The sequence below is a fragment of the Ranitomeya variabilis genome, chromosome 4, assembly GCF_051348905.1.
Source record: "Ranitomeya variabilis isolate aRanVar5 chromosome 4, aRanVar5.hap1, whole genome shotgun sequence".
Lineage (NCBI taxonomy): Eukaryota > Metazoa > Chordata > Amphibia > Anura > Dendrobatidae > Ranitomeya > Ranitomeya variabilis.
The window spans coordinates 239,231,450-239,350,113 of NC_135235.1; the positions used below are offsets into that span (position 1 = coordinate 239,231,450).

Genomic DNA, 118,664 nt, shown 5'->3' on the forward strand with positions numbered 1-118,664 from the left:
CCCTGGTGTTTTGATGAAATATTTGAGGAGACAAAATAAATTCTATACAATAACCATCTTTCATGATTTCTAGGACCCAGAGATCCTTTTACTAGGCCCTACCATTGGTGGAAGAAAAGAGACAACATTCCCCATCCAGTGGATCCTTGGTCAGAAATCCAAACTCTTGTTGTAAACGAGGAGAGGCCCCCATATCCCCTCTGCTGCCTACCAGAGAATATTTGCGAAGGTCTCTACCACTGCTTGAGAAACGCCTCTGCTCTGCGTCCTGCTGATGCAGCCCCAAAATGAAGGACCCTATCTTCATCTCACTGGTCTGGTAAGGGTCTTTACTTCCGTGTTAGATAGATTCTCCATTAGCGTGTCCAACTCAGCCCCCAAAAACATCCTAGCTCAATTTCCATGGAGCAGAGGGAGCTCTTGAAAAGGACATCGTCCCCCCCCCATTGGCTTACAGCCAATAAAAACCCGAAAGTCATTAGCTCAGTAAATTAGAATACTTTATAACCAGCTTGAAAAAATGATTGTAAAATCCGAAATGTTGGCCTACTGAAATGTATGTTCAGTAAATGCACTCAATACTTGGTCGGGGCTCCTTTGGCATCAACTACTGCATCAATGCAGCGTGGCATGGAGGCGATCAGCCTGTGGTGCTGCTGAGGGGTTATGGAAACCCAGGTTGCTTTGATAGCAGTCTTCAGCTCGTCTGCATTGTTGGGTGTGGTGTCTCATCTTCCTCTTGACAATACCCCATAGATTCTCTATGGGGTTAAGGTCAGGCGAGTTTTCTGGCCAATCAAGCCCAGTGATACTGTTGTTTGTAAACCAGGTATTGGTAGTTTTGTCAGTGTGGACAGGGGCCAAGTCCTGCTGGAGAATGACATTTCCATCTCCAAAAAGCTTGTCTTTAGAGAGCATGAAGTGCTCTAAAATGTCCTGGTAGATGGCTGTGCTGACTTTGGTCTTGATAAAACACAGTGGAACTACACCAGCAGATGACATGGCTCCCCAAACCATCACGGATTGTGGAAACTTAGAATCATAGAATGTAATAGTTGGAAGGAACCTACTGGGTCTTCTGGTCCAACCCGCTGCTCAAAGCAGGATTCACTAAATCATCTGTGGTGAAATATGTGTACTGTATATATATATATCTATATGTGTGTAGTGGCATATGTCTAGGGTTATGTGTGTGCCTAGTGATAATGTAACATCTGTCCTGAAGGCAAGTCGCACCTAGGTGTTAACAGGTACTTCCTTGGGATTAGTAGACATTGCGTCCCCATATCTCACCAGGAGGTCTAGCTAGAGCCAAGAAGAAAAGTAACATTTGGCACCTCTTAGGTCTTGGAGGGGAGATGCTAAATGCGGCCTGTGGTGATCTATTCCTGAGAACCTTTTCACAAGTGTCTCAAAAGAGAAAATAATATATTCATTAGTAGAGCGGCCGTGGCCAATCAAACAGCCCGCAATTATGATATTAACCTGAGGGGCCGGTCTAGAAACCTGACCTCAGACCAAAGTTATAAATTTAGGCTGCAGACAGAGAATTGTGTTCACATGTGAGGGCAGCCTGAGAAGCGGATGTGTTCCACCAAATCCATTCACCCCCCCTCAGGGAGCAGAATGCAAACTACTACTGATTTCTGTAAGTTTCTCCTGTTTATTTTGATACTGTTTTGCATAAGTTCTATGTCTTTTTATTATCATGTTTTTATACCTTTTTCTTATTATTTAACAAGTTGAACCTTGAATGTTCTAAAAGAATCCATAGCCCAAGGTGTGTGAGCCTTATGAGTGATAGACATATTTTTATTAGTAATATTATTATTTCTGGGACTCATCGCCCGTGTGTTCGATGAGTGGTGGCAGCGTGCATGAGCGGGTGTGTGGCCTGGGTCGGTGTGTGATTTATGATCCGATTACAGCATAGGACAGAGGTTGAATGCTGGTCTGAGAGAGGGGAGATAGATTAACCCTTGCAGACACAACCCCAAGTCACGTGTGAGAGCAGGCACGTGGCGAATAAGTGACACCACGGAGTAGGGATCTGTGACAATTGGTGGCAAGCGGTGGGATAGAATTATTTCTATTAGAGCATTAGTGCATGGTTTAAGCAATTATTCCCTGTACTAAAGAATTGGTATCCTTGCGAGGAGTGCACCAGTTCTTCAAGGTACAACTCAGTGCTTACTTAGACATACTTGCAAACAGTTTCCCCTCCCCGTTTTTCTTTTCTATCTTTTATTTGGCAAAGGCTGTTCATCGATATGGCAGCCCAGTACAGGAAGCAGAGCAAGGAGGCTCTGACCGACCTCTGTGAGCAGAGAGGAATAGAGACAGCCGACAGATCCAAGGAGCTGCTGATACGCGCCTTGGTCGGGCAGGACATAGAGCAAAGTGCTGGAACATCTGGGCAAGGAAAGAGCCCACCTCAGAGAGACCCAGCAATGTCAGCTCTTGCACCAGAGATGCCTGATGGAAGTGTCAGCAATGCCAGTGCTGAGGAGCTTATGGACTGCACTTTGCAAATGGACTTACAACGGCTGGGAACAAGTGATCCCAATCTGCGCATGTAGCTTATCCTACAGCACCGACAGGCTGAGAGAGAGGCTGCAGAACGCCAGGCTGCAGAACGCCGGGACCGGGCTGAGCGAGAGGCTGCAGAACGCCGGGACCGACAGGCTGAGAGAGAGGCTGCGGAACACCGGGAGGACAGAGCGTTCCAGCTTCAGATGGCTCAAATAGAGCGGGGTATCAGTCCTCAGATAACCCCCTCTTAGGACATAAATCCAAGGAGACCACGTCTTGAAAACTTCCCTGTGATAGAGAAGGATACGGACTTAGATACTTTCCTGCGGGGATTTGAAAAAACCTGCAGGCAGTACCATCTACCCTGTGAGCAGTGGGCACAGCATCTAACCCCAGGGGCTGAGAGGCAAAGCTCTGGAAATTTTTGCTGGCCTCCCACCAGAGCTAGATGCGAACTATGAGGCCATAAAAGAGGCCCTGATCAGGAAATACAACCTGACACCAGAAGTGTATCGTAGAAAGTTCCGGAACCTACAACGTGGATCAACGGACAGCTATGCGGATGTTGTGAGAACCTTGAGGACCACGTTCCACCAATGGATTAGGGGACTTTCTGTTAACAGTTTTGAGGACTTAACGGATCTTATGGTAAAGGATCAATTTCTTCACATGTGCCCCACGGATGTACGACAATTTGTGTGTGATAGGGAGCCACAAACTGCGGATCAGGCTGCAAGGATTGTGGACTGCTATGTGGCTAACAGGATGTATGAGGTGCGGAAGCCATCGGGATTCAGCTGGAGGGGAGGTAAGCCAAACGGGGACGACCCTTCTCCCTCTGCCGGCCGATCACCAGTGCTGTCCAAGCCCACCTTCCATGGGGCCCCGGGAAATAGACATTCTCTAGGTGATGCACGCCGGTGCTTCTCCTGCAACAAAGTGGGACATGTTAGCGCTGTCTGCCCTGATAGGGAGAAACCCCCAACTACCACCACAAAGCCATCTGTGTCCCCACCTTCTGTCCTCTTTGTAGGCGGCTCTGATGCGAGGGCTAATGAGAAATGCCAATCTGTCACTGTTGGCAATAAAGTCACCATTGGTCTCAGAGACACTGGGTCAGAGGGGACCCTGGTGCATCCAGCCATGATAACCCCTGCCGATATTATACCAGGAAAGACTATGTCTATAACCGGGATTGGAGGGGTCAGCCCTGCCATGCCCATGGCCCGTGTGTACCTGGACTGGGGAGCAGGGAAAGGACTGAGAGAAGTGGGAGTATCAGAGGCTATTCCCACCAATGTGTTGCTAGGCACGGTCCTGGGGAGGATGGTGTGCCACTATGTTCCTCCCTTGCAAGTAAATGATGCAGAGAAGGGGGAAGAAAGTGACCCACCTGAGATCCCGTGCGAGGAGGGAAAATGTCCCAATGCACAGGACTGTAATTATGTGGCAGCCGTGACCCGGAGTCAGGCTGCGGCTCAGACTCAGGCCCAGAGATTAGAGGATGAGTGTCAGACAGAACTGCCAGGACAGGAGGCCCATACTGTGGTCCCGGAGCCTCCATACATGGCAGACCCACCAAGGTCCCTGATAACAGACACTGAAAACTCAGCTTCAGACCAGCGCCTGGCAGTCACACTAGGCCAGGGCCTGCAGGCCGACCTTCAGAGCTTCCAGGAGGCCCTGTAGACAGGTGTCAGTCTGGAGGAGCTCAGATGTCTTGCAGACCGACCCCCTGCTGCTTCTGACAAAGTGAGAGTATACTGGGACCAGGGCAGACTATATACAGAGACTATCCCAACTGATACTACAGAATCTTGGGACTATGAAAGGCGGCTGATCGTCCCTTATCCATTTAGGGAACAACTATTGAGGATTGCCCATGAAATTCCTTTGGCCGGACACCTTGGAATACAAAAGACTATAGCTCGCCTGACACATAACTTCTATTGGCCCAAGATGGGGACAGATATTGCCAATTACTGCCGATCATGTGTAGTTTGTCAGAGAGTTGGAAAGTCCGGGAATATACAGAAAGCTCCATTGATACCACTGCCTGTGATCGATGAGCCTTTCCAGCGAGTGGCTGTGGATATCATAGGGCCACTTGCAATCCCTAGCAGCTCTGGCAAAAAGTACATCCTCACAGTGGTGGACTATGCTACACGATACCCGGAAGCGGTGGCGCTGTCCTCCATCCGAGCAAAGTGGCGGATGCTTTACTGACTGTTTTCTCGTGTGGGTTTCCCCAGGGAAATGTTGACCGATAAGGGAACCCAGTTCATGTCTGATCTGATGGAAAGCCTCTGTGAGAGGATACAAGTACAGCATTTTGTGGCCAGCACCTATCACCCCCAAACCAAAAGACTCTGCGAGCGTTTTAATGGAACATTAAAGCAAATGCTCAAAATGCTGGTGGAGACTGAAGGGAGAGACTGGGAGCGGTACCTCCCCCATCTGTTGTTTGCCTACAGAGAGGTACCCCAGGCATCTACTGGATTCTCCCCCTTTGAACTGGTTTATGGGAGGAGGGTCAGGGGGCCACTTGATTTGATTAAGGACTGTTGGGAGGACGACCCCAGAACTACTGGAGTCTCAGTGGTCGAATATGTACTGCGGCTCAGAGAGAGAATGCAAAAACTGAGCAACCTGGCCCATGAGAACGTGACCCAGGCCCAAATCAACCAGGTCTGGTATGACCGTAATGCCAGACTGAGGGCCTACGAGGAGGGGCAGAAGGTTTGAGTGTTGGTCCCTATGTTACAGAATAACTTGCAGGCTGCATGGGAGGGACCATACACTGTACATAAACGGCTGAATAATGTTAATTATGTGGTGACACTAGATGAGCATGTAAAGTGTCAGAAAGTGTTTCATGTAAATATGTTGAAGGCACATCATGCCAGGGAGGCCTGTGTCTTACCTTTCTGTAGCCTGCCTGAAGAGGGGGAGGCTGATCTATGACTGGATGTGGGGGCCGGGACTCAGTACATGGAGTCCCTGGAGTCAGCAGAGCTTAACCCTGAGCTATCCCACAGTCAGGAGGTCTGAGTTGATGGGGGTGCGCAGCGAGTTCACCGAAGTCTTCACAGGGGAGCCTGGGAGGACACACTTAGCAGCTCACCATGTGGAAACTGGAACTAATCCCCCAGTACGTCAGTCTGCATACCGTGTGTCAGCAGAGGTGAAGGCACCCATGAGGGAACAGGTAGAGGAGATGCTGAAACTCAAGGTGATACAAAAATCCCAGAGTGCCTGGGCCTCGCCTTTGGTTCTTGTCCCAAAAAAGGACCGTACTACCCGGTTCTGTGTAGACTATAGGAAATGAAATGTACTTTCTCGCCAAGATGGGGCAGAACCAGATACGTGCTCGGGAGCTGACCCGTAAGTCAACCCCATGCACGTTCATAAGTAGGGAGGTGTGGTGAAATATGTGTGTATATATATCTATATGTGTGTATATATATCTATATGTGTGTAGTGGCATATGTCTAGGGTTATATGTGTGCCTAGTGATAATGTAACATCTGTCCTGAAGGCAAGTCGCACCTAGGTGTTAACAGGTACTTCCTTGGGATTAGTAGACATTGCGTCCCCATATCTCACCAGGAGGTCTAGCTAGAGCCAAGAAGAAAAGTAACATTTGGCACCTCTTAGGTCTTGGAGGGGAGATGCTAAATGCGGCCTGAGGTGAACTATTCCTGAGAACCTTTTCACAAGTGTCTCAAAAGAGAAAATAATATATTCATTAGTAGAGCGGCCGTGGCCAATCAAACAGCCCGCAATTATGATATTAACCTGAGGGGCCAGTCTAGAAACCTGACCTCAGACCAAAGTTATAAATTTAGGCTGCAGACAGAGAATTGTGTTCACATGTGAGGGCAGCCTGAGAAGCGGATGTGTTCCACCAAATCCATTCACCCCCCCTCAGGGAACAGAAAGCAAACTACCAGTTAGATGATTTCTGTAAGTTTCTCCTGTTTATTTTGCTACTGTTTTGCATAAGTTGTATGTCTTTTTATTATATTTTTATACCTTTTTCTTATTGTAAGCATTGAACCTTTTGTTATTAAAGTATAAAACTTTAACAAGTTGAACCTTGAATGTTCTAAAAGAATCCATAGCCCAAGGTGTGTGAGCCTTGAGTGATAGACATATTTTTATAAGTAATATTATTTCTGGGACTCATCGCCCGTGTGTTCGATGAGTGGTGGCAACGTGCATGAGCGGGTGTGTGGCCTGGGTCGGTGTGTGATTTATGCTCCCATTACAGCATAGGACAGAGGTTGAATGCTGGACTGAGAGAGGGGAGATAGATTAACCCTTGCAGGCACAACCCCAAGTCACGTGTGAGAGCAGGCACGTGACGAATAAGTGACACCACGGAGTAGGGATCCGTGACAATCTCAGACAGATGTCTGTCCAGCCTGTGTCTGAAAACTTCCATGGAAGGAGAACTCACCACTTCTCGTGGCAGTCTATTCCACTCATTGATCACCCTGTCAAAAAGTTTTTTTTTAATATCTAATCTGTGTCTCCTCCCATTCAGTTTCATCCCATTGCTTTTAGTCTTTTCTTGTGCAAATGAGAATAATGATCCTTCTACAATGTGACAGCCCTTGACATATTTGTAAACAGCTATTAAGTCTCCTCTCAGTCTTCTTTTTTTGCAGCTAAACATTCCCAAATCCTGTAACCGTTCCTCGTAGGACATGGTTTGCAGACCGGTCACCATTCTGGTCCCTCTTCTCTGAACTTGCTCCAGCTTGTTGATGTCTTTTTTAAAATGTGGTGCCCAAAACTGGACACAGTATTCCAGGTGAGGTCTGACCAAAGAGGAGTAGAGGGCAATAATGACTTCACGTGATCTAGACTGTATGCTTCTGTTAATACAGAATCCCAGAATTGCATTTGCCTTTTTTGCTGCTGCATCACACTGTTGACTCATGTTCAGCCTGTGACCTATTAGTATACCCAAGTCTTTTTCACACATGCTGTTGCTTAGCCCTATTCCTCCCATTCTGTATATGCTTTTTTTCATTTTTATTGCCAAGATGTAGTACTTTGCATTTTTCCATGTTAAAAACCATAGTTAGTTGCTGCCCACTGCTCCAGTTTATTTCTTTTTAGAATACTCTCTCTTCTCTAGTATTTGCTATCCCTCCTCGCTTTGTGTTATCAGCAAATTTAATCAGTATACCCTCAATTCCTTCATCTAAATCATTGATACAGATGTTGAACAATACAGGGCCCAGGACAGAACCCTGCAGTACTCCATTTGAGACATTCTTCCAACTGGATGTGCAGCCATTTAAGACCCCTCTTTGGGGTGTGTGTGGTGGCTCTTGAAGCAATGACTCCAGCAGCAGTCCACACCATGTGAATCGCCCCCAAATTTTTGAATGGCCTCTTCTTATCCATCCTTTCAAGGCTGCGGTTGTCCCGGTTGCTTGTGCACCTTTTTCTACCATATTTTTTCCTTCCACTCAGTGGCGTAGGAAGGGGGGTGCGGGGGGGGCGGTCCGCCCCGGGCGGCACAATGCGGGGGGGCGGCACAATGCGGGGGTGAGTCAGTGGCGTATCTAGGGGGGAGCAGCCGGTAGGGGGCGCAGTCGGGCCGCCTAAAGCGGCGGTCCGCAGTGTCTCCCCCGGCGGCTGCATTCTGTCACCCCCCCGCACTGGGAGTCAGCTGTTCTCTGTGCCGACTGTCAAGCTGACAGCCGGCACAGAGAAGCTGCGGCGTGCCGGCTCCCAGTGTTCAATTGTACTCGTATCTGTGATGCGAGTACAATTGAAGCTCTGACTGCCGGGTCAGAGCGACGCCAGCAGCGTGATCAGGTCATGTGATCACGCTGCTGACGTCACTCACCTGCGCGGCAGAGCAGGAGATGCAGAGCGGTGGTAAGTGCTCCAGTGGAGCTGAAGACACCGAAGGTGCAGGGGGGGAATTTACTGTGTGGGGAAGGGGGGCATATATTGTGGGGGGGATTTAATGTGAGGGGATGGGGGGCATATATTGTGGGGGGGATTTACTGTGAGTGGGAATGGGGGCATTTATTGTGGGGGGGATTTAATGTGAGGGGATGGGGGGCATATATTGTGGGGGGGATTTAATGTGAGGGGATGGGGGGCATATATTGTGGGGGGGGATTTACTGTGAGTGGGGATGGGGGGGATATATTGTGGGGGGGATTTAATGTGAGGGGATGGGGGCATATATTGTGGGGGGGATTTAATGTGAGGGGATGGGGGGCATATATTGTGGGGGGGATTTACTGTGAGTGGGGATGGGGGGCATATATTGTGGGGGGGATTTAATGTGCGGGGATGGGGGGGATATATTGTGGGGGGGATTTAATGTGCGGGGATGGGGGGCATATATTGTGGGGGGGATTTACTGTGAGTGGGGATGGGGGCATATATTGTGGGGGGGATTTAATGTGAGTGGGGATGGGGGGCATATATTGTGGGGGGGATTTACTGTGAGTGGGGGGGATTTAATGTGAGTGGGGATAGTGGGATATATTATTGGATTGGGGATATTTAATGTGAGTGGAGATGGGGGATTTAATGTGTGGGGGAGATCTGAGGACACAAAATGAAGAGCAAAGGGGGAGATGGGGGGGCATATATGAGGAAACAGTATGGGGGATGGGTGCAGACAGCTTGGGGTCAAACGGGGGGATGTATGCAGACACAGTATGAGTAGCGATGTGAAAAACGTATGTGGACAGAGTACGGGGAGTGAGGGTGTTGGGATGTGTGCATGCGTAGCATGGGGGACAGTGTAAGGGCACAGCCAGGAGGGGATAGTATACAAAGGAGGGGGAGTGTGATGAGAGAGTACAGTATAAATACTGGGCCCTACAGGGGGGACACAGTGTGAGAGGTCAGTGTGAAGAGGGGTCCGGTATAGAAAGGAGAGGTCAGTGTGAAGAGCAAGTACCATAAGACGGACAGTGTGGGGGTCATATTTTATGCAGACAATATAGTGAGGGGCAATTTTTTATTCAGGAGTATTATAATGACACTTGTATCTTTAAGGGCATCATGTGGAGATTGTCTGCAAAAGAGCGGAGAAGATGGAAGTCTGCAGAGACGGCTGTGGATCAGAAAACTCATCATGGGGTCTGGACAATATGAAGAAATGAAGGAGAACAACTCCAGAGGCGACGTCATCTATAAGGTACCTGGATGTAAATGTTATTTGTGATACTAACTAACTCTCATGTTTTTATTTATGTTAGGAGCATTAAAGGGCATGTCCAGGTTTGTAATGAGTCTGCAGTCATTCTTTGTGACTGCAGACTTCTGACTTCTCACAGTGTGCCCTGCACACTGTCAGGATTCTCTCGTGCTGGCGATTTACATACATGCGGTCACATGCTGACTAGACATGTGTGGCCTCACTCTATGATAATGAACTGAGCGAGGCCAGGCACGTCTAGTCGGAATGTGGTCAGAAGTATACAAATCGCATGCTTGTGCTGACATGACCGTCCACCGGCCAGGGAGAATCCTAAAAGTGTGCAGTGCATTAGTTGTGAGAATTCAGAAGCTGCGATGTCAGGATTCAGCTCTGCAGGTTCCAGTCGTCGACACATGGACACGTCACTCATATGCAATTTTCATACTCGTGGTCCTGTAACAACGAGCTTCTCTTCTGCTTCTCTCAGTTTTTCACTTAACATTGGGAGCTTAAGGGAGAGGAGCTCGTCGGTACATGACTAAGTGTGAAAATCGCATACATTCTGGGGGGGGGGGGGGGGGGGGGGGGGCGCCAAACTCGGGAACAGCCCCGGGCGGCAAAAGCTCTAGCTACGCCCCTGCTTCCACTCAACTTTCCATTAATATACTTGGATACAGCACTGTGTGAACAGTCAGCTTCTTTAGCAATGACCTTTTGTGGCTTCCCCTCCTTCTGGAGTGTGTCAATGATTGCCTTCTGGAGATCTGTCAGGTCAGCAGTCTTCCCCATGATTGTGGAGCTACTGAAACAGACTTAGGAAACCTTTGCAGGTGTTTATTGTTAATTATTCTAATGTACTGAGATAAGGACTTTTGCATTTTCATTGGCTGTAAGCCATAGTCCTCGACATTAACAGAAATAAACTTGTGAAATAGATCACTCTGTGTAATAGATCACAATGGGTAATGACTCCACAATATGAGTTTCACTTTTTGCATTGAAGATCTGAAATAAATTCACTTTTTGATATATTCTAATGTGAGAAACACCTGTATGTGTAGGGCTGAATAAATAAAAAAACAGATCCGTACAAGGAAACACTCCTATACCTTTAATTCAGCTCTAACTATAGCTAGAGCAGTAAATACCTCTACACTTTACGCAGCCTGGCAGCAGTGGTGCTGAGAAATGTTACCCTGCTTTAAAAACTCAGGGATTCAGCATCTGACCCATCTCATAGCAGCAAGGAAGTTACGCCCATCATCTCGGGAAAGTTGCACCTGTCTCATAGCAGCAAACAAGTTACGCCCATCATCTCCTAGCAGCAGGCAAGTTACACCTGTCATCTCCTAGCAGCGGGCAAGTTACACCCGTCTCCTAGCAGCGGGCAAGTTACACCCGTCTCCTAGCAGCGGGCAAGTTACACCCGTCTCCTAGCAGCGGGCAAGTTACACCCGTCTCCTAGCAGCGGGCAAGTTACACCCGTCTCCAAGCAGCGGGCAAGTTCCACCCGTCTCCAAGCAGCGGGCAAGTTACACCCGTCTCCAAGCAGCGGGCAAGTTACACCTGTCATTTACTAGCAGTGAGCAAGTTACACCCATCTCATATCAGCGAGCAAGTTACACGTTATCTCCTAGCAGCGAGCAAGTTACACGTCATCTCCTAGCAGCGAGCAAGTTACACCAGTCTCCTAGCAGCGGGCAAGTTACACCCGTCTCCAAGCAGCGGGCAAGTTACACCTGTCATCTCCTAGCAGTGAGCAAGTTACACCCGTCTCCTAGCAGTGCCTTACATCACAGGGACACAGCAAATAGAAAGATAAACCCATAGAGAGACAGAAGCTGAAGGTAACAGCACTTAATCTCTAGCACACAGATATGGCCAGGAAGGTATAAAGTCCCTGTTCCCTCAAAATATTAACCCTGTGATGGGTCAGCACTGCCCCATTTATATATAAATAAAAGACATTGATCAGCACTACCATCCATATGGAGCCACACAGACAGGAGCAAGCCACAAGATAAATCCCCATTGGTGCGGCTACTGTAGGACGACAAGGAATCCGGCGTTGTAACCTCCATCTTAAAAAGAGCAGAAGTGAGACTACTCGACCTTGATGGGATTGCTGGAAATGGATGAGTGACGCGCCTCGCTTTCTCCAGCAGCCCCATAGACAATGAGCAGGCTTTTCTCCACTCCGTTCACGATGGGGCAATAGAGACTGACTCTAGAGATCACCGGGACCCCCAGCAATGGGAAGTTATCCCCAATCCTATAGACTAAATTGTGGTTTTGGGAATACTCTTCACCATTGTCAGCAGGGTAGGAGGTTACTGCTGCAGGCAGTTGGACCCAGGATGGGATTTTTTTTTTAGCCTTTCCTCAGCTGTAATTTTAGTATTACAGGGGAAGGGGATGCTGTAGATGGTGATCTCCCCCTCGAAGATCCAGTCTTGGTAACTGTCAGGCAGAATATAGTGTGATGTGTGGTGCTTCGTCTATACTACAGCGTTCAGGGATCCTTCCTGCATCAGGGACACAACCGCCGGCTGGGAGCAGAGCACTATTCACACAGCCGGATTCTTCATGTGTCCTGGCTCATCAGATTGAGGTCTCCACTGTAATGTGACGATCTGATTCTGCTACCGCTTTCTGTTAGTCCGGGGGTGGTCTCTTAAGCTGGATCCATAGTTACCCACGCTTTAGGATACACAGAAAAATGCTTCACATTTACCTTTAACAAAGCATCTCCGTGTGAATGAGGTGCAACGACACAGGATTTTCTGTGCATTTAACATGTGATTGACAATGCTTATTCTACTTTGGTACAGGTCTTTAATGGCAGGAAAATGTGCATTTTTTAGATGTTTTTTAGCTATCGATGTAATAATATAATGGGTTAAAAAAAAGATGATATATATCCTTGGTATTGCTGGGTCTGGAAAAGTCCAGCTTATCAAAGACTAAAATTAGTTAACATGGAAGGTAAAAGACGTAGTGCAAGAAATAGAATTTAAAAAATGCCAGAATTGAAGTTTTTCAGATTAAAAAAAAAAAAAAAAGCAACAAAAAGTGATCTAAATGTTACATGTCCCCAATATGGTATCAGCCATCCGCTCCCACCCAATGTCTGAAGCAGCAACTCCATTTTATTTTAACCTTCTCATTTTTTTTTCCCCACCACTATGTAAGTTTAGCTTCACTTTAATCGCCCCGAGCACGAAAATAGTTTCCAGTTATTTACCGCACAAAGAACGCTGTAAAAATAAAAGCCCAAAAAAAGGATAGGACGGCATTGTTTTCACCATCACACTTGCAATCGAACCCCCCCCATTTTTCGGTAAAATATTGTCAAACTTACAAATTGTCTAGCAAAGAAAAACAAAGTCCTCATATGGGCATAGAGAGGGGAATAATACAAGTAAAACACTTGGAAGGAAAGGAGAAAAAAATAAAAGTGCAAAACTGAAAACTATCTGTGGACAGAAAGGGTTGAGGCCACACTCTTCAGCTCAGAACACAGAACCTGGGAAAAAGTCCACACCTGAATGAGGCCGAGGTCCAGGTGAGTCTAATAATGGCGGTATCCGCTGCCGTAGGAGCTCGCGAGGACGGTGGAGAAACATGTGAGTTACAGCACGTGTGTGAACGCAAGCCTCACTCAGACGTCTGCTCTAAATTATTGTGTATGGGGTAGAGACAGGTGTGTGTGTGATCAAGTCACTCATACCATGAACGTTAGGCCCACCATGGAGGTGCTGTCCGTGTGCCATCTTTGTACCGCCCATTTAGAACATCGTAACGGGCAGCAGAAGTTTTGCAAAAATTTTGTTTTTGCATACGAGAGAATCACTGATTTAAAACCTGACAAAGCGAACACGGTGGAAAATAAGATGTCAGAGCGAGGGCTTACAAAGAATAGAAAGTGAATGGCGTCAAACAAATGCGCTACAAGAAGCGCCAATGCAGCACTGCATTCTGGGAGAGCTCACAGCAGACTGCCGCTGTATAACAGGACAATGACAGGAGTGGTGCAGACGCTGAACGTGCCGGCAGCAATCACATGATGAGGCATCACTCTCCCCTCATCTTCTGTGTGTCCGGCCCTTTCACATGCTGCAGAAATCATTCATCATGGGGGCAGACAGACGATTACTGGAAAGCATGTTGGTATTGTCATTCTCTCTCCAGCCTGAAGCAGCTGATAACAAAAAAAAGTAGTCATTGGTTTACCATCTCTCCTCTACCCCGTATGTATGGCCCCCCTGCATACAGCCACCACTCGCCCCGCTATATGGGCCTCTACGCACACAGCTGCCTGCATTTGTTTTTTCACATTAATGTACACTCTGCACCCCATGTTGACTGAAAAAAAAATGTAGAAATTTTTGCAGATTAAAAAAGAAAAACGGAAATATCACATGCTAATAAGTAATCAGACCCTTTGCTCAGACACTCATAGTTAAGTCACATGCTGTCCATTTCCTTGTGATCCTCCTTGAGATGGTTCTACTCCTTCATTGGAGTCCAGTTGTGTGTAATTAAACTGATAGGAGATGATTTGGAAAGGCGCACAACTGTCTATATAAGACTTCACAGTGCATGTCAGACCAAATGAGAATCATGAGGCCAAAGGAACTGGCCAAGGAGCTCAGAGACAGAATTGTGGCAAGGCACAGATCTGGCCAAGGTTACAACAGAATTTCTGCAGTACTCAAGGTTCCCATGAGCACAGTGGCCTCCATAATCCTTAAATGGAAAAAGTTTGGGACCACCAGAAGTCTTCCTAGACCTGGCCATCCAGCCAAACTGAGCAATCGTGGGAGAAGAGCCTCCGTGAGAGAGGTGAAGAAGAACCCCAAGATCACTGTGGCTGAGCTCCAGAGATGCAGTAGGGAGATGGGAGAAAGTTCCACAAAGTCAACTATCACTGCAGCCCTCCACCAGTCAGGGCCTTTATGGCAGAGTGGCCCGACGGAAGCCTCTCCTCAGTGCAAGACATATGAAAGCCGCACAGAGTTTGCTAAAAAAACACATGAAGGACTCCCAGACTAAGAGAAATAAGATTCTCTGGTCTGATGACATGAAGATAGACCTTTGTGGTGATAATTCTAAGCGGTATGTGTGGAGAAAACTAGGCACTGCTTATCACCTGCCCAATGCAATCCCAACAGTGAAGCATGGTGGAGGCAGCATTATGCTTTGGGGGTGTTTTTCAGCTGCAGGGACAGGACGACTGGTTGTCATTGAAGGAAACATGAATGTGGCCAAGTAGAGATATCCTGAATGAAAACCTCTCCCAGAGTGCTCTGGGCCTCAGACTTGGCTGAAGGTTCACCTTCCAACAAGACAATGACCCTAAGCACACAGCTAAAATAACAAAAGAGCGGCTTCAGAACAACTCTGTGACCATTCTTGACCGGCCCAGCCAGAGCCCTGACCTAAACCCAACTGAGCATCTCTGGAGAGACCTGAAAATGGCGTCCACCAAAGTTCACCATCCAACCTGACAGAACTGGAGAGGATCTGCAAGGAAGAATGTCAGAGGATCCCCAAATCCAGGGGTGGAAAACTTGTTGCATCATTCCCAAGAAGACTCTGGCTGTACTAAAGGGTGCTTCTACTCAATACTGAGGAAATGGGCTGAATACTTATGACCATGTGATTTCAGTTTTTCTTTTTTGATAAATCTGCAAAAGTTTCTACATTTTTTTTTTCTTTTTAGTCAAGATGGGGTGCAGAGTGTACATTAATGAGAAAAATTTACTTTTTTGAATTTACCAAATGGCTGCAATGAAACAAGAGTGAAAAATGTAAAGGGGTCTGAATACTTTCCGTACCCACTGTAAGTGTACAATAGAAGCCGTGAGGGGTCTGCAGTGAGATCTGTCTCCTGCACTGTCAGTAAGTGTTCACCATGGACAGACTGACAGCAGTATGAGAGAGGCCTAAAGATAAAGTTACACAGAACATAAACACTTAACAAGCAGCTCTGCGTGATATTTGCTGCATGCCAATGTCCAATATACACACTGTGCATGAAATAAAAGGGGCTGTCCAGGACATATACTAATCTCACCTGTCCATAGGGGTCAGCTCCCTCAGTGGAGTGTCTGAGAGGTCGCTTGAATCCTGCACAACCCCCTTATTCCGAACCAGTGGGAAGCACCCACGTTACTCTGATGGCTGAAAAACTAGAGCTGATTTTTTTTTTCTTTTTTTTTTAATAAAGTTTGTAATCCAATGGACACACGAAAAAAAAAAAAAAACCAGGATGGGAGAGGGAAAAATCCATAAATTAAGAGGTGTCTGGAAAAAAAATGAAAAAATTAAAGGGAAATGTTGGGAGGAGGGAGGTTAAAAAGTCTTTTGTCCAAGTGAATGACGTTTCCTCCCAGACTGCGATGAGCGGAGAAATGTCGTAATGAAAAGCACTTACAAATGAGGGACGATACGTCTGAGTATGAAAATAAGATTCTTTCTGAAAACACATTTTTGGCACAGATTAAAAAAAATGTTATGTCGTGGGTTTTGATTCTCTAAAGTCAGTATTATATATATTTATATATATATAATATATATTATATACTTATATACACACACCATGGAGAGTCCTAGAATATCCGAGGAAAGGAAAATAGATCTCCCTTTTGTACGTTTTCCCCATGTAAACTGTACATCTCAAATGGAAAGGAGCGAGAAGTCCTCCGAGCAGATGAGACCAGAGCAGAAGATGGCGGCAGCGACCGGCTGCCGACGTGCCCACCTCATTATTAGCAGATGTCCTTTGCGCCTTTGCTCGGTCAGGAGTCCAATATTCACAAGTTTCTGCTCATTTGTCCATTGTGTCCAGGCTTCTCAATATCACAGCATGTCGCTCAAAATATGACACACGCAGAAGGGGTAGACGGGCGGGGAATGCTGTACAGAGGTCCATGTCACTAATTTAGTGCAAAGGCAGGTTCAGCTTTTTCTTTTTTTTTCCTTTTTTTTTTCTAAAAAAAATAAAATAAAAATCAAGCACACAAATCACAGCCACCATCTTGTGACACCGTGCTTTCTGGGCGTGGAATCGGTCATCTTCCGTGACGTTGCATCGAGCCACCTGTATGTGTCAGCTTGTCCATAAACATCATGTAAACATCTGGGAAGCAGCATCGCCCGCTCTGTCCAGCGAGCCGCGAGTCCTCCGCAGAAGAGTGGACACGGCACTCAATCAGCGATTTGTTTCTTAACGGTTCGGTGTGCGGTGGCGGCTAGCGGTCTCATGCCGATGCAATGACGATCATTAGATGAGGAGAGATGTTGGAGATGCTGGCTAACAAGTCTGGTGCGAGACGAGACAAGTGACTTTCTGAAAATTCGCAGGGTGGGAAAATCTGCAGGACGTAGGCCGGCTGTAAAAGGAGACAGAAGGGGAGGTGGTGATTGCATGTACACTCGTCACATACACATACACACCATCATACAGGAGACCACTCTACCTGGTTGGACCCTGGGTTGGGCACATTGATGATGCCAGCCGCCTGCTTTGCCTGTAAGTAAGTGATGAATGCAGCTTTCAGCGATTCCGTCTGGTTTACCACATCCTCCTGGTCACGACCACACGGAAGAGCCAGTAACAAGCAGTAGTCGCTCTCCACCTGCGCACACAGAGGAAGAATCAGCATGTACGATCATCTGCACTAGGTGCAACACCAGGTTCTGCTGCCAGGACGAGCAGGAGACCTTGTGCATTGGCAGAGCGCCATCTACTTCCTCGGTCACCAAGTGATTGGGAAGAGATTTTTAGTCTTATGCCGCTTTGCACATCGCAGTTTTGGGTTCATCGTACAGACTGCTAGGCATGGGCCGACCGGGCATCTCCTGACAAGAACTCTGCAGCCACAGGGGATATACGAGGCTGTCACGCTCAGGGCAGGAGTTGTACGGCCGGTCCGTGCATCACAGTCTGAACATGGATGATGAAACGCGGATGAAAGAAACGGACCTTGAGTCTACACAACTCTTTACTTCTTTCAGATTAAATATGGCACTGACCGAGCAGAAAGCACATTAATGGTGACCGGTGATCTGAGCACCAGGCACAGGCCAATCCTTTCTAATGTGACCACTCACCATCATGCGGCGCGCTACCCCTTCCAGCTGAGTGGCCTCGAGTCGCATACGTTGGGCTATCCTCAGTGGGGGTCCTCCCTCCGGGGCCGGGAGAGACCTGTGCGCCAACACATTATTCCCAGACACAAAGTGCAATTGTACCGCTGCTGTGTCATTCTTCAGCGCCAGGAGGCCCTGCCACACGATGGGGTATTTCTGCGGAGAATCAGAGGTAACAGTCAGCAGGAGGGATTACAACCGCCTAATATCACATCAGAGGGGAGTTTGTGCTTTACTTTGTCACATTTGGTTCATAGCTAACATAAAAGATGCTGCAGATTAATGACGTAATAAGGTTGAACACAGAGCAGTCCCCCCAGGGCGTGAATACTTTTGACAAGGACTCACCGTCAGCAGCTGCACCATGTCCACGGATCTTTGTGGAGGTTCTGGTTTGGACAGAGACTGGACTTCGGCCCTTTGGAGGGTGCTGGCTGTGGAGGACATGAAGGCGGCCTGTTTCTGGGACTGGTGGGGGGAGGGCAGCTCTTGTTTCAGAGTGATGGTAACAGGAGAAGGATAGGAGGTCTGTGAGGTGTCCACCACCGCTCTCTGAAGATGCCGCTCCATCTGACCAGAATGCCTGCTGAGCGCCACATGATGAGCCTCGCTGACAGATGGCTGAACTACTTTGGGATCTTGGCCGATTTGTGGCGTCTTGCTTCGTACAGGCGGATTTGTGTGTGAATGTTCGTTGTCAGGACCTCCCTAGAAGAAAAACATGCAAGTGTTAGAGAAGGAAAAGCCAAAAGATAGAGAAAAATTCAAAGAAAAATATCTGTGAGGTCTCCCACATAATCTTGATAATACCTAGAAGAGCAGCATCCTCAAACACTAGTGATGAGTCCTGAGTTCGGTGGTGCCCGAAGTGAGGTCTGTGTGGGTGAATGCTCTGCATCGGGTGTACCAGTCTGCGGCACGAGGACACAGGATTACCTGTGTGCTTCTGCCATTTTTTGTCATTCGCTTATATGCATGTTTCTGGCTGTGCGTAGATTAAGGCTATGTTTCCACGTTCAGGATTCCTTCAGGATTTGCTGTGGATTGGACGCTGCGTACATCAGCAGCGTCCAGATGTTACAGCATACTGGAGAGGATTTTATGAAATCCCGTCTCTACTATGCGTGCACGGCCGCATCCGGCGGCCCTGCGTATCTGGACATGCCGTGCGTCTTTCTAGACCGCAGCATGTCTATTTATCTTGCAGAGACGCTCAGTCTCCACAAGATAAATATCCCGGTCTATTAATACGATGCGGTGATTCCACCTGTGTTCAATGAACACATCCAGAATTACCACGCCTACAACAGGGGGCGGCACTTTGGGGGAGCGGGGTATCCGCTGCATCAAAAGTGCAGCGCTCCTGGACTGTGGAAACATAGGCTTATGCAGACAGCCGTTGTAACTAGTGAAGGCCCCGTGTGTTAACATGTGCGGATAAGAACATACAAAAATGGGTGCACAGCCTACATAACCATTACAGAGTACTGCATTGTGTATCACAGAACATGTGACATAAGGGAGGAAAAAAAAAATACACTAGTGACGTGTACACCTAAAATAAAAACGGCTTTTACTGGTGCACAAGCATAAAAATATATATAAAATATCAATGAAAACCTGAGCGGCACAGTCAGATGCAAACATGGGCCAAGGTGACATACCAGATGGTAGACATAACAGCATAATATGGTAATTAAATTAATGGTACATAGAATTGTTATAAGCCATGCATAAATGTATATAGCAGTCACCATATAATACCCCAATAATCCTAAGGGATAAAGAAATGGTATGGGATATCCCACACCAGTGAGAACAAGGCATACTGGAGATGAGCTACAGAAAGACTGGAATATACTATAAGGTGCAATATGTAAAACCAATGTAATACCGTATTTATTCATGAAACGACCACCACAGTCAAGACATGGAATGCCAGAATGGAGTTGACCCGCACAGGAGATAGATATAAAATAGCCTTTATTACAGTGAGTGGCAAAACAAGGGTTATATGTACATAAAATTTGCAATAAAATATACAATAAAAACAAGTACGCGATTTACTTTCAGGACAATAGAAAAAAATATAAAATAAAAAAAAATATATATATTTTAACAAGAAAATATAATATATGGTGCCCTCCAATCTTGGTTCGTACAGATAGAGACCTACTTAAAAATATAAAATTGTAAATAAACGGTGACCACCTAAAATTTCAACTCAATAAAAACGCATTAAAGTGCATAAGTGAAAAAATGTATGAATACCATATGGTGGTAGTATGTGGGACTCCAAAATATAAAGGCACACCATTCAATGCGTGCAGAACCACTCATGAAAGCAGCATGTAGCTGCAAAGTGAACACACCGAAAAAAAGTGCTGAGTGCAAAGGAATGATTGGGGTATTCTATCTGTAAATTACCTGTGAGGAGGGACGCCAGGTCCTGACACCGCGCACCCCGACGCGCGTTTCGGAAAACACTTCCTGACGAAGGAAAGTGTTTTCCGAAACGCGCGTCGGGGTGCGCGGTGTCAGGACCTGGCGTCCCTCCTCACAGGTAATTTACAGATAGAATACCCCAATCATTCCTTTGCACTCAGCACTTTTTTTCGGTGTGTTCACTTTGCAGCTACATGCTGCTTTCATGAGTGGTTCTGCACGCATTGAATGGTGTGCCTTTATATTTTGGAGTCCCACATACTACCACCATATGGTATTCATACATTTTTTCACTTATGCACTTTAATGCGTTTTTATTGAGTTGAAATTTTAGGTGGTCACCGTTTATTTACAATTTTATATTTTTAAGTAGGTCTCTATCTGTACGAACCAAGATTGGAGGGCACCATATATTATATTTTCTTGTTAAAATATATATATTTTTTTTTATTTTATATTTTTTTCTATTGTCCTGAAAGTAAATCGCGTACTTGTTTTTATTGTATATTTTATTGCAAATTTTATGTACATATAACCCTTGTTTTGCCACTCACTGTAATAAAGGCTATTTTATATCTATCTCCTGTGCGGGTCAACTCCATTCTGGCATTCCATGTCTTGACTGTGGTGGTCGTTTCATACTCGAGTGTTTAGTCACTACTTTTCACAGAGCACCGATACACAATATATATTTTATTGAATTTTAACTTCTATTATTATTGGTTTAATTTTTATTTGGTGCATCTGTGTATTCTAATACGTATTTATTCATGTATAATCCGACCCGAGGATAAGCCGAGGCATCTAACACTGCCACGGAAAACTGGGAAAACGTATTGACTCTAGTATAAGCCAGGTATGCATTGCCCCCTCATCCCCAGCCTTCTCTGCATGGCTCCTCATCACCACCCTTGTCTGCACGGCTCCTCATCCCCACCCTTGTCTGCACGGCTCCTCATCCCCACCCTTGTCTGCACGGCTCCTCATCCCCACCCTTGTCTGCATTGTCCCCTCATCCCCAGCCTTCTCTGCATGGCTCCTGCCCCCATCCTTGTCTGCATGGCTCCTCTTCCCCATCCTTGTCTGCAGGGCTCCTCATCCCCACCCTTGTCTGTATGGCTCCTCCCCCCATCCTTGTCTGCATGGCTCCTCATACCCCATCATTGTATGTATGGCTCCCATGAGAAAAGCAAAAAAAAAAAAATCCTACTTCCCAACCTGCGCGCCCTCGCTGCTCACTTAGGCTACGTTCACATTAGCGTTGTGCGACGCAGCATCGGGCGCCGCTGCGTCGCCGCATGCGTCATGCACCCCTATATTTAACATGGGGACGCATGGACATGCGTTGCATTTGCGTTTTGTGACGCATGCGTCGCTGCGGCGCACGCGTCAGGGCGCACAGGACGCAGCAAGTTGCATTTTTTGTGCGTCCAAAATCAAGCAAAAAAAGGATGCATGCGTCACAAAACGCTGCGTTGTGCATGCGTTCACATTTGCGTTGTGCGTTGCGTCGCCGACGCTGCGGCGCACAACGCAAATGTGAACGTAGCCTAAACTGTGCTGAAAAGCTCGCTTTATACTCAAGTATGTACGGTAAATCTAATATTGTAATAATTAATAGTAATCACAAATAGCGGCAGCCAGATGTATCCAGTTATCCAACAGTAAATAGACACAAGAAAAGACTACAGCAGGTATATAAAGATGCTTGTAAGGTTATTACAGTCACTCCCCTGATGAAGCTGTAACCTACAGCGATACAGGTGTCTGGGCTACATGAGCCATGGGTCATCATGAGCGACATGTTTTCCGCTGCATCGCATACTTTGGGCCCACATGACACCTTATCTCACTCTAGGCATTTTAGCTTAATACAGCTTTGGCTGAGAATAGTCTATGAACGTTTTTTTCATACGTAACTAAAATCACCTTATAGGCATCTTTCTAGGCAGGAATTATGCAGTTATGTCTTCCTTTTGGTAGGTCAACTTGGCCCATGTTTGCATCTGTGTGCGGTTCAGTTGGTTTCATTGATATTTTATACATATTTTTAAGTCTGTACATTAATAAAAGCTTTTTTTATTTTAGATGTATGCATCACTAGAGTATTTCTTTTTTCTCTCCCTCATGTCATAACATGTGCGGATATCCCTATACACGCTCTCACCTGGGATGGGGTCATACTACGTGACTGCAGGCCCATGGCCGAGGCACCAGAGAACGGAGGATGTGGCAGCGGAGCCGCAGGGTGATAGTTCCGGATGTCCGTGTACACCGGGCGATAGTCATGAAATGAGCTCCCGGAGGGATGGATGAGAGGCACACCGTGCGACACTACCACTGGCTGAGATAAGCTCAAGCCGCTCCGCATCATGGCATCGTTGTGCTGGGAATGAGACAGTTTGACATCAGGTTGTTTGGCCAAGTCCTTCACAGGCTGAGGCGTTTTGCTGGCCGGAGGGGTCTTCACTGGACCTTCAGGGGTCCGGGATCGTCTGGACTCTTGATGGTGTTCACCAACAGCAGAGATGTGCATCATCATGCGGACATCGCGAGACAACATCATGTCTTGTGGCACGCTGTACGGATCCAGACGCATCCCTGGGGTGGGCATGCGGTATTCATGCTGCATAACCAGGACCTCAGGCTGGACATGAGCTGAACCTCTGCCAACAGTATGGTGGTAACGTATCTCCTCGTCTGCAGCGTGCTTGGAAGACATTGTGGGGTGGACCACTTCTCGTATAGTTGCTGGCTGTGGCGTGCTAGACCTCTGAGGTCGCACATCCATCTGAGGCTGCATGGCAGCTCTAGGAGAGTGAAGAGCTTCTGGCCGGATGCCATACTGTATGGCCTGCAGTGGTGGGGTATTGATTCTCACATCACCTTGGGATAAGTGCCCCAGAGACACGGGCTGCGTCACGCTGTGTGGTGGCATAATGACGGTCTGTTCTGGGTGCATGCTCGGGATGTATGGAGGAACTGGTATTCCAGGTCCCAGCATACCGGAGGCGTTGTTAGTTAAGGCAGAAGAAGCTGTAACACTGGGGTGACAGGACCTGGCAAATGGAGACGGAGAATGGCCGGCAGAACAAGGTGAATGCGGCTCCTGCTTAATATTTAGGTGTGGTAGGGCCCGGTCTATTGATGTGTTAGATCCAGATGTCACATGATTTGCCTCTGGTGGGATCTTGCTTGGTAGTGAAGAATGGTGGGGGCTCATGTTCGTCGTGTGAAGCACTTTAGACTCCAACACTTCCGACATCTTTTTACCAGAAGGCCCCATCTGACCGGGCAGCATCTGGCTGTGCATCAGGACTGGTGCGGCATTTTGGGTAAGTACTTTCACTGCTCCGGTCTGCGAGGAAGTATTCGGAACACTGATGTGGATCGGTTCTGGTTTCTCCTGCTTTATGCTTGAGATGACTGGTGATGCATTGTACTGGTAGACGGAGGGAGTCGGAGGCGCTTTTGGCAACATCTGCGATGGAGTGAGTGGTTCCTGTTTGATTTGGGACTTTGACACGGACTGCTGGATCTCTATATCCACAGCACTGGCTGGGGGAATCTGGCTGATTTTTGCACTGATTCGCTGGGGCCCCTCAGTTTTCTGGCCAGAGTAGCTCAATAGCATCACTCCCTGTGAGGTGTTCACTCGGAGTCCAGAACTTGGCCCGGCTTCTGTGGGTCGCTCCTCTATCACGGTCACGGTCTGCTTGATAGAGGCCCGTCCATCATTAGCGTTTTGTCTCCCTTTGATCTTCTGAGATGGGATGCACGGTGGAGCGGGCTGATGTTGTGCATGCTTTGGCAGCGTTCTCCTTGTTAAATCATCAGGATCAAAGCTGGGAGGTATCCTACTGATAACAGAGGTGGTCTTATGGGGAACTATTAGCCCCTTATCTTGAAAAGCTGGGGCCTCTGCAGCTGGTTGGACAACAGTGTTGGCTAGAGGAACGGCTGATATTTCTTCGGACACTGGCTTGATTGCTTCCACAGGCGGAGGGGAATGTTCTTCTACATGTGATGCAGGGAGAGGCTCGGAGATGGCGGCTGTAACGATACTGGTGGTGTTGCTGGGAGCGGACACATATTTTGGCTCCATTAGTATCTTCCTTAGGGTGCTGGAGCTTGTATCCACATCAGATGCCTTTGTATCAGGAGGTAACGCAGGAGGAGGAGTAGAGATGGAAGAATTCTCCTCATGCCTAACTATCCAGTCGGATAGGATGGCTGGAGATGAATGTGCCAGAGGGGCAGCAGACACTGGAGCACCAGCTTTCCCAGTGGTGGCGGACAGAACAGTAGTGGGCACGCTGGGTGGGGTAACGGGGGCACTTTCGGTACTGGAGCGTAGTTTGAAGCTGCTCTGACTGACATCATCGATGTAGAGAGTTTGGGGTGAATCGCTCATATTCGTAGTGCCCGATATCTCTTCATCTTTAAATTCCTCATCTCCTTCCTTGGAAACTGTGTCAGAGGAGGAATTCAGGCTTGTGTCCATGGCAGGATTATGAGGGATTGAGGATGCAGACTCTTCTCCTGGTTGTCCCTTTTGACCTTCGTCTGAAGAAACCTTTTCATCTTTTACAGGAGATTTGCTTTGAATATTCTCACGTACAAACACGTTGCTGTCTACGGTGTCACGGCTCTTGCCAGCTTTTCGCCTTCTCTTGCCCTTGTTACGACCCTTTTGTTTCGGAGGAAATTCCCGCAGTGTTTCGGTTTCTTTGGCAGAATTTGAAGACTCTGTGAAAGTAACTTCTGGTTGTTTGTTCTCCATCGATTCTGTTGGCTCAGTTACGTCAGGTGCAGGGGCTGTACTGCCAGAAGTGGGGGGCGCATTGCTCTGTAAGAGGTTCACCGATTGATCGGTCTCAGGCTGCAGGTCATCTGGCTGGGTGGTAGCAGGAGCAGTCGTAGATTCAGGAGGAATCTCAGCTTCCCGTTCTGGAGGGTATGGTGGAGCAGGAGGAAAGCTTTCAGCGTCAGTAGAAATGTCACATATAATGGACCCAATGGCAGCGGCCAATTCGGTTTCATTGGCCTGATGCGCAGGTTTATCCCCCTCTTCTTCTGGGCGAGTCTCTGATACTCCTCCACTTTGGGGGTCTTTATAGGAGGGAATGGCAGAAGTTTCGGTGATCTTCTCAATATTTTCTACTGCTTGCTCCAATTCTATTTGTCGTGCCAGCTGCACGGCTTCAGATGAAATCTTGGATTCTACCACTGTTTCTTTGTCAATAATTTCAGGGAACTCAGATTCTGGTGGATTTGTGAAAGGCGGAGAGGCAATATCTTCTTTCTGTGGACTTTTGACTTTTAAAGGAGAAACAACCGTGGACTCTGTATCGTTGTGAGGCCTCAGAGCGTCCTTCACATCAACCGCATTGAGACGAATTTCTACCTTCTTTAAGTGAGGAATATTTTTGGGATTTTTAGGTCTTCCAACTTTAGGTTTCGAAGCCTTCTCTAGCAAGGATATCTTTTTGTCAGGCAATTCAGTAAATGGTTTCTCGGTTGGACATTTCTCTGGCTCCACATCTTTTGGATCTGGATTATCGCCCCTGGTTTCTTCTTTTTCTAGTCTGGTCTTACCAGCCTCATCCTCCTGCGGTTCTGCTTTTTCATTACCATCTTCATTGGTTTCTGCTGAACTCTCCTGGGCCTGTGCTGCAGAGTCACTTTTACTCTTTTTACCCTGTTGACTGCTGGATAGAGGAGAATGAGAGAGTTTTTGAGATCGTGGAGACCGCCATCCCTCTACCGGTTTGGCATTTTCAGTTGCTTCTTTAATGTCAGGCTCCTCGTTCTCTTGCTTTATTGTCTCTGCTTTGATAGGAGACACATCATCGATGGTTTTCTTGCGAACCTTAGGTGGCCGTCCTCTTCTTGGGGTGGGAGGAGCAGTAGCTGGAGGTTCTGCAGCATCTTTTTCTTGTTTCTTTCTTGTATATCGGGATGTCTCTGTGGACTCTCTGACTGAAGATACTCCGTCATTGTCGCCTGTGGTGGCATAAACAGATCTAACATTTCTTCGTGTTCGGGGAAGAGATGGTTCTGAGACGTCCGGTTCTGGGACGGCACTGGGAGATTTTGCACAACTTCTCGAACCTCTTTCGTGTTCACTTTTCATTTCATGGTGTTTCTGGGGCTCTCCGCGTGGGGATGAGGACCTGTTACGCTTCTCACGGTCAATCCTCACACTTTTTCTAGTGGCCGGTTTATCTGAAGCGGTTGACCTTTTGCCTTTAGGGGCCTTTTTATTTTTTACTGCATTAGGAGCTTCTACTTCCGTGTCATTTTCAGGAATAAGAGGCTCAGCTTCATCTGGGGCAGGCTCCGATTTCTGGCATACGTCTGTTTCAACACTAGTTAATGCAGCAGTCTTTTCTTCAAAGATCTCAACAGATTCTTCTATCTTTTTCTCAGTCTTGGGGGGAGAAACAGTAGGTGAATCATTTTTCAGGTCGGTGACTGGGTCGGAGCTGACCTCAGAGAATGAAGCTCCTGGTGTAGGTGGTTTTGTATCCAAGCAGGAAGGCAGTTCTACGCTCGTCAACTGTTCTGGGACTTGTGGTGCTTGAGGTGTGATCACATCTGGTACCTCAGCTTCTTCAACAACTAGATTAACGTCCACTGGGGATGGTGGGTGGACTGGTGCAAGAACAGGGATGACCACGCTGGGAGGTTTGGCTTCCTCAGCAGCTGGTTCACAAGGTTCAGCTGGTTTCTCCTCCACCATCTCCGGAGGTTGTGGTGGCGTTTTGTCAGCAGTGACCTTTTCTTGGATTGGCATTGTATGCTCTTGTGGTGGAAGTGTTGCTGGTGTTGGCACAACCGACACTGGTGATTTAATCTCTCGTTCTTTGCGTTCTGGAGAAGACTCGGGAGTTTTTGGTCTAATCTCTTTTTCTTCAATTTTTTCTACTTCTTTCGGCTTTTGCTCTTTTTCTTTCTCTTTCTGCTGCATCTTTGTGAGCTCAACAAATCGACTGTGAAACAGGACCACGGGCTCTTGTACAAGATCTGAAGAGTAACTGATCCCGTCAGAAGAAAGCTGTCTGCCATAAGGACGAAACACGCCTACATCCGAATCGTCGTCTTTTCTTTCCAGATGCTGGAGTCTTTTTGAGTCTTGCTCAAATATTGAACTGTGAAGAAAACGAGAGGCAAAGAGTTCTTGCTTTTCCTGCTCTTCCTCCTTGTGGTCCTCCTTCTTGTCATCCGATTTACCATCAGAATCGGTCTTTATTTTCTTTTTCTTCATGTACCACGATGGTATAGGTCTGGGAGCAGAGTCAACTTTCTCCTTACCTTTATTACTGCGAAAATTTGCAAATCTGGAATCCCAGTCTAAAAAAGACCAATTTTCTTCACGAGAAGAGGAGAGAGATTTTGCCCTTTCTAACAAGGCTTTTGTATCCGGGGTGATGGTTTTATCTAAAGCAAAAGAATAAAACTTATTTCTTTCCAATGAACCAGATAAACGTTCTTCCTTGTCTCTTAACTTATCTTCTCCGTCCCGTAATAAAAAAGAAAACCTGGATCCATCCAACAAAGAGGAGACTTTAGGGGAAGCCGGTTTTAGATCACCATCCTCATCAGAGTCTGATGGGACCTCCCCGGGTTCCAGGTCTCGGGGACGCTTTCGAATGGACTCTCTCTTTATAATGTTACTGGGAAAGCTGATGTCCACTCGGTTACTCTCTTGTTTCAGGTGATTATCCCACTTGCTATATTCTTCTTCGGGGCTAGCAATGATTTTGCCCTTGGAAGGATCAGTAATACTTTCCTTCTTGACAGATTCACTAGATAGCAACTTCAAATGTTCATCTTTGTAAGTCACATTGGGAAATGCGTTCTTCTCGTCCACATGGGGAGACTCTTTGAATTCTTTGATAGGTATTAACCTTGGTGAGACAACTGTATAATCATCCTCATTAAATCCGAAAGGTCGCATCCTGGGAGAACAAGCCATTCTCTCAGGCTCATCGCTTATCTGGCGAGAACTTCTATAGTGTCTTTCTGGCTTGGTGATGATCTCATAATCCAGATGATCATTCTTTTTTTTTTTAGTTGGAGGGGAGTCATCAGTGACATCTTGAGGAGGTTTCCCTACCTCATGCACTAGGCTGCGCCTTTCATATTCCTCTGCTTCTTTGTTTGGACTTCTGAACTTTTCGGACTTTAGGATCTCGAGTTCCATCTGCTGCTTTAGTTTGCGGTTTTGCTCCATCTGTTTCCTGTAGCTCTGAGTGTGATCAATGTCAATTGCAAGTTTTTCTTCTGTTTCAGACCTTTCCATGCCTGCCATTTCTCGGGACAGATGGATGTACATTTTTCTGTCATCTTTAGTGGAGTCCTTATCATTATCTTCTGACAATAATGCATGTCTCTGAATGTTTTTCAGGAAGGTCATCTTTTTAGGAACTTGTTCCAGGGAGTCAAATTCTCCTAAATCTCCAGATTCTCCTGAACGAAACTGCAGATCTGTATTAGACCGACCAGGGACCCCAACAGACAACAGATCCTGCCCATCCTTGGGGCTGTGAATGGTGAACAGACGTTCAGATTTGTTTTTTCGACTTTCTCTCTTTAAAAGATCTTTCCTGGAACCTTTCCTTTCAAAATCGACCTCCCGACCTATGGAAAAGTCTCTTGAAGACACAGGCTCGAGTGGTTTCCTTGAGCCTAAGCGACCATCCTCTTCTTCTTGGTTACTCCTTCGAACGTCCAGTTTTTGTCGTTCACATTTTAAATTGGCATCAGCGAAGCGTCGTTTACGGGCCTCTAACTTGTCTAGGTCTGCAGACATGGTCACCTCTGCAGGCTGTTCAGACTTTAAGTGCTTTTTTAGTTTCTGTTTGCCCTCTTTGTCCACGACTTCAATGTGGCTGGAAAGTAACTTCTCTTTTGGCAACTTCGTTCTTGAGGATTCAGCTTTAATTTGCTCAAACTTCGGTGGCTCTAGTCTGATCATCTGAATTTTCTGATCTGATGAAGGGGACTTTATAGTTTCACCATCCAGCTTGTTTTTTGAAGCCTTATCTATTGCAGGAGTATCAAAGACCTTCCCTTCCTTTTCATTCACTCTCGTCAGAACCACACAAGGCATAAGGTCCAGTCGATTTTTCGAGGTGCACTCCTTGTCGTTTTTCTCTTTGGACAGCTGCTTAGTACTCCCTTTTTGTTTCTCTAAGCTGGGCTCTTTTTCATTGTCTTGATCTGTTTCAGAAGACTGGGAACTTGTTGAGTGGTTTTTGGACTTTCGTTTTGACCTCTCGGATTTGTCTTTTTCACCTTTCTCAGTCTTTTCCTTACGCAGTAGTCGTTTCTCTTTATCAGGTCGATCTGAATCAAACGTGCGCTCCTTTTCTAGTTTTTCACTTTTTATATAGCGTTCAGTCCTAGCTTTGTCGACTTTGTCAAACCTTGAAGGCGAGACAGAACTACAACTTCCACTGCGGTCGGATGAGCGGCTGTAAATTCTCCGCTCTGGGTCGCTGGTAATTCTTTCAGACTGTGATGGGGAGGCAGCAGGACTCTGAGGTCTTCTTGAATGGGTTGGACTTTGGCTACGTTCTGTCTGTCTCCGCTCACCATCTCGCTCTCGATCTGTCTCAAAGCGCTCTCGTTCCCGTTCTCTTTCTCGTCTGTAACTGTATTCCCGGATGTCCTGTTCGTACGGATCCCTAAAATCTCTATATTCTCTTGACTCATCGTAGTATCGCTGCTCATAATAATCGCCCTGGTAGGATTCCCAGTCTGGGAAGAATTCTCTGCTCCGTGCAGGGTACTCTCTCCTCGTTTCCTCCTGGTATGTCCCAGTAGTCCGGGCACTATCATAGTAAGTGCGCTCCGTGGTAGTTAATTCATGGAATGATCCCCTTCGGGTATCATCACTCCTGGAAAGAAACAAAGACAGCATGATAGCCCTGAATATCCAACCTGAAAACACTGAACAGACCACATTGCTAAAGTAATCTTACATAAACCATTTAAACCTGATAGTGATTGAGAAATGAGGTCTTTTCAACAAGAAGAGAAAACTCACCTTCTCTCCGATATTATTTCATAGATGTCCCGAATGTCTTGCCCTGAAGACTCCATGGAACCATAAAAAGCCAACTGGCTTTCTTGGTTTGCAAAATCCACCTAAAGAAAAAAAAGAAATCTATCATTAATTTCCCTGCACAGAATAGATCTACTATAGTCTGTTATAGTCTACAGAAATGGCCGCAGTGCCAGATGCATGATTACAGATAGAAGTCTGCAGATTGCATGGCTGCAGGACGCTCAGGCGGCAGTAACATTAGTTCTGCATCATACACAATTATTAGCTCATGTCAGTACTATCACTACTTGTGGGCACTTCATTAGGCAATGAGACATTCTTCAATTACACTTAAAGCTCACGTTACAAATGTTCATAATCAATATAAAGAAAAACTACAGTTGCATGAAAAATACTAATGTTTTCTTTCTGTACTAAGGGAGCTCTACACGGCACCAGTGATGGAAGCAGCTACCATGTCACCATTAGTTCGCCACAAGAAGACATAACAGGAGGAAGGACAGAACTATAGGGAAAGTGGAAATGGGATGGTATAGGCAGGGTTTCCAGACACTGAGAATGTATAACGGCAGTGTGTGTGAGCCTATACATAGTATGGGGACTGCTAGATCAAAAGATCCAGCACATTTCACTGACCAACCACAGAAAGGTAAAGAGAAAAACCATGACACCCAGGACAGAAGTTGGATCATCTTCTCCCCAGCACATGATCAGGGTTACCTTAGTGTAGAGCATTAACTGCTTACCAGTAACAAGAGGTTTAAAGAAATGACAACAAGATGCTCAGAGACACAAGACCGGCGCTCCGCTACTAAATGCTTCACGTCAGCCTAAAGGCTCTGGGAAAGCTGAGCTTATTCAGCAGCTTTCCAGCAATCCCCTGGGTTTAACAATATTAAAACTTTATAGAAAATCCTACTAATTTCAGGATTTAAATTTTGATGCACTTATTAAGGTGGTCTCTGCACACCTTAACGACATTCCCACCAATCTTCCTCCCCTTGGTCTCTTTTACAGCTGCTTGGGCAAATTCAATCTCATTGTAGAGAATCAGGGCCATGCCTTTTAAGCGATCATACACCACCTGTCAGGGAAAAAAAACAAAAACAAGGAAACATAAGAGCCGCGTCCACTGGGGACTTGGTAAAAGATCATCGTTCATCTCGTCTCGTTTCAATGTGGATTCTGATTTAATGGCCATCTCGTATCCCACGCAGTAAAATAGAATCCATTATTGACTTGATGATGAGAGGTCTAAATTTGCTAAAGTTTTGTCTCCGGGTCTAAAGGTTGAGCTGTGGAGCTCTTTAAGATATGCAATGTATTCCATATAAATCCTTAGTGGTTATTGTTACTGGTAAGACAGCTGTGGGCTTGTAGAGAGGAGTGAATGAATATGTGGATGTACAATGTATACTGCACCCTCTCCACAAACTGCTGTCAGGGACAAGCGAAGCTCACACAGTACCGGCAATACAGATGGTGCAGGCTCTGATCCCGGATGTGGACTATTACATGACTATTACAAATACGGTCAGACCAGCGCATTACAGATCACAATTTAGGGTTGTCTTCTGATTAAAAGGAAATGATGTCTGACAATATATGTAATTGTAATTAAAAGGATGAAAGGACAGGAAAGAATATAAGAAGATGCAGGATTAACACGGACATCATCATCGAAAGTGTGTTGTGTAACGTACCTTAAGCACAGGTCCATAGCGGCTAAAATGGCGAGTTAAATACTGCTCTGTGACACTGGAGGACAGGCCATCTATCCACACGCAGTTGGTGGGCATACTTTTCCCAAAGCCGAGCTGTGAATGATAAATATGGCGAAATGTAAGGCTTACGAGGCGTGTACATATCTAAATGGAGGAGTGCTGTCATCACGATGGACCTTTTCTATTCAGGCCTCTTATGCTGCGATTACAGGTTCTTCCATCATTTACTGAACAAGAGGCGCCATACTGACGGGTTCGTACATGGCCCATATTGTCGCACGGCCCAACTACTGGGGCTGGTTTTATTTCTGGGGACCGACGCCAATTCACTCTAAACTGTATACCTTCAACCGGTTGTTTCCCAGGTACTCTCCATCCATCTTCTTAATGGCTTTACAGACGCTTGTGATATCGCAGTACTGCAGGAAGGCATACTGAGGGACACCGTTCACCTTCTTAACGTCGATATCCTGGACAGCAGAGGAGAAGAATACAAGTAAGATCAATAGGGCAGAAGTGGCGTGAAAGCACAACCTGCGATGTGTGCACAAAAGCCAGAGAACTAACACATGGGCACACGTAGGGAACTACACAGGGCTCCCAATACTAATCTGGAACATCAGACGCCCTCATCTACAACAGATCGTAGGATTTCCTGAGATCACACATGTCTTGCACATTACGATGAGAACAAATCAAATAATCACGTGTCAATCGATTATGAGGTAAACCCCTCATCTACAGCGATGACGCTACAAAATATAAGAAAATAAAAGAGTTGTCAGAAGCCGCCGATGAGCACCTACCACAATCTCCCCAAATCTCTGGAACACGTTGTGTAGATCCAGGTGGGTGGTGGTTTTCTCCAAGTTACCGATGAAGAGAGTCCTGGTGGCCTTGGGGTGAAACTCATCTATTCGCTCATCAAGAGGCCGGAACTCATTCTCACTTTCTGTTTCTGGAAGAAACACAGTACAGGCTTGTGATTTCTCTGTCAGTGAACACAGATTATATTTCAAACACAGAGAAAAGCAAATTCGGCACTGCTGCACCACCGTGGTCTCTTGAACAAGTCTACAGAGACCATTCACACACAATACTAACGCCACACACCCCAAGGAACGGGTGCTCAATCCTGTATGAATAGAGTCCAATGGCACAGAAAAACAAAAAGGGAAGGCACTCACCGTTACCAAAAGTGGAAGTCTTTATTTCAAGGATAAAAAAGCCCAGGCTCGGGAGTAATGCAGAGAGTGCGGACAACGGCCGTTTCGTGTTTAGGACCTGCTGAAGCGCGAAACGGCCGTTGTCCGCACTCTCTGCATTACTCCCGAGCCTGTGCTTTTTTTATCCATGAAATAAAGACTTCCGCTTTTGGTAACAGTGAGAGCCTTCCTTTTTTCTTTTACTGTGACAGATTATATTTCCACACAGGTTCGCACCCACGTTCATTCATTCATGGATGATGTGACAACGTACCTGGTCCTACCCATGCGGTTACTTCTATCTGCATGCCAAAGAAGAGTTTGCCTTTTGATGCGTTAAGTGCTTTTTCTTGATCTTCCTGCTGCCTGAAAAAGACCAGACCGTATCGCTCCTCGGATACACCGTGTATCTGCACTGAAGTGACTTTACCGTACTTCTTAAACTCGTGAAAAAGTCCATCTTTAAGGCTTGAATCTAGAGACAAAAGATAAATCTAAATGGATTTTCATAACTTAGGGAAAAGGTCAGTGCTAGGATTCATCCGAGACCTGTGGACATAATGGACTTTCCCACATACTCTACCTGTCGAGCGCACAGGGAGATTCTGAACTTTGATGCCAAAACTCTTGCGAGGTTCATCTTTATCCATAGGTAAGATTGGCTGGGAAGGAGGTGCGGGGACAGCTGCAGACTGCACGGACCTGGCAGGAGACTCATCACTGGAGGTGCTGCTGGAATCACTGCTGTAATAACACAACCTCCGTCAGTGCCACCACCCTCACAGCCGACCATCACATACATACATCTACAGAAGACACCTGAGATGATAAATAGCATCTATCGCCAAAATTAGGGTTAACGACTTGTCATTATTCCGTTACTTTCACAAACTGGTCTGAAGGGTCAGAGTCCGGAGCTGCAGTGAAGGGTCACGGTATGTAGTAGACCTGATCTACCTAAAGAGGGGAGTACGAGGTTGATACCCCAATAGAATATTTGGCAGTACTCATCTTGTTATAAAAATAGTAAGGAGAGCAGCAGTGTAAGTTACTAATAAAAAATAATATATTTAGCGCATGAGACATAGAAAAACAATGAAGAAAATCCAGAGAATATTTAGGACCATTATCTGAGTGTGAGTGCAGCGGCTGTGCTGTCATTTTCAGGAGTTTTTGGAGCAGAAATTGAGCTGAAACACCCAAGTTTCAGGGTTTCTGTTTTTTTTTAAATGAGGATTTGTAGAGTTTCCTCTCAGTTTCAGCTCCAAAAAGTCGTAAAAAACCCCCCTCATTATTTACATGCCCTAAAAGGGACTGATCATTTGATTCATGCTGACTGAATAATGGACAGAAGAATCATAGCTTGTATTTAATTACAAAGTAGAAAAGTTTATTAAATACTATTGGATCACAAAAATCTAGGGAATTTAAAAAAAAAGACAAGTAAAGGACAAGGAAATTGCTAAAAAGAATCGAGTAAAGTGAGAGAGAAATCAGCACGTTTATCTGAGGGATATGGAGTGCGTGTGAAACAAACATTAACGGTCTCTCCCCATGTGTGCGCAGAGAGACCGTCAGCCAGAAGATTGGGGTGGGTAGAAGCCACCGGGACCTACCTCACACTCATCACCTTACCATAGCCACAGTCGGCTTTTTGTAAATTGTGCCTCTCTGAAGGTGTTAATAACGCAGCCACACTGAGATTCATACGGTCTATGGTGTGGGAAGCATGACTCACTTGAAAGGTTCCCTTTAAAAATATGCATATAATTAAAAGTCTTTTTTTTTTTTTTTTTACACTGGGCGATTGCCCGATCGATGGATTCTTATAGCTGTGATTGTCGACGGACTATAACCGTTACAAGGAAATGTGATGCCGAGAGTAACGTCACAGGTTCTGCACGATGTAAATATGAATAAACTAGATGGTGGCCAGATTCTAACGCATCAGGTATTCTAGAATATGTATGTATGTATTACTTCCCTCACAAAAAAGTCCTTAGTAAACAATAATGGCACTTCAAAATACTATATAATCCAAGGCGGACTTAAATCCCATTAGCCGCAAGAACAGAACCACATAATAAAAGGCAAATAAATCTTTATTTAGTAATGAAAATTTAAAAACAACAAGACCGAATTATATAATATGACAGTGTCCTGAAAGAGAATAACCTACCTACTATTCTATAGCAATAATGGCTGCCTTAACCTGCAGTGGAAATATATGTGTACATATTACTGTGGGAAAGCCTAATGCCATAAACCTATATATACACGGCTAGAAATGATATTATCCAATATATGAAAATACGGAGGTGGCAATGATATTCCACAAACACATTATATCCCCATCCATATGATAAATCACCAGCCAAAAGTATGCGGCTATAATACCCCTACTAAATAACAAAGTATGAAACAATCAATATCCACATAAACAGGATAGTGCGGAGGATAAGGTCAGGTCATTTCTCCCTCGTGCGCCCTGACGCGCGTTTCGCCCAAAGCTTCTTCCTGGGGATAATGTCATTTCTAGCCGTGTATATATGGGTATATGGCATTAGGCTTTCCCACATGTACAGATATATTTCCACTGCAGGTTAAGGTAGCCATTATTGGTATAGAATAGTAGGTAGGTTATTCTCTTTCAGGACACTGTCATATTATATCATTCGGTCTTGTTGTTTTTAAATTTTCATTACTGAATAAAGATTTGCCTTTTATTATGTGGTTCTCTTCTTGCGGCTAATGGGATTTAAGTCCACCTTGGATTATAATGTATGTACAGTATGTATATAGCAGCCACATAGTATACAGCACAGGCCATGACATATTCTAGAATACCCGATGAGTTAATACAGGCCACGCAGTATATAACAGTGGCCACGCAGTATATAACATTGCCCATGTAGTATATAGCAGCCACGCAGTATATAACAGCCCACGCAGTATATAACACAGCCCACGCAGTATATAACACAGCCCACGCAGTATATAACACAGCCCACGCAGTATATAACACAGCCCACGCAGTATATAACACAGCCCACGCAGTATATAACAGCCCACGCAGTATATAAAAACAGCCCACGCAGTATATAAAAACAGCCCACGCAGTATATAAAACAGCCCACGCAGTATATAAAACAGCCCACGCAGTATATAAAACAGCCCACATAGTATATAGCAGCCATGTAGTATATAACGCAGCCTACATAGTATATAACACTGGCCACATAGTATATAGCAGCCATGTAGTATATAACGCAGCCCACGTAGTATATAACACTGCCCACGCAGTATATAACACAGCCCACATAGTATATAGCAGCCATGTAGTATATAACACAGCCCACGTAGTATATAGCACAGCCACGTAGTATATAACACTGCCCACGTAGTATATAGCAGCCATGTAGTATATAGCACAGCTACGTAGCATATAACACAGCCCATGTAGTATATAACACTGCCCACGTAGTATTTAGCAGTATGGGCACCATATCCCTGTTAAAAAAAATAATTAAAATAAAAATAGTTATACACTCACCCTCCGCCATCCAGCGAAGCTCTGTCGATGCGTGCGCGGCTGCCGCCAGCTTCCGTTCCCAGGATGCATTGCGAAATTATCCAGATGACGTAGCGGTCTCGCGAAACCGCTAAGTCTTCTGGGTAATCTGGCAATGCATCTCTGGGAACGGAAGCTGGCAGCAGCCGCGCGCGCCTCGGCGGATGACGGAAGGTGAGAATAGCAGGTTTTTTGTTTTTTTTTAATATTTTTAACATTAGATCTTTTTACTATTGATGCTGCATAGGCAGCATCAATAGTAAAAAGTTGGCCACACAGGGTTAATAGCAGCGTTAACGGAGTGCGTTACACCGCGGCATAACGCGGTCCGTTACCGCTGCCATTAACCCTGTGTGAGAACTTACTGGAGAGGAGTATGGAACGGGCACTGACTGGACGGAAGTAGGGAGAGACTAATCGGACTGTGCCCGTCGCTGATTGGTCGCGGCAGCCAGGACAGGCAGCTGGCAAGACCAATCAGTGACGCGAGATTTCCGTGACTGAAGTTGCAGACAGACAGAAGGACAGACAGAAAGACGGAAGCACCCCTTAGACAATTATATAGTAGATGATTCGACGCTCATTCTGGAGAAATCATCTGCCTGTTAAGGCCCCGTCTCACATAGCGAGATCGCTAGCGAGATCGCTGCTGAGTCACAAGTTTTGTGACGCAACAGCGACCTCAGTAGCGATCTCGCTATGTGTGACACGTACCAGCGACCAGGCCCCTGCTGTGAGATCGCTGGTCGTGTCGGAATGGCCTGGACCGTTTTTTGGTCGTTGAGGTCCCGCTGACATCGCTGAATCGGTGTGTGTGACACCGATCCAGCGATGTCTTCACTGGTAACCAGGGTAAACATCGGGTTACTAAGCGCAGGGCCGCGCTTAGTAACCCGATGTTTACCCTGGTTACCAGCGTAAATGTAAAAAAAAAAACAAACAGTACATACTCACCATCTGATGTCCGTCAGGTCCCTTGCCGTCTGCTTCTTGCTCTGACTGAGTGCCGCCGTACAGTGAGAGCACAGCACAGCAGTGACGTCACCGCTGCGCTCTGCTCTCACTGTACGGCGGCACTCAGTCAGAGCAGGAAGTAGATGGCAAGGGACCTGACGGACACCGAAAGGCGAGTATTTACTGTTTGTTTTTTTTGGTAACCAGGGTAAACATCGGGTTACTAAGCGCGGCCCTGCGCTTAGTAACCCGATGTTTACCCTGGTTACCCGGGTGCTGCAGGGGGACTTCGGCATCGTTGAAGACAGTTTCAACGATGCCGAAGTCGTTCCCCTGATCGTTGGTCGCTGGAGAGAGCTGTCTGTGTGACAGCTCCCCAGCGACCACACAGCGACTTACCAACGATCACGGCCAGGTCGTATCGCTGGTCGTGATCGTTGGTAAATCGCTATGTGAGACGGGGCCTTAAGACTTCAGGCTACGTTCACACTGGTGTTCAGACGTTATGTATTTAGAAACCGAAAGAAAAAATTAATAACTATATCGGCTCCGCTGCAAAACTGGTGCAAACATGAGCACTGAGTAACACCGAGTCCCGCGAGGCTGTGATACGTAGTCTCTGCTTAACATCAGTCTTGGTCAATAAATTTGATGTCTGGTCCTAAAACTGAAAGATACAGAGAACGTCTGGACACAAGTTCTTCAAATAATAGAGGAGCGCAAACGATCCACAAGGGGGAGCCCTACATCCACAGCACAGCGTGAGCGAACTAACAGGACTCCCCACCCTGATAGTGAACGTCACATCCCAACATATTCCTACACAGTCACATCACTGCAAGAACTGTGTATAATGCAAAGATCAGTCCTGGTGCAAGAACTGTATATAAAGCAGAGCTCAGTCCTGATGCAAGAACTGTATATAAAGCAAAGATCAGTCCTGGTGCAAGAACTGTGTATAAAGCAAAGCTCCCAGTCCTGGTGCAAGAACTGTGTATAAAGCAAAGATCAGTCCTTGTGCAAGAACTGTGTATAAAGCAAAGATCAGTCCTGGTGCAAGAACTGTGTATAAAGCAAAGCTCAGTCCTGGTGCAAGAACTGTGTATAAAGCAAAGCTCAGTCCTTGTGCAAGAACTGTGTATAAAGCAAAGATCAGTCCTGGTGCAAGAACTGTGTATAATGCAAAGATCAGTCCTGGTGCAAGAACTGTGTATAAAGCAAAGCTCAGTCCTGGTGCAAGAACTGTATATAAAGCAAAGCTCAGTCCTGGTGCAAGAACTGTATATAAAGCAAAGATCAGTCCTGGTGCAAGAACTGTGTATAAAGCAAAGATCAGTCCTGGTGCAAGAACTGTATATAAAGCAAAGATCAATCCTGGTGCAAGAACTGTATATAAAGCAAAGATCAGTCCTGGTACAAGAACTGTGTATAAAGCAAAGCTCACAGTCCTGGTGCAAGAACTGTGTATAAAGTAAAGATCAGTTCTGGTGCAAGAACTGTGTATAAAGCAAAATCAGTCCTGGTGCAAGAACTGCATATAAAGCAAAGCTCAGTCCTGGTGCAAGAACTGTGTATAAAGCAAAGCTCAGTCCTGGTGCAAGAACTGTATATGAAGCAAAGATCAGTCCTGGTGCAAGAAATGTGTAAGAAGCAAAGATCAGTCCTGGTGCAAGAACTGTGTATAAAGCAAAGATCAGTCCTGGTGCAAGAACTGTATATAAAGCAAAGATCACAGTCCTGGTGCAAGAACTGTATATAAAGCAAAGATCACAGTCCTGGACACTTCTATATGGGGCAGGGGAGCAGCTGCCCTTTCTAAGAACTCTGAGAGGTGGAAAGTGTCTGGTTGCTGTTGGAAACATCTCCACTTTTCCCTTGCATTCAGGCATTGGGGTTTTGGATCATTTCTCCCACAATGGCAGTAGGTAAAGGAAATGACGCATACGATCAGATATAGATGGTGCCTCTTAACATGTCCCTCATCATAAAAGTACAATGTGATCAGGCAGCCAGGTGCCCTGTATACACCTATATAGCACAGATGCAAATCTCTGAAATATTGTTTTGCAAATAAAAAAAAAATCCTATTTACTGTAAAGTGACATCAGGAGGCACAAACAAAGGCCTGTGTGACTGTGGCCATAACATTATAAAGGAGATGTTGGGTGGTATTAGTGTCTTACAGTGTCAAGGTCAGCCACCATCTGAGACTTTCCTAGCGAGACGTCACCTTGATTCTAGTGATGGAATTGTAGGTTTTCTGGATCCACATCACGTTTACTTTCCTAGTGTTGTACGTTATGGGGCAAAAAAAAAATCGAAACCTTTTCGCACATTACCTTGAGTGCTCAGTAATTAGCCTCAATGTCACGTTTTCTGCGTATTAAGCCTGTTATTACAATCTTTTCCATCCCACCTTTCTAGAGGAAGTGCTTTATTTTTCCATTGAACTAGCTGTCAAAGAAAGTTTTCCTTGTCTTTTCTTGCGTCTTTCTATTCAACAGAATCAGGTTTTGGCACAAAAAAAGGCAGCAAAACCTGATACCTGCATTTTTTTCACTATCCATTTCAATGGGTGAAAAAAAGCTGAAAAAACAGCAGTGTGCGAAAGAAAAAAAAAATGATGCAAAGCACAAAATATTGACCAAAAAAAAAAAATCAAGCTGTGTGAATGAGAGTTCTGAAATGTCAGACTTTGAAGGTCCTGTCAAATGCAGGTGAAAATTGGAGTTAAAAACGCTGCAACCCTCCTAGTGTGAATTTGGCCTCAGACAACTTCTTTCTGCCAAACAATCTGTCAGCTACTTCTGTGGCCCCTCACAAGAGCAGCAGGATGGCGGGGAGGACACTATTTCATCACTAAAATCAGGGTCTCTGTCCCCCCATTATCCTGCTCCCATATATGCAGAAATATGGAGGAAGAAGAAGCGATCCAAGGAGAATATTAAAAGAGTTAAATTTTAATTCAATTATAACAATAAAAACACGCAACATAAAAAAGCAGAAATGCCATTAGGGGACGGGGGAAGGAAGGGAGAGAAAATTGAGATTCCCCACAGGGATAATAAATAGGAATCAAAGAGGGGTAAGTAACAGTACAGTGACTCCCCCTTCAATAAATGTCACAATCCCAATGTGTAATGGAATCCACCCAATTACCTCCCGGACGTGGCAGAAATGCCACCAAAGTGAACACTCACTATATTATTACTGATGGACTAAGTGCACGTTGGCAAAAACACAAAGGTAAATGCAACAATGGCTACAAATGCAATCCTGCCAGCCAGGAATAAGTGTGGACGCTGGTTATTACCTGAAAGTGAAGCTGCCACTAGAGATATGCTCACCCTGCCGGGCGCCCCCAGAAGAAGCTGGCTGCGAAACACGGTTTTCCGTTCAGGCTCATATGAGGGGGATCCTGGGCCAGGGAATGTCTTTCCAGGGCTGTTAATAAGGTTTATTGACTGGGGCTGTAATTCCAGGATGCTCATGTGAGCGATGTTAATTTTACCCAATGATTTCATTCACCCGACTGGACCTTCACAATATGGGGTGAACCAGAACACTTTGTAGGGTAATTCAGAGCAGGACGGGTGAGTGACAGGCACATGTTACCAGGTTGTAATGAAGTGAGAGAACACGTCCTCCCATTAATAGGACTGATCACATCTTTTATGGAGGCAAAAAATATCTACAGTAAAAAGATGACAACAAGAGTGAGGCTATGTGCACACGTTCAGGATTTTCTGTGGGTTTTTTTTGGCGGTTTTCCGCTGCAAAAAAACGCTTAAAAAACACTTACATTAAGCATCCCATCATTTTAATGCATTCCGCAATTTTTGTGCCCATGCTGAATCGCGGGAAAAAACGCAGCATGTTCATTAATTTTGCAGAAAATCTGCGGATTTGCTGCTATATTATTGCATTGGGAACCTCCGGGAAAAAAAACGCGAAAAATCCGCGGAAAAAAAAAAAAAACGTGAAAAAAACGCGAGTGGATTTCTGCGAACGTAATTAAAGAGGAAGTGGAGGGCGCCGCACATTAGTTGAAAGCATGAGGGCTCACCATGGGCTTGTAAGTAAGCATAACAAAAAAGAAGAGAATAAGATCTTGCCCACATTATATGGGAACACCTCTATGTATAAAATATATATAATTTTATTGGCAGATATCAAAAAGTACGCAGAGGACAAAAAACACACAAGAGCATATAAAAACACTAAAATTGCAACATGCAACACAAACCTACACAAAAGTAATGCCCTAGTATGGAGGCAATGACAACCCACATCCAAATTCCCCAAATCAATTGCATTATATAACTGAACCAAAGCATGAATGTGTGTATGACCACACCGATATCAAAACACCACATGGGCCCACACGGACAGAATATGTGCCTAGTCCAAAACACCAAGAAAAGAGCCTTTAGGAGAATATTGGCATAAATAGAAAAAAGTATGTTAAGAGGAAAGGAACTCGGGTGAACAGACCTGATACTCAAACCCATACATTCCTATGCTCAAAATTCAAAGGTTCAGTCATTACCTAGAGAACCTTTAAGTAGTTTCTATAACAATAAAATTCTTGCCGGTGGAACCTGGCCTATAGCTTCACTGAATCACAAAAAAATTTCCTCCAGGCTCAACACGTTAAAAGAACCCTAAGGGTATGTTTCCACGTTCAGGAAACGCTGCTTGTTTGACGCTGCGCAGCGCTGCAGCGTCAAACAAGCAGCGTCCAGATGTTCCTGCATAGTGGAGGGGATTTGATGAAATCCTGTCTCCACTATGCGTGGAAACCCGCACGCGGCGGCCCTGCGACTACGGACATGCTGCGCGTCTTTTCAGATCGCAGCATGCCCGTACACCTTGCGGGGACGCAGCGTCCCCGCAAGGCATATCACAGGGCCCTATGGGAGAGAGCGATCATCCCGGATGTGAAGAGTTAACACATCCGGCATGATCGCGTCCCATTAAGGGGGTGGGGCTTAGCGCCGAGCGGCTTCGCCGCTGCGGCGATACCGCCGCCCATCCGTACCGTGGAGACATACCCTTAAACAATTTCGACAAGTTCCCAACTAAATCTAACTGGTCCTGGCTTGATATTATGTCCAGGTCCCCTTGCCCATGTATGAAGAATATTTCGAGCCTATACTCGCATCTTAATACTCCATTGGGGAAGCCTAAACCTTCCTTTATTCATTCTTGGGAAACAGAACTTAACGCTAACTTCACGGATGACCAAATAGCTAAAATTCTGAAATATGCACCTGGCTTCTCCAGATGCATTTTACTCCAGGAAAATTCCTACAAAATTTTAACGAGATGGCATCTTACCCCAGCTAAACTTCACCAACTAAGACTCTCTGAGTCCAATGTATGCTGGCGCTGCCATAATTCTTTAGGTCACCACACACACATCTTTTGGGACTGCCTGAAATTAAAAAAAATTTGGTCCGATGTCAACAACACTCTTAAAGAACTACGAATATCCAAAGCTAACCTTAAAGCTATTGAAGTCCTACTCTCCTGCCCATCCAAAAGTTGCAGGCCTAAAAAACATAACCTTCTTCCTTTGTTGATTAGTGCTGCAAAACACTTAATTACTCTACATTGGGGAGATGAATCTCCACCCACTTGGGAGGAGTGGACTAAGGCTACGTTCACATTAGCGTTGTGCGGCGCAGCTGTCAGGGCGCAGAGGACGCTGCATGATGCAGTTTTTTCTGCGCCAAAAATCATGCAAAAAATGAACGCATGCGTCACAAAAATCTGTGTTGTGCATGCGTTTTGCATGCGTTGTGCGTTGCGTCGCCGACGCTGCGCCGCACAACGCAAATGTGAACGTAGCCTAACAAGGTTAACCAAATCTCACGGCTTGAGGAGCTTACGAGTTGGGAGATGGACAACCACGATTTATATGTTAGGAGATGGCTGCCCTGGAAAGAATTCCAAAGTTCCCCCTCAAATGCTTGATGTATCTTTATTTTGATATGCTGGTTTTGAATTTAATCATCACAATTCTTTTTTGACCTCTTAACACTTACTTTATGTATGGCTTTTTCTGGCGCTTCTGAGACATACATGTATCCAGAATGTTTTATGTTGTTCCCTGTTTTTTCCCCTCTAATTCACCCCATCTTCCCATACCTTCCTACCTCCCCTCCCTTTCTCTCCCTCCCCCCTTCCTCTATGTTACAAAAAAGTTCAAAAACTTTAATAACCAACTGCTTGACTATTTTATTCCTGTATTTTTGACCTTGGTTATTTACAAATAAAGAATTTACAAAAATTCTAAGGTTCAGGCTGGAGCCATGTATGCAATGGGGAAAAGGAGAGAGATGTGGGATAGGTTCCCACGCGTATCGCCGCAAAAGTAGCGGCTTCCTCAGGGAAAAAAAATCTTGCGAAAGGAGTCCAGATTTGCTCAGGAAAATTCTGCATACATTCCTGAACGTGTGCACATAGCCTAAAAGGGACCCAAAAACGAGGGGGAATGAATAATTGTGCCAAGCCCCACGCATCCAACGTAAAATGAAAATGAGGGTTAACCAGTGATGATTGAAGTCACATAATCAACTGGTCCCCAAATTATCAACCTCTGTATCAGAAACTGATGAGAGGCTTGACTCACAGCTGAATGTGGACAGACTGTCCTGTTCTTTGCTGTGATGCAGCATGTGTGGGAGTTTTTGCATTTGCTTTGGATGTTGCTGATGCATTTTATCACATGATATGGTATATCTGTGTGATCAGAAGATAAGTCACTACATGTACGGGGCGGGGGGGGGGGGGGGGGGGGGCTGCTACCTTCTCATGTGGCCGACCCCACTGATCTCACGTGGCCGACCCCACTGATCTCACGTGGCCGACCCCACTGATCTCACGTGGCCGACCCCACTGATCTCACACCGCTGCCCATGGATTAGTTATTAATCTAATCCCAGGAAACCCTGTAACTATTTCACCAGTGCCATGCAGGATGGATCCAAGACGGAGAGATGAAAATGATACATCAGGAGGATAACCTTGGAGGCCATGTGCCCACAATCCGGAAGTAGCAGCGTATGTTTCCTGCGTCTAAAATGCTGCTTTCTATTGAACGCAGGTAAATCTGCAGGTGTTCACTGAACCATGCGGAATCTATACAATCTATTCACCACATCTCTGTGGCTGAGACTCACATCTCCGCAAGAGAAAGTGACATGCTGCTGTCCTGAAAGAGGAGTTACATGTCAGTATCCACGGGGGATCATACACGCATGGTGCACACGGTATTTCTAGAAATCCCATCCACCATGCTGTAACATCCGGCCGCTGCGGTTTTGACGCTGCATAAATACACAGTAATTCCTGAGCGTGGGCACATTCCCTTACCATATCCCTTTCTATCTGATTTGTTTCTGAAACGATTCATCTTCATAGATAAGGGGGGTTTGCTTTAATTCTCATAATAATAATCTCTTTATATAACGCCAACACATTCCGCGGCGCTTTACAGTTTGCACACATTATCATCGCTGTCCCCGATGGGGCTCACAATCTAGATTCCCTATCAGTCTCTGGAATGTGGGAGGAAACTGGAGAACCCGGAGGAAACTCACGCAAACACAGGGAGAACATACAGACTCCTTGCAGATGTCGTCCTTGGTGGGATTTGACCCCAGGACTCCAGCGCTGCAGGGTTCTTTTTCAGAGAACATTTTAAGGACTGGTCACTGGGTAAATTTAGGCCACTTTTTGCTCTTATTTTATTCCTGATTATGCAGATTTTTGCACAAACACGCCATACGGATCCTGGGATTTGGGGCTTATTTTCTGACAACTGTTAAGGTACCTTCACACTAAACAACTTTCCAACGAGAACGACAACGATCCGTGACGTTGCAGCGTCCTGGATAGCGATCTCGTTCAGTTTGACACGCAGCAGCGATCTGGATCCCGTTGTTATATCGCTGGTCGGAGCTAGAAGTCCAGAACTTTATTTGGTCGCTAGATCGGTGTGTATCGTCATGTTTGACAGCAAAAGCAACTATGTCAGCAATGTTTTCACATGGAGCGTGAACGATAAGTGAGTCGCCGTTACATCACTGGATCGCTCCTGCATCGTTCTGGAGCTGCTGTGTTTGACGTCTCTACAGCGACCTAACAGCGTCGCTTAGTGTAACGGTACCTTTATGGTATTTACCAAGAGGTGTGGCCCACATGATTCTCTGGAGGGGGGTGTTTTTGGGCTACTTTTCTTAATTACCCTGTAAGCCACACCTTCTTGTAAAAGACCGTAAAAATGAACGCTAAATAAAAAGGCCCAAATCTCTGGATCCGTGTGGAGCAATAAACGCAAAAAAACCCCACTAAAAACAAGCCAGCATACTGCGGGGACCAGCGGGAATACAATCAGAACAAAAGCTGCCCACATGACTTGACGACTGCTCCTCTGAATATGAGGCCTTGTCTCTGGTGATTTATGAGTGTCATTTATCGCCCCTCATCTGCTCCCCACATACGTGCTCTAGTTAACCCTTGCAGTGGGTACACATCTACCGCCATGTTGGTTTCAATGCGATAAAAAGTAGGCTAAGTTAAGCGATCTGCGCTCATTCCAGGAAATAAAGCAAATTTACATCACAAATTGCAACAAAAACTGGAAATACAATATTGTAAACAATATGGGAAAAATGTACAATAATATAAGTGTAGATAAAACAGACGTCTGTGAATGTGAAAGGGAAGGTGGTGAGCAGCCATTTCCCAGGCCGGGTTTCCTGCGGATTATAGCTGTATTATCACACACAGAGAGGTAAAGACGCTGTGCCTCTGTACACACAGGTCTACACAAGGCCGTCAATGAAAATAATGACAATTTGATGTAATTGGGGGTGATATTAATTCTAATGAATTGTTACTTTACAATGAATGAGTTTTATATGTCTGCCCCAGTAGTTACTGTGGTTACATTGCTACGTTGTAATTTTCTTATGGGGTGTAGGCTGGGTGCGCCTCTTAACTGAAGGTCATGAACTGGCTTTAACCCTTAGTGGACTGCCTTTTTTTTAATCTGACATTGTTATTTTCTGTAGTAATAACCCTGGAATGTTTCTATATATATCACATTGATTGAGATTGTTATTTGTGAAATATCATACTGTATGATACATGGTAAATTTAGGTTGCTCATATCAAAAATTTGACAAAAATGTTTGAAAATGGCAAATTTTCAAACTGTAAATAATTATCCCTTTAATCCAGATAGTCATACCACACAAAAACATTAATAATGACGTTTCCCTCATCTCGGCTTTACATCAGCGCCATTTGGAAAATGCTTTATTTTAAATGTAGCAGTAATGTTTCATTTTTCAAAATTTATCTTTTAGGGATCTATTCAGTTTTGAAGTGACTTTGGAGGTCCTATATATTAGAAACCCCCAAAAGTGATACCATTTTAAAAAACGCACCCCTCAATGTATTCAAAATTGCTTTCAGGTAGTTTATAAACCCTTCAGGTGCTTTTCAGGAATTAATGTAAAGTGTCATGACAGGAATGAAAAATATATATATTTTTTTGCCCTCCTAAATGTTGCCAAATTCTGAACAGGTCACTATATCGCGATAGCCGGCCGGTATTTGGCCATGAGAAAACATTAGGACAACACAAGCAGGATTTCACGGTGCCAATGGAGTTAAAGAAGGAAACACTGTTAACCACCTAGATGCCGTAGTCACTATTGACAGCAGCATTCAAGGGGTTAAAATTGATGGTGGCGGATTCAGCAAGTTGTCAGCTATAGTGTCCAGCCGACAGCTACAGGACTGTCAGTCCTCAGGGGAGCCTAGTCTCATGTCACAGATCAGTAAAAAGACGTATTGGCGGTCACTAAGGGATATAATAGGAAACTGCCTTTAAAGGGAACCTATCACCCCGTTTTTTTAAAGATTAGATAAAAATAGTGTGAAATAGGGGCAGAGCTGGGCTTTACATTAGTGCCTTTTTGGTGCCTTTACACCCCCGTTAGGCTGCCGAAATACCTTTGTGAAGTGGCCGTTTTGTCCTGTCACTCAAGTTGGTCAGGTCGGATGGGCGTGGTCACAGCGCTGTTTCTCCCCCAGATCAGGCTCATCATTACGTTGGTGGCGTAGTGGTGTGCGCATGTCCAAAGAGAAGATCCACTGCCCAGGAGATTCAAAACAGCGCGGTCTACGCTATTCCCCGTTTACCGGTGGGCGCGGCCATCTTTCCTGTGGCCGCGCGTGCGCAGATGGAGCGCTCTGCTGCCCGGGGCTTCAGGAAAATGGCCGCGGGATTCCGCGGGTGCGCAGATGGAGATCGCGGCGGCCATTTTCCTGAAGCCCCGGGCAGCAGAGCGCTCCATCTGCGCACGCGCAGCCACAGGAAAGATGGCCGCGCCCACCGGTGAACGGCGAATAGCGAAGACCGCGCTGTTTTGAATCTCCTGGGCAGTGGATCTTCTCTTTGGACATGCGCACACCACTACGCCACCAACGTAATGATGAGCAGGATTCTGGGGGAGAAACAGCGCTGTGACCACGCCCATCCGACCTGACCAACTTGAGTGACAGGACAAAACGGCCACTTCACAAAGGTATTTCGGCAGCCTAACGGGGGTGTAAAGGCACCAAAAAGGCACTAATGTAAAGCCCAGCTCTGCCCCTATTTCACACTATTTTTATCTAATTTTTAAAAAACGGGGTGATAGGTTCCCTTTAAGATACTGAAAAATGTTTAGAATTGAGAGTCCTCAGTGGTTGATACCATCTTTTCAGTTAGCCATTAAAAGGTAACAAATTGCAAGCTTTCAAGACTACACAGGTCTCTTCATCAGGCACAGACTAAGATACTGAGGAGTTTAAAAGGGGAATATTTAGGGTATATTCACACTGGGCATTTTTGCTGCTTTTTTATGCTAATTTTCAGCTGCTTTTTACAGCACCAGCAAAGCTTATGAGATTTCAGAAGAAATCTCATGCACACGTATTGTTTTATGTTCTGCTTTGCAGCCTTTTTTTTTTTTTTTACATAGAGCAAGTCACTTCTTTCAGTGTTTTTCACCCATTGACTTGAATGGATGGTGTAAAAACGCTGCAAATACACAGGGTGACTTTTTTTGGCAGCGTATTTGCTGCAGAAAAGTCTAGGACAGCAGGATGTGACCTCAGTGTCAGCTCTGCTACTTCTAGATGGTCAGTCTGAATGGTTGCATGATGCGTCCATGCAGCCTGTCATCCAGCAGAGCGGACCTGGACCCCATTCACTTGAATGGGGGGCCCGACAATACAATGTTTGACACGCTGTCTTATGCATGACAGCACGGCAAAGACTGCTTCTGATCGGCGGTGAGACCATCCCCACCGGTCACACAGCCGCGGGACAGCATGAGCGTGCAGCTGTGATTGGAGGTCTAAAGTTCACCTCCAGCAGCTGATGGGACTAACACTCATCATCCGACACCTGCTGACGCTAACAACAGTGAGAACAGGAGCGAATGATGGGAGTACACATCAGCCGCTTCTGCGCTGGAAATAAATAACTACAAAAAAAAAAAAAAAACCTGGGTGGGTCCCGCTCCTTTTTTCACAACCAGCCTGGCTAAAGCAGACAGCTTGGGACTGGTATTCTCAGGCTGGTAGGGGCTCATACGACTTTCTCACCAAGGTCACCGCAGTTCAGCCACCACCACCAGTCACTGAGGCTAAGCTCGCAGCAGCTCATTCACCAGTGGTTCTCAGCCTGGACGGTCACATCTTCGCACAGTCCAGGTTGAAAACTATTTATCCCCCAGACATGGTTTACAGCGTGGGACAGAACGACAGAGGTGAGGGATATGGTTGTTTTTTATTTTTAGTTTATTACAGGAGAACGAGGGCTTCTGTGGAATTAGGCGAGGTCGTAAGTATAGTTTAATTAAGATTATTAAAGGAGCCTGTGTCATACTTTCAATTAGAGGACTTTATTCTGTTTTTATACAATGTGACTATGGGGTTAGTAATGGAGGCATCTTATTGATGCCTCTTCATTACTAACCTCGGGGCTTGATGTCACCTGACAATACAAAGGTGACATCAACCCCCAACTATCACCCCACTTGCCACCGCTACAGGGCAGGAAGAGAGAGGCTAAGTGCCAGAATTGGAACATCTTAGCGCCTTTTCTGGGGCAGTTGACAGCTGATGTTTTTAGCCTGGGGGGCAGTATCCATGGCCCATTCCTAGGCTATTAATATCAGACCGCAGCTGTCTGCATAACCTTTGCTGATTATTAATTATAGGGGGAACTCTGTCATTCTTTTTTAGGTCACCCATTTTAATAGCCAGTAAAGGCTAAGTATACAGTTGCAGTTGTGAGCTGATATTAATAGCCTGGGAAGCTCCATGAGTATTACCCCCTTCCCAGGCTATAAACATCTACCATATGCCATCTGCTTTACCTCTGCTGGTTAACAACATTATGCGGTAGACCACGTCATTTTTTTCAGAAAAATAATATTTTAATAATTAAATACATGTACAGTAAAATGCATACACACTGTGCTAATTGTATTTGTTACTGACATCTTTTTATCTATGTATATATATCTATTCTAACCTGTCACTGTGATATTACTGTATGCAGCACATGAATTGCCGGCTTTCTTCTATGTATGTATGCAATATATATACATATGTCAGAAAAAAAGAAAAAATATACCAGCCCACCTGTCGGCATGTGTTGTGGGGAAGCACGGATATCGTGTAGTCATCACGTGAGCAAAGTAATCCAGCAAAAAAAAAAAAACCGCTTCCAAAAATTTACAAATTTATTAAGAATAAAATGCAAAGTCCAGTCCAATAAATTACATAAGACTGAGTAGCAAGCAACGCGTTTCGAACAATGGTATGTTCTTTCTCAAAGCATTGAGAAAGAACATACGATTGTTCGAAACGCGTTGCTTGCTACTCACTACTATTTAATTTGTAATTTATTGGACTGGACTTTGCATTTTATTCTTAATAAATTTGTAAATTTTTGGAAGCTGGATTTTTTTTTTTTTGCTGGATTATATACATGTGTCTGTGTCACTGACATCTATACATCTATGTATTCTATCTATTCTATTCTAACCTGTCACTTTGATTTTACAGTACGCGGATGATGAATTGCGGGCTTTTCAAAGAATCTAGAGGTATGGCTCTACAGGAAGTTTTATTTTTCCCCTCTGGGGGGCACTCAACTTTATTAGCGTGCACAAAGAGACAAGTTAGTCCCAAACAGACATGAAAAAAAAAAAAAAGCACCAAAACCACAAAGATATACGCACCAAAACATGCGTTTTTGCGGCATTTTCTTTCCTGCCAAGAAATCTGGTTTTGCTGCAGAAAAAAAGCACACAGCAAAAACGCCCTGTGTGAACGTAAAGTTATAGTACAGGAGCGTAGAGAAGCCGAAAAACCTACACTGAAAACAGGAACCAGTCCGACTGGTTCAGCTGACAATTTGCTGGTGATTTTCTCTGGATATTACCAGAAAGATGTAGAAAAACAGAGGAAATGCCAGTCCTGCGCAGAACGCTGCTGTCTCCAGGGATCACCGAGATCACAAATGAAAGCAGCGAGCCTGGAGAGCATGCTGGGAAACTGCAATCCTGCTAGGCTGAGCTCAGATAAAAGCACAACACGGTCACATATTCACTGCAGAAAAACCAACGCTTCCAAGCCCACCATCACATAAAAGACACATTACTAACCCATCCCCTGCAACATGTCAGCTTTATACAGGTACTGAATGGTTCGCTCACCTCCTGACAAGTCATTTTATAAGAAATACAAGTATGTAAACAATTCAGCGGTGAGATGTTCTTCTGTTATTTTATTCCTCCTAATATTTACAGGGGTACTCCCATCTCCAAGATCCTTTCCCTATATGTAGTAGTGTAATATTAATATTAGCAAACAACCTCAATTAGATTCCATGTGGGGTATTGCAGCAGCTTAGGTATTCATATGTGAAACCATAAAACCAATTTTGGAAAAAAAGCACAATTTGATAAAATTATTTACTGGAAAAAGGTTATGTCTGAAATAATAGTGACTTATGAATAATAAAAAGTTTACATGAGTTCATGACAAAATACACAATTACAAAAGTAACAATGGCGGGAGGTGAATTGGTCAGGAATAGTTTACATTGAGTTTGTAGGACACTGTTCACTTGTATACTTTGGTCAGCCCTTGAGTTGGTCAGGTATTGTTCAATTTACCTAGCCAAATCAGTTCTCATGCTTCGCACTGACGAGGGCCAACAGCCCGAAACACCGTGTCTGGGAATTGAGATACTGATTTGGCTTTTATCCTAAGTCATATTGCACGACTCGTTAAAGGGTTGATTATGACTTGTAGGATCGCTACTTCCAACAGGTGGCGCTACAGAGTTTAAGTCCTCTTTTTCTCAGAAGAGGCAATTTGAATACTTGGTCAGCCAGTAATTTAATTAAACAGTACTAATCCTAACTGCCAGGTGAGGAGACCAAGACATTATGGTTTAAACTTGAGGGGGATTAAAAACAAACAAAAAAAAACACAACACATACATACAAAAATGGGTTTCGCATCATGCTGTACCTGTTTTTTTTTTTTTTTTTTTTTACTAAAGCGCAGCAAAACCTGACACCTTTTCTGCTGCATTTTTACACTTAAGGCCCGGTCTCACTTAGTGACGCTAAAGCGATCCCGACAACGATACGACCTGTCAGGGATCGTTGCTGCGTCGCTATGTGGTCGCTGGTGAGATGTCAAACAGTGAGATCTTCCCAACGATCGCTGCTGCGATCTCACTGTTTGACATCTCACCAGCGACCTGTAGCGACCTGTACAACGATGTCACATGGGAGCTATTATGACGATTCAGTGTCTGAGTAGTCAACGAGGTCGTTGGTAAGGTGTCAAACACAGCGATGTGTGCTACCCAGCGGGACCTCAACGATCAAAAAAAGGTCCAGGCCATTCCGACACGACCAGCGATCTCACAGCAGGGGCCTGGTCGCTGCTACGTGTCACACATAGCGAGATCGCTACTGAGGTCGCTGTTGCGTCACAAAACTTGTGACTCAGCAGCGATCTCGCTTAGTGAGACGGGGGCTTTACTCATGGCCTTCTACAGGTGAAAAAACGCTGAAAAAAGGGACATGCTGCAGTTTTCAAGAACGCAGCCGTTTTCCAATTCAGTCAAGGGGGAAAAAACTGTGTACGAGATTTCTGAAATCTCAGCTTTTGCTGGTACTGTAAAACAAAGCTTTAAATTTGCATTAAACAAACTGCAGCAAAAAGGCAACATGAGAACATAGCCGTGCAAGGTTTTTAATGATTGTAAAAATATAACATCGAACATTTTTAGGTGCATTTGTATTCAGCCCCCTGAAGTCAGTACTTTCTAGGACCACCTTTTTCTGCAGTCTTTTGGGGTCTGTGTCTACCATCTTTGCACATCTTGGATCTCGTTATCTTAGTGGGTTTGAATGGCTGCTACATCAGTGTGTGCATAAAAGCAGAGATGTTTGAGCACAACTGTAGATAAGGAGGGGAACATCTTCACACACACAAAAAAAAACATTTAAGGTACCTTCACACGAAGCGACGCTGCAGCGATAGCGACAACGATGCCGATCGCTGCAGCGTCGCTGTTTGATCGCTGGAGAGCTGTCACACAGACCGCTCTCCAGCGACCAACGATGCCGAGGTCCCCGGGTAACCAGGGTAAACATCGGGTTACTAAGCGCAGGGCCGCGCTTAGTAACCCGATGTTTACCCTGGTTACCAGCGTAAAAGTAAAAAAAACAAACAGCACATACTCACCTGCGCGTCCCCCAGCGTCTGCTTCCTGACACTGACTGAGCTCCGGCCCTAAGGCTACTTTCAGACATAGCGCATTTTTGAGCGCTATTTTGCGGGCGCTTTTCAAAAATGCGCAATGTCATTTTCGTCTGCCGGCAAAGTGAATGAGAAATTCACTTTGCCGTTCAGACACACCGCAAAAAAACGCGGCGCTTTTGTCTGCAAACACGCCGGCGTAAAAAGAATTGACATGTCAATTCTTTACGCAGCGGCGTGTCTGCGTATCCCCCTAGGGCCCCATATTACCGTCCACACACAGCGCCTTTGTCCTGGGTGTCGGCGTCTTTGTACGGAGGGGTTGACACCCAGGACCGGACGTGACGTCGGACAGGAAGAGGGAAGCCCCCGCCCCCCAGTGAAGCAGCATGGAGTCCTTAAACGTGGGGCTGCTGATCGATTTGGTATGTGTGTGTGTGTGTGTGTGTGTGTGTGTGTGTGTGTGTGTGTGTGTGTGTGTGTGTGTGTGTCCCCATGCGACGCTAGTGCCACCATTGTGCTAAGTCGCCGTATGGGACTACTACTCCCATCCGGTATTAGGATGGGAGAGTTGTCCCTGTGTCCGGCGACTTAGCACAATTGTAAAGTTACACAAAACACCTACACACAATACACATACATGACACACAGTACATACAACACATAACATAGAGTATATACTCACCAACAGCACACTTGTAGGCGAAGCCCTCGATCCTCCAGGAAAAAATCCAAAAATAATAAACCCAATCCATACTCCCTGTCCGCAGAATCCATAAAACGAGTGTCCCACGCCGATCCCCTGCTCTCCGGCGATACACTGCCAGGAGCGAAGCTCCTAGCAGTGTATCGCGTACTGTTCCGGAGTTCAATGGCTCCGGCGTCTCGGTTAACAGCAGTACAGCTGCGTTGAACTTTCCCACGCAGCACTGCCGTTAAGCGAGAGTGCCGGGGTCAATGACCGCCGGTAAACTCGCTCGCGCATGCGCAGTGACACACCGACAGGAACTATGGCTCCTGTCAGTGTGTTGCTGCAGCCGTGGAGAGCAGACATATCTCTGGATGTGTCTGTTCTCCATGGAAAATCTTGATACGTGGCACTTAAATATGTGGCAATTAAATACGTGACACGTGGCACTTATACGTGATACGTGTCACTTAAATACGTGGCACTGAAATACGTGATACGTGGCACTGAAATACGTGGCACGTGTCACTTAAATACGTGGCACTTTGATACGTGGCACGTGTCACTTAGATACGTGGCACTGAAATATGTGGCACGTGGCACTTTGATACGTGGCACTGAAATATGTGGCACGTGGCACTTTGATACGTGGCACGTGTCACTGAAATACGTGGCACGTGGCACTTAGATACGTGGCACTGAAATACGTGTCACTGAAATACGTGGCAAGTGGCACTGAAATACGTGGCACTGAAATACGTGGCACTGAAATATGTGGCACTGAAATACGTGGCACTGAAATACGTGGCACTGAAATACGTGATACGTGGCAAAGAAATACGTGGCACTTAAATACGTGGCACTTAGGCTATGTTCACATTTGCGTTGTGCGCCGCATGCGTCCTTTTTTTGATTGATTTTGGACGCAGCAAAAATGCAACTTGCTGCGTCCTCTGCGGCCGGATGCGTGCGCTGCAGTGACGCATGCGGCGCAAAACGCAAGTGCGACGCATGTCCATGCGCCCCCATGTTAAATATAGGGGCGCATGACGCATGCGGCGCCCGACGCTGCGGCGCAGACCGCAAATGTGAACGTAGACTTAAATAGCTGGATAGAGCTGGATCCGCGGGCTGTGATCTGGCCTACGCTCAGCACTCTGCGGAGCGCTGTCATTCAAAACACGTCCACTCATTTTGGTGTTTAGTCCCAAAATGGAGGATGGAAGAAGAAAAGGGTTGGACAAGGAAATGACATCATTTCTTTTTTTTTTTTCCCCCACTGCAGTTAAAGCTTTATTTGTGTCAAACACAGACAATCTGCAGAGAAAACTGCATAAAAAAACGCACTAAAAACCGCATCAAAAACGCACCAAAAACGCACCTGCGTTTTCTGCCAAGAGCTGCGGTTTTTGTCCTGAAAAAAAAGGATTGAAATCAGGATCGTGTGAACATACCCTTACCGTACAGGGTTACGAGGGGGGGCGTCTGACTGACGCCTGCCCTAGTAACCTGGGGTTAGTGACAGTGGGGTTAGTAAACCCCAGCTGATGTCTGTTCCGCTTGCTGAGGCGTCTTTGGCTCAAGGCCATTGCAGCTGGCAGAATCGACATGATGTTAACTCCAGTGTGTATTGTATTCCGAGTCATAAAGACAGGAAATGACCTCAATGACTCTTTTTTTTTTCCCCTTTTTTTTTTTTTTCAAACAAACTTTATTTTCAGTACACAATGCTGAAAAAAACGCAGCTGCAAAAAACGCAGCAAAAAACGCAGCAAAAAACGCAGTGTGTGAAAGCAGCTGCGTTTTTTGCCTGCGTAAAAAAACGCAGGTAAAGCAGCAGCAAAATACGCGCGCGTAAAAATACGCAGCAAATATGCTGTGTGTGAAAGTAGCCTAACAGCAGAGCGGTGACGTCACCGCTGTGCTTTCACTTTCACTTTAGGGCCGGCGCTCAGTCAGTGTCAGGAAGCAGACGCTGGGGGACGCGCAGGTGAGCATGTACTGTTTGTTTTTTTTACTTTTACGCTGGTAACCAGGGTAAACATCGGGTTACTAAGCGCGGCCCTGCGCTTGGTAACCCGATGTTTACCCTGGTTACCAGTGTAAAATATCGCTGGTATCGTTGCTTTTGCTTTCAAACACAACGATACACGGCGATCGGACGACCAAATAAAGTTCTGGACTTTATTCAGCGACCAGCGACATCACAGCAGGATCCTGATCGCTGCTGCGTGTCAAACTAAACGATATCGCTAGCGAGGACGCTGCAACGTCACGGATCGCTAGCGATATCGTTACAAAGTCGTTTCGTGTGAAGGTACCTTTATTCAAATATAATCATTTGATCACATTCTGCGACCTCAACATAACCCCAAATCTGAATTTTATCACAAATTTCTCAAGATCCCATTTAGTTTTCAGATAAGAAAACTGAACCAGTAATAGGATTAATACCAAACGTATTAGCAAAATGTAGATAAAATACAATTTATTGAAAAATGCAATACACACATATAGACACATATATATTTATCTACCGTATATACTCGAGTATAAGCCGACCCGAGTATAAGCCGACCCCCCTAATTTTGCCACAAAAAAACTGGGAAAACTTATTGACTCGAGTATAAGCCTAGGGTGGAAAATGCAGCAGGTACCGGTGAATTTCAAAATTAAAAATAGATACTCCATACCGTTCATTATGGCCCCATAGATGCTCCACATAAAGCTGTGCCATATATACAATGCTCTGCACCATTGCCCCATAGATACTCCACATAAAGCTGTGCCATATATACAATGCTCTGCACCGTTGCCCCATAGCTGTGCCATATAGTGCTCTGCACCGTTGCCCCATAGCTGTGCCATATATATAATGCTCTGCACCGTTGCCCCATAGCTGTGCCATATAGTGCTCTGCACCATTGCCCCATAGCTGTGCCATATAGTGCTCTGCACCATTGCCCCATAGCTGTACCATATAGTGCTCTGCACCGTCCATTATTGCCCCATAGCTCTGCCATATAGTGCTCTGCACCATTGCCCCATAGCTGTGCCATATAGTGCTCTGCACCATTGCCCCATAGCTGTGCCATATAGTGCTCTGCACCGTTGCCCCATAGCTGTGCCATATAGTGCTCTGCACCGTTGCCCCATAGCTGTGCCATATAGTGCTCTGCACCGTTGCCCCATAGCTGTGCCATATAGTGCTCTGCACCGTTGCCCCATAGCTGTGCCATATAGTGCTCTGCACCGTTGCCCCATAGCTGTGCCATATAGTGCTCTGCACCATTGCCCCATAGCTGTGCCATATAGTGCTCTGCACCGTCCATTATTGCCCCATAGCTGTGCCATATAGTGCTCTGCACCGTTGCCCCATAGCTGTGCCATATAGTGCTCTGCACAATTATTGCCCCATAGCTGTGCCATATAGTGCTCTGCACCGTTGCCCCATAGCTGTGCCATATAGTGCTCTGCACCGTCCATTATTGCCCCATAGCTGTTGCTGCTGCTGCAATAAAAAAAAAAACAAAACATACTCACCTGTCTTGCTTGCAGATCCTCGGCGCCATCTTCCCGGCGTCTCTCCGCACTGACTGATCAGGCAGAGGGCGGCGCGCACACTATATGCGTCATCGCGCCCTCAGCCTGAACAGTCAGAGCGGAGAGACGCCGGGAAGATGGCGCGACGCCCGGCGTGTGGAACGAGGACAGGTGAATATGCGATACTTACCTGCTCCCGGCGTCCCGCTCCTTCCCCCGGACAGCTGGTCTTCGGTGCCGCAGCCTCTTTCTCTATCAGCGGTCACCGGCACCGCTTCATTAGAGAAATGAATAGGCGGCTCCGCCCCTATGGGAGGTGGAGCCGCCTATTCATTTCTCTAATGAGCGGTCCCACGTGACCGCTCAGGGGAAGAGGCTGCGGCACCGAAGACAGTGTGACAGGCAGGGGGAGCGTCAGGATCGCCGGGATTAGGTAAGTATATGACAGTGCTCACCCGCCGACCCCACCACCGATCATGACTCGAGTATAAGCCGAGAGGGGCACTTTCAGCCCCAAAATTTGGGCTGAAAATCTCGGCTTATACTCGAGTATATACGGTATATCTTTATTATCCATTAAATGGCACCACAAACAAATAGGTAAATAGGGAAAGGTATGAAGAACAAATAAATAAAAGGTCTGAACATATAAATTACTTTAGTAACCCTGAGTGGGGTATTCATCAAATTATTATACCTTACATTTCCAAAAGGAACTTTACCCAACATGTATATGACGAATAGATGTGGCATCAATTCCTTTTGGAAATTGTAGGCCTGATCATTTGATGAATACCCCACTCAGGGTTACTATAGTAATTTCCCTATTTATTTGTTCTTATGTGGTGCCATCTAATGGCTAATTGATATATTTATATTTTAATTTGCATTTTTCAATAAATTGTATTTTATCTAAATTTTGTTAATACATTTTGTGTTAATCCTATTATTGGTTCAGTTGCACACTTTCTTCTCTGATCTGCTATTCTCCTGGTGCAGAACCATATACCGTATTTTTCGCTTTGTAAGACGCTCCGGATTATAAGACGCACCCCAAATTTTGAGGAGAAAAATAGGAAAAAACTTTTTTTTAATAAATTGGTGGGGCGTCTTATAATCCATGCGTCTTATTACTTACCAGGGGTTGTGGCTGCGGTGGATCAGGGTCCCAGGGTCGTTGCTGGAGGCAGGAGTGGATCATTGCTGCAGGCTGGGATGAGGAGGTCTGCAGGGGGGCTCCTATGCAGCAGGCTGGGATGAGGGGGTCTGCAGGGGGGCTCCTGTGCAGCAGGCTGGGATGAGGGGGTCTGCAGGGGGGCTCCTGTGCTGCAGGGGGGCTCCTGTGCTGCAGGCTGGGATGAGGCAGTCTGCAGGGGGGCTCCTGTGCTGCAGGCTGGGATGAGGCGGTCTGCGGGGGGGCTCCTGTGCTGCAGGGGGGCTTCGGGGTTGCAGGGCTGTTTCCGGTGCTGCGGGGGCTCTGCCGACATATTGTGAAAGGCCAGAGCCCCCTGGCAGTTCGTCCATGTATTCCTGTATGACTGACTCCGGGAAAATGGCCGCCGGAATCTCGAGAGATGAGATCTCAGCGCTGAAATCTCATCTCCCGAGATTTCGGCGGCCATTTTCCCGGAGTCAGTCATACAGGAAGGAACGCATGGACGAACTGCCGGGGGGCTCTGGTCTTTCACAAAATGTCGCCAGAGCCCCCGCAGCACCGGAGTAGCAGCGGACAACCGCGGTGGCGGGCGACAGCGGTGGCGGGCGACAGCAGCAGCGGTGGCGGGCGGCAGCAGCAGCGGTGGTGGGCGGCAGCAGCAGCGGGCGGCAGCGGACACCCCCTCATCCCAGCCTGTAACGGTAAGCGGTATATCTGCTTTGTAAGACGCACCCCCATTTCCCCCCCAAATTTGGGGGAAATAAAGTGCGTCTTACAAAGCGGAAAATACGGTATACCCCACGAAGAATTAAGTGGTGGGAACATACCATATTTACGATGGTTTCAAAGATCTACCTAAATTTACAATTATTCTCTTGGATTGATTGCTAATACTGGTTCACCCCCAAATGAATCGCACTCACCAGATCCCAAACTATTCGATTTCACAAGTGATCGGCTCGCCTCTCACACACAAATCTACATCACCGTCCAGCCCTCCTGGTGACTGGAAATAGTATCATGAGCGCTGGGAGCGAGGCGATACCGGTATCCGATCTGTGTATGAGAGCTGCACTGCAATGTAGCCGGGATGACGATGGAGCCGACAGTGAAGTAGAACCGTCTGTGAAGCCCGTCCACCATCGGCACTTGCCAATTGTAACTGTTTGGCTATGTTGCACACATTGCGGATTCGTGTGCGGATTTTTCCACACTGTTTTTGCAAAATCCACAGGTAAACCGCACTGCGGATTTGCCACAGATTTACTGCAGTTTTTTGTTCCTACTGAGGAGCAGGTGTAAACCGCTGCGGAATCCGCACAAAGAATTGAGATGCTGCAGAATAAACAACGCTATGCTTCCGCGCGTTTTTTTCCGCAGCTGTGCTCTGCGGATTTTGTTTTCCATACGTTTACATGGTACTGTACATCGCATGGAAAACTGATGCAGATCCGCAGCGTCAAATCCGCAACGTGTGCACATAGCCTTTGGGTTCTGGTGAGATTCTTTTGGGGGTATCGGATTTCTTTAATGAAGGGTCCTACTTTATTTTTTCACTTTTTTTAGAGGCCTGGAAACTTCATTATTGAATTGCAGCAAGGGCTTATTTTTGGAGGAGGGTTTAAATTTTACGCATACTCCTAAAAACCCGAAATCTCATGTATGTGTTATAATATATATATATATATATATATATATATATATATATATATATATATATATATATATATATACATACATACGCACTGTACTGTATATAGGGCAGAACGGTAGGTCACTGCTTAGCACTGTTTGCTTTGCAGCGCTAGAGTCCTGGGTTCAAATCCCACCAAGTACAACATTTGTAAGGGGTCTGTGTATTCTCCCAGTGTTTTTGTGGTTTCGATATAGGAAATTTAGACTGTGAGCCCTGATGGGGACAGTGATGATGTCTGTAAAGCTGTGGAATTACTTGTGCTATATATAAGGTATAAATAAATGAGTAAAATAATGAAACATCACAGATCGAAAGTTCAAAGTTGGACATTTCTTCATTTTTAGAAAATGAACTCAAATTGACAGAAGCGACATCTCAAATTTGGGACCAGGTTAACAAAAGGCTGGGACAGTATGAGGTACTAATGAAAACAGCTGGAGGGTCAATGTGCAATTAAGAAAATCCGTCTGCAGAGAAGACGATGCTAAAACAACACGTTGCATGTATCACAGCAGCACGGCTCCGTAGAAGAGTTCAGTAATTAACCTTTCACCAATTGCAAACATTTGGCGCACTATGAAAAGATAAACCCACCGAAGCCCTGGACAAGGGGATAACATTCCTCTTCCAAAACTCCAACCCCAAAGTTCACAGATTGTGAAAAGAGGAATCAGGGAAGTTGCTCAATGGGGAACACTGCCAGGGACCTCTTTTTTAAGATGTCGCCACCATCAATTTGTAAATTAGTTACGGTAATTCCTTGAAATGAAATGGAGAAATGTTCAGCGTTCACCTTCTGATCTGTTATTTGTTCTGTGTAATTAAATATGGCGATAAGAAATTTCCACATCATTGCAATCCTGTCTTACTGACACAGCATCCCACGCTTTCGGGTATTGGGGTTGTACAGGAGATGGCCCAAACAACCATGGATGGATATACAGTTACATTCACTCAATTCCTAAACATGACCCATTTGAGAGTTTGTAAAGCTCATTTAAGGGACGTCACGCAGGAAGAATGTGAGGGCAGCGAGATGTTCCATAACTTGTGGGAAAACCAGATTTGTGCTGGTGATTTAACAAGTCTGTCATCTCTAATGCAAAAATAACTTCTTATAAAGAGGGTGTGAGGAGAAAGGCAACGACACGGCCCTGTGAGCTGCAGGGTGACTATAATTACCTGGGTGACAGGCAGAGAACCTCTGAATCACCAAGAACACAGGTCACAACAAGGCAGCGACGCAAGTCATTACACGTCCTTAGTGGGAGGAAATACTTGGATCATAAAAATCTTAAACAGTGGGGCATTATTTTTTTTGCTGTGTTTTCTTGAACATAAAAATCTTTAACAACAAAAAAGCAAAATTAGGAATCTTACAGCTTTTAGGGTATGTGCACACGTCCGGATTTCTTGCAGAAATTTCCTGAAGAAAACCGGAAATTTTCTGCAAGAAATCCGCATTTTTTTTTTTGCGTTTCTTTTCTGTTTCTTTCGCGGTTTTTTTAGCATTCTGCAAGCGTAATTAGCTTGCAGAATGCTAAAGTTTTCCAAGCGATCTGTAGCATCGCTTGGAAAACTGACTGACAAGTTGGTCACACTTGTCAAACATACTGTTTGACAAGTGTGACCAACTTTTTACTATAGATGCTGCTTATGCAGCATCTATAGTAAAAGATAGAATATTTAAAAATAATAAAAAAAAATAAAAAATGGTTATACTCACCCTCTGCAGACAGCCAATCTCCTCAGCGGCGTCCGTTCCTATAGATGCCAGTGTGGTTCAGGACCTTCGATCACGTCGCGGCTTGTGATTGGTCGCGTGAGTCACATGAGCAGTCACGCGACCAATCACAAGACAGCGATGTCATCACAGGTCCTGAACCACACCATCTATAGGAACGGAAGAGAGAGCATGCACCGGAGAGGCGGGAACACTTTGGGGGCCATCAGACGGTGAGTATATCACTATTTTTTATTTTAATTCTTTTTTTTTTTTACCAATTATATGGTGCCCAGTCCGTGGAGGAGAGTCTCCTCTCCTCCACCCTGGGTACCAACCGCACATAATCTGCTTACTTCCCGCATGGTGGGCATAGCCCCGTGCGGGAAGTAAGCAGATCATTGCACTCCTAGGTGTGCGGAATCCCCGCAATTTCGCATTTTTAATGAACATGTTGCTTTTTTTTCCGCTATGCGATTTTTTCGCGGAAAAAAATGCAACATTTGCACAAAAAATGCGGAATACCCTGTAAATAATAGGAGGCATTTACAGTTTTTTTTGCGTTTTTATAGCGAAAAAACGCGAAAAATCCTGAACGTGTGCACATGGCCTTAAACAGGGGCTGCTTTAGATCCCAATTTTCTGTTTTATCTAGAGATAAGCGAACAAATGTGCAGGTCCCTAGCCACAATAGGTGATGTCCCAGCAGACCCTGCTCTCCCTCCCCCCTTACAATGCTCAGTAGATGGTTCAATAGAAAATACAGGGTCAAAGGTTGTTTATTGCTGCTCATGTGTGGATTTCATGTAACAGGAAGTCAAGACTAAAAAAACAAAACAAAAAAAAAATAAAACACAAAAAAACCAAAACAGTGGGCAATGTGAAAATCACAAGATTTCTTATTTATTTCTTATAAAAAAATAAGAATTGTGAAATTGGAAAAAAAAAAAAACACGGCCAGAAGTTTTTAACCCTTAGAGACCATGCTAATTTTTTACAATTCTAAACACTTTCACTTTAAAATGTCTTCGATACAATTTGCGTTTATTTGTGAAACCAAAACGGAAATACCGTATATACTCAAGTATAAGCCGAGATTTTCAGCCCAAATTTTTGGGCTGAAAGTGCCCCCCTCGGCTTATACTCGAGTCATGATCGGCGGTGGGGTCGGTGGGTGAGGGGGAGAGAGCGTGTCGCATACTCACCTAGTCCCGGCGCTCCTGGCGCTCCCCCTGCCCGTCCCACGGTCTTCGGTGCCGCAGCTCTTCCCCTGTTCAGCGTCACATGGGACCGCTCATTAAAGTTATGAATATGGACTCCACTCCCATAGGGGTGGAGCCGCATATTCATTTCTCTAATGAGCGGTAACGGTGACCGCTGACAGAGGAAGAGGCTGCGGCACCCGGAGACCAGCTGTCCGGGATAAGGAGCCAGGGACGCCGGAAGCAGGTAAGTATGTCATAGTCACCTGTCCGCATTCCACACGCCGGGCGCCGCTCCGTCTTCCCGTCCTCTTCCTCTGACTGTTCAGGTCAGAGGGCGCGATGACGTACAAGTGTGCGCGCCGCCCTCTGCCTGAACAGTCAGTGCGGAGAGACGCCGAGACGGGACGCTGAGGAGCTGCAAGCAAGAGAGGTGAGTATGTCGTTTTCTTTTTATTGCAGCAGCATTATATATTGCACAGATTTATGTGGAGCATCTATGGGGCAATAATGAACGGTGCAGAGCATTGTATATGGCACAGCTTTCTATGGGGCAATAATCAACGGTGCAGAGCATTGTATATGGCACAGCTTTCTATGGGGCAATAATCAACGGTGCAGAGCATAGTATATGGCACAGCTTTCTATGGGGCAATAATCAACGGTGCAGAGCATTGTATATGGCACAGCTTTCTATGGAGCATCTATGGGGCAATAATCAACGGTGCAGAGCATTATATATGGCACAGCTTTCTATGGAGCATATATGGGGCAATAATCAACGGTGCAGAGCATTATATATGTCACAGCTTTCTATGGGGCAATAATCAACGGTGCAGAGCATTGTATATGGCACAGCTTTCTATGGGGCAATAATCAACGGTGCAGAGCATTGTATATGGCACAGCTTTCTATGGAGCATCTATGGGGCAATAATCAACGGTGCAGAGCATTGTATATGGCACAGCTTTCTATGGAGCATCTATGGGGCAATAATCAACGGTGCAGAGCATTGTATATGGCACAGCATTCTATGGAGCATCTATGGGGCCATAATGAACGGTGCAGAGCATTCTATATGGCACAGCTTTATAAGGAGCATCTATGGGGCCATAATGAACGGTGCAGAGCATTATATGTGGTACAGCTTTACATGGAGCAACTATGGGGCCATAATGAACGGTATGGAGCATCTATTTTTAATTTTGAAATTCACCGGTAGCTGCTGCATTTTCCACCCTAGGCTTATACTTGAGTCAATAAGTTTTCCCAGTTTTTTGTGGCAAAATTAGGGGGGGTCGGCTTATACTCGAGTATATACGGTATGTTGAAAATTTTGAAAAATTCACAATTTTCAAACTTTGAATTTTTATGCCCTTAAATCAGAGTTATGTCACACAAAATCCTTAATAAATAACATTTCCCACATGCCTACTTTACATCAGCACAATTTTGGTAATAATTTATTTATTTTTTTTGTTAGGAACTTATAAGTAGAGATGGGCGAACACCTGGATGTTCGGATCTGGCGGGTCTGGCCGAACAGTTACATAAAGTTCAGGTTCGGGTACCAGAACAGTATCTGGACTCCATTCACTTGAATATGGGGCCTGAACATCCAGTGTTTGCCACTCTGACAGCGGAGGGTTGCAGCCCCCAGTTGTCAGTTTTGCCGTGGGGTTTTTTTTTTTTTAATCATTTACTTACAGCGCAGGCTGATGATTACTCCCATCAGCCACTCCTGCTCTCGCTGTTATTAGCGGCAGCAGGTGTCGGATGATGGGAGCTGTGGTCCCATCAGCCAACACCAGTGACTGAAGGTAAACTGTATGCCTCCAATCACAACTGCACACTCATGCTGCCTTTTGACAGCGTGGGAACCGTGGCTCTCTGACAGGCGGTGATGATTTTACCGCCGATCAGAAGACGTGTTTGCCGCGCTGTCATGCTCATGACAGCGAGACAAACACCCGGTGTTCAGGGGGCCGAACAGTAACATGGACTTCCTGGTGAACAGTACGGACACCAAACTTTACTGTTCAGGTTCGCCCATCTCTAGTTAAAAGGGTTAAAAGTTGACCAGTGATCTCATTTTTCTAACAAAATTTATAAAACCATTTTGTTTTCAGGACCACATCACATTTGAAGTGATTTTGAGGGGTCTACATTGCAGAAAATACCCAAGTGTGACACCATTCTAAAAACTGCACCCCTCAAGGTGCTCAAGTCCAAACCCTTCAGGTGCTTCACAGGAACTGAAGCAATCAGGAAGGAAAAAAAATGAACATTTCATTTTTTTCACCAAAAATTTAATTTTAGACTCAAAACATTTTATTTTCACAAGGGTAACAGGAGAAAATGGACCCCAAAATGTATTGTGCAATTTCTCCTGAATATGCAGATACCTTATTTGTGGGTGCAGGTCAGGACTCGGAAGAGGAGCACCATTTGACTTCTCGAATGTAAAAATTTGTTGGAATAATTAGCAGACACCATGTTGCGTTTGCAGAGCCCCTGATGTGTCTAAACAGTGGAAACCCCCCACAAGTGACATCATTTTGGAAACCACACAAGGATTTTATCCAGGGGTATAGTGAGCACTCAGAACCCACAGACATGACACAGAATTTGATAACATAAGGTTGTCATATTGAATATGTCGTCATTATTGTTGAGCGCAAGTGCTCACTACTCCAGTTTGCAAGGGGTGCTCGGGTACACGCTAAATATTGCGGGTGCTCGAGGGACACACTCAGGTCTCCACTCCACATGTGTCGCGGCTGTTAGACACCTGCGATACTCTGTGCATACCCAAGCACCCGATGCAAGCGCGAATAGCGAGCACTTGCGCTCAACACTAGCCGTCATATCGTCATTTTTACTTTTGATCCCTCCTCTCAATTCAAACCCCGACCAAAACACACCCCTAACCCCAACTGCAAAGAATGGGAAAAAAAAAAGATAAAAAGTATAATTTTTTATTTTTATTTTTTTTTATAACTAAGGGGGTTTCATTTACTATATATATATTTTTTTTTTTAATAACTGTGATAGGGTCTATCACAGTGATCAAAAGGAACCAAAAGAAAAATTGCCCTATTGTTGCGAGGTATCAGTTGGCAGATCTCGGAGGGCGCACTGCGCATGTGCCCGCCATTTTTTTTCCCAGGAAGATGATGCCGGGTTGGGGAACAGATCAGGAGGGTCCGGGGATGGCAGAGATACCAGGGAAGTCTCGGGGGGCATCATTTCTTTCTCCTCTGACATGTATGTCATGTCAGAAAAGAGAGAAATTATTGAAACAGCTGGCACACTTTTTTATGAATGCCGTTATTCACTGGATAACAGGGATCACGTGATCGGACATCAGAAAATCCGTCCCTGATCATGTTTCCGGGTTCACAGCTACCCCCAGTATCCGAAACTCCGGAGAATTTCTTACTCTAGGAGGGCGGCTACAGCCTTATTCCCAATTGCAGTTTTAAAACAGCGATGAGTTAGTAAGAACCCTTAGCGGTTGCTAATGGGATAAACAATACATTTAACACAAAAACTTGATTTAAAGAACAAAGTTATTTCCTGCTGTCACATGCCTTTTAATGGAAACTGCTCATATTCATACTAAAAACAAACAACTGCACAAATCCACAGCTAAGAAATCAGAACACTGTTTAGGGTATTATGAGAAAGGTGAAAATGTGGTGATTTTACTTTTCAAAAACATTTGGCAAAACCGTCAAAGTAATGCCAAGTGTGACCCGGCCTTATGGTACATATGGATGTGCAAATTTCAGCCTGTCCATGCCCCATAAATGAGTGGCGGATGACTTGTCTAGTCATTCCTACACATGCAGCCGATCATCTACTGATGTAAATGCTCCACTGGAAATAGCATCCCGCAGGTTTCTTCCACCCAAGAGTCTGCGCAGTAATAAGTCCTTAGCGGATAAGGCCGCAGCTTGCCATATTGCTCCTACTTAATCACATTACTGTCTTTATTATCGAGGGTAAGAATGACACCGTGGGATAGGGTATCAGTTACTGGCTGTAATCCTGAAGCCTAAGGCTAGTTTCACACTAGCGTCGGGAACAACCCGTCGCTGTGCGTCGGGCCGACGTTCCCGACGCTAGGGTGGTCTCCGCCGCACAACGGGGGCAGCGGATGCATTTTTCCCACGCATCCGCTGCCCCATTGTGAGGTGCGGGGAAGTGCGGGGAGGTGGGGGCGGAGTTCCGGCCGCGCATGCGCGGTCGGAAAAAGTGGACCGTCGGGAGCAAAAAACATTTTTTTCTCCCGACGGTCCGCTACCAAACGCCCAAGCGTCGCAAAACGGACGCGACGTTTGGCAATGCGTCGCAAATGCGTCGCAAATGCGTTGCTAATGTTAGTCTATGACGAAAAAACGTATCCAGCAAGAACTTTTGCTGGATGCGTATTTTCGGCAAAACGACGCATTTGCGACGTATTGCAGTTAACGCTAGTGTGAAACTAGCCTAAGGGTACCGTCACACAGTGCCATTTTCATCGCTACGACGGCACGATTCGTGACGTTGCAGCGTCGTATAGTATCGCTCCAGCGTCGTATACTGCGGTCACACGTTGCAATACACGGCGCTGGAGCGATAATTTCATGACGTATTTGCGATGTAGAAGCCGTTGGTTACTGTGCGCACATCGTATACAACCTGTGTCACACAATGCAATCATGCCGCCACAGCGGGACACTAGACGACGAAAGAAAGTTTCAAACGATCTGCTACGACGTACGATTCTCAGCGGGGATCCGGATCGCAGTAGCGTGTCAGACACAGCGATATCGTAAATGCATCGCTGGAACGTCACGAATTGTGCCGTTGTAGCGATCAAAATTGCACTGTGTGACGGTACCCTTACTAGACCTGTGCACAGAAATTTATCATGATGGATTTACCACATCATTAACCATGTCATAAAAATGTGATGCCACAAATTAGATTTCAACAAGGTGAGTGACGCGCTTAGGAAATGGCAAGCAACCCACCCCAGATCAGACTGGATACACGACACGCTTTCTCCAGCTTTACTGTGAAATTCACCCATCATGATGCCGAAAGCTTGAAATCCACATGGAAGGCTCACAAAGCGCACAACTGAAAGAGGCCATCTCATGAAGAAGACGCCATCTCATGAAGAAGACGCCATCTCATGAAGAAGACGCCATCTCATGAAGAAGACGCCATCTCATGAAGAAGACGCCATCTCATGAAGAAGACGCCATCTCATGAAGAAGACGCCATCTCATGAAGAAGACGCCATCTCATGAAGAAGAGGACATCTCATCAGGGCTGTGGAGTCGGAGTCGTGGAGTTGGAGTTAGTTTTGGTTGGAGTCGGAGTCGGTAGAAATGTACCGACTCCAGCTTTAAAAAAAAATGTATTAATATTTCATAATTGAACTTTCATATGAATTTTATAAATGTTACTCAAATATATATGTTCTATCAAACTATGAACAACAGTGATAAGCAGTTCTGCTGGAGATAGAGACATTTCTTACTTCTTGTGTGTCACTGTTCTCCACTGCCCTTATCTAATCTTATACTTGGTTAACCTCATGGTGCCCCAACCCCCCTACTTACAATGTATGAAACTGAAAGTGAAAATGTGTTGCAAATTCTTAGTAGTAAAGCTCCTCCTCTAGACTAGATGTTTACTAGGTGTGCGTCTTCCAAGCATCTCACAGCTGCTACTCAGAAAAGGAAGATTGTAAGAAGTATTATCCTTTCAACAAACTTTGCATCAGTTAACTGTGAGTACATGAGGAATAACAGTATTACTGACCACTATATCAGTTGTACGACCTGGCAATAATTTTGTACAATTGTTTTTAGGAAAAACAATTGTCATTTGGATTGTGAATGCAGAATTAAAAACCTGAGAATGTCAAAGAAGCGTCACATTAAATCAGCTGTATTTGAACATTTCACCATCACTCAAGATAGAAAACATTATGTCTGTCAGTGTATGACAAATGATCGAGACGAAAACAAATGCTGTGAAGCCAAGATCAGTGCATATTCAGGCAAAGATAAAAATGCTCCTACCAGAGCTTCTAAACTAAAGAGACATTTACAGCGCTTTCAGGCAGCAGTACTGAAAGCAGTGGATGAGAAAGACTGCATCCAAACCAATGAACCAGTGCCCAGCTCTTCCAGCCAAACAAAGGAGCAGAGAACTTTGCAGCCATCAGTTGCAAGATATTCTGTCAGTGACAAAGTTACTGTGACAATGACAGTAGATACATTTAAAAAACAGATCACAGAGCTTGTTGTAAAGGATAGTGTGCCTATTTCATTATTTTCACGACCAGCTTTTATGTGTCTGAATGGGGAAATGACCCGCAAGCTTGGTGTTTCTCTGGAGAGAGAGAGTATTAGAAAATTAGTAATCGAAGAAGCTTTTAAACAAAAGGAAGAACTTAAAAAAACTCTCAAGGGACGCTTTCTGTTTCTTAAAATGGATGCCTGCACACGTCACAGAGTGAACTATTTTGCCATTAATGTCTGATTTGTTTGTGACAAAAATGAAATAGTTACCAAGACATTGGCAGTAAAAGACAACAAAGCTCATCACACCAGTGAGTTTCTCCAGGTCTTGGTGGAAAAGGTTCTGCAAGACTATGAACTTAAAAAAAGAGCAAGTTCTTTCTGTCGTAACTGACAATGCTTCAAATATGATAAGTACTATTAAAGGGAACCTGTCACCACGTTTTTGGAAGATGGGATAAAAATAGCGTTAAATAGGGGCAGAGGTGGGCGTTACATTAGTGTGTTTGTTATGCGTTTATTACCCACCTAAGTTGCCGAAATACCTTTGCAAAGTCTCCGTTTTCGCCTGTCAATCAGGCTGGTCTGGTCAAAAGGGCGTGTTGTCTTCCCCCAGATTTTGCGTAGTTTTCCGTTGGTGGCGTAGTGGTGTGCGCATGCCCAAGGTCCCGAATCCTCTGCCAGGGGATTTAAAAGAGCGCGCTGTTCGTTATTTCATTGGTGATCGGTGGGCGCGGCCATCTTCCTTTGGCCGCGCGTGCGCAGAAGCGGCGCTCTGCTGGCCGCGGCTTCAGGAAAATGGCCGCGGGATGCCGCGCGTGCGCAGATGGATATCGCGGCGGCCATTTTCCTGAAGCCGCGGCCAGCAGAGCGCCGCTTCTGCGCACGCGCGGCCAAAGGAAGATGGCCGCGCCCACCGATCACCAATGAAATAACGAACAGCGCGCTCTTTTAAATCCCCTGGCAGAGGATTCGGGACCTTGGGCATGCGCACACCACTACGCCACCAACGGAAAACTACGCAAAATCTGGGGGAAGACAACACGCCGTTTTGACCAGACCAGCCTGATTGACAGGCGAAAACGGAGACTTTGCAAAGGTATTTCGGCAACTTAGGTGCGTAATAAACGCATAACAAACACACTAATGTAACGTCCACCTCTGCCCCTATTTAACGCTATTTTTATCCCATCTTCCAAAAACGTGGTGACAGGTTCCCTTTAAGCTAATGAATGAGAGTAATGAATGTGACCAGCAGCTAGAAGAACATTCTGGGTCCTCAGACACAGAAATGTTTGAAATAGAGGAAGACAGTATTGTAACTGAGGAGCAAACTGAAGTTGCTTCAGATGAACAGCAACATGATAGTTTAGATGATCTTGTTGAAACTGTCAATACGTTCTTTCATTCATCACATGCGCTGTGTTATGCATACGCTACAGCTGGCTATAAGAGACAGTCTGCAAGAAGGACATGCTGCTGCACTGATTGGCAAGGTGAGAAAATTGGCTACTGTTGCCAGAACCCCTAAAGTTGACTCAATTTTCAAGAGACGTGCTGGAAAAGGGGCAATTATTGATCAAGCCACACGATTGGGCTGTACTTACTTAACCCCTTAAGCCCCGAGGGTGGTTTGCACGTTAATGACCGGGCCAATTTTTACAATTCTGACCACTGTCCCTTTATGAGGTTATAACTCTGGAACGCTTCAACGGATCTTGGCGATTCTGACATTGTTTTCTCGTGACATATTGTACTTCATGATAGTGGTAAAATTTCTTCGATATAACTTGAGTTTATTTGTGAAAAAAATGAATATTTGGCAAAAATTTTGAAAATTTCGCAATTTTCCAACTTTTAATTTTTATGCCCTTAAATCACAGACATATGTCATGCAAAATACTTAATAAGTAACATTTCCCACATGTCTACTTTACATCAGCACAATTTTGGAACCAAAATTTTTTTTTGTGACGGAGTTATAAGGGTTAAAAGTTGACCAGCAATTTCTCATTTTTACAACACCATTTTTTTTTAGGGACCACATCTCATTTGAAGTCATTTTGACGGGTCTATATGATAGAAAATACCCAAGTGTGACACCATTCTAAAAACTGCACCCCTCAAGGTACTCAAAACCAATTTCAAGAAGTTTATTAACCCTTCAGGTGTTTCACAGGAATTTTTGGAATGTTTAAATAAAAATGAACATTTAACTTTTTTTCACACAAAATTTATTTCAGATCCAATTTGTTTTATTTTACCAAGGGTAACAGGAGAAAATAGACCCCCCAATTTGTTGTACAATTTGTCCTGAGTACGCTGATACCCCATATGTGGGGGTAATCCACTGTTTGGGCGCATGGCAGAGCTCGGAAGGAAAGGAGCGCCATTTGACTTTTCAATGCAAAATTGACTGGAATTGAGATGGGACGCCAAGTTGCATTTGGAGAGCCCCTGATGTGCCTAAACATTGAAACCCCCCACAAGTGACACCATTTTGGAAAGTAGACCCCCTAAGGAACTTATCTAGATGTGTGGTGAGCACTTTGACCCAACAAGTGCTTCACAGAAGTTTATAATGCAGAGCGGTAAAAATAAAAAATCATATTTTTTCACAAAAATGATCTTTTCGCCCCCAATTTTTTATTTTCCCAAGAGTAAGAGAAGAAATTGGACCTCAAAAATTGTTGTGCAATTTGTCCTGAGTACGCTGATACCCCATATGTGGGTGTAAACCATTGTTTGGGCGCAGGGCAGAGCTCGGAAGGGAAGGAGCGCCATTTGACTTTTCAATGCAAAATTGACTGGAATTGAGATGGGACGCCATGTTGCATTTGGAGAGCCCCTGATGTGCTTAAACATTGAAACCCCCCACAAGTGACACCATTTTGGAAAGTAGACCCCCTAAGGAACTTATCTAGATGTGTGGTGAGCACTTTGACCCAACAAGTGCTTCACAGAAGTTTATAATGCAGAGCCGTAAAAATAAAAAAATCATATTTTTTCACAAAAATGATCTTTTCGCCCCTATGTTTTTATTTCCCCAAGGGTAAGAGAAGAAATTAGACCACAAAAGTTGTTGTGCAATTTGTCCTGAGTACGACGATACCCCATATGTGGGGGTAAACCACTGTTTGGGCGCATAGAAGAGCTCGGAAGGGAAGGAGCGCTATTTTACTTTTCAATGCAAAATTGACTGGAATTAAGATGGGATGCCATGTTGCGTTTGCAGAGCCCCTGATGTGCCTAAACATTGAAACCCCCCACAAGTGACACCATTTTGGAAAGTAGACCCCCTAAGGAACTTATCTAGATGTGTGGTGAGCACTTTGACCCAACAAGTGCTTCACAGAAGTTTATAATGCAGAGCCGTAAAAATAAAAATTCTTTTTTTTTTCACAAAAAAGATTTTTAGCCCCCAGTTTTGTATTTTCACAAGGGTATCAGGATAAATTGGACCTCAAAAGTTGTTGTCCAATTTGTCCTGAGTATGCGGATACCCCATATGTGGGGGGGAACCACTGTTTGGGCGCATGACAGAGCTCAGAAGGGAAGGAGCGCCATTTGGAATGCAGACTTAAATGGATTGGTCTGCAGGCGTCACGTTGCATTTGCAGAGCCCCTGATGTACCCAAACAGTACAAACCCCCCACAAGTGACCCCATATTGGAAACTAGACCCCCCAAGGAACTTATCTAGATGTGTTGTGAGAACTTTGAACCCCCAAGTGTTTCACTACAGTTTATAACGCAGAGCCGTGAAAATAAAAATTCTTTTTTTTTTTTCACAAAAATGATTTTTTAGCCCCCAGTTTTGTATTTTTACAAGGGTATCAGGATAAATTGGACCCCAAAAGTTGTTGTCCAATTTGTCCTGAGTATGCTGATACCCCATATGTGGGGGGGAACCACTGTTTGGGCGCATGACAGAGCTCGGAAGGGAAGGAGCGCCATTTGGAATGCAGACTTAAATGGATTGGTCTGCAGGCGTCACGTTGCATTTGCAGAGCCCCTGATGTACCCAAATAGCACAAACCCCCCACAAGTGACCCCATATCGGAAACTAGACCCCCCAAGGAACTTATCTAGATGTGTTGTGAGAACTTTGAACCCCCAAGTGTTTCACTACAGTTTACAACGCAGAGCCGTGAAAATAAAAAATCTTTTTTTTCCCACAAAACTTATTTTTTGGCCTCCAGTTTTGTATTTTTCCAAGGGTAGCAGGAGAAATTGGACCCCAAAAGTTGTTGTACAATTTGTCCTGAGTACGCTGATACCCCATATGTGGGGGTAAACCACTGTTTGGGCGCATGGGAGAGCTCGGAAAGGAAGTAGCACCGTTTGACTTTTCAATGCGAAATTGACAGGAATTGAGATGGGACGCCATGTTGCGTTTGGAGAGCCACTGATGTGCCTAAACATTGAAACCCCCCACAAGTGACACCATTTTGGAAAGTAGACCCCCTAAGGAACTTATCTAGATGTGTTTTGAGCGCTTTGACCCACCAAGGGCTTCACAGAAGTTAATAATGCAGAGCCGTAAAAATAAAACAAAAATTTTTTCCCACAAAAATTATTTTTTTAGCCCCCAGTTTTGTATTTTCCCGAGGGTAGCAGGAGAAATTGGACCCCAAAATTTGTTGTCCAAGTTGTCCTGAGTGCGATGATACACCATATGTGGGGAGAACCACTGTTTGGGCGCATGGGAGGGCTCGGAAAGGAAGGAGCGCCATTTGGAATGCAGACTTAGATGGAATGGTCTGCAGGCGTCACATTGCGTTTGCAGAGCCCCTAATGTACCTAAACAGTAGAAACCCCCCACAAGTGACACCATGTTGGAAAGTAGACCCCCTAAGGAACTTATCTAGATGTGTGGTGAGCACTTTGACCCACCAAGGGCTTCACAGAAGTTTATAATGCAGAGCCATAAAAATAAAACAAAAATTTTTTCCCACAAAAATTATTTTTTAGCCCCCAGTTTTGTATTTTCCCGAGGGTAACAGGAGAAATTGGACCCCAATTGTTGTTGTCCAATTTGTCCTGAGTGCGCTGATACCCCATATGTGGGGGGGAACCACCGTTTGGACGCATGGAAGGGCTCGGAAGTGAAGGAGCGCCATTTGGAATGCAGACTTAGATGGAATGGTCTGCAGGCGTCACATTGCGTTTGCAGAGCCCCTAATGTATCTAAACAGTAGAAACCCCCCACAAGTGACACCATGTTGGAAAGTAGACCGCCTAAGGAACTTATCTAGATGTTTGGTGAGCGCTTTGACCCACCAAGGGCTTCACAGAAGTTTATAATGCAGAGCCGTAAAAATAAAACTAAAAATTTTTCCCACATAAAATATTTTTCAGCCCCCGGTTTTGTATTTTCCCGAGGGTAACAGGAGAAATTGGACCCCAAAAGTTGTTGTCCAATTTGTCCTGAGTGCGCTGATACCACATATGTGGGGGGAACCACCGTTTGGATGCATGGGAGGGCTCGGAAGGGAAGGAGCGCCATTTGGAATGCAGACTTAGATGGAATGGTCTGCAGGCGTCACATTGCGTTTGCAGAGCCCCTAATGTACCTAAACAGTAGAAGCCCCACACAAGTGACCCCATTTTGGAAACTAGACCCCCCAAGGAACTTATCTAGATGTGTTGTAAGAACTTTGAACCCCCAAGTGTTTCACTACAGTTTATAACGCAGAGCCGTGAAAATAAAAAATCTTTGTTTTTCCCACAAAAATTATTTTTTAGCCCCCAGTTTTGTATTTTCCCAGGGGTAACAGGAGAAATTGGACCCCAAAGGTTGTTGTCCTATTTGTCCTGAGTACGCTGATACCCCATATGTTGGGGTAAACCCCTGTTTGGGCACACGGGAGAGCTCGGAAGGGAAGGAGCACTGTTTTACTTTTTCAACGCAGAATTGGCTGGAATTGAGATCGGACGCCATGTTGCGTTTGGGGAGCCCCTGATGTGCCGAAACAGTGGAAACCCCCCAATTATAACTGAAACCCTAATCCAAACACACCCCTAACCCTAATCCCAACAGTAACCCTAACCACACCTCTAACCCTGACACACCCCTAACCCTAATCCCAACCCTATTCCCAACCGTAAATGTAATCCAAACCCTAACCCTAACTTTAGCCCCAACCCTAACTGTAGCCTTAACCCTAGCCCCAACCCTAGCCCTAATGGGAAAATGGAAATAAATACTTTTTTTTTATTTTTCCCTAACTAAGGGGGTGATGAAGGGGGGTTTGATTTACTTTTATAGCGAGTTTTTTAGCGGATTTTTATGATTGGCAGCCGTCACACACTGAAAGACGCTTTTTATTGCAAAAAATATTTTTTGCGTTACCATATTTTGAGAGCTATAATTTTTCCATATTTGAGTCCACAGAGTCATGTGAGATCTTGTTTTTTGCGGGACGAGTTGACGTTTTTATTGGTAACATTTTCGGACACGTGACATTTTTTGATCGCTTTTTATTCCGATTTTTGTGAGGCAGAATGACCAAAAACCAGCTATTCATGAATTTCTTTTGGGGGAGGCGTTTATACCGTTCCGCGTTTGGTAAAATTGATAAAGCAGTTTTATTCTTCGGGTCAGTACGCTTACAGCGATACCGCATTTATCTCATTTTTTTATGTTTTGGCGCTTTTATACGATAAAAACTATTTTATTGAAAAAATAATTATTTTTGCATCGCTTAATTCTCAGGACTATAACTTTTTTATTTTTTTGCTGATCATGCTGTATGGCGGCTCGTTATTTGCGGGACAAGATGACGCTTTCAGCGGTACCATGGTCATTTATATCAGTCTTTTTGATCGCGTGTTATTCCACTTTTTGTTCGGCGGTATGATAATAAACCGTTGTTTTTTGCCTCGGTTTTTTTTTTTTTTTTCTTACGGTGTTTACTGAAGGGGTTAACTAGTGGGCCAGTTTTATAGGTCGGGTCGTTACGGACGCGGCGATACTAAATATGTGTACTTTTATTGTTTTTTTTATATATATTTAGATAAAGAAATGTATTTATGGGAATAATATTTATTTTTTTTTTTTCATTATTTTGGAATATTTTTTTTTATTTTTTTTTACACATTTGGAAATTTTTTTTTTAACTTTTTTACTTTGCCCCGGGGGGGACAATACAGATCGGTGATCTGTCAGTTTGCATAGCACTCTGACAGATCACCGATCTGAGAGAAGTGCAGGCTGCTTCACAGTGCCTGCTCTGAGCAGGCTTCTGTGAAGCCACCTCCCTCCCTGCAGGACCCGGATCCGCGGCCATCTTGGATCCGGGTCTGGAGCAGGCAGGGAGGGAGGTAAGACCCTCGCAGCAACGTGATCACATCGCGTTGCTGCGGGGGGCTCAGGGAAGCCCGCAGGGAGCCCTCTCCCTGCGCGATGCTTCCCTGCACCGCCGGCACATCGCGATCATGTTTGATCGCGGTGTGCCGGGGGTTAATGTGCCGGGGGCGGTCCGTGACCGCTCCTGGCACATAGTGCCGGATGTCAGCTGCGATATGCAGCTGACACCCGGCCGCGATCGGCCGCGCTCCCCCCGTGAGCGCGGCCGATCGCGTATGACGTACTATCCCGTCACCGGGAATTAAGTCCCAGGTCACCTTGACGGGATAGTACGTCATACGGGATTAAGGGGTTAATGACTCAGTGCTTGGTTGAACTGAAAACCTTTCTTGTAGACATGGCTAACCCTCAACTGACACTAAATGAAAGTCAGTGGAATCAGGTGACTGAGCTGGAAAAATTGCTAGAGCACCCATTTACAGTGACTAAAAAATTACAAGCAGAGGACTTAACTCCAGGTATTTTCTTAAAGGAGTGGAAGAACCTGATGTTTCGCCTGTCCCAAAGAGGAGGGTTAATTGCAAGTGGCATTGCTACATCAATGAAACGGAGAGAGGAGCTACTATTACAAAATAACATTCTTTTGGCAGCTGTTTATGTAGACCCAATGCATCGGATTCTTCTAGATGATCAACAGCTAACTAAAGGAAAAGAAGCTCTGTTTCAAATAGCAGTAAGGATGAAAGGGTTGCAGAACAGTCAGGAGGAACAAGAAGAATTTGGTCCTCCTGCCACATCTTCATCCTCATCAACTGATGAAGAATTTAATTTTGAAAAATATTTGGAACACAAGGACCGTGCAAAGCATTCCCGCATAGAAGAGCCATCCCCATCAAAGAACACAGCCAGTACATTTCAGCAGAATTTTTCATGTGCACTAAAAGAAATTGAGAAATTTGACCGTTCATCAAAAACAACAGTGCAACAAGCGATTCCTCTGTATCCTGACATTGTCAGAGATGTTGCCCGAGTGGTTACTGCTTTGCCACCAACCCAAGTTAGTGTAGGGAGGTTGTTCTCTGCTCTCAAAATAATTAGATCAGATTTGAGGGCATCCATGAAGGAGGATCTGACAGAGGCAATACTTTTTCTGAGGACAAATTTATAGATTTCTTCTTATTAACTGCATAACAGTGTTTATTGCATATTTACTTACAAGAGTTTAGAAAAGTTTATAAAAGTTATTTGCTATATTCTAATTGTTTTTTTTAATAAATATAGTTTTTGCTCTAAGTGGTCTGATTACTTATATGATGGTGAGAAACTGAATAAGCACAATGTTAATATTTTACAACAGTAAATTAATTGTTACGAATTGGCCATTTATGAAGGAGTCGGAACCGGAGTCGGAACCTGATAAAATCCAGGAGTCGGAGTCGCAACTGTGGCTTACCGACTCCACAGCCCTGCATCTCATGAAGAAGAGGCCATCTCATGAAGAAGAGGCCATCTCATGAAGAAGAGGCCTTGCTCAAGTCTGCACAAACTGGTCCCATCCTGCTTCTGATGTCAGCAATCCATGCGTTAAGCTGACAGTCGTACTACATGTGAATACACATATATATATATATATATATATATATATATATATATATATATATATACATACATACATACATACATATACACACACTCTCGAGTATAAGCCGACCTGAGTATAAGCCGACCCCCCTAGTTTTGCCACAAAAAACTGAGAAAACTTAATGACTCGAGTATAAGCCTAGGGTGGAAATGCAGCAGCTACGGGTAAATTTCAAAAATAAAAATAGATACCAATAAAAGTAAAATTAATTGAGACATCAGTAGTTTAACCCCTTTACCCCCAAGGGTGGTTTGCACGTTAATGACCAGGCCAATTTTTACAATTCTGACTACCGTCCCTTTATGAGGTTATAACTCTGGAACGCTTCAACGGATCTTGGCGATTCTGACAATGTTTTCTCGTGACATATTGTACTTCATGATAGTGGTAAAATTTCTTCGATATAACTAGCGTTTATTTGTGAAACAAAATGGAAATTTGGCGAAAATTTTGAAAATTCCGCAATTTTCCAACTTTGAATTTTTATGCCCTTAAATCACAGAGATATGTCAAACAAAATACTTAATAGGTAACATTTCCCACATGTCTACTTTACATCAGCACAATTTAGGAACCAAAATTTTTTTTCGTTAGGGAGTTATAAGGGTTAAAAGTTGACCAGCAATTTCTCATTTTTACAACACCATTTTTTTTTAGGGACCACATCTCATTTGAAGTCATTTTGAGGGGTCTATATGATAGAAAATACCCAAGTGTGACACCATTCTAAAAACTGCACCCCTCAAGGTACTCAAAACCACATTCAAGAAATTTATTAACCCTTCAGGTGTTTCACAGGAATTTTTGGAATGTTTAAATAAAAATTAACATTTAAATTTTTTTTTTTTACACAAAATGTATTTCAGCTCCAATTTGTTATATTTTACCAAGGGTAACAGGAGAAAATGGACCCCAAAAGTTGTTGTACAATTTGTGCTGAGTACGCTGATACCCCATATGTGGGGGTAAACCACTGTTTGGGCGCACCGCAGAGCTCGGAAGGGAAGGAGCGCCATTTGACTTTTCAATGCAAAATTGACTGGAATTGAGATGGAACGCCATGTTGCGTTTGGAGAGCCCCTGATGTGCCTAAACATTGAAACCCCCCACAAGTGACACCATTTTGGAAAGTAGACCCCCTAAGGAACTTATCTAGATGTGTGGTGAGCACTTTGACCCACCAAGTGCTTCACAGAAGTTTATAATGCAGAGCCGTAAAAATAAAAAATCATATTTTTTCACAAAAATTATCTTTTCGCCCCCAATTTTTTATTTTCCCAAGGGTAAGGAGAAGAAATTGGACCCCAAAAGTTGTTTTGCAATTTGTCCTGAGTATGCCGATACCCCATATATGGGGGTAAACCACTGTTTGGGCGCATAGCAGAGCTCGGAAGGGAAGGAGCGCCATTTGACTTTTCAATGCAAAATTTACTGGAATTAAGATGGGACGCCATGTTGCGTTTGGAGAGCCCCTGATGTGCCTAAACATTGAAACCCCCCCACAAGTGACACCATTTTGGAAAGTAGACCTCTTAAGGAACTTATCTAGATGTGTTTTGAGAGCTTTGATCCCCCAAGTGTTTCACTACAGTTTATAACGCAGAGCCGTGAAAATAAAAATTTTTTTTTTTTTTCCACAAAAATGATTTTTTAGCCCCCAGTTTTGTATTTTCCCAAGGGTAACAGGAGAAATTGGACCCCAAAAGTTGTTGTCCAATTTGTCCTGAGTATGCTGATACCCCATATGTGGGGGGGAACCACTGTTTGGGCGCATGGCAGAGCTCGGAAGGGAAGGAGCGCCATTTGGAATGAAGACTTAGATGGATTGGTCTGCAGGCGTCACGTTGCATTTGCAGAGCCCCTGATGTACCCAAACAGTAGAAACCCCCAAAATTTACCCCATATTGGAAACTAGACCTCCCAAGGAACTTATCTAGATGTGTTGTGAGAACTTTGAACCCCCAAGTGTTTCACTACAGTTTACAACGCAGAGCCGTGAAAATAAAAAATCCTTTTTTTTCCCACAAAAATGATTTTTAGCCCCCCAAATTTAAATTTTCCCAAGGGTAACAAGAGAACTTGGACCCCAAAAGTTGTTGTCCAATTTGTCCAGAGTACGCTGATGCCCCATATGTTGGGGTAAACCCCTGTTTGGGCGCACGGGAAAGCTCGGAAGGGAAGGAGCCCTGTTTTACTTTTTCAACGCAGAATTGGCTGGAATTGAGATCGGACGCCATGTCGCGTTTGGAGAGCCCCTGATGTGCCTAAACAGTGGAAACTCCCCAATTCTAACTGAAACCCTAATCCAAACACACCCCTAACCCTAATCCCAACGGTAACCCTAACCACACCCCTAACTCTAATCCCAACCGTAAATGTAATCCAAACCCGAACCCTAACTTTAGCCCCAACCCGAACCCTAACTTTAGCTCCAACCCTAGCCCCAACCCTAACCCTAGCCCTAACCCTAATGGGAAAATGGAAATAAACACATTTTTTTAATTTTATTATTTTTCCCTAACTAAGGGGGTGATGAAGGGGGGTTTGATTTACTTTTATAGCATTTTTTATAGCGGATTTTTATGATTGGCAGCCGTCACACACTAAAAGACGCTTTTTATAGCAAAAAAGTTTTTGCGTCTCCACATTTTGAGACCTATAATTTTTCCATATTTTGGTCATGTGAGGTCTTTTTTTTTTTGCGGGACGAGTTGACGTTTTTATTGGTAACATTTTCAGGCACGTGAAAGTTTTTGATCGCTTTTTATTCTGATTTTTGAGAGGCAGAATGACAAAAAAAACAGCTATTCATGAATTTCTTTTGGGGGAGGCGTTTATACCGTTCCACGTTTGGTAAAATTGATAAAGCAGTTTTATTCTTCGGGTCCGTATGATTACAGCGATATCTCATTTATATCATTTTTTTATGTTTTGGCGCTTTTATACGATAAAAACTATTTTATAGAATAAATAATTATTTTGGCATCGCTTTATTCTGAGGACTATAACTTCTTTATTTTTTCGCTGATGATGCTGTATGGCGGCTCGATTTTTGCGGGACAAGATGACGTTTTCAGCGGTACCATGGTTATTTATATCCGTCTTTTTGATCGCGTGTTATTCCACTTTTTGTTCGGCGGTATGATAATAAAGCGTTTTTTTGCCTCGTTTTTTATTTTTTCCTACGGTGTTCACTGAAGGGGTTAACTAGTGATATAGTTTTATAGGTGGGGTCGTTACGGACGCGGCGATACTAAATATCTGTACTTTTATTGTTTTGTTTTTGTTTTTTTTGATAAAGAAATGTATTTATGGGAATAATATATATATTTTTTTTTCTTTATTTAGGATTTTTTTTTTTTACGCATGTGGAATTTTTTTTTTTTTACTTTTTTTACTTTGTCCCAGGGGGGACATCACAGATCGCTAATCTGACAGTTTGCACAGCACTCTGTCAGATCACCGATCTGACTTACAGCACTGCAGGCTTACCAAGCGCGTGCTCTGAGCAGGCACTTGGTAAGCCACCTCCCTCCCTGCAGGACCCGGATGCCGCGGCCATCTTGGATCCGGGCACCTGCAGCGAGGAGGAGGTAAGAGACCCTCACAGCAACGCGATCACATCGCGTTGCTCCGGGGGTCTCAGGGAAGCCCGCAGGGAGCCCCCTCCCTGCGCGATGCTTCCCTGTACCGCCGGCACACCGCGATCATGTTTGATCGCGGTGTGCTGGGGGTTAATGTGCCGGAGGCGGTCTGTGATCGGATAGTGCCGGATGTCAGCTGCGATAGTCAGCTGACACCCGGCCGCGATCGGCCGCGCTCCCCCCGTGAGCGCCGCTGATCGCGCTGGACGTACTATCCCGTCGGATAGTACTATCCCGTCGGATGTGTGAAACCCCAGTGCATGCTGGGATACTCAAACAAGCATCCATCAGGAGAGGCCTGGGCTGAAATCAGTCCCAGCCTTTGTCCCCATTGCGCAGAGTGAGAAGGGAGCTCGTATTCAGCATATGTGGGAATTGACAACTGGCACACGCGCAGTACAGTAGGGACGAGCCTCATCCCTGCAATGGATGCAACTGATGACGCTGGGTTTCGGGAGTGAGGAACAGAGGCTGTGCCAGTGACCAAAGCCCCTGAAAGATTGGCGCTTTACCTATCTTGGGAGATTCTTTGGTCAATATATGTTTAAAAGGTTTCAATCTCTTTCACATTCCATATACAATCTCTTGCCGCTCGTGCCGCTTACACCTAAAGAACATCTCTATAATCCGCCCATTTCTCACCACTGAAACAACAAAACCCCTCACTGTCGTCCTGATCCACTCCCGCCTGGACTACTGCAATGCTCTATTAATTGGCCTCCCCCTTACTCGACTTTCCCCTCTCCAGTCCATCCTTAATGCAGCAGCCAGGGTCGTCCATCTGGCTAATCGGTATTCGTACGCCTCCGCTCCTCACCAGTCGTTACACTGGCTGCCCAGCCTCACTCCGTACACTGTAACGACCATTCTCAGGGGCGATAGCGCCACTCCCATAGAGGTCAATGGCTGAAATTACCACGGCGCATCTGGTAACCAGATGTTGGGACCCCACTAAGGCACCCCACACAATAGACAGCTTTTGTCTGAATGATGGCTTGGCCGGCAACCATCACTCCCAACGCCACCGTACACAGGATCGCTGGCTGTGCCGTGTTCTCTATAGAAATCCTATAAAAGAAAAAAAATCGGGCAGATGGGAGGCTTCCATGTGTGATATGGTTATAGCAGATATAGTAAGGATGAAAAATCAAGTGCAGCATTATGCAACCACAGTAATGAGCAAGGTGACTTCTGCCGGCCCCCATGCGGACCATCTCCTGGCTCAGAGGACAAGTTTATCTGGTGACATTTTTATATTATATTCTTATTTTTTGCAATTTACCACTGTTTTAGTCTGGATTAAACACAACAGCAATGAAAGCAGTTTTAATCAGACAGCGCCATTGGACTTCATATTTACTACTGATTTTCTCTAAAGGTACCGTCACATTAAGCGACGCTGCAGCGATAGCGACAGCTATGCCGATCGCTGCAGCGTCGCTGTTTGATCGCTGGAGAGCTGTCACACAGACCGCTCTCCAGCGACCAACGATGCCGAGGTCCCCGGGTAACCAGGGTAAGCATCGGGTTGCTAAGCGCAGGGCCGCGCTTAGTAACCCGATGTTTACCCTGGTTACCAGCGTAAAAGTTAAAAAAACAAACAGCACATACTCACCAGCGCGTCCCCCAGCCTCTGCTTCCTGACACTGACTGAGCTCCGGCCCTAACAGCACAGCGGTGACGTCACCGCTGTGCTTTCACTTTCAGTTTAGGGCCGGCGCTCAGTCAGTGTCAGGAAGCAGAGGCTGGGGGACGCGCTGGTGAGTATGTGCTGTTTGTTTTTTTAACTTTTACGCTGGTAACCAGGGTAAACATCGGGTTACTAAGCGCGGCCCTGCGCTTAGTAACCCGATGTTTACCCTGGTTACCAGTGTAAAATATCGCTGGTATCCTTGCTTTTGCTGTCAAACACGGCGATACACGGCGACCTAGCGACCAAATAAAGTGCAGACCTTCTAGCAGCGACCAGCAATTTCACAGCGGGATCCAGATCGCTGCTGCGTGTCAAATACAGCGATATCGCTATCCAGGTCGCTGCAACGTCACGGATCGCTGGCGATATCGCCTAGTGTGACGGTACCTTATGACAGAGCCGCAGCCGGACTAGCAGAGAACAAAAGGATCGGCATTCTGAAATGTGATATGCCGGATCCTTATCCTCTCTGGAAATCATCTGTCAGGGGCAGAGTAGCACCCCCCAAAGCACAATAATCTGTTGTCTAAGCCCATCATCTGTCAGGGGCAGAGTAGCACCCCCCAAAGCACAATAATCTGTTGTCTAAGCCCGACCAAATTGCGGTCCTCTGCCGACATTGGTTTAAGGTGCGTGGGGAGTTAAATAGGTTAACTTTATAGACGTCCTGAATAACACAAACAATATAATAAAAAATATATATAGGGAAGATGAAGATTTTGTGTGGAAATAAAGATCACTTGATGCAGTGGAAAGCCAACTACAACGGTACCCTACGGAGAAAAGGGCAATAAGGCTTAAAAATCTACAGCTGAGAGAAGAGCGGCCACAAAAAGCTTTACTGCCTAATTAATTAAATTACTCCTCAGTAGTTGATATCTTCATTTAGTCATTGAAAAATGTAACAAATAAACTTTTCGAGACTGATCGGATGTCAACAGTTCAAAAAACATCATCTTTTCAGTCAGCCATTAGAAGGTACCAACTCCTGAGGAATCTCAATTTAGGCTATATTTCTATTTCATAGCTAACACACAGTACAAATGGATTTTTCCGGCTACCCAATTGCACAATTCTCTGCCATTAGGGTAAGGCTTCACAGGCCGGGGGTCTTCAGTTATAACAACCAGCAGCAGTTTTGTAGGAGAAACGGTTATTCTTCCATAAAATGAATTAATTCTTTACTAGGCAAAGTTTTAAACCACAGCAACCATGTGAATGCCACGTCTGGCCTTACCCCAAAATCTTATGAAGTAATTGCTCTATTAGCAAGTTCTAAATTATCTTTAGGTAAATATACAGAGGATAAAAGTTCAGGCAGTCACAGACATCAGCCACATTCAGGAGGAGCAGCGGGAAGAATGGAAGGAGGCGAATGCTCAGCACAAACAAGGCCTGTCTTTCAGGTTTGCACATTTGCATGTAATAGCCGCCTGCTTACCACTGGTCATCTTTAATTACTACAGAGGTTTTATGTGTGCTACAAGATTGTGTAATCCAGGGAGAAGTCAAAATGGCCCCCATTATACTCAGTCTGGTAGTACAAAGGATTATCAATGATTCGGAAGGGTGCTGCCGCTAGGAGCAGAAGGAAGAACTGGACAAAGGCATTTATTATCACACATGAGGAAAAGGAGGACGACGATGGGCAGAACTAGAACCCTTAAGCTCCAGAATTAGAAATCAGTCTATTTCTTGGGATGAGTGTAACAGTTCCATCAATGTTAACAGTAAATTCCCTGATCTCACACAGCACAGGAGCAATATTAATGCAGCGGCCGCGGCCCCCTCCAGGGAAGGTCTGACGGGATTGCACACATCTGATGTAATGTATTAGAATCCAGGAGCCATGAGTAATCCAGAAAACAGATCCAATTTAAGAGATGTATCAGTAATGTGAGGAATCTGTCCACAAAGCGAAAACCCTCTGCAGTGATGTGCTATGTAAATCCAGGAGGGGATGCGCATAGTAAATGACTAAGCATAATCCCCTCCCTGGGCCTTTGTAATTGTAAAGCAGTTCACACTTTGCATTAATGAGAGAACTGCACTCCCTCCCCCACCATTGCTCCATGCTGCCAGGAGGAGGAAGTGCAATGTGCTCGGCCTGGGAGGTGGCATTCAGCCAAACCAAACTGGATTATTCCAGTCCAGACTGGCTGCAGACATACAAACGAGAAATCCCATCCTCCGCTCAGTGCCCACCTCTCTTTCCCAGTGGCTGTGCACCCCCCCCCCCCCCCCCAGCAGACACCCAGCACACAGCGGCCCACAGATGCAGTGCATTCCCACGCACAGAGGACACACTTCACAGGGCTGATAGCGCAGCACACGCCTCACACTTCCTGCATTCTTATGGCTAAGGACAAATAACTGACTAAATAGAAGGCGGCACACTCCACAATTTCATCACTTTTCATACTACAACACTGAAGTTAGGACCAAAGGATTTCATTTTCTAGATTACTGATTTACGGTATATGCACCTTTCAATAAATCAAAGAGATCCTCACTGTTCTGGACTGTAAATAAACTGCACTACAAAAGTCACTTGTTGCTTCATTCTTCTATCAGATGACAAATAGATCATTTGTGCCTCATTAATGTAACAAAACAAAAAGAGAGCTCTACTTAACCCCTTCAAGACGCGACCCTTTTTCGTTTTCGTTTTTCACTTCCCTCCTTCCCAGAGCCATAACTTTTTTATTTTTCTGACAATACGGTCATGTGAGGGCTTATTTTTTGCGGGACGAGTTGTACTTTTCAACGACCCCATTGGTTTTACCATGTCTTGTACTAGAAAACGGGAAAAAATTCCAAGTGCCTTGAAATTGCAAAAAAAGTGTAATCCCACACTTGTTTTTTGTTTGGCTTTTTTTGCTAGGTTCACTAAATGCTAAAACTAACCTGCCATTGTGATTCTCTAGGTCATTACGAGTTCATAGACACCTAACATGTCTAGGTTATTTTTTATCTAAGGCTACTTTCACACTAGCGTCGTGCACTGCACGTCGCTATGCGTCGTTTTGGAGAAAAAAAGCATCCTGCAAAAGTGCTTGCAGGATGCGTTTTTTCTCCATTGACTTGCATTAGCGACGCAGTGCGACGCTTTGCCACACGTCGCAACAGTCGTGCGACGGTTGCGTCGTGTTGCGTCGGATCGTCCACACAAAAAATGTTGCTTGTAACGTTTTTTGGTGCGTCGTTCCCGTCTTTTCCGACCGCGCAAGCGCGGCCGGAACTCTGCCTCCTCCTCCCCGCACCTCACAATGGGGCAGCGAATGCGTTGAAAAACAGCATCCGCTGCCCCCGTTGTGCAGCGCTTGCACAGTATGCGTCGGTGCGCTGCAACGTCACATTGCGACGTGCAGTGCACGACGCTAATGTGAAAGTAGCCTAAGTGGTGAGAAAAATTCAAAACTTTGCTTTTAAAAAAAAAAAAAAAAAAGCGCCATTTTCCGATACCCGAAGCGTCTCCATTTTTCGTGATCTGGGGTCGGGTGAAGGCTTATTTTTGGCGCGCCGAGCTGACTTTTTAATAATACCACTTTTGTGCAGATACGTTCTTTTGATCGCCCGTTATTGCAATGTCGTGGCGACCAAAAAAACGTAATTCTGGCGTTGCAAATTTTTTTCTCGCTACGCTGTTTGGCAATCAGGTTAATGCTTTTTTTTTTTTTTTTTAATTGATAGATCGGGCGATTCTGAACGCGGCGATACCAAATACGTGTAGGTTTGATTTTTTTTTTTTATTGTTTTATTTAGGATGGGGTGAAAGGGGGGTGTTTTAAACTTTTATATTTTTTTCATATTTTTTAAAAAAAATTTTTTTTACTTGTGCCATGCTCCAATAGCCTCCATGGGAGGCTAGAAGCTGGCACAACTCAATCGGCAGATCGCTGCTATGTAGCTGAAATGCAGGCTTGCTATGAGCGCCGACCACAGGGGGGCGCTCACAGCAGGCCGGCATCAGTAACCATAGAGGTCTCAAGGACCTCTATGGTTACTGTCCTGACACATCGCCGACCCCCGATCATGTGACGGGGGTCGGCGATGCGCTCATTTCCAGCCGCGCGGCCGGAAGCGGTAGTTAAATGCCGATGTCAGCGTTTGACAGCGGCATTTAACAGGTTAATAGCGGCGGGTGAATCACGATTTCACCCGCCGCTATTGCGCACACGTTAGCTGTACAAAACAGCTGACATGTCGCGACTTTGATATGGGCTCACCGCCGGAGCCCACATCAAAGGGGGAGACACGACATGCGCAGTAATAGTACGGCGCATGTCGTGAAGGGGTTAAAGATCGACCACCAGAACCATTTCAGACTAATGTGACCACTTCATGCTGTGGACAGTGGCTGATGTGAGGCTCGGGGCGTGGACAGTGGCTTATGTGAGGCTCGAGGCGTGGACAGTGGCTGATGTGAGGCTCGGGGCGTGGACAGTGGCTGATGTGAGGCTCGGGGTGTGGACAGTGGCTGATGTGAGGCTCCGGGTGTGGACAGTGGCTGATGTGAGGCTCCGGGTGTGGACAGTGGCTGATGTGAGGCTCCGGGTGTGGACAGTGGCTGATGTGAGGCTCCGGGTGTGGACAGTGACTGATGTGAGGCTCGGGGCGTGGACAGTGGCTGATGTGAGGCTCGGGCACCCTGTGTCTGCACCACACGCTAACTAAAGTGCTGGAATAAATTAACACGCACATACATTGTCCACCATTAACCCGATGGGCACGCTATTGTCCTTTTATTCTCTGAAGACGACATGCGCTTTTAGTTGCTTTTTTTTTTTTTAATGTGACGAGGTGCAGGAAAGCCACAGGAAAAAAAATATACAAAGCAGGATAAGTTTACAGTAGGACCCTATGGGCAACGTCTGCAGCTGTAAAGCCTATACAGGAGCCTTGTAGCAGGATGTGCCATTACCATGCATCTATATACAGAGTGAAGCCCTGAATGCCGAGCACACAAGACCTGAGGGCTCAGTCACACGGCCATATCATGGCTGCATGTTCCACTCCGAGCGATGGACACCATTCCTGACCAGATATAACAGTCTCGTATTTGCCTAGGAGGTTGTTCGATGAGGTGGGGAGACTCGCAGGCTGGCAGGGAACTGCGGCCGCTACAGGAATCAGAAAACATGTCTGCTATATGGTCGTGTGAAGCCCAGAAAAGTCAGCTTCTGCATCCACCTTGGCTGATCTATTCCTAAGGATCCTTCAATGCGCAGAGAACACAATTGTGCTTTCCACAGCCGCAGAAAACACATGGAAGCAGGTGCAGCCTGGGGATATCTGGTGGCCAGGACTCGGCGTCACATTGTACCTGGCAGGATGACACTCTGGACACATTTCTACATTTTATACGGCTGGATCTCATCAAGCAGCCATAGATAGACACCACATCATCTGTGCAGCTTAGTCCTGGCAGCAGGACCAGGAGGAGGCCGAGCTCAGGCACTGGTAGTTCAGTCTGAGGACGGGCTGTGCAGAGACATTAGGGCCCCTTTCCACTTGCGAGGAAAACGGACGAGTGCAATCCAATAAAAAATCGGATTGCACTCGGACCAATGTTATTCAATAGGTGTCTTCATTTGCGATTTTTTTCTCAGCCGAAATTGGACTGAGAAAAATCTGGATCGGCTGAGAAAAAAAATCGCAGCATGCTGCGTATTGCTGCGATTCTCGGACGAGACTCGCCAATGCAAGTCAATGGGTGCGAGAAAAAAAAAATCGCACAGCACTCGCACCATGCGAGTTCTGTCCGATTTTTACGCACCGGTGTCCTTTGAAAAGCCGGCAATTCAGCGCGGTGTACAGTAAAATCACACTGACAGGTTAGAATAGAGTAGATATATACACATAGAATATGTATATATACATATATATATGTCAGTGAGACATCTATATATGTATATTTATATTTAATGCAGCGCTAGATAGCATAAAAGCCGCTAATTCAATTGCCGGCTTTTGCTCTCTCTTTCACAAACCCGACAGGATATGAGACATGGTTTACATACAGTAAACCATCTCATATCCCTTTTTTTTTTTGCATATTCCAAACTTCTAATGTTAGTAGTGTGTATGTGCAAAATTTGGCCGCTGTAGCTGCTAAAATAAAGGGTTAAATGGCGGAAAAAAATGGTGTGGGCTCCCGAGCAATTTTCTCCGCCAGAGTGGTAAAGCCAGTGACTGAGGGCAGATATTAATAGCCTAGAGAGGGTCCATGGTTATTGCCCCCCCCCTGGCTACAAACATCTGCCCCCAGCCACCCCAGAAAAGGCACATCTGGAAGATGCGCCTATTCTGGCACTTGGCCTCTCTTCCCACTCCCGTGTAGTGGTGGGATATGGGGTAATGAAGGGTTAATGTCACCTTGCTATTGTAAGGTGACATTAAGCCAGATTAATAATGGAGAGGCGTCAATTATGACACCTATCCATTATTAATCCAATTGTATGAAAGGGTTAAAAAACACACACATTATTAAAAAGTATTTTAATGAAATAAACACACAGGTTGTTGTAATATTTTATTGCTCTCTCAATCCACCTGAAGACCCTCGCTTGGAAAAATAATAAACCAACAATATACATACCTTCCGTAGATCTGTGACGTCCCACGATGTAAATCCATCTGAAGGGGTTAAAATATTTTACAGGCAGGAGCTCTGCTATAATGCAGCTGTGCTTGTGCCTGTAAAACCCAGGGAATGAAGGTAATGTAGGTCAATGACCTATAGTTACCTTCAGTCGTGGTGAGGCGCCCCCTGCTAGATGTCCTCATATGACGTCGAGCGTGGGAAAAAGTTCCCAGGCTGCAGTTCATAAAGACATCCAGCAGAGGGCGCATCACCACGACTGAAGGTAACTATAGGTCATTGACCTACATTACCTTCATTCCCTGGGTTTTACAGGCACAAGCACAGGGTAATCTGGCTTAATGTCACCTTACAATAGCAAGGTGACATTAACCCTTCAATACCCCATATCCCACCGCTACACGGGAGTGGGAAGAGAGAGGCCAAGTGCCAGAATAGGCGCATCTTCCAGATGTGCCTTTTCTGGGGTGGCTGGGGGCAGATGTTTGTAGCCAGGGGGGGCCAATAACCATGGACCCTCTTCTAGGCTATTAATATCTGCCCTCAGTCACTGGCTTTACCACTCTGGCGGAGAAAATTGCGCGGCAGCCCACGCCAATTTTTTCCGCCATTTAACCCTTTATTTTAGCAGCTACAGCGGCCAAATTTTGCATACACACACTACTAACATTAGAAGTGTGGAATATGCAAAAAAAAAAAAAAGGGATATGAGATGGTTTACTGTATGTAAACCATGTCTCATATCCTGTCGGGTTTGTGAAGGAGAGAGCAAAAGCCGGCAATTGAATTAGCGGCTTTTATGCTATCTAGCGCTGCATTAAATATAAATATACATATATAGGTGTCTCACTGACATATATATATGTATATATACACATTCTATGTGTATATATCTATTCTATTCTAACCTGTCAGTGTGGTTTTACTGTACACAGCACTGATTTGCCGGCTTTTCAAAGGACACCGGTGCGTAAAAATCGGACAGCAATACGGATGTCATACGGATGTTGCGATAAAAAAAATCGCATGACACTTGCATGACACTCGCACGATTTTCCTCAGTTTTTTCGGTCCATTAATCGGACCATTTTTTCTCTCGCAAGTGGAAAGGGGCCCTTAGGCTGTATAGCTCGGGTCAGGAGACTTGCAGTCCTGAAGTCACAGCCGGGACTAGGTCCATGATATAAAGACATCTGCATCTGCCCTTAACTTACAGTCAAAAAAGCATGGCGGGCTGAAATAAAAAGGTCTTCTAGATGTGATACAGCTAATATTCCACCTGACTAATAACGGCTGAGCCAAAGTCCATCAGCGTCTCCTGATGACAGATGGGGAGGAGAAGGATCAAACATGGCAGGCTAACACGAGAAATCCTTCCTTCCTACAATATACAGATCACTACGGGAGGGGTCTTATTCCTAGCAATGGAGGATAAATCATAAACCGCTAAATCACTTCATAGCAAGAATTCACAAAATGAAAACAGACAGCAAGAAAAAATATCCAACTATTTCCTGGGAAAACCCATTAATAGGCTGCAAAGGAAACAAATGTAACGCAAGATATTAAAAATATAAAACTTTGCTGCTCACAATCTCGGCGTCTACAAGATAAACGTACAGCAAAACCCATGAATGGTGACCAACGGCATCTAACAGAGGACATTAGCACAGAGTGACTGTCCAAACCAAGCACAGTCGCTCGTGGCATCATGGCGTTACCGGAGATTTAGGTGCACCTACCCACATGATGGTTTTCCAACCATCTCCAAGTTCCCTCCTCTCCTCTGATCGACAGCTCTGGTTCTGTAGAGCAGAGGACAAGGAGGTGGGAAGGTGCACCTAATAAATGCCCAAAGGGCTCGGACTAGGCTTGAACAGTTATCCTGTACCGACAGACGCCCTGCATACGACCGCAAACATAACAGTTCTAGAAGATGATCAGCAGTCACTTAAGAGGCAGTTTAGACCGATGAACACCACTTCCACAGAACGATCGTGAAATAGCGCAGATCATCATCCTCAGCAGCACACGAAAAGAAAGCAATTCTAAGGCCATGTTCACACTTTGCGTTTTTGCTGTGTTCTTTTCTGCAGGCAAAACCAGCTCTCTTGGCAGTAAAGCTGCTGCTTACAAAAAGCTGGTTTTGCTGCGTTTTTATTGCCTTTTGTGCATGCTGATAAAGTTTTATGGCCCCCCAAAAAACATGATGCAACTTCCTAAGGGTATGTTTCCACGGTAAGTAAACGCTGCTTGTTTGACGCTGCAGCGTCAAACAAGCAGCGTCCAGATGTTCCAGCATAGTGGAGGGGATTTTATGAAATCCCGTCTCCACTATGCGTGGAAACCCGCACGCGGCGGCCCTGCGACTCCGGACATGCTGCGCGTCTTTTCAGATCGCAGCATGTCCGTACACCTTGCGGGGACGCAGCGTCCCCGCAAGGCATATCACAGGGCCCTATGGCGAGGGGTGCGATGATCCCGGATGTGTACTGTACACATCCGGCACCATCGCGTCCCAGAAAGGGGGCGGGGCTTAGCGCCGAGCGGCTTCGCCGCTGCGGCGATACCGCCGGCCATCCTGAGCGTGGAGACATAGCCTTAGGTTTTCACACCAAAATCGCAGCAGTACTTGCTGCATTTTTGCACTTACCCATTTGCTTTCAATGAGTGAAAAAACACTGAAAGAAGTGACATGCTGCAGTTTACAAAAACACAACAGTTATCCAAATCAGGGGAAAAAAAAACAATGTGTGTGCATGATATTTCTGAAATCTCATATCCTTTCCTGCGGCTTTAAGATGCAGCTTAAAATTTGCATTAAAAAAATCCAGCAAACAAAAAAACATGCAAAGTGTGAACATAGCCTTACAGATACAGTGGACGATCCAGTCGTCACCTTTTGTGTGTTTTTGCATTAAATAAACAGCGCCTGCAGAGCAATACAAATGTTAATCACTGTAAGAAACAACAATTAAACATTAGATTTAGTAATAATATATGGACATTTACTAACTTTGTGTGGAAGTTGTCTTCAAAGCTTCACCAATGCAAATAAAGTGACAAGATGAATCCCCATAAGATAACCTAAGCACAGCGGTGGCGAGACCTACCTGTCACTACTGGTACTACTGCTGCTGCTGAGAGAATCACTACTAGACGATCTACTCCGGGAGCCGCTGCCGCTGGGGGATCTTGCAGGCCTGGATGCTTGGCTGGCCAGCCGCTGGGGGGACTGGTTCCTTGACTGGGATGAATGAGGCGAGCGGCTCCGGCTGTGCTGGTAGTTCCGTTCAGTCCGCCTGCCTCGTGCCTCCCGTGAAGCGTCAGTCCGGTAAATATCCCTGTGCACTACACTGGGCAATGTAAACTGCTCTCGGGTCCTAGATTCATAACGTGGATCATGAGCATCAAAACGGCTTGGACTCCGCCGAGAATTATAGTATATTCCATGTTGTAAGGTCCGGTCACGTTGGTCTCGATAGTAATCCTGATCATAGTGTCGTGTCCTTTCAAACCCTGCAGTCCCACGTTCATGGTGTCCATAGGCACTATGCTCATAAGAACGCTCCCGTGTATCAGAAGCCCTGTGATTAAAGAAAAAAAGAAATAAAAAAATAAAAAAAGAGGGAGGAACAATCAGTCTCCCATCACAAAGTAGGAATACAATTCTGCATTTCATGCATTCAAATATGCCATCTACTACTAATAAACTAATACACACTAGTTCATCTATAGGTCCATATATGAATATGACCATCTACCAACATATGGGATGGATACAGCATTTACACTACTAGTCAGAGCATCATTGCACGTCAGCCGGCTGCTCAGACAGCAGCAACAAAAGGCCTAAGAATTAGACTAGGGGTATATAGTCTGGTCTTTTACAATCAGAAAGGGATTGTTAGATTAAAGCACGCCAGCTGTAAGAGTATGTACCTTAGTCAATGTATCTAAGGGGTTGGATGACATTGAAGGAAAGAATGTCCAGACATCCACAAAAAGGCTCTGCACTTCTAAGAGTTGTTCAGTGTTTCAACAGGATGAAATAAAGTATATGCCACCTAGACAGGCCGTTCAATAGAGCACATCTCTACTAGGAGACATTTCTTCCTGCCATGTTACTCGTGCTCACTAAGATGCCTATAACATGGCTTCCTATCCCGTAGCTCCTAGATCCCATTTTAGTTGCTCCTGTTCATACAGATGGCAGTTCTTCTACTTGCTGGTAGAGAAAATCAGTCAGAAAAAAAGCAGAAATATGGACGGCTCTTCAGTAATTATCCTGGTATGAGCAGCCTATCTTACTCTCCCGGCCCGGAAGGTTAAGATCATGTTTGCAATCTTGACTCTAGGTAATATTAAAGGTCTAGCACATCCAATCATACCAAATCAGAAATAATCTGTATATTACGACAGTCTTCAGCAACACTGCAAAGGTGAGAGGCTGCAACACATTGAGCAGGACAATAGGCTGCACTGTCCAGTATTAGGAAAGCAGAACTACAGATAAAAGAGCCAATGCGTAGTGTTATATATGACGGAGGAAACATCAACACAATTACTAAGAAGTAACAGAGAAAGGAGGAAGAAGAGGAAGCAAAGTTGTAAGAAAACGAATGACTAACAAGCTGGAGACGAATCTATTAGTGCTAAGGTCTATAGGGGTTAGTGGAAATAAAGGAGGACTTTGGGTTAGGAAAGGGTCGGAATATATACAGGGCAGCACATACCAACCTTTTCTGAGTGAGGAAACACGACCTACAATCCCAATTAAATCTAGGGAGTGATTTGAGAACATAACTTCCCCAATTTGCTCCCTTTTTAGGGTACATCCACCTTCTTAATGAGGCAAAAGGGAAAGGATTTCAAATGATACTTTGGTTCAACCAAGAAAAAAAAAACGAAAAAAAAAAACAGGTAACCAAACCAAAAAAAAAAAAAAAGGGAGCAATCCGCAGAGGAACGGTGTACAATAGGGAGGGGAGGATTTACCTTTCTCCAACCCCTGACTTGGATCAAAGTTATCCGCTGTGGGCTTTGAAAAAAAAAAAAATAATATATATATATACACATATCAGGATGTCCCATTGCAGCTGCTGATTTCAGGGAAACCATATCCGTTAGTGTCCGATATCCTGTAAGTCGCAGGGTTACGGTGTAGACATCCATACTTGTTACATCCTAAGGCCACCAATTTGTGCGACAAAATTATTCTACTTCTTGAATTTTCTTCTTCTTTTCATACATTATAGTAACACCATCCTCACTCCGACCATCCCTTTAAAGTCCAACATTCAGGAAGAATTTAATATCCCTTATCACACTCCACGTAATGTAGATTTATATTGCCATGTCATGGAATAATTCCCAGCTTTGCTGTAAATCCCAGGTGTATAGTCTTCACTCTTCTTAAACTATTCCCATTCAAATGAGTACAATCCAGAGCGGTCAGAAGATATGTCCCAGCGATTAACAATCCATGGCCAAGGGCAACTCCACCAGCTGAACGGCTGTACCTTACACCAGGCCCCAGCGATACATCCACATGGACAGCAGCAGGTTCCCGCAGGGAGGGTAATCCACGGGAAGAACACCAGACTAAGTCAGGACATACATCCAGCCAGCTGCAGGAAGACTCCCTTACAAATCCACAAGGTCCCAGCCATTACGAGAAGAATTATATATTTCCAAACCCAGAGGTAGCATATAGATTTCCCAAAATTTTACATCCGTCAGGGGGAACCTAAGAGTTGTTTTTTCTCACCATAATAAATACAAAATACCTGCCTAGCGAAACCTTACAACTTACCCATCAAGTCTCCGTTCATAACGTCCTTCCCGTGCATGAAGTGATTGTGGGGCGCCATAAGCGGGCCCACCACCACCTCCTCTGAAACCAGAAACCTCTCTACTACGAGATGTTATGGAAACTGTCTCATCCAAAACCCGGGCAGCTCCCGGAATGGTGCCCGGCTCGTTATAATCCGTCCGTAGGTCTCGGTCCCCCATTTTGTTGACAGCATTGTGCGCTTTCTGTGCACTTTTAATATCCACAAAATCCACAAACGCTGCCACTCCACCATCAGATCCACGCTTAGGTAAAATTTTGACACTTTCGACGCGTCCATATCTGGAAAAAAAAAAAGGGGGGGGGGGGATTTAAGAAACCATTAGAAGAAGTCACTCATATTTTTATCATATCCATGTTAACTATAGGGCGCACATTTTATTATAGCACTGCATCAGAAGCAAAGGTCTGGGCTGATCCTGGGGTTTGTAGGATCTATGTCAGTTTTCCAAGATTAACCAAACTAGGACATTTATCTTTGCAATTAGAAGCGGCTTTCATAAGACAAGTCCTCACCTGCTAAGACAATAACCTCTCTAAAAATATGATCATTTCAGCCTGAAGGTTGACTAATGGCTGAAAACTTTTTGCATTCGGTCGTCAGACCTGGCAAGTTAAACACCTTGTGTAAGCCGGGTAGAAAGCAATAACCACACCCAGGCGTTTCATGCCCAAACTTGCATTAACTATTGAGAAAGTAGAAGTCTCAACTAACCGCTGTCATACGTTGTGAGCAACTGAGCTGGCATCTACAGTATAATCACCACCAAAATTACCAATGATAAATACCCAGGTAAAAAAGAAGTACATTAAGATTCAAATAAAAAAATATTTTATTAAAGCCATTAAAAATATATTACAAAATACAAAATGCATTAGAAAGGAGCTAGATGTAAAAAGAGGGCTTATCTCATAATATACCACAGGATATAAACGTAGAATTTCACCTTTCTTTACTATTTAGATTTAATTTTTTTTTTCTTTTAATATTGGCATAAAAAAAAAAATTATTTTATTCCTAATGTACTTTTTTTTAACCTGGGCATAAATTTATCATTGGTAATTTTGGTGGTGGTTATGTAATTTATTGAAGTACAAAACCCAACCTGTTTGTATGGGTAATAGAAACTAGGACACAAAACGTGTGATAAGCTCACATGACAGTCACTTATCAATACTAGAGATGAACAGAACAACCAACCTTGTCTTCATGTAACAGAAGATTTCCAGAGCAGAGAATCTGAGCATAAAACGGATTCTGTCCCCAGGTTTATGCTGCCTATATAGCAGTATTGCCACAGACTGCTTTTCTGTAATATCACAATGTAGTATGTGCTGGCCATGTCAAGCACAGCAGTCTTATGAATTGTGTGGCCACGCTGTGGCCACTTCTGGTCCATGAAAGATCCTTCTAAAAGAACATTCCCAGAACACTTGTTTCGTCCGCACTGCATGTTGTTAAATATGGGGGGTCAGTTGGATTCCTGGCTCTATATGGACTAGAACGTGTATGGCTGCATCAGGTAAACGATCGTTCACTAGACGACAGCTCATTTATATGCTGGCCAGCCAAGAACTGACTGTGTACGGCCACTGATAGACCTTTGTAGATTCTCTTTAGGTTCATGTTTGGGAGAAGGTTAAGATTTGCTGATTCAGGAAATCACAGGAGAACAAAACCACACGAGACTGAGGACACGGCCCTAACTAAAACCGTCACGAGCAGAAGTTTGCTGCATTACGCAAGAGGATAAAATGTATCTCTAGCAGGATCATGACAAGCCGCGCTATTTCAACACAAACTAAATTTGCCATCACTCGCAGGTCTTTTCATAAGAAAACCATCGAGAAAGCAGAATCTTAGCAATTGCGACTGACTAAGGGCCATGATTGTTGTGAACCATGTGCTCAAAATCGGAGATCAGTAAGCAAGATTTAAATGCGAACATACAGCCGATGTGAGAAGGGATCAACGCACCCAGAGATAAGGGAGAAACTACCATGGCTGCCGCCTCATATGTTCTCGCAGGCCATGTAGCTATGTTCACATTACAGGCCATTGATGCGTCAGATGCCTACAAACACAAGGGATCCAACTTCCCAAACATATTCTTCTAACAATGAAAATCAATGCAAATGTCCATCAACAGGGCTAAGGGCTCGTTCAGATGTCAGCTTTTCTCCTCGAGAGCTTCCAGTGTTTTTGACAGACCACACTGGTACCCATGATACTCTATGGGGCAGTTCACGTGACCGATTTTTTTCCACAATACAAGCAGTCCACCCCGAAGTAAGGCAACTTGCCCAATAGTTATCAGACTATGGGGTCATACGCACCACTAATAAAAAAAAAACCGTGCTCAGGTGCCCTCCGTTTACTGTCCGTTTTTAGTAATGTCTGTTTTTCAGGGATGTCAGTTGTTACCATCAGTCTGCTCAGACTTCCATACATTTTTTTTGGATAAAAAAAAAAACGTCATAGGGGTTTCTACAGCTTTTCCAATCAAGTTTTTTTTATCCAATAAAAATGTATGGAAGTCTGAGCAGACTGATGGTAACAACTGATGACTAATCAGAACCGATAAAATAAAAACTCCCAATGTCTGAATGAGCCCTGGAGCGTGTTCACAGGTACAGATCTGCAGCAGATGGACGAATCAACCTGTCTATACACTAAATAAAGGCGCTTGGTAATAGTTCATGTGTGTTCAAGTGCGTCAAGCAGTTTCACATGCAGATTTTGGTGTTGATTTGCTCCATGCACTGTAAAGGAAGAAATTGGGTGCTGAAAATTAAATTGCACCATGCAAATCTAACATCCACACCACATGTCAATTTCCATGTTGGATTTTTTCCCCAATTTCTTTATCCACTTTTGGCACTATAATATGCTAAAGATTTTCTGGACAAAATACTCGATGGAGAATTGATAGCGCAACTGCCCCGTGTGAACGTACTCTGTCGGTGGTCGTTAAACCTTTGGAACAAGTTACACACTTGTCCGCATGTTTTTCTTGGTAATCAAAAGAGAAGAAATACAGCAATAAGTCGTGCTCGGTGTACAACATAAAAACACCTGGGCATCGCCACACGTCCATACACCAAACATCCACATGAAGAAGAGCAACGAGAACTGAATCTGTTGATTAAGGCTTCTTTTACACATACCGTGTTGTTCCTGGCCGTTTTTGCGGCCCCAATAGATTTTTATGGGGCCACAAAATCGTCCAGCAAAAATTCCATGGTGCGCCATGTGCCGTGACTCCCGTGAGGGCCGTATTTGCGGCTGTGAAAAAAAAAAAAGATCTTTTTCACGGCGTATGGACACGGCACCCATTGAAAATCAACGGAAGTTGTTTTGGGGGTGCACCGTCACTTCCGCTTTTGCGGAAAACTGATAAACGGCAATCCGCAAGTTTTTGTGGTCCGTTATTGTGGCAGACCGCCTTTTTTGCGGCGATACGGCCAGTAAAAAAACACGGCAAGTGTAAAAGTAGCCTAAACAAAATTGCATATATATACATAGGCGATGACCATTGCAACACAGATGCCAGTTATAAGACGCTCTAATTCTCCGGGTACAAATTAGCTAAAGACAATTCCACTTTTCACATTCAGCTTCTATAACCAAGTGATGTGACATTATGAGCAGGGCTGCCGAAACTAAAATAATCCCAACATGCTCCAGAATGTGTCCTTGAGTGACAATCAAAGCAGTGAGTCACTACATAGGCATGTGCACTGAATACACACACTAGTATAACCATTACCAATAATAAAACTGACCCAAGAAAAGCAGAAAAAAGCAAGCATCCGAGGACTGAAAAGACGAGGAAACCCCTGCAGCCTGACAACCCCTCTAGGGCGCTGATGTAAGTCCAGCAACAACCAACAATTCTCAGTGAAAAAGATGGCGACAAGGAGCTTCCACCAAGCTGCTGCGTGAGGGCAAACCAAGCCAGCACATGAGAGCCATCAATAGGCAGGAAGGGCTCTCAGACACCGATTATCAGCAGAGAACTTTAATATATAACAAACAGATTTAAAAAAAAGTAGTAGTAGAGTAGTGTTCACTAGGAGCCAACCAATCCAATGTTTTGGCGGTTCTCCTCTCAAACAGTACTAAGTATGGGGGAAATGACAGTAAACATAATGCTGAAGCAATCAGCCAGCAATTCAGATGTTAAATATACAAGACAAAAGCATTTATGCAACAAAAGGCTGAGTAACTGCAGATATTGAACAATAAGAGCCATCCCCACCCTGTACAATAGCAAAGTGCTGTTTACACATCCACAAAGACAATGAGGCTGTAAGAGAAAAATATACCACAATTTCTACATAGGAAAAATGGCTGCATCTCTCAGCACAACAGAGCACATGTTCTGTGGAGCTCCAGCTCTGTCTTCAGGGGCTGGGGGAAGGGTGGGAACAAGGAGCGCATGGAACAAAAACAAAATGCAGAAGGGTATGGAGCTAGAAGCGCCTGTCTGGGAGACACGTCTGCACCATTTCTATCACTCGCTCCGATTTTTATTTTAGGATGCAGGGCACGATTCTCCATTCGGATTTGCAGCTCACCGATATTACCAAGCACAATAATTACAAAAAATCTCATCGCTCAACGGCGTACATTGGCAGCTGCCCTGCTTTCAGTAAGAGACGCTTATTGTGAATATGCCACCTAAATCCCTCCCTCGCTGCATTGCTTAGCAACATCTCCATGGTAACTTTGGGCACAATATTTAAAGCCCTATTCAGTTGCTGTGGAAATCCTAGCAACACAAGAGGCTTTATTTGTTCAATCCTACAGTGTACAAAATGTCAGATTAATCTGGGGTCCAAAAATAACCTGTGTTGAAGGTGAGAGGAGCCCTCCTGGCATATAGAGGTGCCTGCATGTTACAGCGTCACTGCAGAGGGAGAGGCAGGAGGAATATGGCGGAGAGAAGGGAAGGCTGTGTACACAACTTGTGCCCGGATCGCAGGCGGCTTTGCTGCTATCTGTAAGCCAGGCCGCCATTTTACGGAGACCGTCCGCTCCCTGGCTCTGGGTGATATGGGTGGGAGCAGGGAGGTCACAGCTGGGAATTCTCCATACAAGGATGAAGAGTAAGCGATCACAGCCTCCCTCCCCACCGTACAATAGGCTCAAGACATTGTTTGTCCACAGGAACAAGCAGAGCATTGCCCCTCTAAACGTACATGACCCCCATCACAGGGCGTGCGTGTGGGATCCTCTGGGTCTGTTCCCAGCCCAGCAGCCATGGACAGAACCGGCTCCAGCCTCAGATTCCCACGAAATCCAGGACTATTAGCCATTATGAATGGAGAGCAATGACATCCCGCAGCTCCCCTCCCCCACACACAGAAAGCAGAGGGGAGGAAGGGTAAAACGTTTAATAATTCACCAGCCCAAGAGCAAAATCACAAACAATACCGGCGCCTGCACCCCCAGGCCAGCACAGCGCACACGTCCCTACACATGCACCATAATGGCCACACAAAAGCTCCTCTGCCTGCACATATCCACAGGTATCCACTGCTACAGTATACACCCCGAAAAAACAAACTGTGGGGTCTGCAGAGCTCAGGAGTCACAGGATAGAATGGGCTCAGACCCAGGAAACCAGCATCCTGCATGTGCCCTCAATGTGTGCACCCCACGGGCTCAGACCCAGGAAACCAGTGTCCTGTATGTGCCCTCAATGTGTGCACCCCACGGGCTCAGATCCAGGAAACCAGCGTCCTGCATGTGCCCTCAATGTGTGCACCCCACGGGCTCAGACCCAGGAAACCAGTGTCCTGCATGTGCCCTCAATGTGTGCACCCCACGGGCTCAGACCCAGGAAACCAGTGTCCTGCATGTGCCCTCAATGTGTGCACCCCACGGGCTCAGACCCAGGAAACCAGTGTCCTGCGTGTGCCCTCAATGTGTGCACCCCACGGGCTCAGATCCAGGAAACCAGTGTCCTGCGTGTGCCCACAATGTGTGCACCCCACGGGTTCAGACCCAGGAAACCAGCGTCCTGCGTGTGCCCTCAGGGTGTGCACCCCATGGGCTCAGACCCAGGAAACCAGCGTCCTGCATGTGCCCACAATGTGTGCACCCCACAGCCTACATACACAGAGACCTAGAGACTGCACGGGGCAGCAAACAGTGTCTGCAACCCATGCAGCCATTAGGAAGGTGGAGACGTGGACTACTGCCCCCCCCCGAGTCACAGCAGAAGGCCCCCCCAACACTGGCCCTGAGTCACAGCAGAAGGGCCCCCCCAACACTGGCCCTGAGTCACAGCCGAGCCCCCCAAACACTGTCCCCGAGTCAGCCCCTCACTTGCTCTTTATTGGTGGCATTAGTAGTGCCGCTTTGTGCCATTCTCTCTCTCCTTTAAGTCTTATTTTTCCCTCCACAGATTCATTAAACAGGACTATAAAATGCCACCCTTTTCTGGCGTCTCTGGCCCTGGTTCTGCACTAAAGTTTGTGACAGATTTTTACTATGGCGCAGCTGAAGACTAATGTGCGACATTTGTAAGGATTATGTGACTTTTTCCAGAAAAACTAAAAGTCACGTATCAGTAAAAGATGAAAAGCATTTTTAGTTTTGCACAAAATTAATAAACCACGTGCAACATTTTGACACATTTGGCACAAAAAAGTCACCACCAAGCAAAACAAGATACTTAAAACATGGAAATGATGAATCAGGGCCATTGAGTTCAATCACACAACCACCAAATGGGTTGTGGGGGAAGGGGAATGACGGGACCAGCCACAGAGCCACCAAAAAGGGGTGAGGGGATGGGGTGTCATGTCCAACCACTGAGCTGCCAGAGGGGGGCATGAGGATTAACCACTGAGCCACCAGAAGGGGGAGAGGGGACAGGGCGTCATGTCCAACCACAGAGATTCCAGGAGTGTGAGGACTAACCACTCAGCCACCAAGAGGGAAAGAAGGGGCTGGGGTGTCATGTCCAACCACAGAGCTGCCAGAGGGGGCCATGAGGATTAACCACTGAGCCACCAAAAGGGGGGAGGGGACAGGGCACCATGTCCAACCACAGAGATACCAGGAGGATGGGGGGAAAGGAGTAACCACTGACCCACCAAAAGGGGGGGGCGGGAAAGAGCATGAAATTTAACCACTGACCCACCAAGAGAGGGGAAAGGGATAGGGCGTCATGTTCAACCACAGAGGTACTAGAGGGGGGCATGAGGATTAAGGCTACGTTCACATTTGCGTTGTGCGCCACAGCGTCGGCGCCGCAGCGCACAACGCAAACAAAAACGCGGCAAAACGCACGCTAAAACGCTGCGTTTTGCGCCGCATGCGTCCTTTTTGGCCGAAAGTTGGACGCAAAAAAAATGCAACTTGATGCGTTTCTTGCGTCCAACGCTTGCGGCCATGCGGCGCAAAACGCAGCACAATGCATGTCCATGCGCCCCCATGTTAAATATAGGGGTGCATGACGCATGCGGCGCCGCTGCGGCGCCCGACGCTGCGGCGCTGACCGCAAATGTGAACGTAGCCTAACCACAGAGCCACCAAAAAGGGGAAGAGGGGACGGGCGTCATGTCCAACCACAGAACAGCCAGAGGGGGGGGCTTGAGGATTAACTACTGAGCCACCAAAAGGGGGAGGGGATTTCAAATCCAACCGCAGAGATACCAGAGTTCTTCAACAACCATTAGGCTATGTTCACACAGTGCAGATTATTTGCGGTTTTTTAGCGTTTTTGCGCTATAAAAACGCTATAAAACCGCAAATAATCTGCATACATTAAGCATCCTATCATTTTTAATGAAATCCGCACTTTCTGTGCACATGATGTGCGTTTTTCCACATGAAAAACGCATTGCGGTAAAAAACCGGACATGCTCATTAATTTTGCGTTTTTTTTGCGGTTTTCCCACTGTCTAATGCATTGAGAAATGTTTGGGAAAAACCGCGTCAAAAACGCGTCAAAAACGCATGCGGTTTTTATGCGGAAATCTGGCAGAAATGTCCGGATTTTCACAGGAATTTTCTGCATCAATTCCTGAACGTGTGTATGGGGCCTTATAAAAGGGGAGCAGAGAGAATACTGGTGTGCACCAGACATCGGAGGTAAATCCTGTCAGGAATATTGGGGTACACGCTGATATTGCGGTACAGACGGTATCTGAGGTAAATCCTGTCAGGAATATTGGGGTACAGCCGGTATCTGAAGTAAATCCTGTCAGGAATATTGGGGTACACGCTGATATTGGGGTACAGCCGGTATCTGAGGTAAATCTTGTCAGGAATATTGGGGTACACGCTGATATTGGGGTACAGCCGGTATCTGAGGTAAATCCTGTCAGGAATATTGGGGTATACGCCGATATTGGGGTACAGCCGGTATCTGAGGTAGATCCTGTCAGGAATACTGGGGCACAGCCGGTATCTGAGGTAAATCCTGTCCGGTATGCCCGGTATACTTGGGTGCAGCCGGATAAATCCCTTCAGGAGGTCTCGGTAGTCGGTTACAGCCGGCGGAGTCCGTCTCCAGCACCGATTGTGCTCTCGGAGGATCTTCCGCCACGTCGTGGCCACTCACCGTTTGAAATGCTCGATAATCTTGTCATCCCGCACGTTCTCGGGTAAGTTCCCCACCCACAGGTGCCTGGTTTCCCGGACCATGGTGGCTCGGTGTTCCGGCTCATGCAGACGGACGTGAGGGGCGGTGGGCCATGGAGCCCAACATTGGCGGGCAGGGTGCTGGGAGCTCTTCGTATTTACTCGGTTCTCTCCGCCGTGTCCCGGTCACACACGCACAACCAGCCCTTCGGCGCCGACACTGCTTCTGCGCATGCGCGGCGGCCACTGAGGTGAATGGGTAGCTGAGGGGGCGGTGGAGGACGGAGTCGTTCTGCGCATGCGCTAACATTTCAGTTCCCAGTCTGCGTCTATGCCAGTGGCTGGTCTCATCAAAGCGCGTGCGCAGTGAAATCCTGAAAAGGGAGCGCTGGGAAATTACAGACGAGGGGAGGAGATAAGGCACAAGCCAGAAAATGGGGCGGGGCGAGAGGGAGGGGGGACAGAGGACGGACCCTGAGACTGAGGAGGGAGAACAGAGGACGGACCCTGAGGGAGGGGGGAGAACAGAGGACGGACCCTGAGAGGGAGGGGGGAGAACAGAGGACGGACCCTGAGAGGGGGAGAACAGAGAACGGACCCTGAGAGAGAGGGGGGACAGGGGACGGACCCTGAGAGGGAGGGGGAGAACAGAGGACGGACCCTGAGAGGGAGGAGGGACAGAGGATGGACTGAGAAAGAGGGGGGTGAACAGAGGACGGACCCTGAAAGAGAGGGGGGTGAACAGAGGACAGACCCTGAAAGAGAGGGGGGAGAACAGATGATGGACCCTGAGGGAGGGGGGTGAACAGAGGACAGACCCTGAGGGGGGGAGGAGAACAGAGGACGGACCCTGAGAGGGGGGAGAACAGAGGACGGACCCTGAGATGGGGGGAAGCAGAGGACGAAACCCTGAGGGAGAGCAGAGGATAGACCCTGAGAGAGAGGGGGAGGTAGAGGACGGACCCTGAGAGAGAGGGAACAGAGGACGGACCCTGAGAGAGGGAGGGGGAGAACAGAGGACGGACCCCGAGAGAGAGGGGGGACATAGGACGGACCCTGAGAGAGAGAGGGGGGCAGAGGACGAACACAGAGAGGGGGCAACAGAGGACCGACCCTGAGAAAAGGGCAGGGGCAAAGGACGGACCCTGAGAGATGGGCGGGGGAACAGAGGTCAGACCCTGAGAGAGGGAGGGGGGAACAGTGGACGGACCCTGAGAGAGAGGGGGGCAGAAGACGGACACAGAGTGGGAGAGGGGGGGGAACAGAAGATGGACCCTGAGAGAGGGAGGGGGAGAACAGAGGTCGGACACAGAGAGATGGAGGAACAGAGGACGTACAGAGAGGAAGGGGGGGAAACAGGACGGATCCTGAGAGAGGAGAGAACAGAGGATGGACTCTGAGAGGCGGGGACAGAGGACAGATACAGAGAGAGGGGAGAACAGAGGATGGACCCTGAGAGGGGGGGGGAAACAGAGGACGGACCCTAGGAGAGAGAGGGGGGGACGGAAAATGGACACTGAGGGAGGTTAAAAGATGGACCTTGAGAGGGGGGGCAGAGGACGGACCCTGAGGTGGAGCAGAGGACAAACCCTCCAGAGAGAGAGGGGGAGGCAGAGGATGGACCCTGAGGGGGGCAGAAGACGGACCCTGAGAGAAAAAAGGGGGGCAGAGGGTGCACCCTGAGAGACGAGTGGGGCAGAGGATGGACCCTGAGAGAAAAAGGGGGGGCAGAGGGCGGATCCTGAGAGAGGGTTGGGGGCAGAGAACAGACACTGAGGAAGGCAAAGGAGCGAGCCTGAGAGAGGGGGGGCAGAGGACGGAGCCTGAGGAAGAGGGCACAAGACTGATCCTGATGGAAAGAAGGAGGTGGCACAGAACAGACCCTGAGGGAGAGATGGAGGGTGCACAGAACAAACCCTAAGAGAGCGTGGGGGCATGGTAAAGGAGCAGTTTTGCCTTGATGAATGGGCAAAAATCCCAATGGTAAGATGTGGAAAGCTCATAGATACAGTGGGGGAAAAAAAAGCATTTAGCCACTAATTGTGCAAGTTCTCCCACTTAAAAAGTGAGGCCTGTAATTGACATCATAGGTAGACCACAACTATGAGCGTCAACATGAGAAAACAAATCCAGAAAATCACCTTGTCTGATTTGGAAAGATTTATTTTGCAAATTATGGTGGAAAATAAGTATTTGGTCACCTAAAAACATACAAGATTTCTGGCTCTCACAGACCTGCAACTTCCTCTTTAAGAGGCTCCTCTGTCCTCCATTCATTACCTGTAGCAATGGCACCTGTTTGACCTTGTTTTCAGTATAAAAGACACCTGTCCACAACCTCAAACAGTCACACTCCAAACTCCACTATGGTGAAGACCAAAGAGCTGTCGAAGGACACCAGAAACAAAATTACAGCCCTGCATCGGGCTGGGAAGACTGAGTCTGCAATAGGCAAGCAGCTTGGTGAGATGAAATCAACTGTGGGAGCAATAAGAAAATGGAAGACATACAAGACCACTGATAATCTCCCTCGATCTGGGGCTCCACTCAAGATCTCACCCCGTGGGGTAAAAACGATCACAGGAACAGTGAGTAAAAATCCCAGAACCAGAACCACACGGGGATCTAGTGAATGACCTGCATAGAGCTGGGACCACCGTAACAAAGGCTACCATCAGTAACACACTACGCTGGCAGGGACTCATCCTGCAATGCCAGACGTGTCCCCCTGCTTAAGCCAGTACATGTTCGGGCCTGTCTGAAGTTTGCTAGAGAACATTTGGATTATCCAGAAGAGTATTGGGAGAATGTCATATGGTCTGATGAAACCAAAGTAGAACTGTTTGGTAGAAACAAAACTCGTCGTGTTTGGAGGAGACAGAATGCTGAGTTGCATCCAAAGAACACCATACCTACTGTGAAGCATGGGGGTGGCAACATCATGCTTTGGGGCTGTTTCTCTGCAAGACGACTGATCCGTGTACATGAAAGAATGATTAGGGCCATGTATCATGAGATTTTGAGTGCAAACCTATCCGCAAGGGCATTGAAGATGAAACGTGGATGGGTCTTTCAGCAAGATAATGATCCCAAGCACACCGCCAGGGAAATGAAGGAGTGGCTTCGTAAGTAGCATATGAAGGTCCTGGAGTGGCCTAGCCAGTCTCCGGATCTCAACCCCATAGAAAACCTTTGGAGGGAGATGAAAGTCCGTGTTGCCCAGCGACAGGTCCAAACCATCACTGCTCTAGAGGAGATATGCATGGAGGAATGGGCCAACATACCACCAACAGTGTGTGCCGACCTTGTGAAGACTTACAGGAAACGTATGACCTCTGTCATTGCCAACAAAGGATATATAACAAAATATTGAGATGAACTTTTGGTAATGACCAAATACTTATTTTCCACCATAATTTGCAAAATAAATCTTCCAAATCAGACAAGGTGATTTTCTGGATTTGTTTTCTCATTTTGACTCTCATAGTTGTGGTCTACCTATGATGGCAATTACAGGCCTCTCATCTTTATAAGTGAGAGAACTTGCACAATTGGTGGCGGACTAAATACTTTTTTTCACCACTGTACTTAAGGCCCCGTCACACATAGCGATTTACCAACGATCACGACCAGCGATACGACCTGGCCGTGATCGTTGGTAAGTCGTTGTGTGGTCGCTGGGGAGCTGTCACACAGACAGCTCTCTCCAGCGACCAACGATCAGGGGAACGACTTCGGCATCGTTGAAACTGTCTTCAACGATGCCGAAGTCCCCCTGCAGCACCCGGGTAACCAGGGTAAACATCGGGTTACTAAGCGCAGGGCCGCGCTTAGTAACCCGATGTTTACCCTGGTTACCAAAAAAAACAAACAGTACATACTCACCATCTGATGTCCGTCAGGTCCCTTGCCGTCTGCTTCCTGCTCTGACTGAGATCCGGCCGTACAGTGAGAGCAGAGCGCAGCGGTGACGTCACTGCTGTGCTGTGCTCTCACTGTACGGCGGCACTCAGTCAGAGCAGGAAGCAGACGGCAAGGGACCTGACGGACATCAGATGGTGAGTATGTACTGTTTGTTTTTTTTTTACATTTACGCTGGTAACCAGGGTAAACATCGGGTTACTAAGCGCGGCCCTGCGCTTAGTAACCCGATGTTTACCCTGGTTACCAGTGAAGACATCGCTGGATCGGTGTCACACACACCGATTCAGCGATGTCAGCGGGACCTCAACGACCAAAAAAAGGTCCAGGCCATTCCGACACGACCAGCGATCTCGCAGCAGGGGCCTGGTCGCTGGTACGTGTCACACATAGCGAGATCGCTACTGAGGTCGCTGTTGCGTCACAAAACTTGTGACTCAGCAGCGATCTCGCTAGCGATCTCGCTATGTGTGACGGGGCCTTTATCCAAAGAAACTTGCAGCTGTAATTGCCGCAAAAGGAGGCTCTACAAAATACTTTTGTCGCCTCCAGGACTTGAATTCTGAACACAATGGGTAATTAACCTCTTATTACATTATTATCTTGTGCAGCGTTTCAATGTATCTTATGTGCGATACTTACTTTTGACATACCACTCTTATACATATAATGGGAAAAATGCCCCTTGTCGTTGCACATGCATGAAATCAGATTATTTTCTGCTTCATGTTTACATATATGCCTATTCGGCAGTAATTTTTGAAAGCTGCTTCACCATCAGTCCTGACCAACGATCACTTTGCGTTTTCACCAATAAGGATCACACTACTTTCCATATGAATGATAAATTGTCTTATTGATCTTTGCAATTTTTTGTCTTGTTGATGTTTTATATTTAACCCCTTCATGACCCAGCCTATTTTGGCCTTAACCCCTTCATGACCTTGCCGTTTTTTGCAATTCTGACCAGTGTCCCTTTATGAGGTAATAACTCAGGAACGCTTCAACGGATCCTAGCGATTCTGAGATTGTTTTTTCGTGACATATTGGGCTTCATGTTAGTGGTAAATTTAGGTCGATAATTTCTGAGTTTATTTGTGAAAAAACGGAAATTTGGCAAAAATTTTGAAAATTTTGCAATTTTCACATTTTGAATTTTTATTCTGTTAAACCAGAGAGTTATGTGACACAAAATAGTTAATAAATAACATTTCCCACATGTCTACTTTACATCAGCACAATTTTGGAAACAAATTTTTTTTTTGCTAGGAAGTTAAGGGTTAAAATTTGACCAGTGATTTCTCATTTTTACAACAAAATTTACAAAACCATTTTTTTTAGGGACCACCTCACATTTGAAGTCAGTTTGAGGGTTCTATATGGCTGAAAATACCCAAAAGTGACACCATTCTAAAAACTGCACCCCTCAAGGTGCTCAAAACCACATTCAAGAAGTTTATTAACCCTTCAGGTGTTTCACAGCAGCAGAAGCAACATGGAAGTAAAAAATTAACATTTAACTTTTTAGTCACAAAAATGATCTTTTAGCAACAATTTTTTATTTTCCCAAGGGTAAAAGGAGAAACTGGACCACGAAGGTTGTTGTCCAATTTGTCCTGAGTACGCTGATACCTCATATGTGGGGGTAAACCACTGTTTGGGCGCACGGCAGGGCTCGGAAGGGAAGGAGCGCCATTTGACTTTTTGAATGAAAAATTGGCTCCAATCTTTAGCGGACACCATGTCGCGTTTGGAGAGCCCCCGTGTGCCTAAACATTAGAGCTCCCCCACAAGTGACCACATTTTGGAAACTAGACCCCCCAAGGAACTTATCTAGAAGCATAGTGAGCACTTTAAACCCCCAGGTGCTTCACAAATTGATCCGTAAAAATGAAAAAGTACTTTTTTTTTCACAAAAAAATTATTTTAGCCTCAATTTTTTCATTTTCACATGGGCAACAGGATAAAATGGATCCTAAATTTTGTTGGGCAATTTCTCCTGAGTACACCAATACCTCACATGTGGAGGTAAACCACTGTTTGGGCACATGGTAAGGCTCGGAAGGGAAGGAGCGCCATTTGACTTTTTGAATGAAAAATTATCTCCATCGTTAGCGGACACCATGTCGCGTTTGGAAAGCCCCTGTGTGCCTAAACATTGAAGCTCCTCCACAAGTGACCCCATTTTGGAAACTAGACCCCCCAAGGAACTCATCTAGAGGCATAGTGAGCACTTTAAACCCCCAGGTGCTTCACAAATTGATCCGCAAAAATGAAAAAGTACTTTTTTTTTCACACAAAATTTCTTTTAGCCTCAATTCTTTCATTTTCACATGGGCAACAGGATAAAATGGATCCTAAAATTTGTTGGGCAATTTCTCCTGAGTATGCCGATACCTCATATGTGGGGGTAAACCACTGTTTGGGTGCACGGCAAGGCTCGGAAGGGGAGGCGTGCCATTTGACTTTTTGAATGGAAAATTAGCTCCAATCGTTAGCGGACACCATGTCGCGTTTGGAGAGCCCCTGTGTGCCTAAACATTGGAGCTCCCCTACAAGTGACCCCATTTTGGAAACTAGACCCCCCAAGGAACTTATCTAGATGCATAGTGAGCACTTATAACCCCCAGGTGCTTCACAGAAGTTTATAACGCAGAGCCATGAAAATAAAAAAATAATTTTTCTTTCCTCAAAAATGATTTTTAGCCCAGAATTTTTTATTTTCCCAAGGGTAATAGGAGAAATTGGACCCCAAATGTTGTTGTCCAGTTTGTCCTGAGTACGATGATACCCCATATGTGGGGGTAAACCACTGTTTGGGCGCACGGCAGGGCTCGGAAGGGAAGGCACGCCATTTGGCTTTTTGAATGGAAAATTAGCTCCAATCATTAGCGGACACCATGTCGCGTTTGGAGAGCCCCTGTGTGCCTAAACATTGGAGCTCCCGCACAAGTGACCCCATTTTGGAAACTAGACCTCCCAAGGAACTAATCTAGATGTGTGGTGAGCACTTTGAACCCCCAAGTGCTTCACAGAAGTTTATAACGCAGAGCCATGAAAATAAAAAATAATTTTTCTTTTCTCAAAAATGATTTTTTAGCCCAGAATTTTTTATTTTTGCAAGAGTAACAGGAGAAATTGGACCCCAAAAGTTGTTGTCCAGTTTCTCCTGAGTACGCTGATACCCCATATGTGGGGGTAAACCACTGTTTGGGCACATGCCGGGGCTCGGAAGGGAAGTAGTGACGTTTTGGAATGCAGACTTTGATGGAATGGTCTGCGGGCATCATGTTACGTTTGCAGAGCCCCTGATATGCCTAAACAGTAGAAACCCCCCACAAGTGACCCCATTTTGGAAACTAGACCCCCCAAGGAACTTATCTAGATGTGTGGTGAGCACTTTCAACCCCCAAGTGCTTCACAGAAGTTTATAACGCAGAGCCGTGAAAATAAAAAATAATTGTTCTTTCCTCAAAAATTATGTTTTAGCAAGTAATTTTTTATTTTTGCAAGGGTAACAGGAGAAATTGGACCCCAACAGTTGTTGCCCAGTTTGTCCTGAGTACGCTGGTACCCCAAATGTGGGGGTACACCACTGTTTGGGCGCACGTCGGGGCTTGGAAGGGAGGGAGCACCATTTGACTTTTTGAACGCAAGATTGGCTGGAATCAATGGTGGCGCCATGTTGCGTTTGGAGACCCCTGATGTGCCTAAACAGTGGAAACCCCTCAATTCTAACTTCAACACTAACCCCAACACACCCCTAATCCTAATCCCAACTGTAGCCATAACCCTAATCACAACCCTAACCCCAACACACCCCTAACCACAACCCTAACCCCAACACACCCGTAACCCTAATTCCAACCCTAATCCTAACCCTAATCCCAACCCTAACCACAACTGTAACCCCAACACACCCCTAACCCTATCCGTAACCCTAACCACAAGCCTAATCTTAACCCTATTTCCAACCCTAGCCCTAATTCCAACCCTAACTCTAATTCCAACCCTAACCCTAAGGCTATGTGCCCACGTTGCGGATTCGTGTGAGATTTTTCCGCACGATTTTTGAAAAATCTGCAGGTAAAAGGCACTGCGTTTTACCTGCGGATTTACAGCAGATTTCCAGTGTTTTTTTGTGCGGATTTCACCTGCGGATTCCTATTGAGGAACAGGTGTAAAACGCTGCGGAATCCTCACAAAGAATTGACATGCTGCGGAAAATACAACGCAGCGTTTCTGCACGGAATTTTCCGCACCATGGGCACAGCGGATTTGGTTTTCCATAGGCGTACATGGTACTGTAAACCTGATGGAAAACTGCTACGAATTCGCAGCGGCCAATCCGCTGCGGATCCGCGGCCAATCCGCTGCGGATTCGCGGCCAAATCCGCACTGTGTGCACATGCCCTAACCCTATCCCTAACCCTAACCCTACCCCTAGTTCTAACCCTAACCCTAGTGGAAAAAGAAAAAAAATATATTTTCTTTATTTTATTATTGTCCCTACCTATGGGGGTGATAAAGAGGGGGGTTTATTTATTATCTTTTTATTTTGATCGCTGTGATAGAACCTACCACAGCGATCAAAATGTACTTTGTAATGAATCTGCCGGCCGGCAGTCGGCGGGCGCACTGCGCATGCGCCCGCCATTTTGGAAGATGGCGGCGCCCAGGGAGAAGACGGACCGAGTTCGGGAGGCTCGGTAAGTATGAGGGGGTGGATCGGAGCACAGGGGGGGGGATCGGAGGAAGGGGGGAGTGGACCGGAGCACGGGGGAGCGGACAGGGGGACGGAGGGGGGTACCGGACAGAACGGAGGACTGGGGAGGAGATCGGGGGCGGTGGGGGGGGGGGCAGAATATGATTTCCAGCCATGGCAGATGCTATTGCAGCGTCGGCCATGGCTGGATTGCAATATTTCACCATTTTCATAGGTGAAGTATTGCAAATTGCTCTGATTGGCTGTTGCACTTTCAACAGCCAATCAGAGCGATCGTAGCCACGTGGGGGCAAAGCCACCCCCCCCTGGGCTGAAGTACAACTCCCCCTGTCCCTGCAGATCGGGTGAAATAGGAGTTAACCCTTTCACCCGATCTGCAGGGACGCGATCATTCCATGACGCCACATAGGCGTCATGGGTCGGATTGGCACCGACTTTCATGACGCCTACGTGGCGTCAAAGGTCGGGAAGGGGTTAATAAAGGATATTTTTTATATACAAAAACTCAAGTTCTAATTTGAAAAAGTCTCCTAAGAAAGGAGCTCTCCTAATGCGACTTCTGAAGCGTCCATTTGGAGTTCAAATTCCTTCTTAAAGTCGGGAACTATCAAGACCGGCTGTTAACAGAGATTACTTTCAGTTCTTGAAACTCCGCCTCAGAAATCCACTTGGCCATAACAGATTCTGCCCCCTTAAGGTGGTCGGTCAGGGATGTGGCCATCATGGCAAAGTTTAGGATGAATCTCCTGTAATACCCAACAATTCCCAGAAGGACCATAACTTGTGTTTCGACCATTTCTGGATTGTGTCCGCATTATGGGTCTGGGGTTTGATTTTTCCTCTACCTACTACATATCTGAGGTATTTGGTTTCCTCTTTCCCCATGGCACATTTTTGGGGGGGATTTATAGAAAACCCCGCTTTCCTGAAAGCATCGAACACCGCCTGGACCTTTTCTGGATGACTTCCCCAATCTGGGCTGATTACAATATCATCCAGGTATGCTGCGTCGTAGTTCTTATGGGGTGCGAGGATCAGATCCATGGCCCTTTGGAAAGTGGCCAGAGCTCCCTGCAGTCCAAACAGCATCCGGACATATTGGAAGCATCCGTTCGGGGTAGGGAAAGCAGTCTTCTTGGCTTTTTGTGATATGGGGATTTGCCAATACCTCTTTGTTAGATACAAGGTGGTTATGTATCTTGCCAGCCCAAATATCTCAATCAGCTCATTAACATGTAACATCAGATATGCGTTCAATTTGGAGACTTTGTTCAGCTTCCAATAAGCATTAGGGTATGTGTCCACGTTCAGGTTTGCTTCAGGCTTTGGGCAGGATTTTATGCAGGTAAAATCCTGACCAAAAAAGCACCTGAGGTCACTGGCGGGTCACCTGCGGTGTTCCTGCGTGTTTTGCTCATTGTAGCAACATGCTGCGTTCTGAAAAAATGCAACGCATGTACGTTTTTGCGGGAAAAGCGCATGCGTTTTTTAATGCACAATGGAGACGGGATTTCATTAACCCCTTAATGACAGCCAATACATCTTTTAACTGACCTGAGATATAAGAGAATAGTGTCCCCATACAGGTGACAATCCAGCAGCTGTCAGCTGTACACTATAGCTGACAACTTTCTTTATCAGCCACGATCAGTGTTTGCCCCATCCAAATCTGTTTAACCCCTTAGATGCTGCTGTAAGTAGTGACTACATCATTATATATGGTTAACAGAGTGTAGGGGCTTCCTCTTTATCCCAATTAGTGCCCTCAGATCATGATTGTGTGGCCCCGATGTTTGCCATGGCAATTCACGACCAAATAGTGGCCTTACAGTCTGCCGGCTATAGTAATCTGTTCAGAAGTTAGAGGTATTTAGGTGGTAAAAATACACATTTTCATTTCTGTCATACCACTTTGCATTAATTCCTGTAAAGCACCTGAAGGGTTAATAAACTACCTGACAGCAGTTTTCAATGTCAGGGGGTGCTGTTTTTAAAATGGTATCACGTTTGGGGGTTTCCCAATATATGGGACTCCTAGGGTATGTGTCCACGTTCAGGATTGCATCAGCATTTGGTCAGGATTTTACATCAGTATTTGTAAGCCAAAACCAGGAGTGGAACAATTAGAGGAAAAGTATAATAGAAACATATGCTCCACTTCTGCATTTATCACCCACTCCTGGTTTTGGCTTACAAATACTGATGTAAAATCCTGACCAAATCCTGATGCAATCCTGAACGTGGACACTTAGGGTATGTCTCCACGGTCAGGATGGCCGGCGGTATCGCAGCAGCGGCGAAGCCGCTCGGCGCTAAGCCCCGCCCCCTTTCTGGGACGCGATCATGCCGGATGTGTTAACTCTTCACATCCGGGATGATCGCTCTGTCCCATAGGGCCCTGTGATATGCCTTGCGGGGACGCTGCGTCCCCGCAAGGTGTACGGACATGCTGCGATCTGAAAAGACGCGCAGCATGTCCGGAGTCGCAGGGCCGCCGCGTGCGGGTTTCCACGCATAGTGGAGACGGGATTTCATAAAATCCCCTCCACTATGCTGGAACATCTGGACGCTGCTTGTTTGACGCTGCAGCTCTGCGCAGCGTGAAACAAGCAGCGTTTCCTGACCGTGGAAACATACCCATACCCCTAAAGTCACTTCAAACATGGATAAGTCCTTAAAAAAATAAATTTTGTAAATTTCCTTGAAAAAATGAAAAATTACTGCTACATTTTTAAACCTCCTAAAATGCTAACAAAATAAAATAAGTTTTCAAATGGTGCTGATGTAAAGGTGACATGTGGGAAATGTTATTTATTAATGGTTTGCTGTGGTATCACTCTCTGGATTAAAGGGATAATCATTCAAATTTTGAAAATTGCTAATTTTTAAAAAAAAAGTCTCAATATTTTTTGATATTTTTTATACATAAACACAAAACATATTGACCTAAATTTACCATTATCATAAAGTATAATGTGTCACGAAAAAACAATCTCAAAATCACTGTGATTTTGTTGAAGTGTTGCAGAGTTATTACCACATAAAGTGACACTGGTCAGATTTCAAAAATTTGGATCCGTCACTAAGGGGTTAAATCCCCTCCACTATGCTGTAACATCTGGATGCTGCGTTTTTGACGCAGCGAATCAACGCTGCGTCAAAACAAAAACGCAGCGTTTCCTGAACGTGGACACATACCCTTACAGAATCTCCATTCTCCATCGGGTTTTGGAACAAGGACAATTGGGCTAGACCACCCGCTCTTAGATTCCTCAATGACTCGGCGATGCAACATATGCTTCACTTCCATGGAGATCAGTTCTCGGTTGGCCTTGGGAATTCGGTATGGCTTCAAGTTCAACCGCATATGGTGTTCTGTCAGAACCTCATGTTCTATAACATTTGTACACCCTGGCAAAACCCAGAAAAGGTCCCAATTCTGCTGCGGAAATTCCCAACATGGCTGTTTTAGGGCCTTCGACAGGCTATCTGCTATTGTGACACCTTCAATGTCCCCTTCTGGCTTGATCAGCAAACACTGAGTTTTATTGGGGTCACGATCATGCAATGGCTTGATAACATTGACATTAGTGATGAGTGAGCATACTCCTTGCCCGGGTTTTCCCAAGCATGCTCGGGTGATCTCCGAGTATTTGTTAGTGCTCGGAGATTTAGTTTTAATCTCCGCAGCTGAATGATTTTCAGCTACTAGCCAGGCTGAGTACATGTGGGGGTTGCCTGGTTGCCAGGGAATCCTCACATGTAATCAAGCTGTAATCAAGCGTGCTGGGGAAAACCCGAGCAACGAGTACACTCGCTCATCACTAATTGACATTCTAGAACTGATACAGTTTATATCTTCCCGGTTGATGAACCTTGTTATTCACCCAGCTTTTCTACCACCTCAAAGGAGCCTTGCCATTTACCCAAAAACTTACTCTCTACTGTAGGGAATAAGCACAAGGACTAGATCCCCGGGGCTGAACTGCCTCACCCTGGCTCACCGGTTGTAGACCCTGGGTATTGGGCCTGAAAATGTTCCTTTATAATAGTTATAACCTTCGCAACTCTCTCCTGCACCTGGGTGACGTGATCGATGATGCTCCGGTGGGGCTTGACTTCGGCTTCCCAGGTTTCCTTTGCTGTAACATCTGGACGCTGCGGGTTGGACGCTGCAGATGTACACAGCGTCCAACCCGCAGCGTTTACTGACAGTGGGAACATACCCTAACATGTTCCTATAGCTTGTGCCCCCCATCTACTCTACAGCTCACTGCCAGCAAACACTTTGCCGGACCACCGACAACAGGAGGATTTCAATACGCAAATGGCAGCGATCATTTTACCACCTCCAATATCACCTCTATAAAAATAACACCAGAAAAACTGCTTTGTATAAAAATTTGCATTATATTCACATCCCTGGTGGAAAAACCTATTAATAAAATCTATCCATTACATAAACAGACACTGCACAGTACCACTCTTCCTGTCCCGTGTATTCAGTGGGGAAAATAGTATTTAGTCAGCCACCAATTGTGCAAGTTTTCTCACTTTAAAAAATGAGAGAGGCCTGTAATTGACACCATAGGTAGACAACAACTATGAGAGTCAACATGAGAAAAGAAATCCAGA

The 118,664-nt window shown here is 45.6% G+C and overlaps 1 protein-coding gene across 4 annotated transcripts; it reads right to left on the minus strand.

Moving 5' to 3' along the window:
• Window positions 1–16,826: 16,826 nt before the first annotated feature.
• Window positions 16,827–105,665, minus strand: SPEN (spen family transcriptional repressor). Of its 4 annotated transcripts, none has more exons than XM_077260420.1 (15): window positions 105,363–105,665; window positions 96,742–97,062; window positions 94,040–94,513; window positions 33,914–34,071; window positions 33,605–33,805; window positions 32,932–33,083; window positions 32,470–32,595; window positions 32,105–32,218; window positions 31,372–31,485; window positions 30,381–30,481; window positions 22,491–30,231; window positions 18,227–18,586; window positions 17,840–18,034; window positions 17,206–17,364; window positions 16,827–17,118 (listed from the first exon to the last, which is right to left on the minus strand). In XM_077260420.1, exons 1-15 carry the CDS (start codon window positions 105,443–105,445, stop codon window positions 16,987–16,989), a joined length of 10,431 nt encoding a protein of 3,476 aa, XP_077116535.1. In that variant the 5' UTR covers window positions 105,446–105,665; the 3' UTR covers window positions 16,827–16,986. The 4 variants fall into 4 exon arrangements, with proteins under 4 accessions (XP_077116535.1, XP_077116534.1, XP_077116536.1 ...); XM_077260419.1 differs by having other exon boundaries at window positions 33,914–34,074; XM_077260421.1 differs by lacking the exon at window positions 31,372–31,485 and having other exon boundaries at window positions 33,914–34,074.
• Between the last annotated feature and the right edge of the window lie 12,999 nt (window positions 105,666–118,664).

Coding starts and splice junctions, on each gene's coding strand:
- SPEN (XM_077260419.1), bottom strand. CDS start 105,445: ATGGTCCGGGAAACCAGGCACCTGTGGGTGGGGAACTTACCCGAGAAC. Junction 34,075..94,039: donor AGTAGTACCAGTAGTGACAG/GTAGGTCTCGCC, acceptor GTGTTATTACAG/CAGTGATTCCAGCAGCACCT. Junction 33,806..33,913: donor TCTCCCTGTGCGCTCGACAG/GTAGAGTATGTG, acceptor TTTTGTCTCTAG/ATTCAAGCCTTAAAGATGGA.